This window comes from Pinus tabuliformis, chromosome 2_2 (assembly GCF_031772625.1).
Source record: "Pinus tabuliformis cultivar Carrire ecotype Pingquan chromosome 2_2, CPIR1, whole genome shotgun sequence".
Taxonomy (NCBI): domain Eukaryota; kingdom Viridiplantae; phylum Streptophyta; class Pinopsida; order Pinales; family Pinaceae; genus Pinus; species Pinus tabuliformis.
In genome coordinates this window covers 870,207,042-870,351,220 of record NC_142300.1, presented here as the reverse complement: position 1 = coordinate 870,351,220, position 144,179 = coordinate 870,207,042, and the positions used below count along the sequence as shown (strand labels likewise).

The following is a 144,179-nucleotide window of genomic DNA, read 5'->3' as shown; positions in this document are numbered from 1 at the left end:
TTTACATGCCCTTGGGGGACATTCGCTTACTAAGTCCTTTCGTTTGGTCTTTGTTATGTGCCTACTACCTTTCAAAGGGAAATACTGGGAATTTTTTCTAATTTACTCAATGACAATGTTGAAATTTATATGGATGACTTCACACCATATGGGGGGTCATTCGAAGAAGGGTTGGCAAACTTGGAGAAAGTCCTTAAAAGGTGTAAACAAATGCATGTTTCTCTGAGTACAACAAAATGTCATATGATGAGAGAGGAGGGAGTAGTGCTGGGACATTTGCTTTCGGCTGTTGGAATACAAGTTGATCCTGCCAAGGTAAAGGTAATTTTGCATTTTCCTGTTCCCAAGACACTGACTCAGGTACGTAGTTTTATTGGTTGCGTTGGTTACTATAGGCGTTTTATAGAAAAAAATTCCAAGATCGCATTTCCACTTTTTCAACTGTTAACTAAAGATGCAGAATTTTTATGGATAGATGATTGTGAAGTAGCTTTTGAAAAGATCAAGGAACTAATCTGCCAAGCTCCAATCTTACGTGGTCCCAACTGGGAACTTATGTTTCATATACATGCAGATGCCTCTCAAACGGTTGTAGGGGTAGTGTTGGGACAACAAGAAGATAAGAAGTTGTATGTGGTCTATTATGTCAGCAAGAATTTAACGTCTGCTGAGCTAAACTATACGGTAACGGAGAAGGAGTTCTTGGCTGTCATCTATGTTGTTAATAAATTTCGACACTATATTATTGGGTATCCTACTTTTGTACACACTGATCATGCAACAATCAGGTATTTGATGAACAAACCTGTAACTCCTAGGTGTATAACAAGGTGGTTGTTATTACTTCAAGAATTTGATATCACCATTATAGATAAACCAGGCAAGGATAACGTAGTTGTTGATTTTCTGTCTAGATTAAATGTTGATAATGAAGGAGAACCTGTAGAAGATAGCTTTCCGGATGAACATTTATTTGCAATTTCTACTAATACCCCTTGGTATGCAGACATTGCTAACTATTTGGCTACAGGAAAAGTACCTCAGCATTTGTCATACAGGGAACAACAGAGGATTATTCATCATAGTGCCCGTTACTCATGGATAGCAGGATATCTCTTTTATATAGGGGGTGATCAACAGATTCGTCATTGTGTAGCAGAAAGTGACATCTATGAGGTTTTGAAAGCTACTCATGATGGCCCTTGTGGGGGTCATTTCGCGGAAAAGCGAACTGGCCACAAGGTGTTACATATGGGATATTATTGGCCCTCTATCTTCAGTGGTACATGGAACTATGTTCAAAGATCTGATAGTTTCCAACATATGGGTCAGCCTAGTTGCTCAGATGAAATGCCATTACAGCCATAGGTGGTTCTTGAGCCACTCGAAAGATGGGCTATTGACTTTGTGGGTCCATTTAACCCACCTTCACATCAAAAAGTCCACATTTTAGTCTGCACATATTATGTGACGAAGTGGGTAGAAGCCAAGGTTGTAACAAAAGCAACAGAGCAGGTCGTCTCAGACTTTTTATTTGAAGAAATCTTTGATAGATATGGTACTCCGAGAGAGATAATTTCAGATGGAGTAGCATAGTTCACGTCACACATGATAGCAAAGCTTATGGAAAAATATGGGATCAAGCATAGGATAACAACCCCATATCATCCTCAGGCGAACAGTCAAGTGGAGAGCACAAACAAAGTATTGGAAAACATTCTCACCAAGACCGTGGCAAATCATCGTCGGGATTGGGCTGAAAAACTCCCTAAATCTCTTTGGGCGTATAGAACAACATGGCGGAACATGACAAGATTTTCACCATTTGAACTTGTCTATGGCAAATCCCCATTGTTCCCGGTGGAATTTGAAATCAATACGCTTAGAACAGCTCTAGAAGTAGGATTGGACCTCTCAGAAGCCCAGAAACACCGGCTGGAATAGCTAAATGAGCTGGATGAAATTCGTTTAATGGTTGTCCAAAGGACTGTTGCCATATAGTAGCAGAGAGAAAAATGGCACGATAAATTTATTAAAAATAAGGTGTTTCATAGAGGGGATTGGGCATTACTGTATGATTCTCGTTTTAAGGATTTTAAGGGAAAGCTTCGCTCGCGATGGCTGGGCCCATATGAGGTTGATGCGGTATTTGACAATGGGACTGTCAGATTGGTTACAATCGATGATTCCCATGTTTCTTTTATTGTAAATGGACATCGACTTAGACTTTACCACCGCCCAGCCTCCAGAGAAGCCTTCATCAAACATCTCTCTGAAAAATATGGATTGAAGGTTGTTGGTGCATAAGATACATCCTCTGCACCCTTGAGCTAAAAAAAAAACATATATATATATGTGTGTGTGTGTGTGTGTGTGTTGTTACTACTGACTTGTTTGTCTTCTTGCAGGAGCTAGTATTGAGGCGCAATAATTGAGGAGCTAAAAATTTCTTGAGTAATTGAGACAGTCACTACACTAACATTGATATTCTTGGAAACATTTCTAAGTAATGCTTGTTGTTACTCCCGTAAATTTTCTAAGTATGGATGTTGTTACTCCTGGGTGTTGTTACTTCGTTGTTGTTGTTACTCCCGGAAATTTTCTAAGTATCGGATGTCGTTACTCTTGGGGTGTTGTTACTCATTGGACATTGTTACTCCTAGGATGTTATTACTCCTTGGGTGTTGTTACTCCTCAAATGTTGTTACTCCTGGGGTGTTGTTACTCCTTGGATGTTGTTACTTCTCGGATGTTGTTACTCCTCAGTTACTGTTACTCCGTCGATGTTGTTACTCCGCCATTACTCTGCCAACTGTCACTTCTCTCAGGTAGGTCGCCAGGTATGTCTCCGTTGACTTTTATGGATTTAATTAAATATTCTATGGACAAGACATTGACATGTCGTGGACGGCTATTTACAAGTTGGGGGAGGGGGGGGGGGGGGGGGGTGTCATCATAATTAAATGACGGCATAATTAAACCGCACTAATGATTAATCCATTACCATCATTAAACCTTGTGCAATGGTATGCTCCACGATCTCCATCATTATTTCACATAATCATTGGCATGCATTGGGACTTGAAACATGTACCTTCTCATTTAATGCGGAATAATTACCACACCATTCACCGCACTCACCATAATCCACCATGATTCTCTTCGTTTCCCAAGAAATCACCTACCATTTTACCGTCATTCCACCTCATTCATTTTTTTTTACCATGTTGTTACTGCAAGAAGTTGGTCACTGTCACTCCTCCCAACGGTTTGCTGCATCCAAAGTGCTGTTACAGTTTCTACAGGATGAGCGGACTAGCTGTGCGTCATGAACCCAAGGATACAACCTTGGTCCGCAACAATGCAGATGTATGGCGGGTCATTGTAGAGGCAGGATGGGATACTTATTTCAACAGATTGCAGGGGTTCGATGAGGGGATCACAGTAGAATTCGTGATGAATTTGGACGAGAATTTCTCGCGGGTTAGAGGATTATAAATTCCTGTCATAGAAGAGGCCATTGTAGAAGTCAGTGGGTTAACACAACAGGGACATAAGTGGTTCTCAAGGAAGGCTCTATTGCCCGAATTCCCGGAATTATTTTTGCAAGCTGGAGAAAGCGTTGTTCTAAAGGGAAGGGGGTATGACGTAAGTCCTTGCCGCATCCATGGGGTGAGGTAGTAGGATTTTTCATGAAATATATAACATGTGAAGGGCGGTTTACCACCCTGTTCAAATACCACTTCAAAATTCTAGCCCATCTTCGATTTCCGCAGGCACAAGTTCATTCTCTGAACATGCATTTCTTCTTGATGAAGAGTCTTCAACTTATGGCGCAGTCCGCTCGGTGCTCACGCCAAGTGCTGGCGGTCCTCACAAACCATGGATTGGTTCGATTGTTGGTCATGCATGCATTAACCCAATTACAAGTACCTTGGGCACAATCCATTGAGATGACGAAGGAGGGAGTAGTAATTGTTATAACTGCTAGAGAGGAAGAGCTCGAGGAATTGGAGGAGCGAGAACCAGCATCTCCTGCTGGTACAGCAGGAGAGGAAGAAGAGCCCGAGAAATTGGGAGAAGAAGAGCCCAAGGAAATGGAGAAAGAAGAAGAGTAACCAGAAGAGATGGAAGTGGAAGTAGAGGAAACAGTTGGTGACACAGTCAAGGCTATCACACAAGAACCAGCCCCATAGGTGGAACTTGTTAATGCAAAGATGGAAGTGGAAGAAACAATTTGCAACATAGTTGAGGCTACCACACAAGAACCAGCCCCATCTGTGGAGCCTATTAATGCAGAGATGGAAGTGGAAGAAACAATTGGAAACACAGTCGAGGATGCCACACAAGAACCAGCCCCGTCTGTGGAACCTATTATTGCATAAATGGAAATGGAAGAAACAGTTAGTGACACAGTCGAGGCTGTCACACAAGAATCAGCCCCGTCTGTGGAGCCTATTAATGAAGAAATGGAAGTGGAGGAAATAGTTGGCGATACAGTCAACGCTGCCACACAAGAACCAGCCTCTCCTGTGGAACCTATCGATGAAGATATGAAGATAATAAATGGAGTTGATGTTGTTCTGCAGGAATCAACTTTCATTAATGAAGCACAAGGAGAAGAAGTTCTACTCAAAGAGATGGCAAGTGATGTTGTTACACTAGGACCACCATCACTTGCCCAAATAGATGCGAATGTTGAAATGAGTAGGGGTGCCACACAAGAACCACCACCAACTCAGTCAGGGCAGGAAAATGTGGAAGAGACAAAACCTGAGGTTGACGTTGTTCCACAAGAACCAACGTCAACCACGGGACAAGAGGCACCACATGAAGAAGGCTCGGCCCAATTGAGGAATGAAGGCGAGGAGGAAAAAGAATTAGAGGTAGCAGACGAGACCAGTATAGACCAAGTGGAGGACATTCCCCACTCTCCAATTCAGGCCACAATTCCAAGAGGAGCGAGGAAGGTCCAATCCCCTGATGATTTAATAGAAGAAATTGTTGTTCTTCCCATATTGAAGTATGTCAGCCTGAAGGAGGGCGTAGCCATTGTTGGCTCATTACTTGCAAATTCCCAACAAGGGCTTCCTGAAGAACAGGTCGAGAAAGAAATTTTTACAACAGGATGGAGGAGAGGGCGGTCAACGAAGGCACTGTCCAATCGACAGATGTTCCTGAATTGAGACGAGTTGAGGAAGAAAGTGCTCCTGAGGACAAAAAACCAAGTAAGGAAGACCTGGTAAAGTAGCCAGCTAATGCCTCTAAAGGCAATCTGACAGTTGCGGGGCTGGGAAATGAATTTATTATTAAACAAGAGCGGGTAGAACAATGTGAGAGAAGGAGACCACCTCTCAAGGAGAGGTATCAACTTCAATTCGGAGAAACCATGCAGCAAAAGATGGAGGTTTGGAAGTTGAGAAAGCAAGTATCCTGGTTGAAAAAGAAGGCAAAGAAATATAAATGGAAGGTTGTAAGGCCCAAGGTCGATGTCTCCTCGCCATTTGTACAAACAGAAGATGTTCCCACAACTTTTGCTGCTACACAGACTGGTCCTGTAGAACAGTTGTTCGAGGCCCGAGAATTCTTCCCAGAGGCTGAAATTCAAAGATGGAAGTCTGTCATGAATGAACAAAAGGAGACAACGAGGGTTCAAGAGCAGGTCGCTGCCATTGTCACTGAGTATGTAGACCAACTCGACAAAGCAAGGCAGAGGCAAGAGAAATAGCAGAAAAAGATAAGGGATTTAGAAGGGCAGGTACAGGCGTTGAAGGCAGATAAGGAACAGATGTTTACCCTAGCACAGCAGGTAATGGCCTGTCGGCCTCCTACCCATAGTTACACTTTGTTTCTTCATGAGCAGTTCTTTTTCTTCTACCTGGAAAGCATCTACAAGGAGATCAGCCATGATATCGAAGACCCGATACAATTCCTTCGTATTATAAGAATTCATGATATCGTGAACCAGCACTTGATGTGCGAGCTCTACATGCATGGTTATTTCTTGAGGGATGATGAGAGCTTTAACCCAGTTCCATTCATGGGAGATGTTCACCTGAGAGCCTTCACCTCCTACACCATTAACTAGGTTAAATGGAGAAAGGCTTGTGACAATTTTGAAGGAAATCAAGCTACAAAGCCATTGATGATAAGGAGGGAGAATGGTTAGTCAGTGACTATTTATAACAAGCACTCCACCTTTCTACAGATTGAGGGATCTAAGGAACAAATGTTGGCAACACAGAGATGGTGTATTGACCTCTGTGTCAGACAGATAGTCACTTTTCAGGATGAAGCCCTTGATAGTTGTCAAAGGAGATGGATGATGTCATCCTTAGCTGTCAAAAACCGGGAACCTTTTGGAGCACCCAATTTTGCATGAGCATTAGAAAGAGTTCCATGTTTTGTTGCATGCATTCAGACTTGTGGGGTCCGGTGAATGGGGATGAGGTTTCAATTTCCCCTCATCTGGTTGCCAGCAGACATTACACTTCAACATACAATGTGAGCAATGATTGGTGGAAGGATGTCCTTATGACAGAAGGATATAAACCTCTAGGGACAAAGATGGCCGAAGAATACGACCTTGCTCAGCTTCATGCTGACCACAGCCGGTCCAACCCAGATCTGAAGAGACAACGAGCTGCATGAGGGCATGCAGAAAGACCAGTTGGGGGGAGATGTTGGGTGCCAAATCTGCATACTTTTTCCCTCCATTTTTACTCTCTCTCTCTCACTCCTTTTGTATCATTTATATTCACTAATCACTCTAAACGCACAAGGTAAACCCTCTTCCATTGTCTTCCTGGAATATTTAATTAATGAAGTAATAGTCATGGAGATTTTACCTATGCGAGTTACTAATCTTGACATTTCCGCAGATCTGGTGGTCAAAGGTTACAGGTGCAAATCACAGAAGTGATTTCGAGCTTCCAGCACCATATCGGCAAGCGTTGTAACAACATAATGGATTCCAGGCCTATTCTAGACCTTTCTTGTCTTTCTCTCGGCAACTAGTTGGTCGTTTCAATGATTGTATATTGATAGACATTAGCTGCCATATTGAGAGACAGTTTTCTCTGTGTATTGTATAAGAAGGGTTTCAATGTTGTGAATCGGGGTTAGCCATGCAAGAGATTGAGATTGTAACAGAAGATTGTTTAATTAATTGAATGCAAGTTATTTTTTTGTTCTCTCTATAAGTTGTGAGTCCACCGCAACCCTAGTAAGGAAGTTGGGCCCACTCTTCTGATCAGGTGTTGCATTATTTCTGTGTGTTATTATTTCATTTGTGTTGGTTTATTTCCATTGTTGTTACAGTACTTTAATTAATTGTTGTGAATGCTTTTTACAGTTCTGTAATTTATTCTTGTTTACTGTCACAGTGGTTCTTTAGTTAAATCAGTTATTGAATCTAAGATTGGTGGTTCTTTAGTTAACTCAGTTATTGAATCTAATATTGGTGATTAGATTGTGTCATTGCTACCTCAATATATTTTGCACGTTACCTTGAAATAATGTATGCACCCGGATTGATAAATTAAATGTGGAAAATGGTTGAATAAGTATTCACACTAGGACACCAACATCTCTGGTCTCCACCAGCCCTTTACAATTCTTTGAACTTCTGCTTTTAAAACAAGAGTTGTAGTAGTGCAAGCTCTGCCCATCATACATAATTCAGAATGCAAAAGACAAATCCTAAATAATCCCCAGAACTGATATTTTCTCTCCTCTCACCTACAACTCTAAATTCTGATTACAATAGTACTTTTAAGAATTCCAGAAATGCAGAGAAAAGAAGCCCCCTTAATACATTCTACAATCTATTATTTATAATATTTACAAAAAGAATTCTCAATCAGAAAGTCGTTGAAGAGTAGTTCTGCTCAATCAATTTTCATTGGCCCAAAATCTTATTCTTCTAATACTGGAACATTCTCATTAATTGAGATTTACTCTTCTCATCTCCTCAATTATTTTCCTGCAAAAACAAATCAAAACTAAATTAAAATGCAAAAATAAAATCAAAATACTAAATCTAGAATTAAAACATATCTAATAAAATTTAATTAAATAAATAATTTAAAAAAGAAATCAAAGCTTTCTATTAATGCCTGTGATGATCTAATTGGTCAAGGAAAACATAAATGAATGGATCTACACTCAGAAGAAATTGTGAGCAAATGAGAATGCAGAAAATAAAACTCAGAGAATTGATTTTGTTCAAAAATTCAGACCTTGATCTTCTGTTGAATTTTAGACCCATTAAGTGATCAAATATGGTCTTACAATCACTTCAGAAATGTTCTCCATTATGTTATCTATCCAATTAGCCGTCCTTGGCCTCATTTGGTCAAGTAAAACTCAATTTATGAGCCTCCAAAAATAATGGGTCAAAATTGCCAGAATTCTAAAAATTTTGTTACCTAAAGTAAAAATGGATTTTAAAATTAAATTTTAATGTTAAATTAAATTACAGTTATTTATTGTTTAATGCTAATTTAATTTTAATTATGTCATTAATCTTAATTAATTAAAAAAATAAAATATATTATATTAATATTATAATTATAATATAATTAATATAATATTTTTTATATAATTAAAAGCATATTACAAATAACCTCAAACCATAATATACAAATTCACGTGTGGATAGTTTCATGGAGGGAGGATGGAGTGATAAGGACGTGAGTGGAAGGTGATGGTGAGGTGACGTAGCCCCGGGGATGGAGCGGGAGCCATAAAGAGGTTAACTCAAAAATTTTATGTTAAATAAAAATAACTTATCGTATTTTTTCAAAATCACGAATCGCGAATTTTTAATTGAGGTGTTTAATATTTTTGCGATATCTCACCACAATTTTTTTATCGTATCACATTTTTTATTTCATTGTTTTTAACTTGGGATTTTTGGAAAGAAGAAAGTGATGTAAAATGAGGTCTACATGGAATTAAAGATTTTACAAATTGAACTACAATCACTTTGCAATTTTGAAATTTCGGGTTTGACAATTTGTTATAAAATAAATTATCGGAGTAAATTACCGAGAACTTGAAACACATTTTTCAATTGTTCTATAATTTCGCTGGGTCATTTTGTAGGACCGTTAGTGAAAACGAAAAAAATAGTAAAAGTTACCTAAGAGTTAATATTTACAATGAGCAACTATTTAAATTGCAAAAATTGAAATATCATACATTTTTTAACCTTGACGACAAGAATGATAAAACTTCAAAGGAGTGTCATTTTCAAACTAGTTGATCAAATAAGTCGAAACAAGTATCGACGAAAAGCTAGTGAAAGTTGAATTCAATGAAACAATCGAAATATAAATTCCATGAAAAAAATGGGAAAATTGTAAGACAATTAACTCCAATGAAAACCATAAAAGGGTTTTGCCAAAAATTAATGGAAAGGGTCTCCAATATTTCAAGTAAATAAGTCAAAAATGGGAGGTGTTGTGTTTTCCCTACAACAATGGCGACACGCTGGGAAGAGCCAGTTATCTCTGGTTAAAAATAATGAACTTTAATTTACCCAAAGGTTAAAAAATAATGGACATCACAAAATCGTCTAACAGTGAAATATTTCCATAGGTCCCACATAAATAGATTAAGTAGTATAAATTTGTAAAGATAACTACTTAAGGAAGATTCGAGTAAAAGTTATGAATCCAAATCTGGGGAAATTTGTGTCAAAACTACCTCATATGAAAAATAGAAGAAGGTATAGATAGGAGTTTTTGATAGAGCATATATCCATTTTATGATTGGTCTCTGACATCGTTTCACTACCAACAAGGCTAAACATTACCCCGACGAAGTTGTCTTTTATGTCATACAAACCTAGTCCCACTGCCAACGAGTGTCCATAACCTCGACGGATTTACTTGTATTTCCCATGCTTCCTCTTTTAATCACTCTTTTGATAAATGCATTTGTAGGATTTTAGTTTATGATGTATTTGAGTGAAAGAGGTTGGATGGTAATAGAGATTTATGTTTAATGGACATAATACTTTCATAATGTTGACTCCAAATTCTTTCCCTGCAACTATCAATTAGAGGCTTTTAAATGGAGGGGGGGCGAGGATTCATTGTACTAAACTCAAATTAGTTTTTTCATTGAAAAATTAAACTCAATCACTTAGAAAGGATGTGTGTTCCTCCATGAAAAAGATTTAAATCAAGATAGTATTATGGTTCCATAAGGATATGCCTTTAATGATAAATGAAATTCATTGAAATAGATAGAATTAAGAGATTTCCCATGTATGCTAACTGTTGTCGGGTGAGGAAAAATGTCTCTCACATAAATCACGACGAAGTCACCAAAATCAAAACAAAACTGAAAGCAAAAGGAAAATAATTCCTAAACTAAAGTAAGAAAAGAAATCAGCAAACAAAAATAAGAATGAAGGCAAAAGGTGAAAGAAAAATTCAAATTTAAAAGATAAACTCCAACAAGACTACTTATACAAATTTCTCAACAAAAGAGATAAAAGAAAATAAGCATATGTATGTTCCTTCCTATGTTGAGATTTAATTTTTTTTATCTTGCAGAGTTATAAGAAATGAGGCTCTCAAAATGTAGAGGGTGAATAGCAGTGATGATAGATAATATATTAAATGAGAAGTCTATGTCTGCTGCAACTTTCTTGTTTCGAAGAAATAACCTACAAAAAACGTCTTAACCATTTTCTAATAAAAGTAATGCTTAAAAGAATACACTGAAGGTTCATAAACTCCATAGTTTAACGAATTTTATGAGGATCATTACTATTTTCAAGAATCTCAAAGCAAACTGAACAAAAGATAATGAACTTCAAAATTGATCTGGTAGAGGTGTAAAAGGTTTATGAAGACCTGTAAAAATAGAGTTCAAGATCAACAAAAACTAAAAAAACAAAACTGAACCAAAAGTAAAGTAATGAAAATAAATGAGAGTGAGCACATGAAACTTACCATTGGAGAGTTTCATTTAATCTTACCTAAGAGGTATTATCTTTTCTGATACTAGCTAACTTCTTTCCTTAATTAAAATTAAAAGCATGAAGAAGTTTTATTGACCCAAAGTCATTATTTATTAAATTTAATCTAAAACGAGTAGTAAACTATAATAAGGCAATGCTTTATGTTCAAGGAATCTGAAAATAAAACAAATCCAGAGAAATGAGAATGAAAAGATGCTTCTTTGTGGATTGCACCGAGGATTGTTCTCATAATATTATAAGTTTCATATTGACTCCATGATTTTCATAAATTGTTCATAATCACGACCAAATCCAAGACAATGCAATACAAATGAGTAGATAGAGAGGTCTTAAATTTCATATATTAAATATACAGTGATGTATCAAAACTCAAATATAAAAGAAATAAAAAATGATTTAACCATGCTCCAAATTTCTTATCAATTGCTTCATTACCATAATGGTTACCTAAGAGTGCCTTAAATTCTTTCATAGAGGACAACGCCTTATCGGATGTTTTGCATCGCAAGTTTCTTTGCCATGCATAATTTTCAATCTGCAAGATTTACCTTTGCCAATTTGCAATTGAATGTTATATAATAGTTAAAAGACAATGGCAAAGAGGCATATATCGGAGTTTATCGCATCGGAGGATCTTAAGACAAGGCGTCATTTGAGTTTTGTGATGCAATATGAGTGTTACGATAGAAAGGCTGCTATATGAGCATATGCGATGGGAAACCGTGATGGAGCGATTGCGATATCGGAGAATAATCATATTGGGATATCAGAGCTGTTAATAAAAAGAAATTTCAATATTATTCTTCCGATAGTGGGAATGCAATAGATGATGTGGCTCATTGGTGGGACCGACTTTGGATTTTATAAGAGATCGACGATCGAAAGATTTGAGTACAGGATGTAACATCGTTGATACGTTGATGTGCATGAAGAACGGACCCGATAGTTTTATTATATGTATTTAATTTTATATCGGATTCGGGACATCAGAACTTTTAAACATACGTCTCAACCAAAATTGTGATTTATGAACGGACGTGATATCTTTTTAAAATTGAATTTAAATGTTGTATCAAGTCCATGGGTTGTATGGACATCATAATATTGGCAAATTCAACTATAGGAAACTGAGTAGGAAGGGAATATCGAGGGTTTTGTATTGAAAAATATTTGGAGTATGCTCATTTGAGAACCTTCGATATGTGAACTGCGATATATGACGTGACATTTTGTGGGGCCGACAACTTCTTAAAGTATTCAATTCAAAATGAAGTGCTTGGTTTTATTTCGTTTTTAAACAAAAATCCCCTTTTAATAGTTATCAGAAATATTGGAATGGGGAATAATTTTATCGGAGCTTTCTAATGATGAGAATTATGATATTAGAATGCTTTGATATGAATCTTTCGATACTGTTTTAAAGGCCTATTGGGGTTTTAATGAATGAAAGCAAAATTAAGCAATACTCAAAGTCTGATGAACAACAAATAATACTTCCATGAACATGTTGCGGATTTAAAAATGGTTGCTTGCTTGCTTATCTCAAGTCTTCCACAATCAAGTTAGTGAAGACATGCAATGAGAAATAAAACAGAAATAAGAAATAACCTTTAAAAAAGTAAAACTAACGATAGATGATGATGACGTTGTAAATACATACCTGGAAGAATTTGATTGTAAGTTTACCTCATAAAACTTCAAGTTCTCCCAAATTTTCTCAAAATTTGCATATGTTCAACATCACCTACTTATTTAATCTAGAAATGCTAAATAATGAATTTTCAAATTGCATCCACCTCAAATTTACATTGGAATACAAGAGTGGTGAAAACGAGCTCTTTTTCAGAAATGTTTGAAAATAAAAATTTAAAAAAAATTGTCAAGCTATAGCAAATTCTTGGAATTTCTTCATGTATGATCAATGTGATGAATTTTTGCATAACAAGACAATTAAGGGTTTCACAAATATGTATGATATGACTTTCAAGAGCTTATACAATGTTCTAAGTCACTTTTCCAAAATTGAAAGGGGATGCCCAGAAGAACTTGGATTCATTACTTGCTTATTAAAAAACTGTAATAATGAAATAAATGCAAATAGAAAAGGTATCTAATCTAAATTATTCTATTCTTATTTCTAATTTAATGAAGAAAACATGACTAGGTATAGTCATACTTCCAATGTAACTACTCTTTCATTTTAATTCCTGCATGTATATACATGTCAAACATTAGTAACAAGAGCACAAATATAATTAAACTAAGAGGAGTAAATCTGAATGCATAATGTACAGATATTGCTAATATATTTACAGAAAGCATCTTATTTATAATCACCTTCTATCGGACTGTCCTTTCCAACTGAATTTCAATTGGATCATAGAAATATTGATGAATTTCTATTAATGATTGGAAGGGATTCAAAAGAAGGGACGACAGACCAGATAGTGGAAATGAGCTTTTAGATACAATGGCCTGCATAAATTTGTTAGTGTTATGTGCAAGTGTTAAATTATTAACAATCCTCCATGTAGGAAAATTCTCCAAATATTTTTCAAATGGGTCAATGAAAAATGGATGGAAATTTATTAGATACAATGGAAGATTATTAATTGAATTAGATTAATGGTCATATTGTGAAAATACACTCTCTTGTTGGCACTGTTTTTGAGAAGAAATAAGTAATTGATAAGAAATAAATATCAATTGAAATTGGAAGAAAAATAGCTTTTGATGTTTATGATTGTAATTTGAAGCCTCATATTCCCATTCAAGAAATGCATTAATTGAGCGTTCAAGACTGAGCTGCTTAATATGCCAGCACAAAATATCTAAAAATCGAAAACTAAAGATAGAAAACAAATTTGAAATTAAACAAAATAAATAAAGGAATAATAATAAAATTGAATCGTAGTTTACACTAGTGTTACAATTATTGTCACATCAAAATTGAGATTGTTTTAAAATGATTTCCCTTTCACAAGGATTGGGCAGAATAATGCAATTAGAATGATTCCTAGTACCAAGTTGTGAATTAGAGAGAGAATTATGACTATGAATATGAACGAGATCTTGATCGTGGTATAAATCATAAATTGGAATGGTTTGTTGAATGCTGAAATCATGAGCATAATTAATTGTTTGAAAATGAGAACTATTTGAAACAATTTATGAGTTAGAGTATTCTTCATTTTCACATGTTACGTTAACTCTCTTATGGGGAATTTCTTGAGAAGAAGACAAATCAACATCCTCAATGTCAGAGTAATTATCATAAATGACTTCATGACTTTCTTTAAGATTCCCTTGAATCTCATACAATGTATCAAAACAAGAAGGAATATGAAACACATATTCATTAATGCTAGAAGAATGATCAATAATTAATTCTCTATCTTGATAAACACTAATTGGCAATTCATTTAGATCAACCTCTCTGTTTTCTGAAATAACTTTAAAGTGAAGAGAGGATAAATTGCTATCAGCAAAAATATCAGGATAAAGGGAGAAATGTGAATTAGAATAAATGAATCTGAAATATTCTATGTTTGCAGATTCAAGTATATTTTCTTCATTGCAAATTTCAGATTTATGATCATTCACTTCTCTATTAATGCTTTCTTGAAGAATGTTGTTTGGATGCCCTGAATTTGCCTTTTGATCAACATGATCAAATTCAGAAATTTGTACGACAGATTGCATATTATTGGAAACTTTAATTGTTGTTTGTACTTGCTGATTTACACTCTGATTTTCTGAATTTACTGCACAATAATTTTCAGATTTCAAGGCAACCTTTTCTCCAAGATTGTTGCTAGTATCTTCTTGCGGTTGATTAGTGAAATTTTCCAAGCTTTGTGATATTGGTTCATTAACATGATTATCATTAATACCATAAGAGGTGTGTACTAAATTTAAGAATTTATCATACATGGTTGATGTCACTTCATCATGCTTAGTTTGCACTTCCATATTGGAATTCTTAATTATGTCAAGAACATTTGAAGATGATTGATCAAAGTTTGTAATAATACCACATGGATTGTGAATGGGGGGAAGAAAGTAAATATATTAAAACCAATCTAATAATTCATCTTTCGAAGGTTTATCTTTAATTTTAAATCTCAAGCAATTTAAACGAAATTGAATGGAAAAATCAATAAAAGATTCATTTTCAAACCTTCGTAAATCTTCAAAATCATCACATACATGTTTGTAGACATAGCCATTGAATTTACAAATAAATATTGTAATAAATTGATCTCAACTGTGAATTGAGGCAACTAGAAGTGATTGACACCAACTTCTGCCTTTTGCCAAGAATGTAAGAGTAAAAAAATTATTAAAAGTAGTATTTGAATTTTTTTTGAATGAATTGTAAAGTGTGATTAAATGCAGAAGTACTCATCTTATTGTTAAACTTTACCTGAGACAAGAGTCTTACCACTTCTTGTGGAATATTGGCAGATGCCCAGCCATAAATACAACTCCAAACTGGAAGTTTGAGAGGAGCCATTGTAATAAAAGTAAAATGTTAGAATACAAAGACTCCAATTAGACAACAAGTTTCAGGCCCTTTTTTAGTGCCAAAAATGTTGAAGGCTTGAAAATCTATGCCTACAACATTATAAGAGAGACCACTCGATCTGGACCATAAAGCAGTTCATTTTCCATTGAGATGATGGTTCCAACTGGTTTAACTAGGTCTAGTTACCTTCTCTCTATCTCCAATGGCTTAAAATTTGATTTTCATCTACCAATAGAAAAGAGGCATCAGATCAACCTTCTTGTTGATCAGGTAAGAAGGTTACCTTAAGCTGATCTAGACTCAACCAAGCCACAACTAAGGTTTTCCTCTTTGAGAAGAGGACTTCTAGAAATATAGAATTAAATCTAAATGTAAAATTATTCTAAAATGCAAGCAAAAGGAAAAGTATCATAATCCTATCTCAATTAGGCAGATATAGATCTAACCTAACCGAGAGAAAGATATTTAAATTATTGGGATTTAAATATGTTTTGCTTGTAAGAAATATCAAGCTAACAAAATATTTCAATTAATTGACATTATGAATGCCAAAACACATTATGTTGAGAGACCTCTTAACTAAAATAATCAATCAACAACATTTGAAAAGTAGTTCACAAAATGATGATTAAGGTTTTGCAAATGGGGTAGCAAGCTAAGTGGGCTTGATTGTGGGGAAAACTCCACAGTTAAGCGCGCTTGAGTCAAAGGCGATCTAGGATGGGTAAAGTCCCGGGAAGTCATGGTTACCGGGTGTAAGCCCCGGAAGTGATGATTGAAACTATGTGATTTATTTCACTAGTTTCAATCCCACTTCTTTACCCTGTGAGCGTCACTTGATGCAATGAGTGCTAAGTGGACTATTCAAAAATCATGAGAAATTAGTCAGTTACGACTACCTCTCATGGAAATGGTCATAGATGAATGACTTACTTAATGCAGTCAAATCCCAAAAAATGATATCTAATATAATGCACTGCGAAAAACTCCAATACTTGATTATTATTAAATCAATAAATCGAAAGATTAAACAATCATATAAGGAAATAGTTCATAGAATATTATTGTTTGTTGAATCAATATTCAAAGACAGATTTATGAGTAAATAGTTACTCAAAAATCAGAATTCAAACCCACAAGAGCAGAGATAAATAAGAACATATAATTGAGACAAGTACTCATACAGACAATAGTGCACAAATATGAATAAAATGACACATTTCTGCCATCATAAAATGAAACCAGTATTTAAAAACAATAGTATTATAAATACCAATTTATTGAATCTGTTTCTCTGGCTCTGGTCTCCAACAGTCCTTTACAATGCTTTGAACTTCTGTTTTTAAAACAATAGTTGCAATAGTGCAAGCTCTGCCCATCATAAATAATTCAAAATGCAAAAGGCAAATCCTCAATAATCCCCAGATCTGAGATTTCTCTCCTCTCACCTTCATTATAATAGTGTTTTTAAGAATTCTAGAATTGCAGAGAAGAGAAGCCCGCTCAATACATTCTACAATCTATTATCTATAACATTTACAAAAAGAATTCTCAATCAGAAAGTTGTTGAAGAGTAGTTCCACCCAATCGAATTTCATTGGCCCAAAATCTTATTCTTCTATTGCTAGAGAAATCTCATTGATTGAAATTTTCTCTTCTCATCTCCTAAAATATTTTCCTGTAAAAACAAATCAAAACAAAATTAAAATGCAAAAATAAAATCAAAATAACGAATCTTGAATTAAAACATATCTAATCAAATTTAATTAAATAAATAACTTAAAAAGAAATTAGAGATTTCTTTTGATGTCTGTGATGATCTAATTGGTTAAGGAAAATATAAATGAATAGATCTTCACTCAGAAGAAGTTGAGTAAATAAGAATGCAAAAAATTGATTTTGTTTAAAAATTATGAGCTTGATCTTCTACTGAATTTTAGACCCATTAAATTATCAAATCTCATATTGCAACCACTTCAAAAATGTTCTCCATGATTTTATCTATCCAATGAGTCGTCATCGGCCTCATTTGGCCAAGTAAAACTCAATTTATGAGCCTCCAGAGTTAATGAGTCAAAACTGTCAAAATTCTGAAAATTTTATTTCCTAAGCTAAAAATGCATTTTTAAATTAAATTCTAATGCTAATTAAATTATAGTAATTTTATTAATTAATACTAATTTTATTTTATTTATGTTATTAATCTTAATTAATTACAACATAAATTAATTAAAAAAATCAATTAAATTTAAAAATATATTAGGTTAATATTTTGATTTAATTATATTAAAATTAAAATTTAATATTATAATATTAATATAATATGAGGACTTTTTCAGAACGGGGGAAACTGAAAGCGGCTCTTGGCGCGGCGGAACTTAGGGTTTCTCGGCGCTGGTTGCAGCCTGTGCCTGCGGCGGCTGGGCTCCCACTGGTGGGGGTTCCGTGTCCATCCGGCTGCCTTCGTCTGGTGCTTCGTGCTGCCAGCCTCTTCCTGCTCCGGAGCTTGCCGTCTCTGGTGGTTCTGCGACCCTCGCGCAGCGCCCTTTTCCATCCTTCCTCAGCGAGACTCGTTTCTTTCGGCCTCAACTGGTGTATCCGGGTAGGCTGCCTCCCATCTGCTCAGCCGTGGTCCGGGGGTCTTTCGAGCTTGCGGCGGCGGCGTTCCTCCTCGGCTTCCTCGACATTTCTCTGTTCACCGACCGACCCTTCGTCTTGGCGGTTTAAGCAAGGGTTTTGGGCCTTTGTTCATTGTGCTGCACCGCACGCGGAGTCAAGGGGTTTCGGCTTTCTGACGTTCTTCATGGGGGCGAGGTGGCTGCCCTAGCCGCCTCTGCCCCCGAACCGACCCGCCTCAGCTTTTGTCGGGACCTGTTTGGGCACCCTTGCTGAGGCTGGTTTCTTTTTTGGTCATTTTCGCTTGTAACCTTTGCAGCCATGGACAGTGTTGAGTGGAGTCTTTCTCTGCATTGATTTGTGCCGCTTTCTATGGCTATTGCGGGTTATTTCTTTTTCTGGCTTCTCTGGACATATGGGAGGATTTCTTCCTCTGGTTTCTGAGGTGATTGGGTGGAGAGTTGAGGGGCTGGGGGAGGTGTCTACCTCTACCAATTCGTGCCTCTCCCCTCTGTTATTTTGCAGCCATTTTGTAATTTTTCTGTACTACACCGAAGCTATTGTTTATTTACTGTTTTATTTTCTTGTAAAGGGTAGGCGTATACTCCTGTTGGGGTTTACATACCCTGTATCTGGCTGCCCTGTCTGTGGGCTTTATCTTCTGGAGGCCCTACTGAGGGTTGTATCTGCATACTTCCCAGAAGTATTGGTTATTGTTAGTGGTTTACACTACATTACAGCATATGCTTCGGCATCTACAACATGTAATCTCTGTTATTTTCTTAATAGAAATTACGAACTCTATTTCTTCGGAAAAAAATAATATAATATTGTTTTATATAATTAGAAACATATTACAAATAACCTCCAAACATATTATACGAATTCACGTGAGGAGAGTTTCATGGAGGGAGGATGGAGTGTGTGAGGTGGAGTGATAAGGAGGTGAATGGAGGGTGATGGTGAGGTGACGTAGGCCCGGGGATGGAGCGAGAGTCATAAGGAGGTTAACTCAAAAACTTTATGTTAAATAAAAAATAACTTATCGTATTTTTTCAAAATTAAGAGTTTTTGATTGAGGTGCTTAAGATTTTTGTGATATTACAATATCACATCACATTTTTTATTTCGGCCTTTTTAAATTCGGATTTTTGGAAGGAAAAGTGGGGCCCAAGTGGAATTAAAGATTCTACAAATTGAACTACAGTCACTTTGCAATTTTGAGATTTCAGGTTTGGCAATTTGTTTTAAAATAATAAATTGGAGTAAATTACCGAGAACCTGAAACACGTTTTTCAATTGTTCTATAATTTGGCTGGGTCATTTTGTAGGACCATTAGTGAAAAAAAAAAAATAGTAAAATTTAACTAAGAGTTAATATTTACAATGGACAACTATTTTAATTCCAAAAATTGAAATATCATACATTTTATACTTTTTTTAACCCTGACAACAAGAATGATAAAACTTCAAAGGGGTGTCATTTTCAAATCAGTTGGCCAAATGAGGTAAAACAAGTATCGATGGAAAGCTAGTGAAAAGTTGAATTCAATAAAACAATCAAAATATAAATTCCAAGAAGAAGAAAAAAATGGCAAAATTGTAAGACAATTAACTCAAATGAAAATCATAAAAGGGTTTTGCCAAAAAATAATGGAAAGGGTCCCCATTATTTGAAGTAAATAAGTAAAAAATGGGAGGTGTTGGGGTTTCCCTACTATTAGGATGACCATGCTCTGAAGAAAACTTTACAAAGTAAAAAGTGTTTATATGAGGCGGGCACCTCCCATGCATGTTATGATGACTAGCGACGAATTATTATAATCAGATAGGAAATGGTTATATCTAGTCAATATTGTGGTGATTGACATGTTAATGGTTGATGATGATCACCATTGATGCCCTCAAGGGCGTTTCTTTGACAAATAGATTGAATCTTGTCCCCCCATGCATAAGAAAGGTGAAGTATTGTTGAATGAGGTGCTGAGGTATGCATGGGTCTTTGACTTTGGGTACCTCCCCCATATCATGATGTAAGCATTGTTGAATGAGGTGCTTAGTGATGCGGGGGTCTTCGACTAAATGAAAAAAGGTCATTAAGTATGGTACCACCTGGACATGAAAACTTGTGTTGGTGTCAAATGTCATGGGGGGACCAATGACATCAGTGGGAAATAGTGATTACCATTGTGCCACTCAATGATATTCCTTTAAGGGGGCAGTATCCAAGGTACTGTCTTGATCCTGGAATATGAATGTTGAAGTCGACACGAAAGAATCGTCAACCACCCGAAATGTTGATTCGATGAATCAATATAAAGTGCAAATAGATTGTAATAGTGTGGGTCAGATAAGGCATGATAATGAAGGCTGACGATATGAATGGATATGGTTAACTGGCCCGAGGTTAGAGCTATTATGCAAATAGCGGCAATAAAAACACTTTTGTTGATTTGGATGGCCTTGAAGTCGATAGGATTTCTAGGGTATGTGTAAGTATGTTCTAACTGGCGCAAAAAGGGTAAATGAATGTGGGTGATGTGCAAGCTTTGACCAAGGGTGACTAGAAACTTCTACCGGGTAAAAAGACATGAAAATATGGGTGGGAACTTTTTTCCTAAAAAATATCTTTGTACACTTACCAAAAGAATATGAAGGTGGTTTGGATGTACAAACACAGAGAGGGGTGTCCCATGAGAATAGTGACCTGTATGGAGGTATGTTGTTTTTTGCTGAGGGTGAGGGCCCCATAAGTTGGTCTCTGTGTTGGGTTGGTGAGGCGGATGAAGTGACGCAGATGGTCTACTGTAATATGGGTGAATGGTAGGCCAAATGTAGAACGCGGTGGTGCGTCCGTCTTGATCTGTCACAACATTCAAGGGGTGGCTCGGAAATGGGGTTGGTAAGCAATGAGTGAAGAAGAATGAGGTTGATATTCAAGACATGCAATTTGAAGTGGTTCTCGAACTTGGGTATATGGTCATGGACCCCAATAGTATGTGAGATTCTATATCATGAGGTGATCCATGAGCGAGGAGGCTTTATCATCTGGCGTGGATGTTTACCATATGCAAGAGGAGGTGATGGTAAATGTGGTCGAGATGATGGACCCTATGGTACATTTAAGAGAAATGATGTCAGGATATGAAAAGCTTTGTGGGAAGCCTATCATGATGAGTGATGAATGATACATGCTCTGTTACTGGCCACCAGGGTGTTGAACCTAGCAGGAAGTTTGTTGATGTGCCTACAATTTAAAATCCAATACCCCAAGTGAAAACATCTTGTTTGATCATATAAATAATGTCAAAGTGACTGATCCAAATGAATTAAAAAACAAGAGAAGGCGCACCTGCAGTGGTATTCTGAGCATGTGGCGGGTCCAAAAATGAGTTTTGGGTTGAAATGGGACGAAGGGTGCCATGATGAAGATGATGTGGTTTTGATCCTTATGTCTCTAACAATTTTGAAAACGGAGATCCTGAGCTCTTGTACTAGGCTTGAGAAGATGTCAAAAAGGGCGATATATAGGGCAAAGTGGCCCCAATGCCACCTCATTTGCACTTTCTATTTTTGGGAGACCAGCGTTAATCCAGGAGTTGTTTCTTATCGTTGCGGTCAGCCGGTGTACCAAGGTAGCGTGTGGGGATGGAAAGGTTAGAACATTGAACCCTTGATTTGTCAATTTTGTAGACTAGGCTAAGTAGGTTGTACAAGGGTGCCCTGTACGACCTTTTTTAGGGTCAAAAACTTGGACCATGCGGGCGACTGAATGATAGTTGTGCGGTCTCCGCATGTTTCTAAGGTACTCACGTGGAGACCCGGCGGGTAAGGAACTGATTGTTGCACAGTCAGTGTGGTTGATCGACCTCAAGCCTTGCCGTTGTTGTTTTGGTGGCATCGTAGCTCGTTCGGCCTAGGCTGCATAGTTTGTGTGTTTGTATCGATAACAGACGTGTGAACAATGCGTCTGCTGAGCAAGAAGATGCACGAGCCTGGATATGGCGTCTCTGCGGGTTATGGCGTGGCAGATGAGAACATCGTGCATCTTTTTGAGAAGAAAACGCACATAGTGTGTGCCTATGATGTTCAAAACCACACGATGATTGAAAAAAAAAAAAAAAAATCCTACAGCCTATGAGGTTGATTTTTTACAGCTTGATGAGCCTCGATATTGCAACAAGAATGTTGCAACTCCCAAGGCTACCAATTTTAATTATCAACCTGTGGTTCATACAAACTTAAGAGGTATCGGTACTATATGTGCAGCACACAATGTGTCCTTCCTTCACTATCATGATGTAATGGAGTGCATATAATGAAATCAAATCCTAAACTAATTGCAAAAAATAAAATGCTCGAAATGGACCTTAACCTATTGTAAGAAAGAAAATACAAGGAAAGAAACATATTCTAATTTCATAAAGTAAATATCATGAACTAAATGTCAACTGTTACATTTCAAAGATTTTAGATCCATTAACAAAGTTCATTGGATGTGGGAATCAAGAAAATCATCATTGTATTATCTAATTCATTAATTTGTCCATTAACTCAAATCGTTGAAATATTTTGCATGGGTAGTCCTAAGTGGTCTTTACTCTCCCTTAATCATTGATTTAGAGCCTAGGAGTATTGATTCACCTCTAAGGGACAATAACCAAGCTTATTGAGCAAATCCAGGCAAGTATATACACGTTGGAAGAGTGCTACAGGGAACAACAGTTTTACTACATGAAATTATAATTCACCGAATAATCAAGCCAAAAAAATCCAAATTGGATGGGACAAATTTTATTATTGACTAGAATGTTAACCCATTCATCCCATGGACTCAAAAAGACCTTTGTTAACCCATGCTAAAAAATAGCATAAAATTACTAGTCTAAAATCTAGAAATTCGAGAACTAGTGAGCTAGTAAATATATCAAATGCCTAACCTAATAAAGTGCAAATGCAATGGGGTAATTTTTGTTATTAACTGGAATTTTTTGTGATCTAATGCAAGTGGAATCAAATCGATTGAAGTTCGTTAGCATGCTCTAAAAAATAACAGAAAATTACTATTATTTTCCACAAGGGACTTCCAGAAATCTAGATTTGGGAATAAGCAAGCTAATCCAAGTAACTCAATGATTACTATGACCTTCCAAAGTTGTTCCAATGATGAATTGATACTTTTGATCCTGCAAAGTAAGTTATTTTACAAATCTTGGTGACATTTTCAGCTTATAAATCTTGGTCTCCTTCGTAGGACTCTGAGTTTCCTTGGGCTTGGCCATCCCATGAGTCTCGGAGCCTTTTGTATCATTTACTTTTCTGAGACTCATGGGATGGCCAAGCTGAAGGAAACTCAGAGTCCTACGAAGGAGACCAAGATTTATAAGTTGAAAATGTCACCAATCTTCATTATTTCCATCAATACAATTACATCCCTGAAGAAAACGAAAGTGAGCTGCAAAAATACGAGTTCTCTCCAGAAGAAGACTAATAAAAATCAACCCCTATAGGAAAATTTGACTTGCTACTTATACAAAATGATTAGGAACCATTCCCCATGAAAGGAAGAAGCTTTCCCCACCAAAATCCCTTAATCAGTGGATCTGGTTCCCAATACTAGAAATCTACATTAAATGGCAGGGAACACATTCCTAGATTTTCTCAATCATTGGAGCTCCACAATTTGTGCCATAATTCCAGAATATTTTGTTGATTTATTATTTAATATTGATCCTCCTATAGTAGGGAGCAGGTCCCTAGATTATCTCCTCCTCCAAATCTCCATAATCTGGCCAATATTCTCACAATATTCCACAAAAATAAATAATATTAGGCAGAAATATGCAATTATCTGTAAACCTTCATAATGAACATATTAAAATGCAAAAATATAAGTTTAATGTGTTGAAGGATGGTTAGATGGGCCTTATTTTATGTATAATTTAGAGGCATGGACCTTAATTTATGTCTAATTTAGAGGCTTATCATAAGCCTATGAGGTTGATTTTTTTTTTAATATCCTTGATGGCAGGACGGGCATGCTCTGGCGAGAACGAGATTGGTAGCTATTGTGGATAGCGTTCATAGATGATCATGTGGTTAGCAAGACATTAGTTGGTTGGGGGTTATTAAAGTTCCTTCAGTACCCCCTCTTGAGATCACATGACGAGTTCTTATGACTTTTGGTTCAGTTGTGGGATGTAGATCGACAGATATTCGTCGTTTGAGGGTCCAATCTACCGATCAATCTGTAATTCGATGTATATTTTGTGAAAGCTTTGGTACCTCGAGGAGAGGTTTTTCCATATCCCTTGTCAGTTGGGCAAGTGAACATTTGGATATGGACAGAGGTCCATTGCAGGCCCAACACTATTGAGGATGGGTGCATCAAGGTACCATCTATCCCGGATCTCATCGAGCGAGTAGTGTTGTCGATGATCATGCGCTTGGCAGGGTCGACGTCCCCACACCAGGTATCAAGGCCCACAGTCGCAATGCTACAAAGGCTGCAAACGGGGCACTTTTTCGACTGGGTTGGTTTTGTGTATAGGGGGATGGTCTCCTAGTTAATGAAGGTGTTACGGGGATCAACTCAAAGAATTTGTTATGCTACCATGTTGTGTAGCATCCTATATGAGAGGGTTTTGATGCCACAACCTTTTATAGTAGTTCCCCCAGGTCCTGTTAGGGATCCCAGGATGATACAATGAGCATCTATGATGCCACAAGCTAGTGGAGGTGTAGCGGGGTGTTATTGGAAGACCAAGGTGGAGGGTTGGTTTTTTTCCAACCCTCAAATGATTCTTGATTTCCTGTATCGTGGATTGGACTTTACGGGTGATCAAGATACGAGGCTTCCCCCCGGTGACGCTTGGGGGCTAATAGGTATGTGACTTGTTTTATTTCTGCTTTATAGTTTTTTGACATGTATTCTTTATGATGTGTTTTTTATATGATGCTAATATCATGTCTTTGTTCTTGTAGATGTGGGGTCGTGTGGACGATCGCTTGTCTACTTGGTAGGCAATGATCCACGATGTATGAGGGTGGCTAGTGATATTTTTGTACCGCAACGACGATAGGATGTTCGGGAGGAGGAGCTTGAGAGGCCGATGCAGTGCCAATGAATCAATATTAGTGGTCCCTTTGGGGAGGCGACCAACTCATCTGCTGTCAGGGAGACAAAGAGACTAAGAGAGCGTGTCGAAGCAACAAAGGCTCAATCAAATTTTTGGCTGCGCAACTTCGAGATTACGAGGATGTCTGGGGCTGAGTTAAGGCCTTGAACAGGGGGATTCTCGAGGATGGTTGGCCAGATTAGGGGAGGTGGTGGTAGAGACGAATATGGCACGTGATCAAGCACATCGACCAGTTATTCAACGCATCGTGATGGTGGAGCAATCCAATTTTGGCACCCAATGCGAAGATTGGACCTCAGTAAAGGGGGGGAGGGCCCTAACCCTAGATGTATATTATCGGATGTATGTACTAGGGAAAGCACCCATTATGAGGATGCTCCCCTATTTTGGGGACTTATTTTTCCTAGCCATGAGATAGTAGATGTACAACTATTTTTTGTACTCATATATTTTTTTATATGTATATAAGAGATGGGATTTTTTGGCGGCTCTTATGATGTGTCTTATGCTTCTATCCATTTGATGTATTTCTACATTTGCTTGAGATGGATATTATGTTTATGGTTTATGTATGATGGTTATATATATGTGATACAGGCCAGTCTAGGACTTGATTAGCTATGCAATCAGTTGTATGATTTTGATCCCTTGGTATATTTGTAAATGTGATATGATCAAATTTTTGAGCTAGCCTTTGTGCATGCAGATACTTCCGAAAAAATTGTGAATCACGAACCTGAAAGGTCTTGTTCAATTGTGATACAAGTTGGGAATCAAGGAATACATGCATGTGAAGGATAACTAAGTGGGAGGCATTGGCCAAGAGACCTATGACGATGTCATATTCATCTTGATTGTTGGTGGCTGACCCAATACAAAGTCCATTAAAGAGACGGGGTGTCCGGTCAGGAGAGTATATGGCCCAAGTTGCGACAACTAGGTTTTGTGACCATCGATAAGTGCCATCAGTAAATCCATGATGATAGGCCAGTGAATGATCCATTTGTGACACATGATGAGAGAGTGATTTTAGAGTGGGTCCATGATGAGGTGATCATCATAAAAAATAATTCATGGTGCATACATGTACATTCTAGGGCTACTCAAGCATTTTTATGGGTGAATTTTTTTGAGGTAGAGACCATTGACGAGATTTTTTAGGCAAGTCCCATTGAGCTCTGATAATATGTATGCCCCCTTGAGGAGGAAATGTTTGATAATGTATGGGCCCTTCCATAGTGTCTCGAACTTCCCGGGTCCTACCACCTCTTGGGAAACATCGTAACGGAGGACTAACTCACCTTCAGTAAATGTCTGAGGGGTAATGTTGCGATCAAATGAGGCTTTAACCCTCTTTTTGTGTGCTTCATTATTCTGGAGAGATTCTCTTCGACTTTGATCGATAAGATCCAGTTGTACTAGCCTTTGTTCCAAAGGTTTTGTGTCACTGAGAATTTCAATGGTTGAGTGCAAGGTAGGGATCTCACACTCAATGGGAAATACAACTTTGACCCCATATACTAGTTGGAAGGGTGTGAACCTTGTAGATTCTTTGATCGCTATGTGGTATGCCCACATGGTTGAAAAAACAATGTGGTGCCAATTGGCTTTGTGATTGTTCACTATACACTGCAACATTGTTTTGAGAACTTTGTTGACGGCTTCTATCTGACCGTTGGACTGAGGGTAGTATGGGGAAGCAAACTCATGAGAGAGACCAAGGTGTTGGGATAACTCTTGAAAGATTTCGTCCTTGAAATGTTTACTATGGTCAAAAACCAACTCCTTAGGAACACAAAATCGTGTTATGACATGGTTAAAGAAAAACCATGCAGCGGTTTCCGCGATGTTATTATATGTGGGCATTTATTCTTCCCATTTGGTGAAGTAGTTAATAACAACCACAATGTACTTATGGTTGTTGGATGATGGGGGGTTACAAGTCATGAAGTCTATGCCCCATTTATAGAAGGGGCCAACAACTATGACTGGATTTAGGGGAGCGGATGGTGCTTGTGCCTTATGAGCATATCATTGGCATCGCTAACATATTTTGACTGCATGTATGCAATCATGGAAAAGGGTGGGCCAGAAATAATCGACATGAAGGATTTTCTTAGCAGTGGCCATCCCCAAGAGGTGGCCACCACAAGCCCCATTGTGGAAATCATATAAGGCTTGCTTGGCTTGTTCGTGAGTGAGGCACCTACGGAGGATAGTTTCATGTCCCCGTCAATAGAGGACATCCCCCAGAGGAAGGTAATGGGGGGCCTGGTGGCGTATGCGCCTCTGATCGTCACGGGTAAGCTGGGGTTTGAAATTTTGAGTTCGTAAAAACAAGAGTACATCACTGTATCAGGGGTCGTCCATTGATACTAAAGGTAGATGTTCATCTGGAAGAGCATCATTAACGAGAGATCCTTGGGTCTCTGCTTGGAGATTTGTAATGAACTCAGCGAGAAAGAGCACTTTTTTTCTTTTAGGAAAATTAAATTGTAGATCAAATTCTTGCATAATAAAAATCCATCGAGCATATTTGTGGTTCATCATATGGCGATTGAGCGGATACTGCATGGGGTTAATAATTGCTATTACGGTAGTGGTCCGAAGGATGATATAATGTCGAAGATTATGTACAGAATGTACTAGAGCTAAGGCAATTTTTTCTTATGGTTCATACTTCAATACAGGCCTAGATAAGTTCTTGCTGACATAATAAATTACGTGCTCCTTGTTATCTAGTCCGTCCTAGACCAATACCCTAGCGATGGCTAGATCTGATGTTGATAGATATAGGGTATAGTCTTTATTGTGTTGGGTGGGCTAATCAAAGGAGCTTGAGATAATGCGTCTTTTAAAGCTTCAAATGATTTTTGAGCCTGGTCACCCAAATGGAAGGGAATATCTTAACGAAGGAGGCATAAAAAGCCTTGCACATAAATAACATAATTGGGGACAAAGCGTCATAAGAAATTGGCCTTACTACAAGCTTTGTAACTGTTTCAATGTTATTAGAGGTGGTACTTCCTTAATGGCTTGGACTTTGAGAGGATCAACTCTAATTCCTTGCTAGGAAACAATAAATCCCAGTAGTCTTCTAGAATTGACACAATATACAGATTTGATAGGGTTCAAGTGTAGGTTATATTTTTGACATCACTAAAATACCACGCAAAGATCCTCCAAATGGTTAGCATGCTTCTTGGATCGTACTGTAAGGTTGTCCAAATAGGCGAGGATAAGATGAGCCAAATCATGGAAGATATAATTCATGGCCCGCTGGAAGGTGGCACCAGCATTTTTAAGACCGAAAGACATAACTTGGTATGTGAATATACCCCAAGGGGTTTTGAATGTGGTTTTGTATTGATCCGTATGGAAAATATGGATCTGGTTATACCTAGAGAACCCGTCCATGAAGGATAGAGCCTCGTGATTGGCGCAAGCGTCGATGAATGGTGTAGGGTAATTATTTGGGACAAGCTTTATTCAGATCTCAGAAATCAATACAAACATGGATGGTGCCCTATTTTTTCATGATAGGTACAGAGTTAGAAACCCAAGATGTGTAAGTGATAGGATAAATGAACCCAACTTTGTTGAGTTTATTGATTTCCTGTTTGATTTCTTTTGCCTTAGAAGGATGTAACTCACATTGTTTCTACCTAAAGGGATGGGCGTCAGGCCAGGTTTCAATATGGTGTTCCACAATGGTGGGAGTGATGTCTGGCATCTCAGATTAATCCCATGCAAAAATATCCATGTATTCTTGGAACAAGGATGTGTGTGCCGTTATTTCCGCTCGAGAGCATGCTAGCCCTAGGGAGATCTCCTCAAATTTTCCAGGTTTGTTTAAAATCTTCACCTTGATGGCCAGTGAAATATTTGACATGTTCCCTTCCTCAAACAAATCAAGTGTTGGGATAGGATTTTTGAACCAATCAACCTTTCCTGGCAGTAGGAAATCTTTTGACTCTATGGCGCAGATATCGTGGATAAGTACACTAGTAGGTACAAATGCTTTTTCGGGTAGAAAAAATGAATGATGTTGCATGGCATCCCAAGGATATTCGGGTTTCGTCATGACCTCTAGAATATCTTCATCTAAGTGAAAAATATTATCTAGCGTTGACTTGGGTTGTGCTAGGTTTTGAGGTTGGGGTTCAGACTTGGTTGTGTTGGTCGACAAGCAAGAATATGATTTGTTGGTTGATGCCATAGAACCAAGCGAGGTTGACAATGTGAAAATGGGATGGGTCTTCATCGTCGGTGGTGTTACCACTGGTGTGGTGGATTTTGCGGTCTCGACACCAAAAAATGATGAGCAGACAACACGAATCATGGTTCCTACGAATGAGGAAATGAATCATATATGGTGTTTCATTTTGTCAGCATTAGGTGGTGGTAGAATTTCAGTTATGGTGGGTTGATAACGAGTCGAAGGAAGTTCTTGAATTTTTGTTGGTGTAAAAGGATAAAAAGTATCTTCCTCGGTAAGAGTTTGACTCTGAATCCTAAGTTTTCTAAAGGTTTGTAACGTATGACATGTCTCGGTGCTATGAGAGGTACTAGTGCAAACACAGCACATCAGACTAGTACTAATCAAATAGATAGTGTGGGTGGCGTTATTTCTCATAGTATGAGACGATGACACCTAGTTGATGTCATGAATTGGGACATATTGGGGTGGTAGCCATCTCTAGATCTTAGTATTGGCATGACGTGACTTCCTAGTGTGGTTTCGGGTCAATGTTACCCTCAATGTGCGAAAACTTGGAAGGTACTGACAATTCCTCGTATGATGTGATCGAGAGCAGATGCGACAATAACAACGTGTGTTTTTCTCTTGATTGGAGAGATGGATTCATGGAATTTGGACCAATAATCGAAATATGTCATTAAACTTACTCAATTCACGACATTGATTTACCAAGTGGTTGGGTTTATCACATAAGGCACATGTGGGGTGATATCTTTTGTCAGATGGCCTTAGATAAAAAAAATTCCTGGTCCAGATTTATGATGGTGAGAGGAGATGTAATGATGGGGGCCTTGTTGAATTGTTGGCGGCCTTCGCTCCTCAAACACACATAAGATGGACCTAGATGATTCATTCCCTTGTGGTGTGGTGTGATATGATGGTTTAGTATCTGACCCAACTAAATCAGAATTCTTAGCGATAAATTTCTGCATGAATGCTAGCATAGAATGAAACCTATGGAAAGTATCGCACGTGATGATTTCCTGCACAAATATGGCAAGTGTGACGTTTGTGCCTAGGTCTGGTGCTTTGGGAAATGTGGGTAACCAGATAAAATCGATTAAATTCCCTTAATTCGGGACATTGGCTGATCAAATGATTTGGTTCATCGCATAAAGCACACGTGGGTGTATGTAGGGGTGTCATTGATCTGGGTTGCCTTCGATCATGGCGGGAGGTTGATGGACCAGAAGAGGGATAGGAGCAAGAATCTTCTTCCCTCATGACGTAAAAAATGGTTTTGGATCCATCCTCTGCTAGGAGTAATGGGGTATTGGTTTGGGTGAGTGCACCTAACGCATCTCGATATCAAGGGATTTCAAGGCAATGATGAGTGTAGTGCCTATATTCCACGCATATGGTGCATGCATGGTTGGTGCACAATGCCTTATGATGCGCAAGTGTGCTCTTTTCTCCAACAGGGGGAGGAGGGTTCACTAGCACTTTTGGGGCATCTAGAAGAGCTTTGATCTTGTCTAACTCTGGGCACATATTATTGGAGTGCCCAAATGTTTCACACAAATCACAGGTATGAAGCTCCCACCTTTTTGCCTTTTTGCCTTTTTGCTTATCCCTTTTTCTAGAATTGACTGCTGTCAATGCAGGCATTGCTTGTTAAGGCATGCTACCCTTAGGAGGAATAGGGTTGAAGCCTATTGTAGTGATACCTGAGCTTGCTGGTGTGGCCTGGGGGGCCAGATACTAGACCAATATCGCCAAAGCCATATGGGGCAACGAGAGTGTTGCGATGAATAGGTGCGAGACAAAACCAGGTGGAGGGAATAAGAAGGGTGTTTGAGTGATGACATATGGTAAGAAAGTAATATCGGTAACATTGTTGTTGGCTTCCAAAACTGATTCTTGAGCTTGGGGGTGTTTGATGAAGTCATCATGCACACCTATGCTCCTATGGTTGGAGAGACCTCCTCTATCACAGGAGGGTCTCTTGGGAATGTCCCTAGGAGTGTTGATGGCTTAAATTGGCCTGGGATGAGTTTAGTGTATGTGGTGATCCATTCAAGAGAAGATGAGACAAAAGGTAGAACACCATGTGGTGCAGGTAATGTCTTCTTCTCATAATATGTGATTTGATCTATTGTAATTATTTTTTCGTCGTGGGGAGACATCATTACCCTTAATACAGACGAGGCAACTATTAACATCTCGTACATGTAACTTCGGCCCAACAGGATATTGTAATCCAACTAAGTATCTAATACTTCGATATCTATTAGCACGGTTTTGTTAGTCGATTGTACTGATACGCCTTGGTATAGGCCTACAGGGGCTAAAGGATGCTCGTCGTATGCTCTAAGTGTGATCGCAGAAGGTTTGAGTTCGGGGAATACCAGTTTCTGCCAAACATACTTGGACATTATACATGTGGATGCCCCTTCGTCGACAATCCAACGATGGATGATGATGTTTTGGATTGAGACTGGGATTTGGAAAGTAACGATTAATGGTAGTCGTGGGGTAGCTTTATCCAAGTCAAAGACCATTAGGCAGGAATTGGTCGCATCGATTGTGCCTAGAGCAAAAAGTATGGCTTTTCATTGGGTTGGGTATATTTGTAGGACTCTAATGTTGACATAGTTGAGGGAGATTGCACTAAGTCGTCAACTATGTTCTAGCCATGAGCAAATTTTGAGTTATGTCCTGCTTGTCGTAAAGGTCCTGTTAGCCTCCTATTGCAATAGGTTTCATATTTCATGATTGACAGTGGAAGTACCAAAAATGTTCATATTTTCCATGCTGCAAAAGTTCCATTTTTTGAAAGATTTCTCGATTAAGGGAAGGCCAAACAGCTTAATCTTGGCTTCCCTAGGTTTAAATTGATTGTTTAGAGATAGAGAATAAATGTCTGTCCAAACTGTTTAATCTTGGCAGATTGTTAGGTATGTAGAGAAATGAAGGAGCCCAACTGCTTAATCTGGGCCCTTGGAAGATATAAGGCTAGATTTAGATAGGAGGACAGCCAGAAGAAAAGTTGAAAAGCTGGGTTTGCTAGTTCAAGTGCACCCAAACCAAAAAGAAGGGAAAAGGCTAGGTAAGCAGGCTGGGTAGGTAGTTTTGTGGTGGCAGAATGAGGCATTGTGATCCATTTTATTTTTCAAGTATTATATCCGTTGTAATGACAAGCATGAGGCAATTTTCCCTTGGAGCAGCTCAAGCAAGGCATATCTAACTTTCACATTCTTACTTTCCCCAAATCATTCACTAACTTCCCCTAAAGAGGTCAAGATCTGCTTGATATCTCTTAAATTCATCATTTTTCATAACATTTGCCTGAGTAAAGATTTGCTTTACTTATGGATCTCGTATTTCTTCTACAAAGTCCTATTTCCCCTTTAGAGCCTAAGACTTCCATACTTAGCGCTTTCTTCATCAATCCCATATTAACTTCTAATTCTATTTTCCCCATCCCTAATTGCTACAAAAACTATATAAAATCCAAAAATATTACATATCCCACCCTATAGCACTATAGCTATGTACATACAGTTCTGGGATATAACAGTCCACCTGGGACTATTATGAACCCATTCATGTCATAAACTCTGGGATTGGCCTAAACCTCTGGTTAGGCCAATAACCGATATCTACCCCTTCACCCTTAAAACCTTACTATCCTACCTTTCGCACACATAATACCCCCACACTCCGCATTAACCAAGTTTTTTGACCCCCTCGGCGTGTTTTTATTTAAATATGCCGGGCGGATCCCATCCCTAAACTCCCTATCACCTCACCTTTACCGCTAGTCGTCCGATGGCCAGCGCCCGAGATCAACGGTGGGCGGTCGTTTTGAGCCCCCGATCTGCCGGAGGTTAACATCCGAGGGATGGGCAGTTTCCCTGCCATACCCCCGCCACATGTCGACCTCCCGACGTGTTCGGAGGCCCCTTCCCCAATACCGCCTGCACTGAAAAGTGGTGCGGAGAAACCGGAAACCACTCCCCCGCCCCTGACATCAGCCTGTGTCACTGCCATGTCACCATCCTTGTCAGATGCCATGTCACCCTGCCATACTGCCACGTCACCCTGCCACGTCACCATCGTACTGGGACCCCCCGCTGACATCATGCTGACTTCATCAACAAAAAGGGCGCGAATGAAAAACCGAGGCAGTTTTCGATGCATCGCTACGAAAAATTGACCAAAATGGAAACCCTCTCATGGCTCGGCTAACAGCAGGCCCGAAATTCGCAAATTGACAGGAATTTCTTCACATAGGTTCAGAAAAGGGGCAAAAATAGTTCTTAAGGCAACAGAGGGCCGAACAGCAGCCATAAAATGTCAATGGGACAGTTTAAAGCATTCAGAAGACAATAAGGAGCCCAGGTTCAGTGAAAGTGTATCAGAGGAAGCGGCAAAGACTATCAGTTAGTGTTTTTGGTGGAAATCTGTATTTCCAAAGCAGGCAAACATTAAGAGGCCCCCATCAAAGTCAATAAAGCAGTGTTGGGCCATCAAATCTCACCAGATCAAAGTTAATGCATAAGGTCACCTAAGGGCAGCGCTGCAGAAATCAAAGCATAGTTATGGCCAAATGCCAGCACAGAGCTCTAAGGACATCATAGTTACTCATTTTTGAGGCAGCTACCCCCAGCGCAGCATTAGATAGATATTTTGGCATTTATTTCAAGCATATGTTAGGTTAAAGACACTTATTGCATTAGATCTGTCTTAGATCTGATTCTTGTAGATATTTTTCTTATAAAAAACCACCCTAATTTACTGTTTAGCGGGTTGGTTGGTTGATTCACTCCGCTAGAGACTCGCTCTGTATGTTTGATGATTTCTTTAATCAAAGACTGTTGAAAGCTTGGAGGATGGACTGTTTGATGTTTGTTTAATGGTTGAAGAGTGATTATGGAATTCTTGTGCAACAACATGACTCAATAAGTGTTTCCTATCTCTGTTTTCCATTGATATATGCTCATAGCATACATATGTCACCGTCTAAAATAGCAGGAAAAATGAATAGCTTGGACTTTGTTTAATTGCACTCTGTGCTCAATTTCTGTTGTTTCTTTATGTTTTCATCTGAATTGGTCATGAATATGAATTCCCTTTGGCTCATATTTCCCTAATTCATCCATGTTTAACAGTTATCTAGGGACTCTTCACTGCTCCTAGATATAGCTCATTCACCTTCCCTCTGTTAAGCTGAACGAGAGATTCTTAATTGCCTCTCATTCCTTAGCCTTCAATCCATCTCCATTTAGCTTGAAAGTTGTTTCATGTGTTGCTATCTTGCTCCATATTCCTCTTGTGACCAAGAAAATGCACCAGCAGTCCTACTCCTTGACTCCATGCCCAATGGTTTGAAATTCTCATACTATACTTACCTCTCTACTTGGAAGCCTCATCCATCCCACGAAACTCAAACAAAACCCCTTGAACTCAATAACTAGCCTAAAATCATTATCAACAAAGCTAAATTATAAAGAGAGAGCCCTCTCTGATTGCAGGTAGGCTAGGACCTGCAGTCCAAAGATTGGTTAGTGGTTACCTCGGTTGTATTCCTTTAGGAGTCAAAGGGAACAACCTAAGTGATAACAAGTCCTTTGACCATCTTTGGCATGGGTTCTATAGGAAGTCAAGGAATGGTCAATGATGCCAACAAACTACATAGGGGTACTTTACGTACTACTCAAAGAGGTAAAAAAAAGGCCTAAAAGAAAAAACCCTTATGTGTGAAATCAATGGAGATCAAAATGAATCCAACAAACTACAGAGAACTCAATGGGAACAAGAGAAAACCAAAAAACATAAAAAAGAAGAGGAGATCCAAAAACAAAGAGGGAAAAATAAAAATGCTCTCCTCCCATTATATTAATTATGGTGAAATAACATAAGTGAAATAAAAGGTGAAAAGGGATGCATTTTATCCAAGCAATTGACGTAAGTTGATATTGGGTGTCTCTCACTATAATGGAGTGGAAAATAGGGTTATAACACAAATAGTTGGCCTCATTCAAGTTGTTGATAAAGAAGCCAATTTGGCTTGCCAGAGATGGAAGTATCGTCATTGTGGTCATCATCGTAGATCTAAACAGAAACCCTTCCTTAAAACCCTAACCTTCTATCTTGCTTACGAATATTGCAATTATACCTCTATGGTTCTTATAATACGAAACTAGATTGATTCTCTTCTCTGGCCTTCAGTGCATGGAGCTGAATAATTTAAGGAAATAGACTTAAGATAACATAACCACACACATACATCATTTGGACACTTTCACACTCACCCTTTTATATAGATGTGAGGGATTAGGAGTGAGATAAACAAATCCTGTAACCTTCAATGCATGAATAGCGAAACCAATACGTGACTGTAACTGAGTGATTCCAGCAACCATCGATGCGTGACGTTAATGAGAGTGAGACTGTAGTCATAGATAAGCGAGTCCAGTTTGGGACATAGTTCAGTTCTGTAATTAAAAACAAACTGTTGATGCTGCTCCAAAGGAATTGAACTCGGGCCACACAATTAACCCAACGCGCAATACTAACCCCTCTCGACTGAATATAATAGTTTCGTCATCCTTCTAGCTTTCTCTCGAGGAGAGTTTAAATCTTACAGAATTATATACTGGAAAACCATCAATTTTATGAAACAAATGAATTTATCAATGGTACCAAATAACCACATCCTTGAGAGACAGGAATGAACCCCATATTCGAAACCCTTTAAATTCCAATGAACCGATAGAAAAAAAAGTCCCATAAGAAAAATTCCCCTACCTCATTGGTTATGACTTATAGAATTTATTTTGAATAAATAAATATTTTTCCTTATCCAAATTTGATGATCTTTCGGTCGAATTTGGTCCTCTCGAAAGTGGAATTCAATGCCACAATTATCTTCCCCAAAGGAGTTGTCCAAAGTGGAATTTGGCCCTAGTTGCCAATTTTAATAGTGCCTAACTTTATTTGGAGGAGAAAGTAAGACATCCCACGAACAAATCCTCATGTCGTCATTAACCTATTTGTGTTAGGCTACCAAATTAAAGCTCACAACAATATGAAAATCAAGTTCTTTAACACTCTTAATTGGCAGGTGGCCAGTTGGGCATGAGAAAGTACATGGAACATGCATTTCAAGCAATAGCTTGAACAAAACCGAATTTCAGAGAGCTAATCTAAAATATGTCATTTTTATGGCCTAGTGCCTTTATAATATTCTTAAGTTAAAACCCATCCATTATTATGGTCACAATATGTCATTTTTATGACCCAATGCCTTTATAATATTATTAAGTCAAAATCCATCCATTCTTATTGTCTGGTCAATTTAGTGTCCTAAACTGCTCTACATAAATGATCAATCCGGGTATCGTAAACTGATGAAGTGTAATGCACTGTTTGTGCTAGATAACCCTTCTTACTTCGTTGTTTTTGTGTTTTATGTTGTTTTGGGGGTTTTTGGTCTTTTAATTCCTAATGATTTACAATGTAATTATCAAACACTTAAATCTAACTTTCATAAAGACTGCTCAAAATCTAAAAATGAAAACAGAGCTTAAGAAAGAAATGAAAACAGAGCTAAGAAAGACTTGGAAGAAAAGCTTAAGCAAGAAATGAAAACAAAGTTTCTATTCTTGTTTGACCATTATTTCCAAATCATGAATTAAAACTGAAAGTGAAATTTGCAACTGATGTTTAACTAATTACAGAAATAAAACTAAATGAAATACTTAGTTACTCTGCCTCTCAATTTTGGGAGAAAGTCTCCTTGGGATGACATTTGAGGAATTTTGTACTTCATTAATCTAAGAAAAAAACAAATACAGAGATGCAGCAATAACTCATTGCATAAATGAAATGTTCAACCACTTAGTTAAGGATTAATTATCAACTTGAAGGGCTATCCATAAACATTCATTAATACCATGAGTCAGTAAACTAAAAATGAAATGACAAAGATAGTGAATGACACTAATCAATTTAATTGAGAATTTAAATTAACAAAATAGTGAATGAAGTCTATTGAGTTCTATCTTCTAAGCTACTGATAAAAAACTAAAAAGAGATCAAACAAATGGAAGCTACTCTAAATTATGAACATTGTTAATAAGAAAATGATGGAAATTGCCTAATAAACATTGTTAGTAAGAAAATGATTATAAACACTTTGAAAGAAAATGATGAATTTACAGCTAACAAGAAGAAGAAAATAAAATGAAATGAAACCTTCTTTAGTGCAGGGGCCCTTTGCAACTGATTAGGCTATGCTTTCTCAATCAACTCCAAGAAAACTCCTTCAGATTTTCATAAAACATGTGGTCTTCATATTAAAAACAGGGACACAAACTGCCCAAAAATTACAGAGTCTAGAACTTTGATTTCACAATAAAACTATTACTATCACTACTAACTTCTTTAGTCCTTTACACAAGTATTTATAAGAAAAATAATATAACTGTTTGTGGAGAAAAACATGTTACAATCAAACACGTAGAAGACAGATATGTGGAATTTCTTCCTCAACTGCTGGAGGCATAAATCCAAGACATGGTGGTTGTCGGATTCGGTTGTACCGGTGGCTGTTGGAGTACATAGGTACAGGTAGTTGTTCTAGATAACGCTTCCCATCACTGTGAAACGTGTTAATTAACCATGAAATAGAGTCTTGTTACCTTAAGTCTCTCTGCGTTTGACTTATCCATTGACCGTGGTCTTATGCCATCTTCTTTGTCGACATGGGCTAAATGAATAGGACAGGGTCCATGTCACGATGATTTCCAAGCTGCCCATGTAGCTAGTTTCTCCTTTTGACACCTGGAACCTATTAGAGCATGAAGGTAGTTGCGGAATAGCCGATTAGCTGCAAAATAGGCTGCGTTCCGTAGCTAATATACAAAAATTTATTCAAACAACAAAACATAAAAGCATAACATGTAAATCACTAAATGTCCTCCTCAAGACAATATATACCGGTCATTGGTGATGAGAATGCATCTTTCTCATGAAAAACGAAGAAAAGGAATGAGAAGAGTTGTCAGGGACAGAGTAATTTTGAGGCTCAACATACCCCCACTGCAAAATCATTGCATGTCCCCATGCAATTTTCAAAAATGTGAACTTCTTTCTCCTATTGCATCTGTTCTAACACTTCTGCCAGCACATCCAACTTCCTTTTCTTACTTCTCTTTGCACTGACTGCCATCCTGGGCTTCTTCATAAGAAGTCTGTATTTGAGGTTGATAAGTGTTCTGCTCAACTTCCTATTTTTCCTCTTCAGCTTCCTATTTTTCTTGTACCATAATCCCAAGTGTAGCATTGTGTTGTCATGAATGGCTCTATCCAACTTGTTCTGTTCCCTCAAGGTTTCATTTTCTTTTTGAATGTGCCTGTTCAAAATCTCTAACTCAAAGATTTCTTGTTTGAGAGAGCTAGTTAGAGGTTCTTGTGGATTGACAGGCTGCTCTAGATTGGTTGAGGATCCTGGATCCATTGAGGTATTATTTTTCTCTAATGACTCTATGTAGTCATAGATTTGTTGTTGTACTGGATCTATGCCAGGAGAAGCTCTGCTTGGGTTGCCTTCAAAATTCTATGGAAGAGAGTTTTGTGGACCGTGTTCAGATGGAATACTGTCAGGAGATTTAACTGGGGTTTCTTCATCTAAGTTTATGAACTGGGCTTCTTTTGATGTTACCTTCTTCACCTTACCTCGGAGTCTAGAGCTCCTTCTCAAATTTTGGAAGCTTATGGTTTCTTCTCTTGTGTCCTTCTTCCTCTTTCCTATCTCCTTATTTTTCTTGATTTGCTCCTTAATCTTGGTCAGTCTTTCAGAGAGTAATTTTTCATCTTCTTGTGGTGATGAAGGTTCAGGAATGTCTTCATTGATTTCTTCAGCTCTCTCTTTCATTTTTCCTTTCTGTTTAGTCTGCTTCCTAACCTCTGGTTTAGAAGTTGTCTCTGCATCATTCTTTTGTGAGGAGGTTTGAATATTAATGCTGATCTTTCTCCTCCTACTTTTCTTAACATGACTCTCCTCAGGTGACTCTAGAGAATCCTGGAAAAAAATTCTTACCAAGAAATCTTCCCATGTATCCCCTGTACTTCTCAACTGGAATTCAACTAGTATTTTCACTAATCCGTGATGATACATAGTTGTTTCTATGGATTCAATTTTCTTTTGGACATTTGTAGCCATCCTTCTCACACTGTTTAGAAAGAATAAAGGAAGGTTGATGGTTCCATTTTCTAACAAAAATCATTAATAAGCGTATATGGTAAACATACATAGACCCAAATCTTCCTTCACATGTAATGAATTTTTGCAATATTAACAACATATTACTCCATTTGTTCTTGAGTGCTGAAATAGGAATTCCCTTTCTAAATATTGTAACATCCATACCTGGGTTTCTAAGGATCACTTTCCAAGATTCACCATGAAATTCCTTGTTTTTAAACCATCTTTCTCCCTGTCTTGGTAGCTTTGTTGCTTCTGCTATGAATGCTTCTGTGACTGCAAATTTGATATCTCCTATCTCGACTTCTGTGCCATCAAATGACCTTGCAAAAGACTTAGTAATTTCCTTGTGGTAGCCGTCAAATTTCTCAATAAAATTTAACCATCCGGCCTTCTGTAGCATCCCTTTACGCTGTGGATACCCCTCCATATACTTTACCCCTACGGGCTCTGTTCTGATAATAAGCCCCATATCCCCTGTTTTCGGTTAACCTTCAAAATTACTCTCACTGTCTATAAAACGAGTGTTATTTAAGAAATGGAATGACTGTGTGTATGGAACTGGAATGACTGTGTGTATGGAACTGGAATGACTGCGTATATGGAAACACTGTGTGTATATGGAATGATTGTGTATATAGAAATGAAATGACTATGTATATGGAAAGACTGTGTGTATATGAAAAATGGAATGACTGTGTATATAGAAATGGAAAGACTGTGTATATGGAATGACTGCGTGAATATGAGAGAAAAACTTAAGAGTTTGCATGTAATAAATAGACAGTAATGGTTTAGAGAGTCGTAGATAGGTAGGTCACATCGTCATCTTGACCGTTAACAGGTGTAGTTGTGGAGGACCGTTTGAGTACAGGTTATGGAGTTTGAAGCAGAGATTTGTTATGAAAGAATCATTGAGACTGTTTGTCATTAAAGATGGAAGATATGGCAGAGACATCGTGGCGGTCAAATCAAATGATGGTTGGTTAAGGAGACATGTGATTATACATACTATACAAACTTATGTTTTCAAATTGTTTTTTGAAATAAATTTTTGCATTTACCTTTGGAACCTTTACCTTTCGCTTGCTATTTTTTTTTTGATGTTGACCCACAGGTACCTTGAGCATGATTGGTCTTCAAAAATTGATTTTTCTTCAATTCCCTGCATACATGATTTTATTATGAACTGTACACTTGTGCCTAAACTGATAAACAAATTGTAGCTGCAGAATCAGATTAGCTGCAGAACAAAATCAACTGTAAAACGTGAAACAGAAAGTAAAATATGGCTTATGCATCATGAATGAAATGGAAATGGCTATGTAAGTGAAATGAAATGAGATGTAAGACGAGATGATAAATGAAATGAAGATGGAATGAATATTGAAAAGGGAAGAAAATAAAATAAAAAAATATTGATGAAATATGACAATGGGATGAAGTGAAACTGCAAAAAGAGAACGGAGTGAGGCTAGATGAGATGATGAATTTTGGCAGAATCTAAACTGTAGAGTGACTGTAGCTTTTTGTCACTACTTATTACAGAAAGAAAATGGAAAATATAGGATGTCAGAAATCTCTAATTTTCACCCTGTATTTTCTGTATAAGTATGCCAATCAATGATTGGTTTTCAACCTTAAGTTAGTGGAGAAGAAGAATTCTTCTTCACTAGCTTCATTTCAGAATTGTCTTGGAAAATCTTAGTGAACTCCTCTTTTGAAATGGGTTTTTGATATATCTTTAATCTATGACCATTCACAAGAAGAGGAGTTTTACTTTCATCTATTGTTCTGATCCTCACTGCTCCACTACTAAAGACTTTTTCAATCTCATATGGCCCAGGCCAATGAGTTTGAAGCTTCCCTTGAAAATCCTTAAATTTTGAATCAAACAATAGCACCCAATCTCCCACTTGAAACCTCTTGTCCTTGATATATTTGTCATGCCATTTAGCCCTCTATTGTTGGACTATACTAGTCCTTTGAACTGCCTCTTGCCTGATTTCATCAAGTTCATTTAATTGCTCCAGCCTATGCTTTTGTGCCTCTGATAAATCTAGTCCCAGTTGGACTGCCATCTTGAAAGTTCTGATTTGAAACTCTATAGAGAACAAGACTTGTTTCCCATAAACATGTTCATAGGGTGTATGTCCCATTTTGTTCCTCCATGTGGTTCTGTAGGCCCATAAGGCTTCAGGAAGCCTTTCTGCCAAATCTCTTCTATGTAGATGCACAGTCTTGGTGAGAATTCTTTCAATCACTTTATTTGTAGATTCCACTTGACCATTTGCTTGTGGATGATAGGGAGTAGATTTCCTATGCTTGATCTTGTATTCTTCCACAATCCCTTCCACCATGTTAGATGTGCATTGAGATCCCTGATCTGTCACAATTTCTCTTGGAACACCAAAATGAGTGAAGATGTCCTCAAAAGAAAAATTAACTACAGATTTTTCATTAGCAAAAGGTAATGCTTTGGCTTCTACCCATTTAGTGACATAATCAATGCATACTAATATATACTTTTTCTGCTTAGATGGAGGATTAATTGGTCCAATAAAATCTAAGGCCCACTTTTCAAAAGGTTCGATGAGTACCTGAATTTCTAATGGCATTTCATTTGAGGGAGCAGGTTTCCCTACCCTTTGGCAGCTGCCACATCACCTAACATATTCTTTAGCATCTTTGAAGATGGATGGCCAATAATATCCTAAAGAAAGGATTTTATAGGCTATCCTCTTGTCAACAAAGTGTTCACCACACGACTCATCATGACATGCCTTAAGAATCTCGGGCATTTCATCTTCCCTGACACACCTTTTGATCATAAGATCTGGCCCTGTTTTATACAATTCATTAGTGATCCATGAATATCTTTCACTTTCCTAAATAATTTTTCTTTTCTCTCTATGAAACAAATGTGAACGTAACTTTCTTGTGACCAAGTAGTTAGCAATATCTGCAAACCAAGGAGTTTGAGTAGTTACTGCAAAAAGATATTCATCAAGAAACTTATCTTCAACCAGAGAATATTCTTTGATATTCTGAATCCTGGACAAGAAATCAGCAATCGTGTTTTGTTTTCCAAGTCTATCTAGCACAGTAATGTTGAATTCTTGCAAAAGTAAAAGCCATCTTGTAACTCTGCCATTAGTAATAGGTCTATTCATCAAATATCTAATTGCAGAGTGATCTGTATGAACAAAGGTTTCATAGCCTGTTATTGTAGGTTTTAACCATGTACAGAAATTACCTGCATACGAATTCTTAAACAAAGAAAATAAACAATGTGAGAGCATAACCCATAAAACACATATGCACAGAGATTTTTCCCTGGATCCCAAAACCGGGACTACCAGCTTGATTTTTCATTATGTTCCTTTCAATGTTACAATACATATTTATACATGCCGAAGCATCCAATACCATGGACCGAAAACCAACGCGTCCAATACCATGGACCGAAAAACATCGCGTCCAAAAAACATGTGCGAAAATCATGCACAAAACCATAGGTGGGTCCGCCCAACCTAACATATGGTCCAAAACCAAAATTTTCCGAGGCAGTGGGGTTACGGGTGCCCTTCAAACCCCCTATTAACTACGTGGAAAGAATATAACACAACCCAACAGTTATATAGTGTCTGAACTTGTTAATTGCATGAACAAAAACTAAAAATTCCTTTTTAGTCACGGTATAATTCAACTCAATGGGAGTCAAATTCTTACTTGTATAGTAAATGGCATAAGGAATCAAATCTTTTTGTCCCAATACAGCTCCCAGAGTTGTATCTGAAGCATCTGTTGAAATATGGAAAGGGAGTTTCCAATTTGGACCTCTTAAAATGGGTGCTTCAAAAAATTTTGTTTTTAAGGTTTCAAATGCCAATTGGCAATCAGAATTCCAATTGAATTCACAATCTTTGGTAAGCAATTTGAAGAGTGGGGATGCTATTTTAGTGAAATTTTCTATAAACCTTCTATAGTATCCTATAAATCCTAGAAAACTTCTAACATCCTTTTGGCAATTTGGAATTGATAATTTAGAGATGACTTCAACTTTAGATTTGTCAACTTTAATTCCATCTCCTGAAATGTGATGTCCTAAAACAATACCTTCTGTAAACATTATAAAACATCTTTCATGGCTTAGTGAAAGGTTTGTTTCTTTACATCTTTTAAGAACTTTTTCCAAATTTTCCAAATCTTCTTCAAATGTAGTCCCATAGACTGTAAAATCATCCATATATACCTCTACACAATCATGTATTAGATCCGAAAAAATCCCTAGTATTGCTCTTTGGAATGTTGCAAGTGCATTACATAACCCAAAAGGAAGTACTCGGTAGGCATAAGTTCCCCATGGACAAGTGAATGTGGTTTTATCCTGATCTTCAGGTGGTACCTGAATTTGATTATAACCACTAAAACCATTCAAGAATGAGAAATACTTCTTTCCTGCTAATGTATTTAACACTTGATCTATAAAATGCAAAGGGAAATGATCTTTAAGGGTTGCTTTATTCAGTTCTCAATAATCCATGCACACCCTCCATTTACCATTCTTTTTAGGCACAATTACCAAAGGAGAAACCCATTGGCTATCTGAAATTGGGTAAATGAAGTTTACATTCAGTAATTTTTGGAGCTCTTCTTTCACAATCTCCCTAAGATTTGGATTCACCCTTCTCTGAGGTTGTCTGATAGGTATATTGTTTTCCTCAATATAGATGTGATGGATACAAGTCTTAGGATCAATGTCTTTCATGTCGGTATATTCCCATGCAAATGCAGCAGAATGTTCTTGTAATGTTTTGATTAGCTCTTCTTGTTGTAGTTTCTCCAAGTTTTTGTTTATGTTCAATGTCCTACCTAGAAAAATTTCAATTTTAGAGCTACCAAACACTTCCATAGAATAGAGAGACATCTGACTAGAAGACAAATATTCAACATTAGATTTTTCTTGAAATTGCTCATGGTCATATTCTGAAGATGATTCAAAATTTTCCAATGTATTTAAAATTTGACTATCTTCACTAATATCTAAAATAGTAAAGAGAGGCTGAATATCATCTTCATCATCAATCCATTCTTTGTCATCTATTTCTGTGATTGCTTTTGCTAAAGGATATAAAGTAAATTTTTTGTTGAATTACCATCAGAAATATACATGTCACCAGATCTACAGCTAAGAAAAGCATCAGCTGTGGCCAGCCAAGGTCTTCCTAATATGAGTGGATGTCTTCCTAGATTGTTTTTGGGAGTTAAGATCATGAAATCAACATGGTATTCCCAAGAATATAAGGATACTGAAATATCTTCTAACACTCCATCTGGTTTGATAATCTATCTGCTAGTTGCAATAAGGTAGGTGTGTAAAGAAGATTAGGAAGCTTGAGCTGCTTCATAGCTTGTTTGCTCATGATGTTTATTGTTGCCCCTAAGTCAATCAATGTATTTGGAATTTCAACTCCATTGATATGTGTTTTCACAATTGGACTTCTTAGATCCACATATTTTTGTATGGCAATTTTTCCCATCATTATGTCTGCTATTTTTCCTACCAGGTGAATTCTTTTTGTTTCTTTTGCTTTTTTTCCTGGTTTTTTTATGCTCAACTCCTTTATTGTTTTGGTTAGAATTGGAATTTCTCTAATGGCTTGCAGCAAAGGGATCTTGATATAGACATTCTTCAATTCATCTAGAAAATCATAGTTGGGCAACAAGATATGTTTTTCTACCCCTCTATCAATTTGTAGTCTTTCAGGAAAAGGAGGTGTAGAAGTAGATGTTGGTTGCTCAATGATAGGAGTTGTGTTCACTGATTCTTTTTGTTTTTCTTTTTCAATGTTTTGGTTTTGGAGAGATGTTCCCTCAAAACTTTTATTGGCTTTTAGAGAATCTTCCTTAGAACTGTGTTGTCTCTAAATAACTACAGAAGGTCTTTCCTTTTCTAGTATCCTACCAGATCTTAGTTGAACAATATTAAGATATAGAGGAGTAATCATGTAAGTTGGAAATTGTTGTCCTTCTACCATGTAAGCATTCTGAGGGTTTTTATTGTTGGGATTTGGTAATGGATGGGCAAGTAGCTGATTTGGTTTCTGCTGAAATGGCAGTAAGAGTTGAGGATTTTGGTTTTGTTGTGGAGGTTGTTGTGGAAATGGTAATGAAAGTTGAGGATTCGAATTTTGAAGTTGTGGTTGTTGATTTTGTAGAAATTTTGAATAATTTAACACATATTCACAGAGATTATCCTGATCATACTATTATATGCAGAACATGTATAATACATAATCTCCTCTACGTTGATCATCAATTTACAGAAGCAGAAACATTCACAGGCACACATAGAAGCATCAATCAAACTCATTAACATAGTATGTATTCCGGGGAAAGCATCTCGCTAAAAACCCCCACACTATATGTATATTATATTGATTGAATCATGTAACATTACAAAGTACAATTCTTACCACAAGAAATCCAGTACCAACTCCACCTGTTACACACAATACAACTCAGATCTGATCTCCAAATCTATTCCATTGCTTGCCTGCCTCTCCAGCTCAATACCTGCTCAAGAACTGATGAGAATGGCTTCCCAAACTCGTATTTCACCTCAAAATAGTCACTCACACTTTGTTGGACGTGAGCAAAGGCTACAATACTGGGCAAATACGTGAGCAAACTCATTGGCATACTCAATCCCTTGATTGTGCAAGATCTGGTGCACAACTATAGTCACAACTGATACCAATCTGATTCTCTACCACCTGTCCCTGTTGAACTGAACATGCACTGACATGCAACTGAGTTAACTAATGTATTCTATAGTTGTATTATGAGTTAATTGTAGAAATATTGAATAATATGACACATATTCACAGAGATTATCTTGATCATACAATTATAAGCGGAACATGTATAATACATAATCTCCTCTACGTTGATCATCAATATACAGAAGCAGAAACATTCACAGGCGCACATAGAAGCATCAATCAAACTCATAAACACAGTATGTATCCCGGGGAAAGCATCTCGCTAAAAACCCCACACTATCTGTATATTATATTGATTGAATCATGTAACAATACAAAGCATAATACTTCTCACAAGTATCTCCACCTGTTACACACAATACAGCTCAGATTTGATCTCCAAATCTCCCCCGCTGCTTGCCTGCCTCCACTACTCAAACCTGCTCGAGAACTGATGAGAATAGCTTCCCAAACTCGATTTTACACTGCAAAATAGTCACCCACACTATGTTGGACGTGAGCAACAACTATAATATCATGAAGATACGTGAGCAAACTCATTGGCATACTCAATCCTTTGATTGTGCAAATCATCATGCACAGCTATAGTCACAACTGATAGCAATCTGATCCTCTAACACCTGTCCCTGCTGAACTGAACATGCACTGACATGCAACTGAGTTAACTGATGTATTCTATAGTTGCATTATGAGTTAATAACTTGTGAATTAATTAATAACTAATTCACCCAACTCATCTTTAGTCTATTGATCAGTTAGACTAAATACAACCAGTTTAACAAAGCTAAACTGAACACAACTCCATCAACTGTACCTCCAGTCCACTAAACTCAACTCACTTGAGTTCTAACTGAAGTCATGCATGCAACAACTCAACTGACTCATAAGAAAAACGAATTTCCTTCTGACAGCTGCATGTGCCACTTCCGTAGCTCAAACTGAAGTGCTCCAAGAGAATAAGATTAAGTTTATAGTCCAAATATTATTGTGAGATAATAATATTTGACTTTTCTATTTTTGACTTTGATCACTCACACTGTGATCACTCACACTGTAATCACTCACACTGTGATCACTCACACTTTCATCAAAAATAGAAGTCCATCTATTTTTCCCAACTTGATCAATCATCCATAGACATGATCCATATGTCTAAAAATAGACATAGTCTAAAAATAGACTTGCGCCAAAAATAGCCTGCGGGCCCACTTAGTGAAGGCGACTCTTTTCACTAAGCTCCATCATCTTGTTGCACTCTCAACAAGCATTTCTTGTTGCACACTTTTCAACATTAATAACTTGTGAATTAATTAATAACTAATTCACCCAACTCATCTCTAGTCTATTGATCAGTTAGACTAAATACAACCAGTTTAACAAAGCTAAACTGAACACAACTCCATCAACTCCACAATCAACTCCACCAAACTCAACTGATTGAGTTCTAACTGAAGTCATGCATGCAACAACTCAACTGACTCATAAGAAAAGTGTATTTCCTTCTGACAGCTGCATGTGCCAGCTCTGTAGCTCAAACTGAAGTGCTCCAAGAGAATAAGATCAAGTTTATAGTCCAAATATTATTATGAGACAATAATATTTGACTTTTCTATTTTTGACAGCCAGTCTAAAAATAGACTTTGATCACTCACATTGTGATCATTCACACTTTGATCGAAAATAGAAGTCCATCTATTTTTCCCAACTTGACTAATCATCCATAAACAGCAACCTGCAATCCATAGACGTGATCAATATGTCTAAAAATAGACATAGTCTAAAAATAGACTTGCGCCAAAAATAGCCTGCGGGCCCACTTAGTGAAGGCGACTCTTTTCACTAAGCTCCATCATCTTGTTGCACACTTTTCAACGCTCCCTCTCAACAAGAAAGGCTTCCTCTCAAACCCGATCCTGAAACTCTGGAATGTTCTCCATGCAACACATCTAGCCGGTCCACTTGCTCTGTCATCAAAGTCTCTGACTGTTATTGCCTCTGTCGACTGAAACTCTGAATCTCTGTGCTCTTCAGTATCTGACTGCTCTAGCCTCTGTCACTTTGATCTCTGACTGCATCCGTGCTGCTGCTGGTTCTATCTCCCAGCATTGCATCCGCACTGCACCTCCCAACTGACCTCCCTGTTGGGATAGAAACACCCTCTGATGCTGAAGCTCTACCTGCTGCTGACAAGTGCTCCCTCTCTGACATCTGCGCTACTGCAACATCTCCATGCATCTCGCACCATTGCACACTTCTTTATGCCACCTAGCACTGTGCAAAACACTTGTGCCTCTCGCATTGCTGCAGCCTGCTAGCTATGCGCTGTCCTAGGATTCCCTGCATTGTCGCTCTCTCTGCCGCTCCATCCGCATCTGTCTCTACCCAATCAGTGAGTTCCTGCTACTACACATCTGGGCTCCCGTAGCAAGGTCTCATCCAAGAGGTTGGGTACCTCAAGGATCCTGCCCCTCCTCCTTGGGACAATCAATCCACATCACCCCACCTCCTACCTGGAGGTATGGCTGCATGCGATCCCTCAGCCCACCTGGCTCGAAGTTTCCCCCTACTGGAGGTCTCTGGATGAGTAGATGTCTCTACTCGATCTCCTCTCAGCTTCCCCTGTTGTGACTCCTCCACAACCTCCTAAAGCTGCTGCACCAATCGTGGCTCCTCCACAATTGTCTGAGACTTCTTCTGCCTCTGCATGTTGAGAGGTAATATATGCTCCCTCTCGACAACCAAGTCTCCATCATGACAACGAAAGCATCGAACTTTCGATTTGTCAACCTTCTTCCCATCATTGGAAGAACAAGATTCGAAAAGAGAAACCTTCTCCTTCCCCTTCTTCGCCTTACTCACTAAGGCACAATTCTCCTCATCCTGCATGGATGAAGAACCGTCTCTGGTGCTCCGTCCAATCTCCTCCTGCACAAGATCCGACCAAAGTCTCTCCCATCCTGGCAGTTTCTCCCTTCCATTCACCGAGTCCTGGTAGCTATGCCAACTCTTAGGAAGGTCAAGGAGTGCTAGACTCACCATCCTCATCCGAAAGTCACCCCCACACTTCCCAGCTCATCCCGGCATTGGGTGAACTTCATGAGACACTGGGGCATACTATCTCCATTCTCACACTGAATGTTTCTAAGTTTATCTCTTGCTTTGGAATTAAATCTCAATTCCACCAGCTCAAAACTCAACCACTTCCGATCTAAAATTTGTGAGAACAGAGTATTTCTTGTACAAAGATCGACTGTATGGGCATTCACCGGATATTTCACCTTCCAAAAGAAGGATGAATCCAGAGGCTACCTGGCCCGATTACAGACTCTGCCTGAAGAAATAGAATGTAAACACTTCCTGAATAGTAGATCAGATGATCAATACTCGCTTGATATCCTATAAAAATCTCTTCTACAAATCAAGCAGCTCTGAAACAATGTAGAAATTTTTTCTACAAATCATCTAGCTCTGATACCATGTAAAAAATTTGAATAATTTAACACATATTCACAGAGATTATCCTGATCATACAATTATATGCAGAACATGTATAATAAATAATCTCCTCTACGTTGATCATCAATTTACAGAAGCAGAAACATTCACAGGCACACATAGAAGCATCAATCAAACTCATTAACACAGTATGTATCCCGGGGAAAGCATCTCGCTAAAAACCCCACACTATCTGTATATTATATTGATTTAATCATGTAACATTACAAAGTACAATTCTTATCACAAGAAATCCAGTACCAGCTCCACCTGTTACACACAATACAGCTCAGATCTGATCTCCAAATCTATTCCATTGCTTGCCTGCCTCTCCAGCTCAATACCTGCTCAAGAACTGATGAGAATGGCTTCCCAAGCTCGTATTTCACCTCAAAATAATCACTCACACTTTGTTGGACGTGAGAAAAGGCTACAATACTGGGCAAATACGTGAGCAAACTCATTGGCATACTCAATCCCTTGATTGTGCAAGATCTGGTGCACAACTATAGTCACAACTAATAGCAATCTGATTCTCTACCACCTGTCCCTATTGAACTGAACATGCACTGACATGCAACTGAGTTAACTGATGTATTCTATAGTTGTATTATGAGTTAATAACTAATTCACCCAACTCATCTCTAGTCTATTGATCAGTTAGACTAAATACAACCAGTTTAACAAAGCTAAACTGAACACAACTCCATCAACTCCACAATCAACTCTACCAAACTCAACTGATTGAGTTCTAACTGAAGTCATACATGCAACAACTCAACTGACTCATAAGAAAAGCGTATTTCCTTCTGACAGCTGCATGTGCCACCTCTGTAGCTCAAATTGAAGTGCTCCAAGAGAATAAGATCAAGTTTATAGTCCAAATATTATTATGAGACAATAATATTTGACTTTTCTATTTTTGACAGCCAGTCTAAAAATAGACTTTGATCACTCACATTGTGATCATTCACACTTTGATCGAAAATAGAAGTCCATCTATTTTTCCCAACTTGACCAATCATCCATAAACAACAACCTTCAATCCATAGACATGATCCATATGTCTAAAAATAGACATAGTCTAAAAATAGACTTGCACAAAAAATAGCCTGCGGGCCCACTTAGTGAAGGCGACTCTTTTCACTAAGCTCCATCATCTTGTTGCACTCTCAACAAGCATTTCTTGTTGCACACTTTTCAACACTCCCTCTCAACAAGAAAGGCTTCCTCTCAAACCCGATCCTGAAACTCTGGAATGTTCTCCATGCAACACATCTGGCCGGTCCACTTGCTCTGTCATCAAAGTCTCTGACTGTTATTGCCTCTGTCGACTGAAACTCTGCATCTCTGTGCTCTTCAGTATCTGACTGCTATAGCCTCTGTCACTTTGATCTCTGACTACATCCGTGCTGCTGCTGGTTCTATCTCCCAGCATTGCATCCGCACTGCTGCTGGTTCTATCTCCCAGCATTGCATCCGCACTGCACCTCCCAACTAACCTCCCTGTTGGGATAGAAACACTCTCTGATGTTGAAGCTCTACCTGTTGCTGACAAGTGCTCCCTCTCTGACATCTACGATACTGCAACATCTCCATGCATCTCGCACCATTGCACACTTCTCTGTGCCACCTAGCACTGTGCAAAACACTTGTACCTCTCGCATTGCTGCAGCCTGCTAGCTATGCGCTGTCCTAGGATTCCCTACACTGTCGCTCTCTCTGCCGCTCCATCCGCATCTGTCTCTACCCAATCAGTGAGTTCCTGCTACTACACATCTGGGCTCCCGTAGCAAGGTCTCATCCAAGAGGTTGGGTACCTCCAAGATCCTGCCCCTCCTCCTTGGGACAATCAATCCACATCACCCCACCTCCTACCTGGAGGTATGGCTGCATGTGATCCCTCAGCCCACCTGGCTCGAAGTTTCCCCCTACTAGAGGTCTCTGGATGAGTAGATGTCTCTACTCGATCTCCTCTCAGCTTCCCCTGTTGTGGCTCCTCCACAACCTCCTAAAGCTGCTGCACCAATCGTGGCTCCTCCACAATTGTCTGAGACTTCTTCTGCCTCTGCATGTTGAGAGGTAATATATGCTCCCTCTCAACCACCAAGTCTCCATCATGACAACGAAAGCATCGAACTTTCGATTTGTCAACCTTCTTCCCATCATTGGAAGAACAAGATTCGGAAAGAGAAACCTTCTCCTTCCCCTTCTTCGCCTTACTCACTAAGGCACAATTCTCCTCATCCTGCATGGATGAAGAACCGTCTCTGGTGCTCCGTCTAATCTCCTCCTGCACAAGATCCGACCAAAGTCTCTCCCATCCTGGCAGTTTCTCCCTTCCATTCACCGAGTTCTGGTAGCTATGCCAACTCTTAGGAAGGTCAAGGAGTGCTAGACTCACCATCCTCATCCAAAAGTCACCCCCACACTTCCCAGCTCATCCCGGCATTGGGTGAACTTCATGAGATAATGGGGCATACTATCTCCATTCTCACACTGAATGTTTCTAAGTTTATCTCTTGCTTTGGAATTAAATCTGAATTCCACCAGCTCAAAACTCAACCACTTCCGATCTAAAATTTGTGAGAATAGAGTATTTCTTGTACAGAGATCGACTGTATGGGCATTCACCGGATATTTCACCTTCCAAAAGAAGGATGAATCCAGAGGCTACCTAGCCCGATTACAGACTCTGCCTGAAGAAATAGAATGTAAACACTTCCTAAATAGTAGATCAGATGATCAATCCTCGCTTGATATCTTGTAAAAATCTCTTCTACAAATCAAGCAGCTCTGAAACAATGTAGAAATTTTTTCTACAAATCATCTAGCTGTGATACCATGTAAAAATTTTGAATAATTTAACACATATTCACAGAGATTATCCTGATCATACAATTATAAGCGGAACATGTATAATACATAATCTCCTCTACGTTGATCATCAATTTACAGAAGCAGAAACATTCACAGGCACACATAGAAGCATCAATCAAACTCATTAACACAGTATGTATCCCGGGGAAAGCATCTCGCTAAAAACCCCACACTATCTGTATATTATATTGATTGAATCATGTAACATTACAAAGTACAATTCTTATCACAAGAAATCCAGTACCAGCTCCACCCGTTACACACAATACAACTCAGATCTGATCTCCAAATCTATTCCATTGCTTGCCTGCCTCTCCAGCTCAATACCTGCTCAAGAACTGATGATAATGGCTTCCCAAACTCGTATTTCACCTCAAAATAATCACTCACACTTTGTTGGACGTGAGCAAAGGCTACAATACTGGGAAAATACGTGAGCAAACTCATTGGCATACTCAATCCCTTGATTGTGCAAGATCTGGTGCACAACTATAGTCACAACTGATAGCAATCTGATTCTCTACCACCTGTCCCTGTTGAACTGAACATGCACTGACATGCAACTGAGTTAACTGATGTATTCTATAGTTGTATTATGAGTTAATAACTTGTGAATTAATTAATAACTAATTCACCCAACTCATCTCTAGTCTATTGATGAGTTAGACTAAGTACAACCAGTTTAACAAAGCTAAACTGAACACAACTCCATCAACTCCACAATCAACTCCACCAAACTCAACTGATTGAGTTCTAACTGAAGTCATGCATGCAACAACTCAACTGACTCATAAGAAAAGTGTATTTCCTTCTGACAGCTGCATGTGCCACCTCTGTAGCTCAAACTGAAGTGCTCCAAGAGAATAAGATCAAGTTTATAGTACAAATATTATTATGAGACAATAATATTTGACTTTTCTATTTTTGACAGCCAGTCTAAAAATAGACTTTGATCACTCACACTGTGATCATTCACACTTTGATCCAAAAATAGAAGTCCATCTATTTTTCCCAACTTGAGCAATCATCCATAAACAGCAACCTGCAATCCATAGACATGATCCATATGTCTAAAAATAGACTTGCTCCAAAAATAGCCTGCGGGCCCACTTAGTGAAGGCGACTCTTTTCACTAAGCTCCATCATCTTGTTGCACTCTCAACAAGCATTTCTTGTTGCACACTTTTCAACAGATTTTATTGCTGAATGTGTGGGCGAGGATAATTCTGATATGATGGAGGATATTGATAATATTGAGAAAATCTCCCATAAGGATTTTGTACTCCTTGTGCCCACGGTTGAGATTGAGATTGAGGTTGAGGTTGAGGCCAAGGTTGAGATTGAGATTGAGGTTGAGGCCAAGGTTGCTGCCAAGAATTCCACTTTGGTGGGGGCTGAAGATACATTTGATTTTTAAATCCTTGATTTTGTAGCCCCTTCTAAGGTCTTCTAGCAACAAAACAAATAGGTTCTGCAGAATTTGGGACTGTTTCCTCTTGAAATACGGCCTTAAGACCTGGAATTGAAGGACAACCCTTGGTCTCATGGCTTTCTGAGCAAATCATACAATTCTCTACAATTTTTGCATCTAAAGGACATTCCCTTAGAGCATATTTTTTCTGCATTTGGATAAAAAATGGCTAAAGCATCAGCTTCGGTTTTCTGCTTGTTTTGTATTTTAAGGGTGTCTAATTGCTCACTAAGGCTCCCTAGAATGTCAGTTTTAAATTCATCAAGCATATTACCAATTTCTGCCCTACTTACAGATCCATTTATAGATTTGTTTACTCTAACAAGAGAAGGATCTCTTGGACCTTTCCCAGTTTTAGATTTCCCTCTTGAGAGATGAACACACAATTCTTCTATATCATTTAATGGGAGTTGAGAGATATCTCCCTTCCCCATCATGTTAAGGATATCTATCCACTCATCTCTAATGGCTTTTAATAAAAGAGCTTTCAAGGTGTCTTCATCTAAATTATCCATTTTTGTTCTTTTCAAATTATAGTTGAATCTCTCAATCAAATCCTCTAAGTTTTGATCCTCTCTTTGCATCATTTTGAACACTTCATCTTTATGATTGGTAGGCAGGCAATAATCCAAGTACCTATCCAAAAATGTTTTTTTCATGCCGTTCCATGTTCTAATGGACTGAATGACTAACCCCATGAACCACTTCCAAGCAGCTCCTTTTAGTGTTGAAGGAAACAATTTGAGTTTTTGAGAGTCTTCTAGATAATCATAGGTTTTGCACAAGACTTCAAACTCAAATAAGAATGTTTCACGATCCTCACTTTTTAACCCATGGAAGTTTGGGAGGACAGAAGGTGATATATTTTTCATGGTGGCATTTGTTTCCTCATCCACTATAGGGAATCCAAAAGAATTATCTATTTCCCTATTTCCTCTGCCTCCTCCATTATTTCCTCTACCTCCTCCATTGTTTCCTCTACCTCTTTCTCTACCCCCTCCAAATAGACTAAATTCCCCATCTTCTCCTTCTTCTACCATTATAGTTTCCTCAGAGTCAGTGTAAGGTTCAACCTGCAAGGTCAGCTTCTCTTCCTCTGGTTCTTCTATTAATGGGATATGGGAGAGAGGTTCTACTTCTTCTTCCTCACCTGGTATTCCTAATTCTTCAACTAAAATGGGCTCTCCTGTGGAGGTGAAAAATGTTATTCCTGCTGTTGGAGATTCAAAAATTTTCTCCTCTAGGGCTAGCTTGGTAGTAGGAGATTCTTTTGATTGAATTTCTGCCTATGGAATTTCAGGTGTTCTATGGCTGGGAGTATGAGTTTGGGATGGAGGTGTATCTTTCCTTGTTCTTGGTGGAGTAAGTGGTGTTGTAGGAATTGAACTACTGCCCCTAGCTATAAATCTACCTCTAGAGTCTCTTTCTCTATGCATATCATTTTTTTTTTTAATGTAAGAGATAAGGATACCTAGTTACACTTCCCCAGCAATGGTGCCAAAATGTTTGGTCAATTTAGTGTCCTAAATTGCTCTACATAAATTATCAATCCGGGTATCGTAAACTGATGAAGTGTAGTGCACTGTTTGTGCTAGATAACCCTTCTTACTTCATTGTTTTTGTGTTTTATGTTGTTTTGGGGGGTTTTTGGTCTTTTAATTCCTAATGATTTACAATGTAATTATCAAAAACTTAAATCTAACTTTTGTAAAGACTGCTCAAAATCTAAAAATGAAAACAGAGCTTAAGAAAGAAATGAAAATAGAGCTAAGAAAGACTTGGAAGCAAAGCTTAAGCAAGAAATGAAAACAAAGTTTCTATTCCTGTTTTACCATTATTTCCAAATCATGAATTAAAACTGAAAGTGAAATTTGCAACTGATGTCTAACTAATTACAGAAATAAAACTAAATGAAATACTTAGTTACTCTGCCTCTCAATTTTGGGAGAAAGTCTCCTTGGGATGACATTTGAGGAATTTTGTACTTCATTACTATAAGAGAAAACAAATACAGAGATGCAACAATAACTCATTGCGTAAATGAAATGTTCAACCACTTAGTTAAGGATGAATTATCAACTTGAAGGGCTATCCATAAACATTCATTAATACCATGAGTCAGTAAACTAAAAATGAAATGACAAAGACAGTAAATGACATTGATCAATTTAATTGAGAATTTAAATTAGCAAAATAGGGAATGAAGTAATTATTGAGTTCTATCTTCTAAGCTACTGATAAAAAACTAAAAAGAGATCAAGCAAATGGAAGCTACTCTAAATTATGAACATTGTTAATAAGAAAATGATGGAAATTGCATTATAAACATTGTTAGTAAGAAAATGATTATAAACACTATGAAAGAAAATGATGAATTTATAGTTAACAAGAAGAAGAAAATAAAATGAAATGAAACCTTCTTCAATGCAGGGGCCCTCTGCCACTGATTAGGCTACGCTTGCTCAATCAACTCCAAGAAAAATCCTTCAGATTTTCATAAAACATGCGATCTTCATATTAAAAACAAGGACACAAAATGCCCAGAAATTACAGAGTCTAGAACTTCGATTTCATAATAAAACTATTACTATCACTACTAACTTCTTTGGTCCTTTACACAGGTATTTATAAGAAAAATCATATAACTGTTTGTGGAGAAAAACATGCTACAGTCAAACATGTAGAAGAAAGATATGCAGAATTTCTTCCTCGGCTGCTGGAGACATAAATCCAAGACATGGTGGTTGTTGGATTCGGTTGTACAGGTGGTTGTTGGAGTCCGTAGGCACAAGTAGTTGTTCCGGATAACGCTTCCCATCACTATGAAACGTGTTAATTAACCACGAAATAGAGTCATGTTACCTTCGGTCTCTCTGCATTTGACTTATCCATTGATCGTAGTCTTATGCCATCTTCTTTGTCGACCTAGGCTAAATGAATAGGACAAGGTCCATGTCACGATGATTTCCAAGCTGCCCATGTAGCTAGTTTCTCCTTCTGACACCTGGAACCTGTTAGAACATGAAGGTAACTGCGGAACAGCTGATTAGCTGCAAAATAGGCTGTGTTCCATAGCTAATATACAAAAATTTATTCAAACAGCAAAACATAAAAGCATAACATGTAAATCACTAAATGTCCTCCTCAAGACAGTATATACCGGTCATTGCTCATGAGAATGCATCTTTCTCATGGAAAAACAAAGAAAAGGAATGAGAAGAGTTGCTAGGGAAAGAGTAATTTTGAGGCTCAACACTTATGGTCATGTGGAGTTTTAAACCCATTTCCATAATTGATTTACTAAACATTTCACACTATAGTTGATTTCTTTGTTGATTTATTTAAGCAAGTTGTACCTCCATGATCTACCATGTGCCTAAGTTGAACGTCAAATGTCAAGTCATAAATTTAGCAAGCTCATTCATGCTAACACGGTGGAGAGACTTGTGCACAGCTCGTCAACAATAGGACCATAAAAATGACGCCCACCTTAAAGGTCTCCCCAGTTCAGACACAAGTTCATCCATAATAGACTCCTCACCTCAAAGGCATCCCCAATTGAAGACAGATTCATCCATTGGCAGGTGCGACATTGGTCAACAATCTTATCACTTAATTTGGTGTCCATATATGCAAAGCTAGCCAAACCAGTAGCATATCCACCACTAGCAAAATACCTAGTAGAACTAGTAGTAGCCTATCCATAGAGAAATAAAGATGCAATAGAAGCATAGGTAGCTATATATATATATATATATATATATATATATATATATATTTTTTTTTTTTTTTTTTTTTTTTTTTTCTTTCAATTACATTAATTATAGATTTTTTCCTTGTTTACACATAACTTTTATAATTATTAGTTTTTAGAATCAAACATTTCTTTCCTAATTTTATTAAGAAAGTTTTATTGATGTATAATTATTATTTTTTAGGATCTCGTGAACATTTTTTTCATTTGTTGATTTTTTTTTTAAACATATTTTTTATAATTTCTGTCTCCACATATATTAAGAATTAAAGAAATTGATCTTATAACAATAAATTGAATTCAAGATTTCAACAAATTAATCTTGGAATTCAAGGGGTGTTTTTTTTTTGGTCTATGATTAATGTCTATTATTCTCAGAGGTCAAAGGATTTGAAACTCCAGCTAAGATATTATCAGGATCCCACTTTGAAGTTCCATATTCTGTTTCAAGTCGCTAGAGATTGTTCCACATTTATTGGGAGATTAATCTTCAATTTATCATATGTTTCAATTGGTTTGTTAAAGTTGTTTTATCTTCTTTCCTTGAATCAAACACAAAAGATTGGTCTCAATTACCATGAAAAAAGTTAATGTGTGAATTTTGTTAAAGCGGTTTAATATACTGCAACTTTATTCCTGGTTTTATTCAAAGTGACTATCAAACTCAATCAATTTAGTACTAAATCACAAATCATAGAAAAATATATAATATTTAGAAAAAAACTTGAAAAGGGCTACTGACATATTTTATTTATTTTAATATTTCAAAATTTTAAATGATTTTTTTTCATGATACGAAATGTTTTAGGAACTAAGTATTTTGATTAGAAACTAAGTGTTTTGATATCCATATATAATTATTAGTGATTTAATTTATATAACTGTGCTAGCTATAGTTTAGTTGTTAAGTTAATATTAAAACCATTGTTATTATGAATTATTCATAAATATTAATTAAGATGTCTTTATAATTTAATTTAATACTAAATCATAAATTATAGATAATCTAAACTCAATTTTGCTTTACAAAAGAAAGAGATGTCATTTGAGATATAAAAATAAAAGTTTTGTTTCATATTCCCATGCCTTCATTGCCACAAACACAATTGCATATAACTCTATATCAATCATGTTCAATTCCCACAAACTTTGTAGGAGACAATTGGTTGTGCAAAACAAGTTTCTTGGAATTAACATCTCAATGAGTTGCAACTAAGTTTCTCCATATCAATTTGAACCAAACACTGCAAAAAAAATAAAGTTACAAAGCTTCATTACAACCAATGAGGTATGGGACTCACCAAAAAGCAACATTTTCACTTTCATTTCTATTTTTTTATGAAGGCTTTAATTCATCATCTCACACCTTGTCAACAATTCACACTCCAATTAATTAAATATAGCAAGTACCTGCCACTTAGTTTAAAATACAGCTAATTAGAGTATGACCAGCTGGCAGAGTGTGAGATGATCAACTAAAACCTTCATAAAAAAATAGAAATGAAAGTGAAAATGTTGTGCTAAGATGTTGCTTTTTGGTGAGCATCCTACCTCATTGGTTGTAATGAAGCTTTACAACTTTATTTTTTTGGCAGCGTTTGGTTCAAATTGATATGGAGAAACTTAGTTTCAACTCAATGAAATGTCAATTCCAAATTGTTTTGCACAACGAATTGTCTCCTACAAAGTTCATGGGAATTGAACATGATTGATATAGAGTTGAATGCAATTGTGTTTGTGGTAGTGAATATGAAACAAAACTTTTATTGATGTCTCTTTCTTTTGAAGAGTGAAATTGAGTTGGGATGATCTATAATTTGTGATTTAGTATTAAATTAATTTTTAAATTAAATTGTAAAAACAAGTTGATTAATATTTATGAATAATTTATAATAACAATTATTTTACAATTAATTTAACAACTAAATTATAACCAACACAGTTATATAAATTAAATCACCAGTAGCTTGTTGACGGTATTGGACTCGCCAACATTCAAGGGATTTCCTCAATATGAAGTCTTAACTAGACCTCAAACCGTTTAGAATAGGAGTCCCAACAATGGGTGGTAGTGTAATGCCTTGACCGCAGTAGCGCGTAGAGGTAAGTAATATAACTTTTGGCGAAAGCAAGTGTGTGACCCTCCGGAGATTCAAGTGTGATGCATGAAGGTTCTAACACATGAAGGGGGAAAGGAAGTGCGCCCCTTATAAACCTGTAATAGTACGTAGCTTGAAAGGAACACACGATCGGAATGATATCACAAGCTAAAATGTGAAATAGTCCACAAATTAAAGTGACAGGTTAATCCAACAACACGCATTCAACAAGATTCGTACAGTTGCATACAAAGTAGTTCATAAGCAAATGCGTAAGTTAAACAACATACATTGCTAAAGCAACCAGAATAGTCCAACTACAATAAAAACATATGCATGAAAGCATGTTGGCTTTGATATTATTATTACAAGTGAAAGTTCCATTCTTACATACACCATTGATGACCACTAGCCCCAATAGTGGAACATTACAGTCAAGAGCACCTGCTCCTCCAAAGAAGTATACTCACTCTACGTTGTGGAGAAGCCAAGGCTCGTCAAAATACTCCCAAGACTTTCCTAAGCCTAAGCCTAGCCAAAAGCTTGGCTGCCAAAATCCCTTTCTATGAGTGATGAGGTTCTATTTATAACAAAGGGTGGGGTGACCCTTGACATTCCCCTTTGTGACTCTTTGAATACCCTCATGACTCTTCAACTTCCTTACAAGTAACTCATTACATAACATGATGATCTTTCACATTCCACTAATGACACTTGGAATTTCACTTAAAACATATTTATAAATAATATTACAATTTCGACATGTACACGTGTAAGACAAAATGGACTAGAGACAACCTAACAAGACAAAACACTATGACTCTTAAATTTGGGGAAAGACCAACTTGGCAACCTCCACTTTGTGCTTCTCGGGCACATATTGATGCTAAGCTTGATACTATGTGATGATTTCCCCAAACTACTTGATGGTGTCTCTCTTATATCGAACTCTTGCCTCCATGGCATCCAGGTATATGGTTTCGGAACCTGTATCCAACTCGTTCTGAAGCATGTGCAGCATGGTGTTGACCATGACCAGACCACCAATGTACTTATGCATGTTATGTGCGCTCAACTCCAAGTATTCCCTGGTGGCCTCTCGCCTTAGCTGTTCCATGTACTCATCGATCTCTAGCTGGATTGGTTCTTAGGTTTAGCCTTGGTGAGGGAACCGATTGACGAGATCCTATGTGTTCTCACCATGACATCCAAACTGTTGTACAACCGTGCATATGAGGCCTGTATGTTGCTGACGAATGGGGTGATTTTCTCATAATTCTGGATCAACATATGAACCTTTGCTTTCTCTAGCTCTGTCTGCGGCTTCATCTTCTTTGCTAAGTGAAGCAAGGCCCCTTTGTACCGCATTGTCCACTCCTGTACATGGGCGATGACAACATGTATGTTCTTGAGAGTTTGAACAAACTATTTACTTCATTGTTGTAGGCCATGCACACAGGAAATTGATTTATGCACGGTGACAAATCAATCATAAAGCTTCTGCATGGTCTCCTCAAGTGTTGATACTTCAACAAGTATCGCTTTCCTCATCTCCCCCATTGCGAAAATTGCATTGTGCTCTCAACGTTCTTCTGCCTCTTGCCTAACAGCCTGCAATTTCTTTTCCAGATGTTCATTCTTGGCTAACAAGAACTTAACATTTGAGCTTGCTGCTCCTGCATAGGCCAAGTTGGTGTCGGTAAGGGCAGCTGGATGCTTCCTAATGTCTCGCACTATCACCCTTTCCTTGATGAATGCAGGTGATGCGTGATCATCCAAAAAGTGATTCCTCTGCGCCTGTACAATCATCTTCTACTTCTCTTCCCGTTCTTTCCTCCTCAACTCCTGTCCTTCCTTAGGTTCTTGTTCTTCTTGCTTCGATCTTAGTTCTACTACCTGCAAGCTCTACTTTTCTCTCTTCCTCTACTCTGCTTTCTGTGTCGTCTGCTTACTTTTGCTTCTGTTGCCAAATCTACCTTCATGAAGATTGAATTTTCTTTCACTCTGCAATTTTGTTCTCCCTTTATTATGTCAATGACTTCCTCTTTCCCTAATCTTGTACTTGATTGATGCCTTCTGCCACTGCTATTGTACTTGCTACCATGTTAGTCTTGACTCCTTTTCTATGAATAGTTGAGTGTCTGCATATATTGGCGAGTAAATTATCGCTTGCTCAACTGCTTCCCCAGTGTTGCTTTTAGTGGTCTTGCTTGAAGCAACTCTCTTTGGTGCCATGGTACAATTACTGTTGGAGAGAAGTGCTTCACGACTATGGTACCTGTGGCACAGAAAGGACAATCATGGCAAGCAAACATTAGCTCGTACAAATCTAACTTCACAGCATGATCAAGCAACAACCAGGGCATCTGATGAGATGGATTACACAATTTTGATTGACAAGGGTGGCTGGCTGACTGTGGGAACTGCACACTGTGCAGTCCCAACAGTCAGTGTGGAAGCTTGATGACTAGAATTGTGCAATGCGCAGTTCAGCCTGGGCTAGGGCCTGGGAGAGACTTCACATTGCACAATCTTAGTGTCCAAGTTGGGAGATTGGCTCCTGGAACTGCATAGTGCACAATTGGAGCCAGGTCAGTACAAGCTATGCGCAATTCTAGTGGCCAAGGCAGAGGCCTTGAGCTCCCAGATTGCGCAGTGCATGCAGTGAAGTGTGAGATCCGGGCAAGGGGAGCCCAAATCTGCCCATGGGGAGTGTGAAAATCAAGCAGATTTGAAGGATGATGTGATGTTGGGTGCAGATTTGACTAAGTGTTGATGCATGCATGTGAAACAAGTGCAACAATTGATTAAACTGAAGGAAAACAAAGCATGTGAAGAGAGTCGCCACAACAACGACTGTTGGTGCAAAAACAGGAAAACTCATGCGACACTTGGGAAAGGCAATCTATAACTTGAAACAACACTTCTACAAGCTAAAACAAGTTAAAACGCCAACAGTCATTCAAAGAAACAAGTGAAACAACACTCTCACAAGCTAAACAATAAAAAGTGACAGAAAAACAGGACAACAATGCTTCGAAGTCTCCTTGATCTCCTTGGGAATGCTAGGGCTTGATGATTGAATATACACATGAGCTCTAGAGGCGTCCATTATATAGAATTGAGCAAATTGGAATTTATGACACACATGCCTGAGATCAAGGACAAAAGCGACACTTGGGGGAAACTTCTAAAGATAACAATGTGCCACCTTCATGAAGCTAATAATAGTTCCCTATTTTTTAGGGATTGTCTTTAATTTTTTACTTTTTCGAGAAAACTGCCATGCATTCCTCGAAAAGATTGCACAGTTTTGGGAAGGATTGGGCAACTCTCTGGTTCATGCATTAAGCAGTTTCTGAGCAAAAAAGGGTTCTGCGCAATTTCTAGGCTGAGTGGCTCTGGGTTGCCTCTCATGTTCTGCGCAATTTCCCAGCTTAAGATTGGTTGCCCTCTAGTGTTGCGCAATTCTTGAGCTCAAGGCTCATTGTTAGCTTGGATTGTGCAATTCTCGGGAGCAAGGCTAGTTGCCCTCAAGGATTGCATAGTTCTCCAAGGCAAGCACGAAGCTGGATCAAGATCAAGTCAAAAGATCCGCTTGTGGGTTAGACAATAGACCAAGTAAGCAAACACAAGCCAAGATGCAAAGGATGAGGCTCAATCAAAGCACAAGTACCTGGATCTGTGCAAGATGAGATGTTGCGGTTTCTAAGGGAGGCTCCAAAACGAAGCATGGGCAAAATTTTGGAGGGTGGTTGTAGCTGCTACAACATACCTATAGATGGATATCAAAACACTTAGTTTCTAATCAAAATACTTAGTTCCTAAAACATTTAGTATCGTGAAAAAAATCATTAAAAATATTTAAATATTAAAATAAATAAAATATATCATTAGCCCTTTTCAAAAAATTTCTAAATATTATAGTTTGTCTATGATTTGTGATTTAGTATTAAATTCGTTGAATTTGACACAATCACTTTGAATAAAACTAGGAATAAAGTTGCAATAGATTAAACGACTTTAACAAAATACGATTGTTGCATGGTAAATAAGACCAATCTCTAGTGTTTGGTTTGAGGAAAGAAGATAAAACCAATTTTAACAAACCAATTGAAACATATGAGAAATTGAAGACTAACCTCCCAATAAATGCCGAGCAATCTCTAGCTACTTGAAACATAATATGGAACTTCAAAGTGGGATCCTAATAATATCCTAGCTGAAGTTTTAAATCCTTTGACAGTCTCCAGCTACTTGAAACATAATATGGAACTTCAAAGTGGGATCCTAATAATATCCTAGCCGAAGTTTCAAATCCTTTGACTTGTGAGAACAACATACATTAATCATAGACACACGAAAGGAATAAAATAAAATAAAACCTTCTTGAATTCAATTTCTTGAATTTTTTATATACTTGGAATCAGAAGTTATAAAAATTATGCTTAAATAAAACAAATTCAAGAAAGTTAGGAAAAAGATGCTCACTAGATTCTAAAAACCAATAACTATACATCAATAAAACTTTCTTAATAAAATCAGGAAAGAAATTATCACAAGTTTCTAAAAAAGAATCATTGATTATCATAATAGATATTAATTATAAAAGCTATGTGTAAACAAGAAAAAATATTATGATTAATGTAATTGGAATTGACAAAAAAGAAAAAGAAAAAAGAAAAAATCAAGTCAAATAAAAAAGTAATAAAACTTAAAAATAATTTTTTTTTCTCAATTAATCTACTCCTATATTCATACAAAAAAGTTACAGCGAGGCTGGCCTCGAGAATTCATGCCATGAGGTTGGCATTTAGCAGAAAAACTTGACATCCTGACTGTAGAACCGTCAAAATGACTTACATCAGAGAGAATAATTTCAAGGAACATTGAACATACCAGACAGACTCAAAAAACTGATCCAAACAGCGATACCAGACTGAGTGAAACATTGTTGTTTCAAGGACCGATTTTTACATAAACGGAAACATAAACAGACCCAACCTGTATCATAAACAAAAGCCTGAGACAGGCATGAACCCTGTGAATCGAAAAGGAGGTGAGCTTCGTCTTCGGAGGCAAAACCATAAAACCAGAGGCGCTGACTGGCTCAATCTTCATCTGAGGTAGACGGTTGTTCCTCTAAAACTCGACACCCAAATTGACCGGAGTCCATGGAGTCAGAAGAATGGACCGCAGAGCTTGAAGGCTCTCCTCTCGTGCTTGGGCCAACATTGGCCTTAAAGTGCGTAGTAGGCATGCTTCCGGTGTCTTGGCGCGGGGTGGCAATTTGACTTGCCAACCTTTGTTCCTCCGTAGCCCTCTGTTGAACTGCTCCCGGACCCGAGTTGTGCTCACACCTTTCAATAGTCACAGATACGATGAAGGAGGAATTAACTTAAAAAGAATATATATATATATATATATATATATATATATATATATATATATATATATATATATTAATTATCTTAAATTGAAAATATGGAGAAAAAATAAGAATTCATGAAAAAAAGGGAAAAACAATTAAGCAAAAAGAAAATAAAACTAAAAACAAAAAATTAGTAACTAATAGAAATTGAAGTTACTAAACAACCCATAATAAGACTTCAACCAATCACCTTACAAATAAATAAATTTAAATAATAATAATAAAACAACAAAAAATGAATTCCCAATGTTAAATCATAGATACGTGGCATAATGTTTCGGTAAAAAACAAACTAATAGATAGTCAAAGGCAAAATTGAATGCTTAATACCATGCCTAATTCAAATAATATATGATGCCTGGATTTTTCCGCATGCTCCGCTAAGACATAAGAGCGTGATCTATTATGCTTGATATCCGCGACATGCTCTTGAATTCTCTACTTGATAGAGCAGCTAGTTTCTCCAATATAAAGCGCACCACAAGAATAAGGATTAAGTACACACCCTTTAATTTTTACGCCGTAAGGCATTTCCATGTGAAAAGAACTTCCCTCCGGCCTTCATGTAATCATTACGGGTCTTTAGATTTTATGTTAGATGATGGACGGATTTTCAACCATTAGATCATAGTTTAAGGTAGTTGATAAGTCGTTAAAAACCGTTGGAAGGTATTTGGTTGCCAAAACAGTTATCATGACATGCTATTTGTAGTACGATCATCCCATTGAGCAAAAAAAGCTTGCCACCCTAGAGCCCGTGATGAAAGTCTCCCACATTCACCATTGAGCAAAAAAAGCTTGCTACCCTGGAGCTTGTGACGAAAGTCTCCCACATTCACCCACAGAGTCCCTGGGTAGAGCTTTTGTGAGAAGAATTGCATCTGAATCTAAAACTAGAAATCGTGAGCAGATTGGAGGCGCTTGGGGTTAAGGTTCCCCGCTTGGTGAGCAGACAGGACGTGGTGCCCAAGATGTCGGGGATCATCTCGAATGAACGTGGTGCCTGAGATCATCTCGAATGAAAGGTTGGAAAATTCAGCCAACTGATGAAGCCCATGCTTGACCTTCTCCCCTGGACATATACGCACGTTGAAGTGGAACTCCAATTGGATCATCGACTTTCACCTTCTCTGCAATGAATTCATTTGTTGCGTGGGTTCGAGAGCCCGTCTGCCCCGTTCTGACTAAATGCCAAGCGAGATGTGGCGTTGGTGAACCAGGCCTTTGACATGTTGAGGCCAAAGTTAATGGTGCCGGAAACTGGTACCAAGTGGAGAGCATGGGCCGCGTCCTTAACTCGTATGGAAGATGGGTACAACCTGAACGAGATCCCGAGGATGTTCCATCTCCCATCTCTTGACCATGTACTCCAACAGTCTCTCGTTTTGGAGTTTCCAATAGAAATGGTGGAGGTTAATGTGTGAAAGTTCTACCTTCTTGAGCACATCAACATATATTTCCAGCTTAAAGCAAATCTTGTAAATAAGAAGATTTCTTTTACTACTTGTATATATAAAGATTTCTTTTACTAAGAAAATTTATGTAATTTACATCTGTATAGTATTTATGTGACTAATGTAGCCTAAAATGATGTTATAAATTTTATGAAGATTTATTTTACTACTTGTAAATATGAATATTTCTTTTACTACTTTTATTTTTTCACATAATAAGAAAATTTATGTAATTTACATTGTATGGTATTTATGTGACTAATGTAGCCTAAAATGATGTTATAAATTTTTTATTCCAGTAAAAGAAAGCAAAAGAAAATTACATCTGTATAATTCATTATATTCTTAATATAAAATTAGCAAATCTTGTAAATAAGAAGATTTCTTTTACTACTTGTAATATGAAGATTTATTTTACTACTAGTAAATATGAATATTTCTTTTATTAATATAAAATTAATATGTAATCCTATAAATATGAAGATTTATTTTACTACTTGTAAATATGAATATTTCTTGAGAATAAGAAAATTTATGTAATTTAAATTTTACATCTTTATGTAACTAATGTAGCTCAAAATGATGTTATAAATTTTTTATTCCAGTGAAAGAATGAAAAAGAAAATAAGATTTATTTTACTACTTGTAAGTAATTTAAATTTTACATCTTTATGTGACTAATGTAGCCCAAAATGATGTATAAAAGAAGTAATTGCGAACTCATGTGTGGCCATCATGGAAGGGAATTTTTGTTGTTTATCCTTGAATGCTAAATTCCTTATTGTTTTCTCTAGGTCGAGTTGACAAAACAATTAGTATTTTGATTTTCATGCATTCTTCTCATTAGACTATTTTTTTAAATATCCGTAGAACCCAAAAGTAATTGAGAACTGAGAAGGGGCCCATCTATTGTAGTTGTGAATCAAAAGGGAGAAAGTAATTAAGAACTGAGAAGGGGCCCATCTATTGTAGTTGTGAACCAAAAGGGAGAGATACTTGCAAATATTCCTTCCAACCATAAGTTGTGACAAATCCCACAAATACTATGTTCGGAGTAAGTGTTTGATAGGAAGGTGTTTCATTTAATATTGTTAAAGGAACTAATGTTGATGCTTGTAAATATGAAGATTTATTTTACTACTTGTAAATATGAATATTTCTTTTACTACGTTTTTTTTTTTTTTTTTTTTTTTTTTTTTTTTTTTTTTTTTTTTTCAGAAAATTTATGTAATTTAAATTTTACATCTTTATGTGACTAATGTAGCTCAAAATGATGTTATAAATTTTTTAATCCAGTAAAAGAAAGAAAAAGAAAATAAGATTTATTTTACTACTTGTAAGTAATTTAATTCTTACATCTTTATCTGACTAATGTAGCCCAAAATGATGTATAAAAGAAGTAATTGGCAACTCATGTGTGGCCATCATGGAAGGGAATTTTAGTTGTTTATCCTTGAATGCTAAATTCCTTATTGTTTTCTCTAGGTTGAGTTGACAAAATAATTAGTATTTTGATTTTCATGCATTCTTCTCATTAGACTATTTTTTTTAATATCTGTAGAACCCAAAAGTAATTGAGAACTCAGAAGGGGCCCATCTATTGTAGTTGTGAATCAAAAGGGAGAAAGTAATTGAGAACTCAGAAGGGGCCCATCTATTGTAGTTGTGAATCAAAAGGGAGAGATACTTGCAAGTATTCCTTCCAAGCATAAGTTGTGACAAATCCCACAAATACTATGTTTGGGAGTAAGTGTTTGATAGGAAGGTGTTTCATTTAATATTGTTAAAGGAACTAATGTTGATGCTTGGGTAGAAATAAATGAGAAAAAATACTCTCCCAGTCAAATAGGTGCATTTTTGCATTTTTGTTGACCAAGATGAGGAAGGCGTTTGATTTAATATTTTTAAAGAAACTAATGTTGATGTTTGGGTAGAAATAAATGGGCAATGATGAGGAAGGTGTTTGATTTAATATTTTTAAAGAAACTAATGTATTGTTAAATAAACTAATGTTGATGTTTGGGTAGAAATAAATGGGCAATGAAAGAAACCAAAGACTCTCTTAGAAACTAATGTATTGTTAAAGAAACTAATGTTGATGTTTGGGTAGAAATAAATGTACAATAAAAGAAACGAAAGACTCTCTTGAATGCAATCATTACTATGCCTGACTATTTTAATTATGCTTAACACCAAGCAATGAAAGATGTTGGTAAAATTGAAGTATTGGATGTAAAAGGAATCATCACCCTCGATGTTGTGAGTTATCAATAGTCATCCCTTCATGAGTTGTAATATGCTTACTTTCCTTATGCTTTCAACAATGTTATATGTTATTGGTTTTCAAGTCATGGAAACCTGGGATCAAGAGAATATCCTTTATCTGGGATCAAGAGAATATCCTTGAGGAGACATTATGTTCATTCTGCATTGCCTAATAGCCCATTAACTCATGTAGGTGGATTATTTCCATCTCCCCCTCCACATTTGCAATTGGAGATGCAAACTCAAATGTGCACAAATGAGAGACCACTCTTGTTAAGTACATCCACAGTACGCTAACTAGTTGATACATATATGTTTGTTGTGTTCCAAAGATATAAGATACCAATTCTAATCTAGTACTATGTTTTGTGAAAATATATGGCTCGGGGGAGAGAATCTCCCTTTAACTAGTTGATACATATATGTTTGTTGTGTTCCAAAGATATAAGATACCAATTCTAATCTAGTACTATGTTTTGTGAAAATATATGGCTCGGGGGAGAGAATCTCCCTTTTATGCCTTACGGCGTTTCCTTTGCAACATCTGGTGCAATTGCTAGTTTTTTAGGGTCCAGATGATCTTTGAGTAATCTAAAAGAACAATTGATGATGTTAAAAGGCTTAAAAATAGTAGAGCTAAGTCTTCCGCTTTAGCAGGTTTAAAAATAGTAGAGCTAAGTCTTCCGCTTTAGCTGAACATGCTGAGAAAACCAATCATCATGTTTGTATTGAGGAGGCTAGTGTTATTGCTAAGGTTTCACATTTCCATCATCAAAAGTTTAGGGAAGTGCTTGAGATTGAAAAGAGGCCAAGCAATCTCAATAGGGAGGATGGCTGGAAAATCAGTAGGTGTTGGGTCCCAGCACTCTCTTCCTAGTCGTTTTCCGCCCTCCTCTTTAGGGCGTCTTTATTATTATTATTATTATTTATTTATTTTAATTTAATTTATTTTTTATTTTATTTTTAAATTAATTAATTAATTTTTATTTTTAATTAATTAATTTTATTTTTATTTATTATTATTATTTTTTTTAATGTCTTTTTGTTTTCTCATCATTATTTTTTCATTTAATTATTATTTATTTTTAAAGAGTTAATTTTTTCATTATAGGGTCCTTTGGGTCTAATTTTTCATGTGAATTCTAATCAGCTTATTATTCTCCCATTTCAATTATTTTTATATATGTAGAAGGTCCTTTATATAACCAATTCTCCATTTTAATTCTAATCTACTTATAATTTTTAACTAATTTTCTAACTAATTTTACTTTATTTTATTTAGATATTATAAAATCCTTTATGTAACTAATTTTCCATTTAATTATTAATTAACTTATAATCTTTGATAATACTTTTTTACTTTATTTAGGCATTTAATTTATTCATATATTATTTGGTCCTTTATTTAACTAAAATTCCTTTTAAATAATATTTAACTTATAATTTTTAATAATATTTTTTGAACTTAATACCCTTTAAAATTATTTTTATATATATTCTAAGGGATTGGTCCTAAATATTAATAAAATAACTTTGACCCCGGTCCTAGAGTCAAACTAGCCGTTGGTCAAGTTAGCCGTTGGAGGCTCTGCTCAGACTATTTAACTTGCTAAGCTTGATCTGGTTCTTCAACTTGTCCTGACGATGAACCACACTAGTTGGTTCGAAACACGTGGACAAATGGTATTCCATGTAATTTTCGCCCAAAAATCTCTCACAAACTTGATATGGATCACAAAAGCATGAACTCTATAATTAAAAATAGTACTTAAAAATGATATGCACATTATTTTTTTTTAAGAATGTAAACTTAAATTCTTAAAATTTAAATATATTTCAAATATTACATCCATTTTTATACCCTTTATTTGGGTTTAAAATTTAAAATTTAAGTTTTTAACCAAAATATTTTTATTATTATTATTTTTAATATATTCTTCGAACTAAGTTGTAATATAATTATTTTTAATATAACATTATTTTAACCTAACAGCATCTCTTCAAACTAAGTTGTAAAACTATGTAGGCTGAAATTTCGGTCATACATTAATACTTCCATCCCTTTCAGTTTAACCAAATAAATAGCCAATCCCCCTCTCTTCAAGTCCGTTCCATGTGACCAAGTCCTTGGAACAACTATGGCCTGACTTCACCCTAGAAAGAGGCCAATGTTCATTCTCCCTCTCTTTCTCAAAACAAAATTACTATATCAATCGAGATTTGCGGAAGAAGAAGAGAAGTTGCAGAGGGTTTGAAGAAAATACACTGCCCAACACAAAACGGTTGGCGTTCGAAAGCAGAAAATCTTAACCAACGACTGGCAATGGTACTGTGGATACTTTCATCTTCCTTGTGCATCGCTTGCGTAATTTCATTCCACTTTAGGGTTTTATTTTCTCTTTTTATTTTTATTTTATTTTCAAGTAACAGGCCATTGCAATGAAGCTTTAAGTTCTCGGCGTTTTGAAATTTTGTTCAACTGTCTAGAAGTCTCTTATCATTAGTTGAGACATTAACAGAAAATTTCAGCTGCAACGTTAGGATAGTCATTATGAGATTACCCTGTAAAGACGAAATAAATTATTTCGAACTTTGTATGTATTTAATTGTAGGCAAAAAATAACCGCAATTATGCCATTTTGCGATGATTTGTTTGTTTCAGAGAAATTGTGGTGAACAATGTTGAAAACAATCGCCGAGAGTAATATATCTATAGAAGAATTTCATTTATTTCTGGTCTTGGGGTTCGTTTGAGTCTAATTAACTTTATTTTGTGAATTTATCATTTGTCTCTTTATTATCCGGATCGTCCTTTGAGACCTTCCCGTACGTATGCGATCCTATATTGGGGTGCTTTTACGCGGATCTCCGTTCTATTTCATATGTTATGGATGGCATAATTTTGTCATGTAATTGTGCTTGGGAAGTATAGATGGTTCCACTAAAAGTCAGCAGCAGTAGGTAGAGTAAAATGCAACAGGAGCAATACATAATGTTGAAAGAGTCTTGGTGTGTTCCCAGAAATTTAACCCAGAGACTAGTTTCTTGTTCAGTTCGTTTCATTCCTCTGGCATGACAGTACATTAGTACATTACTAGTCATTTTTATGTACATAGTGTATGATGGGAGGGGAGGTGGATTCGCATGTTTAGCGGTTGAAAGTCTCTAGCCACATTTTTCTTTACCTTCCTGTTGCCTGTTCTTTACCCTTTTCCTGCTTCTGGTATTTCAGGTGTGCCTTTTTAGAGGAGCCGTTAATTCCATTTCAAAAGTTGATTTATGTTCTCGGACTTGGATTAATCGATTCCGAGAGTATCGACTTTGAAAAGTGCAAATATCTTCACCAACCTGTGACGGACTATTGAGAGTGTGCCCATCCTTGGTAAGCAAATTACCATCATTTAATGGCCCAAGTTCAAAAATATTTCCATAAGCTGCCTTGTCCAAAAGTTAAGCACTTCGGACTGCTAGCTTGCTGTCTAATTACATTAATAGTGATGGACACGAAATAAGCAGTAGTACCTTAACTGGAATTCGAAAATTAAGTTAATAACATATATGGCCCACAGATAATCCTTGATCTTGTAGTGCGATGTAATCCTTTTTATCTGTGTAATAGTTCTCAGTGGTCACTGTCTGTGGATTTGGGTTATTCTGGTTGTTGACACAAAGGATTATTAATCCCCGTCTTTTGGAGTATTTCCAAGGTTTGTTCAAACATTTTTCCCCTTTGAAACATTCTTCAATGGGGTGACCAGTGGAGTTGTAATGATTACAAATTTTATAAGCTCCCTTGCCAATTGGCTTGGGTCTATAGTGAAATATAGAAAGTTGGGTAAACTTGCCATTAAAGGGCAGGATGACACTGCAATATGAAACCACAGGTATATTAATTACAATCTATGAGTGCCATAGTTGAAAAAAATGTGTGTTCTCTGAGTACGTCATTATCAAACTTGTCTTGGCTCTGCCCCTTAGTGAATTTGACTACCTGCGGAGGGAAAAAATAGCTGGTGTCAAATATGAATGCAAAAAAGGAAAAGAAAAATCCTCATTTTGAATGATTTTTTGCTGCAGAGTTCTTTTTGAGTTTTTTGCTTAGTCTGAGTTGAATATGTACGCTTGGTTTAGTCCATACAAGGGTACCTCAAAGAGGTCAAAGTGATCTTTTATGAGTTGGAGTTGATGGCAACTGGTGGCATGTAGGGTTTGCTTACAATTTTTCATCCAACAGTTTTATTATTATTATTATTTAAAATTATGTTGCTTTTAAGGTCTTTTAAGAAAATGGTCATAAAAGATATCAAGGATTTTAAAATTACCTTTAGAGATCTGCATAACTGAGATCAGGATCTGATCGATTCTAATTACATTTTCAAAGTTTTTCTACCCTACATTTAGGGGACTACTAATATGATTGCAGGAATCTTAAAAGGAAAGAATAGTAGGGCAACTTTTACACCCGTGGATACCATCATGTAATGTACCCTTTGAAAGATCTCCCAACCTTGAGGGCAGGAATGCCACCTGGCTTTGAAAGATTCGAGATGAATTTGAATTTTGAACCCATTAAATTTTAAGGCCATTTAAATTTATACTTGCATGCAATTAATTAATGCAGCAGAAATAAACATCCATAAACTCATTTAAACCAGCGATTCCATTTTGAATTTCATTTGTAAGTAGGAATTAAACTTCAATGCAGATTAATAAACAGGCATTTAGGAGCAGAGATTGGATGCTTTTCTTTTCACCAAGATGGTCCAAGAAATTGGTTGTGTACAAGCAATTTTGCACCCAACTGCAGGAATCCATAGTAGGTGCCACTCCTAATTCAAGATATGAGACCGTTGGGGTGAAAGAAACTAGTTATGAACTCATAGGTCACTCGTCCAACCCATTTGATTTTAGGCTCAACCAAGCTATTCACAACTAAACACACCCTAGGCATGCATCTTTTGCAAAAGTTGAATATGAATGTGCTTGAAGTAGTTTGAGATATGTCAAAAAGTAATTCTATTTTGTAATTTGTGTTCTGCCATCTCCATTTGGTAGAGATCGAGGAGCACTCCATCTTTCGTTGCCCAATTTATTATGAGATTCAAGGATGGTTCCACTGTCTTTTTAGCTAGATACAGACACCTGGCCCCCAACTAGAGATGCTTTGCCTTATACATGTAGGAGGCTCTTCATCTTCGCGCTTCCATTCTCTAGCCACATCCACTTCAGAGATCAACTTCTACTTGGTAGGTTACTTCCTTTTTTTTTATGGTTATCTAGAATTAGGGCATCGAGTGACGGATGGAGGTTGATGATTCCAAACTAGTGAGGACATGGCTTTGTGAGGCGCCAATGACTAGGATTAATCTCAATTGTAGATCTCGTTGAGAGATTAGGGTTCCAACTAAAAGTATAAAGACAAGTAAAGATAGAGAGTTCAGATATAGTTGGACGAGGTTGAGCATTTGGGAGATAGGGAGAATAGGGATTCAAGAAAGAGGCATATTTGCACAATGGAACAGATTCATACAGCTATACAAATTTGTATAATCCACACAACTTATGGGTGTGTATAGTGGTATGGTATAGTTGGTACAGTCGTACAAAACATGTAGTCACAAGTTTGATATGAACATGCTAGATGTAGTTTGAGATATTTTGAAAAGTAATTCTGTTTTGCAATTTGCTTTAGGAAAATGTGAAAAGTTTTATATTTAGATAATGCCCAATAAATTGTGTTATTCAATCATCTATGATTTAGACTTGGATAAATCTCAATTGTAGATCTCATTGAGAGATGAGGGTTTTAGTAGATTAGGATTTCATAGTAGATTAGGATTTCAACTAAAAGTATAAAGACAAGTCAAGATAGAGAGCTTAGACATAGCTGGACGAGGTTGAGCAAGATTTGCATAATATGGAAAAGTTGTATAATCCATATTGCCATACAGATCCATATAGTTTACATGTCTATATGGGTATGTACAATCGTACTATATAGATTGTATAATCATATGGATCATGCAATATTGTCATACAATGGGGTTGTATGACAAGTTTTTGTTGCATACCTCTCTTAGGTAGGTTGTAGTCCTATGTGTAGGGTGCTTTTGATAATAATGTAGTTACTAGGTTTTAAAACACTATGGAGGTTACCTTGTAAGCTTTGCCAAAGGAATCAAAAGCTGATTTTGAAGGTGAAATTACTTGTGTGTGTGAAACTATTTAATGTTTATGCTATTTTACTTTTCCATATATCGTATGATTTGATGCTATGTTCTAAAATTAATTTCGACATTAATTAAATTCAACAATTTATGTGTTTAACTGAGACCATAAGAACAACAATCATCTAGGTTGGAAAATTTACATGGTATTAGAGCTAATTTCTCTAATTGAGATTCTCAAGGATTTGTAGCGTAGATCAATTGTAGGGAAGATGGACTGGTAGTTAGAGAGTTTCAAAACTAATTTTTAGATTTGGGAGTTTGTGCAATAGATCTCAGAGATGGCATTAATTAGCCTCAGATTTGAGGAGAAATTGGGTAGTGCCTCAAATAATCTGTCATAGAAAGTGAGGGTTACACTCTTACTAAAAGAGAATGATCCTTGGTTATTGTCAAAGATGTTGTGCCTTCCCCTATAGATCCATAATAGTTGACAACTTACAAAAAGAGGGAAGTGAAGGCCAAGTGGATGACGTTGGATGCCATAAAGTATCATAAAGAGGGAAGTGAAGGCCAAGTGGATGACATTGGATGCTATAAAGGATCATTTGATCCCTCATATATCTAAGAACACAATGACAAAGGAAATGTTTGATGCCCTAGTGAGCTTCCACCAAAGCGAGAACATAAATAGGAAGATATTTGGTGGGACAAACTAAAATCTGTAGAGATGACTAGATCAAACTCAGTCACCAATTATCCTATAAAGGGCACACACGTTCGTGTTCAACTTGCTATAGTTGGGGAGAAGGTTGTAGATGAAGAGCTAGTGAACATTACATTGAATGGACTCCCAACTTCATGGGTGTTGAAATGTGTAACTAGGTTCGGTCTTCATAATGTCTATTGTAGTCATGATTTTATGTATTTGATGAAAAGAGAAAAATAAATTTATTATTATCATTCTTGATGCATGGGTTTCATGCTTAAGATAAATTTATTTATTGGTCAAGCACCCATTGAGTGCTTCTAGGTTTGTCATATTATTATGAAGTCAATAGAGTCATTGTCATATGAAGAAGACCCTATTGGGTATATTGTAACAAGTCAAAAGAATTTATTTGAGTCAAAATAGTGTCAAATGACCCTCCAAGATCAAGTCGGCCTACAAGAGATCAAGTCGGCCTCAAGAAGACAATTCGTACCCCTAGAAAGCCTATATATAAGAAGGAACTCGACCTCATTTGGACACACAACAAGCAAGTTCGATCTCCTCAAGAAAGTTGAAAAAAGGATGAAAATCAAGGATAAGAAGAAGAAGAGCAAGATCAAAGTTTTGGACCTCTCTCTCTCATGTTAGGGTTTCTAAAGTTGATGGGCAAGTCGAAATTCTGAAGCTGGATCGACGCTGTGAAGCTGCATCGAGGTTGAAGTTGTGAAGCTGCATCTAGGTCGAAGCTAGGATGCTGCATCTAGGTTGAAGTTGTGAAGTTGCATCACGGTCGAAGCTGTGAAGCTGCATCTAGGTTGAAGTTGTAAAGCTGCATCAAGTTCAAAGCTGTGAATCTGGTAGGTCGAAGTTGCAAAAAGTGTTGTTGGGGGTTGATGTTGTTGGAAGGTCGAAGTTAGTTGCTAGAAGCTGTAAAGGAAGGTCAACTTGGTCTTGGAGGGATCTTAGGTCTTGGAATTTGTCATTTGAAGATTCTATAAGAAGAGAAGAATTCTTGTGGGTTTTCGTCTGAAGAGGAGAGGTTTTGGCCTTGGCTAGTAGCCTACATTTTGTGTCCTCTTGTCTCATTGATCTTCATAGTTTGGTAGTGGTTTGATGATAAGAACACAATAATAATCAAGTGAAAGAAGAAGCTAAATACAAGTACATCAAGTTAAGTAAAAGAATATCACAAGCGCTTATCAAAGTAAGAAATCACTCTAATCTAGCTGCCCTAGATTTCTCAACATGGTATCAGAGCTAAGTTGACAAGTCAAGAAGAGGCAACATTGAAGGTTACATCATTGAAGAAGGATACATAAGGGTCGAGCACAAGGAAACCATTAAGGAGGAACAAGAAGCACCAAGGAGGAGTACTCATTTCAAGGATCACATCATCACAAGGAAAATAAGACCTCAAAAACCTACCTCCAATGAAAGAAGGACTTTGCATTTGAAGCACCCTGGGAGGTCTACACATTCTACATTATCATCCAGGGAAGTAAGAAGAAGCGTTGCAATCATCATCTAAGACACCAAGGTGATCTTCCTCACATTGAAGCAAATATCACATCTCAAAGATCATCAAGGAAGCAACATCATCAAGTTGAAGATATCATTATTGAGGAGCATCTTCACTTGACAAGTAAGTATCTTTATATCTATGTCTGAATCTACTATCAAAATGGCTTCATTTTGCAAGGAAAACAATAAATTGGTTGAGTCATCAAATTCCTTGCATGGAAGAAGAGGATAGATTTGATCCTCATAGAAAATGAAGTTGATGAATATGTAAAGGGCTCCATCTCGAAACTATCTAAAGAGCAAGCTCAAGCATTATCAAAATATATTCAAGGGGAAATAAGGGCTCAAAGAATCCTCCTTATAGAATCAATCAAGGATTCACTCATCCCTTATGTAGCAAAGATGGAGACATTAAAAGAAATCTATGAAAAGTTGGTAGAACTGTTTTCTACAAGCACTACAGGATAAGTGATATCTTTGAGAACTGAGCTATAGAAGATGAAGGTATCAAAGGAAGAAGGGATAGCCTCATACCTTATGAGGGTGACACAAATAAGAGATCAACTACAAGAGTTAAGGGAAATAATGTCTGATAAAGAAATGACCACGGTTGTGCTCAATGCACTACCTGATGAATGGGGCAACTTTGTTTCATGTATCTATGGAAAGAAGGAAGCCAACCCATTCAATGAACTTTGATCATTATGTAAAATTGAAGAAACTAGGTTGAAGGTGAAGAGCGATGTTGGATTAAATGAACAAGTACAAGCATATGCGGCCATGGCTAAGAGAAAAGGAAAGTTTGGAAAGTTTGATTTTCAAAAGAAGAAGAAGATCGGTATGTCGAAGATACAATGCTATGAGTGTAATGAATATGGGCACTTTAAAAGGAATTGTCCTAAACTTAAGAAGGACAACAAAAAGAGAAAAGAAAGAAATGAAGCCCATGTCATTGAAGAAGTAGAAGAACTCAAAAAGAAGAAGACAAAGAAGGAGGAAGTGAAAGATCTTGACTATGATTGAGATAATCCCCTACACTTAGTTCTTTTCAAGTTTATAAAAGATAGTAGTCATGATGGAAAGCATCGGAAGAATGATAGGATGCATTAGAGCTGAGATAAAGATGACATCATCATAAAAGCTTGAAAGGACAATTGAAGTAGAAGTCTACATGGTTGTAGAAAGTCATCATGATAAAAAGAAAGTAGCTCATGATATCTCCGTTGGAAGCATGTAAGGACAACCAAAGTAGAAGTATATATGGTTGGAGGAATGTCATCTAACATAATAGAAGATAAAGAAATCATCATACATTATCATCATTAGGAAAGAGCATTTGCAGGATGAGGATAATCAAGATTCTCCATTGGAATCTTCATTAGAAGGTTCACCTCCACATGGAAGAAGCAAAATGTCTTGCGGATAGTCTACAGTCCACCTTGTGTGGGATCCCCTGGTAAGGTATGATGATGAAGATGTGCAACATGTTGAGTTGTTTGAAGCACTCTCATCTTCAAGCAAGGAAAGGAAGTTGTAGAAGGAAGTCTAGATGACCACATGAAGAAATAGGTATGTATATATTTGGTAATAGAGAGATAAAAGTCATGTCATCATATGGTTGTAGATATAATGGTTGAATGCTCTATCTCATGAGCATGATCAAAGAAGAAGGATCTCTTCTATTAGAATGAAGCTAAAGGCATGTAGATAATATTATGCTTTGAACTCTTCTACATATTGGATGAAATCAAGATCATATGACCTCATATGGAATATGAGGTGGTTGGCAACTATGGTTCCTATGATGAAGGAACTATGTATAGAAGTTCCCAAGGAAGCAATATGTGAAGAAAAGGAGAAGCGTTCGTGAAAGATGCAACTATAGTCATGTAAAATAAGATATGTGATCAACATCCGATAACTAGGAGAATTAGCTATATGACATCTCCATGGAGAAGATATGAAGACTATGATAAAGTCTGGAAAAGAAGGAGACCCTTGATACTGAATGCCTTGGAGATGGATTCATACATATGCAGGATGTTGATGTTGCAAGAAGCTGATGTCATGACAAACAACCATCATGAAAAGGTAACTTTGATTTACTATTCATTTTTGATTTTTTGAAAACATCTGGTTGGGTTAATACGGGGCTACCGAAAGAGAGTTGAAGATGTCACCTACAAATAAGTACTCATGTGATTGGATGGAAGATCCTGAAAGAAACATGGCTTAGAAGGGGTAGCTGTATGAAGGATAGCTAGATGTGGACTAGAAGATCACTTTTCAGTGAAGAGATGGATGACATGACTATTGGTTCAACCTTATAATTCATTGAAGGAAAGTGATGGAGAAGATGGCTGATGCCCTATGAAGAAGATCTAGAAGATGAAGGCTCCATGATGAAGAAGTTGAAGTTCATGACATCGAAAGGAGGAGCCCTACTAGCAACTGATAGTACCATGATCTCCACCAAAGAGCTAATAGCTGATGTTGGAAACAAGTCCCTAGTTAAGAGGGAGCTTGGGCAAGTTCCTAGGTAAGAAGGAATTTGTGTATATTCCTTTTATAGCAACGAGTATATCCTCCCTAGTTGATTCCGATACACTTTGAGGATGTGGTAGGGCATCCAATGGGAAAGAGTAGTCGAAGAGGAAATTCCTCGAGGATGTGTTGGGAGACAACTAGAATGGAGAGGTTGGGGATCAGGGTGACAATCCCCGACCTGAGTCATTGTCGCAGTGCTTGTACAATTTGAGCGACAACATTGCACATTGACTTTGACTCTTCTATTGTTCTGCTTCTATTGTCAATTTGTAGTTCTTAATCTTAAAAGAGATGTTGGCTGCCTCTAAATATTCATGATGAACAACTTAAATGCGATTGAATGCTTTTTCTAGAACTTTGTATAGGCAGCTTCAATGACTCTATTTCTTCCAAAACTATATGCTCCATCTTAATCTCGATTTCCATGAAGAGATTTTATAATTTACGAATCCCAATAATCATTTATTCTGAAAATGCTACTTTAATAATTGCCAACAAGAAATGAAAAAGCAAACTTAACTTTAAACCTGGGCATGCCATATTCTTCATTGTTATTAATAGTAGAGGTCCTTGGTGTCTTTGACCTTGGGATTCTTTTTGGCTCCTTCATCTTTTGTTGTTAATGCTTCATTTCTATCCTCTCTCTTATTGCTCTTATTATTCTTAGAGTTCTTGGGACTCCCTCTTATAATGTGTCCATATTCATGACAACCAAAGCATTGAGCTTTGGACATATCCCGGTTTCCATGAGACTTCTTGTTGTTGTACTTGTGATGAGATTCAAATCTTCCAAATTTTCCAAACAACTTCTTTGGTCTAGCAGTAAAGGCTTGAGAACTTTTATTATTGGGTTCGATATCATCTTTATCTTTCAACCTTATTTCTTCTAGAACACATAGAGCCCAAATTTCTTCAAAAGTTGGAGTATCTTTTCTCGCATAGATACCTCTTGCAAAACCATCCTAAGCTGGAGGTAAAACATTGATTACGAAAGTGATTAATTCAGAGTCAGATATGGTTTCTCCAATTCCTTGTAGTTGATCTTTGATTTTTTATATTCTCATAAAGTATGAAGTCGTATCTTCTTCATTTGTCATTCTTGTTCCATAGAGTTAATTCCTTAGAGATATCTTTTGGTTGGTAGTAGTGGCGGAATATAATTTGACCAATTTACCATGGACTTCTTTGGATGTAGACAAATTTGAAACAAAAGAGATAAGATGATCTTTGATAGACTTAGATAATTCTTTGAGCTCTAATTTCTCCCTTATTGTATTTGGCCACTTCTTGAGCATTGTTCTTGTCTGGTTGTGCAACTGTCCTTTCAACAAATTGCATGTCTTCATTTTCTTTGAGAACTAAATCAATTCTCTTTTTCCAAGCCTTGAAGTTAGAAACTCCATCAAGTTTGTTGCCTTCCTTACAAATAGATGCCATCTGGTCGAGAGGATTAGACATAGAGTACAAAAGAGTATTTACTTGTCAAAGAAGGAGAAACTATTATAAGAATGTTTTCAAGAATTCTGATGAGTGAGCGAGAGTTGATGATATTTCCAAGAGCCTTTAACAATGTCCTTAAGTGAGCGATGGCTGCTATGATCTTCAAGCCTTCTTTCTTTGCTTTGGTGGAGAGAGAGATAATTGCTGCTAGAGTGGCTTCAAATATGCCAACAGGTTGTGATCTTCAAGTTGCCTTCCTTTTACCTTAGCTCTGATACCATGTTGTGAAACCAAGTGTAATAGAGATGATGCTCAATTTCTCTTCTTGATAATTACTTGTGAATGTTAGTTGGCTTCTTATTACTTATAATGTTTTCTTCATCAAGCAATTATACAAATGTGCAAAACATAAAGATCACAAGAAAACAAGTGACACCAAGATTTAGGCTCCAAGCCAGGGCAAAACCCCACAAGGGGGAAAACCCAACAATTCTCTTCTTATAGAATTAGATCATAGATATCCAAGACTGAGACCAAGACCAAACTACCACAAAGGTTTCAACTCAACCCTCCAAGTCTCCTCCAAGAAGTCAAAGTCAACGAACGTCAACATTGGTCAAACTTTCTGAAATCTGGTCAAATCACAAAATTTTCGGTCCTGTAATTACCTCAGGGACGCCACAATTTCCGCACGTGTGAACATAAAAAAAGCAGAAAGACTCGGTTTTCGCTCTTCTTCGACTTTCTTCTCTTCTTCTTTCGGCTCTCTTCCTTCTTGATTAGGTGAAAAATTCGATATATGATGTAATGAACTGAATGGTCTTCCAAGATGTCGAGTTGAATCTTATATGTAACTGTCTAGGAGGGTCGACTAGGTGCCACATAGGTTGACTTGTCCAAGGAGGGCCACCTTGGTTATTGTGTTGACTGACTCAAAAATAAAATTCCTTTTTTTTTTTTTTCAAATGTCCAAATGGGACATGACTCAAGTACAATTTCTTTTGACTCAATAAATTCTTTTAACTCTTTTTGACTCTTTGAGCATGAAGAACATGCTTGATAAATATGTCAATGATAAAATTACATTACATTATGAAGACCAACACTAGTTACAATTTCAACATTGCCGGAGAAATTCTTCACAATGACTCCGGTTTTCTGAGATACAAAAGGAGGCCGAATTGTTTTGCAAGAGGGAGGCCGAGATAACCAGCATGAGTTGCCAGTTTACCAGAGCAAGTTGTTGGAAATAGTTTCGATTGCCAGTTTCCAGTTGCCAGCGCGATTTGTTGGAGGTAGTGCGATGGGTTATTCGAGTTGCTGGAGGCAGAAAAACTTGTGTTATAATTTTCTCAGAGGTAGTGCGAATTTCTGGGAGGGCTAGTGCGCATATCTAGTGGGCATTGTGAGTTCACAGAGAAATGTGAGTTGCCCAGTTGAGGCCGAATTAATTTGCAGAGGAAGATCTTCGATTTTCCAGTGCGATTCGGTTAGTTGAAGTGAAGAGAAAATTGCTAGAGCTTTGCTTGTGTCGAGCAAGTAGTTTGTGTACATTCTCAACTTGCTAAAGAATTTAATAATATAAACCCTCATTTGCAAAATTGGTTTTCCCCACTCTGGGGTTTTTTCCAAGGACGATTTGTTCAAATATCTCGTTGTCTATTTTATGTGTGTTGTTTTCTTAGTTCTCGTGATTTATTATTTGGTGAAATTTGCAATTGTGTTTTTATTTAGTATTTGTAGTAAATTAATTTGTTGGAACAAATAATCTAAAAGATAGGAGAATAATTACTAGATTAACTACAATAAAATTTTAACAGCTCACCACACTAGCCACCCTGCTATGGGTAAGGCATGTAAAAGCCCCTTGAACTTGAACCATGAGGTTGAGTTCCCTAGTCTAAAGAAAGTGTTAGATTATTTTGGCTTGTATAACCAACTTTACTTCGGTGGTCAAGAGGCGGGGTTAGGGTGTTAAAAAATGTAACTAGGTCCGGTATTCATAATGACATGTGTAATTGTGATTTTATGTAATTGATGAAAAGAAGAAAAATAAAATTATTATTGTAATGCTCGTCTCATGGGTTTCATGAGCAAGAAATTTTATTTTAGTTTGACTCCCATTGTGAGTCCCTTAGGATTGGTCATAAAGTCAAATTGAGTCAATGTCATGTATGAAGGACCCTTCTTGGGCATATTATATTTGTATGAGTCAATGAATATGTCAAGTAGCCCTCCAAGACTAAGCACAAGCATTAACCTCAAGTCGGCTTCAAAGTGGAATTAATTGTCTCCTCCAACAGTCACGTTGACTCACCTACATGTCAGGTCAGCTAATTACCTTGGGAAACAACTATAAATAGGAGTGCTCAACATCATTTCAAAGGCAGATTTTGGTGATCACAATTTGAAGTGCGAGGGTCATCAAGGGAACCGAGTTACCAACGAAGAAGGAAGAAAGAGCAGCGAGGTATTTTGTGTTGATTTGGGACTGTTTTGTGGGCCATCTTACCTCCACACACACGGAATTGCAGACTTGTATATTGCAGCAGTGAAGGCTGAGGAAAGGTGAAAGTCTATGGAAGCCATAAACGCCAAGAAGAGAAGTCTATTACAACAGTGAAGGCCGAAGTCTGTCGCAGCAGTCCTCCTAGGGAGCTGAAAGTCTAAAGCAAGTCAAGGTTGAAGAGGAAGTTGAGAAGGAGGAAGGAGCATAAGGTGGACTATCGTTGACAAAGGAGTTTTGTGTCTTGGTTTTGGAGAGGCAAATAGGTCAAGGGTTTTGGTCTTGGTATTCATCAATTGGAATCTCTATAAGAAGAAGAATTTGTTCGGGTTTTCCTCTCAAAGAGTGAGAGGTTTTGGCCCTGGCTGAAAGCCTATATTTTCTGTCTCTTGTCTCGTTATGGTTTATGCATTGGTAGCTTTTTGATGAAGAAGAACACTAATAACCCAAGTAAAAGATCTTAAAAATCACTCACAAGCAGTTACTAATAGAAGAGAAATCACATAATTACTATGCCCTAGATTTCTCAACATGGTATCAGAGCTAAGGTGACTAAGTCAAGGAAGGGCATCTTATCAAGGGACACTCAAGGATCAAATCTCAAGGAAGGCATCAAAGCGAAGATCATCTTGAAGTCAAGAAGTATTAAGATCATCATCAAGAAAAGAAGGCCAAAACCCTACGTCTACTCAAGTTGAAAGGATCTACAAATCAAGTTGAAGTGTTTTGAAGTCTATTCATCCAAAGGAAGCTAGAGGCGTTGTCATCAAGACTCTAAGGCGATCTCTCTCAAGCAAGATCCCTACCATTGAAGACATCATCATCATCAAAAGATCCAAGGGATCTCCCTCTCTGTGGGATCAAGGATCATTATTGAAGAAAACTATCTTCATCAAAAGAAATTTTTCTATCCTCTATATCATCATCAACATCAAGGAAGCAACAAGAAGAAGGAGCATTCTATCAAGTAAGTATATCTATCAAAATGTCTCTTTGCAAGGAAAGCAACAAATTGGTTGGGGCTTCAAACTATCTTGCATGGAAGAAAAGGACAAATCTGAATCTCATTGAAAATGAGGTGATGGATCATGTCAAAGGATCTACCACAAAACTAGGAGAAGAAGAAGCCCAAGCTCTTGCCAAGTATATGAAAGGGGAAGTTAGGATTCTCATAGAATCCATCAAGGATCCCTCATCCCATATGTATCTAAACTCGAAACTTCAAAAAAAATCTATGACAAACTGGTAGAGTTATATTCCATAAGCACTGCTAGAGAAGTCATCTCATTAAGGCAAGAATTCTACAAGCTGAAGATGTATAGCAAAGATGGAATAGCCTCATACTTTATTAGGATATTTGAGATCCGGGATCAACTACAAGATCTAGGAGAAGTCATGTCTGATAGTGAAATGACTACAATGGGGTATTAAATGCACTATCGAAGGAATGGGGTAACTTTACTTCAAGTATTTATGGGAAGAAAGAAGCTACTCCATTCCAGGATCTATGGTCATTGTGCAAGATTGAAGAATCTAGACTAAAGGCCAAATCTGATGCGGGTGCAGGTGAAAGTCAAGCTTATGCTACACTTTGGAAAGGGACAATTTGGAAAGTTTGGTCCTCAGAAAAATAAGAAGAACATGGCTAAAATACAATGCTATGGTTGCCAAGAATATGGACACTACAAAAGAGATTGTCCTAAGATCAAGAAGGACAATAACAAAAGAGGAAGAGAAGAAGCCCATATCGCCAAAAGAAGTGGAGGAAGTTGAAAAGAAGAAGTCCAAGAAAGAGGAAGTAAGAGATCTCTATTACTGAGATAGTTTTCCTCACCTAAGTTCTTCTAAAATTCCTAATTCTTCTGCTGTAAGATATGGCCACGATTCACTAAATGGGATGCATCAAGGCATCATAGAAGCATTGGAAGTAATAGCTCGAGACATCATCATAGAGAAGCATGAAAGATGGTTAGAGTTTATGGAAGTCAAGGATATAGCTCTTGGAAATCTCATTGGAAACATAAGTGGCAAGGTATCTAGTTTAAGGGTCATCATACATTTGTCAAAAGGAAAAATATTCTGATGGGGATACTTTAGATACTCAAGATTCTTTGATGGAATCTTTATTGAAAGGTTCACCGATCATGAGGAAAAGCAAGTGTTTCATCAAGAATTCCGATCTTGTGGAATTCATGGGATGGTATGATGACATAAAAGTGAAGCATATCAAGGGATTGAAGCTCTTTCAATCAAGGACGCTATTGCAGGAAGTCTAGATGACCCAAAGGAAAAATGAGGTATGTATACATTTGTGGAAGTCATGTCATATGGTTGCAGGTATCATGAACCAATGCTCCATCTTAAGAGCATGATCAAAAGAAAGGATCTCCTCCCACGAAGGAATGTAGGAATGCAGGGGTCATACATTCACCAGATGAAATCAACATAATATGTCTTCATATGACATATGAGGTGGTTGACTACAATTGAGGAACTTTGATGGGAAGCTCCTGGGAATGAAATGTGTGAAGAAAGGAAGGAAGAGATTGTGGAATATGCAACCATGGTAAAGGCTTTCAACATCCGAAAGACCAAGAAGATTTGACTTGGATATCTCCGTGAAAGATATGAAGACTCTAATGGAGTCTGAAAAAGAAAGAGATCCTTGACAATATATATCTTTGGGAGATGTGTAGATATGTATGCAGGATGTTGATGCAAACTAGAAGATGTCATGATGAAAGACCATCACAAAGATAATGTTGATTTTAATGTTCATTCCTTTATTTGTGAACAAATATCTAGATGGGTTTATGTAGAGCTGCCGAGGGAAGATCTATGGATGTCTTCCACCACTGGTGCACATATTAAAGAACTATGGGATGAAGAAGGAAGCATGGCATGAAGGAAGGCTAAATATGGATTGATGGATCACTTTCCGATGATGACATGATTGACTCATGGATGAAAGTGATGGATGGTCTGTGCCCTAAGAAGAAGTCCCAAAATATGAAGACTCCTGAATGACGAAAAGAAGTTCATGACATCATGAGGAGGAGTTCTTCAAGTAGTTGGTTTTCCCATCATCTCAACCTGAGGAGATGCTGTAGATCCCTAATTAAGAGGGAGCCTAGAAACAAGTTTCTTACTTGGAAGAAACTTGGAAATTCCTAAGACAAGAGGGAGCTTAGGTACATTCTTTCCGTAGGAATGAGTACATTCCTTTATTGGAATAGATATGTCCTCCCTAATTAAGAGGGAGAGATAGACACATCATTCTTGTTTTCACTTGGGAAGACAGAATGGAGGATTGGGTAAACATCTGGCATCCAATGTTCTTTGAGGATGTATTAGGGAATCCAAGATAAGAGTAGTTGTTGAGGACCAATATTCTTTGAGGATTGGGAATCCAAGATAAGAATAGTCCTGGTGGAACACACCTTGAGAACTTGGGTGGGGTATGTTCCAAGAGAGACAATGATGAGGGTGTCTATACATCATTGGTCTCACCAACATTGTGCTCAGATCTCGTGGAGAGATAGAGTTGTTAGTCAAGGCCTTGCTATGTGACAATGCTGGTTGATATGATGCTATACAAATGGGTTACCAATCCGACTCTTCTTATGAGAAATTCTTCAGATTGAGAATGACCAAGTACCATTATGAATACCTCCCTAGTTAAGAGGGAGTGTTGAAAAATGTAACTAGGTTCGATATTCATAATGACATGTGTAATTGTGATTTTATGTAATTGATGAAAAGAAGAAAAATAAAATTATTATTGTAATGCTTGTCTCATGGGTTTCATGAGCAAGGAATTTTATTTTTAGTTTGACTCCCATTGTGAGTCCTTAGGATTGGTCATAAAGTCAAATTGAGTCAATGTCATGTATGAAGGACCCTTCTTGGGCATATTATATTTGTATATGAGTCAATGAATATGTCAAGTAGCCCTCCAAGACCAAGCACAAGCATTAACCTCAAGTCGGCTTCAAAGTGGAATTAATTGTCTCCTCCAACAATCACGTCGACTCACCTACATGTCAGGTTGGCTAATTACCTTGGGCAACGTCTATAAAGAGGAGTGCTCGACATCATTTCAGAGGTAGATTTTCGGTGATCACAATCTGAAGTGCGAGGGTCATCAAGGGAGCCGAGTTACCAGCGAGGAAGGAAGAAAGAGCAACGAGGTATTTTGTGTTGATTTGGGACTGTTTTGTGGGCCATCTTACCTCCACACACACAAAATTGTAGACCTGTATATTGCAGCAGTGAAGGCCAAGGAAAGGTGAAAGTCTATGGAAGCAGTAAAGGTCGAGAAGAGAAGTCTATTACAACAGTGAAGGCCGAAGTCTGTTGCAGTAGTGGTGCAGTCCTCCTAGGGAGCTGAAAGTCTAAAGCAAGCCAAGGTTGAAGAAGAAGTCGAGAAGGAGGAAGGAGCATAAGGTGGACTATCGTTGACGAGGGAGCTTTGTGTCTTGGTCTTGGAGAGGCAAATAGGTCAAGGGTCTTGGTCTTGGTATTCGTCAATTAGAATCTCTATAAGAAGAAGAATTTGTTTTGGGTTTCCTCTCAAAGAGTGAGATGTTTTGGCCTCGGATGATAGCCTATATTTTGTGTCTCTTGTCTCTTTATGGTTTATGCATGAAGAACACTAAAAACCTAAGTAAAAGAAGATCTTAAAAAACACTCATAAGAAGTTACTAATAGAAGAGAAATCACATAATTATTATGCCCTAGATTTCTCAACATAGGGGTGGCTATTTCTCCCTCTTATGGTGGAGCACCCATCCTATGAGTGATTTCTTTGGTTTGAAGTAGGTGTTCCTCGAATATTATTCCTCTTACAACCTCCTCCACTTCAATGGGTGGGTGGGGGAACAACTACTTCCTCTAATGCTTCATCTTCCTCCTCTTGAACCCAATAATCAAGGGTCTGTTTTTGTATCTTTGTCTCATATTTGAGCAAGGCTTGTTGTGTTGCAGAATGTATCTAGGCCAGGTCTTCATAATTGTATTTGAGTCACAGTGAAATGTATTTATCAAAAGAACGAAAAATAAATTTATTATTATTGAAGCAGTTCGATCATTTGGGCACTCACTCACTCACAAGTTTGATATCCAAGAAGAAGAGCAAAAAAAGTTCGAAGTTGCTGGAAGAAGGAAGATAGAAGTTTTTGGGTTTGTCTCTCTCTCACTCGTGTGGATTTACTGGGATATTTGTTAGAAGGACGAAGATACTGTTGGGTCAAAGTTGTTACTAGGCTAATTGCTGGGTTGAAGTTGTTGCTGGGCTAATTGCTGGGTCGAAGTTGTTGCTGGATTGAAGTTTTGTTGTTGCTAGGTCAAAGTTATTGTTGAAAAGGTTATCATCTACAAAAGGAAGAAAATGCTGACTTGGTGTGGAGGAAGTCTGTTAGAGTCTTGGATTATCTCAGAAGTTATTAAGGAAGAGTTGTTGAGTGGGTTTTCCCGTAGATAGGGGTTTTTCCTTAGTTGTCCACCTATATCTGGTGTCTTTGATCTTTGTGCTATTGTTTTTGTAATTGCTTGATGAACTAAAGATAAAAGAGGAACATAAGAAAACATAAGAATATCACAAGTAATTATCAATATAAAGAAAATCTTTCTGCCTTTATGATTTTCTAACATGGTATCAAAGCTAAGGTGAAGAAGGGAAAAAGGTAGCTCAAAGATTAAAAGAAGAGTAAGGAGTTCTAAGAAGGTTTGAATAAGGGTCATCAAAAGGGACATATAAGGAGTCAAATCTATGATCTTCAAGGACAATGTCTTACTTAATGAAGGGAGAAAGCAAGCTTGAAGGAACATCTAACTACAGGGCTTGGAAGAAGAGGATAGATCTCATCCTCAAAAAGAATAAAGTTTTGGAGCTAGTCAAGGGAAAGGTGAAGAAGCCTACTAATGAGTCAAGTGATGCAGAGAAGGGCAAAATTCAGGGAGACAAATATTGGCTATGACTCTAATGGTGGATGGAATAAAAGATAACCTCATCCCCTATATATCTAATGTAGAGTCTACTCAAGAGATGTATGAGGCTATATCAAATTATTCACTCTCAAGAATCTTGGTCAAATAGCAAGCCTTAAAAATGAACTAAGATCTGTAAAAATGACAAAGGAAGACACTGTGGCATCTTTCTTTGTGAGTATAGCCAAATTAAGAGATGAACTTCAAGTGATTGATGAGATAGTACCGGAGAAAGAACTTGTAATCATTGCACTTCTAAGTTTACCAGCATCATGGAGTGCCTTCTCATCAGGTCTCAACAGCTGGAAGGAGACTCCTACATTTGAACAACTATGGAATGTTCGCAGTCAGGATTTCTCTAGTAAGAAACAAAGAGAATGAAGAAGAAAAGGTTTCAAATGCCTACTCTTTTGATCACAAGAACGAAGGATCATTCAAGAAGACTAAGGGGCCTAGAAGGAAGACTGACATATCCAAATTCGAATGTTACAATTGTCACAAGATGGGTCTCTACAAAAGTGATTGTCTTGAAAATCCGAGAAATAGAGATCATGCAAATGTTGCCGAAGAAGGATCTCTAAAGAAGCACAAGGCCAAAGAATAGGAAATAAAGGACTTATACTACTAAGCCCTTCTACTTTGAAGTTTTGATTTGTTTTGTATTTTGATATCTAGAACTTATAGGTTTAACATTCTTTGGAAATATATTGTTGAATTGTTTTGTAACTTGTTAAAGTTTTTAGGTATCCCTCAAGATTGGATTAAGAGGGAGCCCTCATCATTTTCATAAGATAAGTATCTCACTCATGTATTATCTTCTATATTTGGTTTTCTTTTTATTATCTAGATGTGTTTACACTTGATGCTAATCATATTTATTTTCTATATTTTCCCTGTTTAGGAAAGGTTGCTGCTATGATCAAGGGCTATGGAGAAGACCTCACAAGACAAAGCATGGAAGTTCTATTGGAATTGATTTCCTATAAGGTTTGTCTAAACTCAAAAGTATGTCTTGACTATAAGTTTTGTTTCTCTTCGTGATATAGGGATGTTCATGTTGGCATTATGATGTATGTGTTGTACTTGATGGCAACCCACTTGTAGCAGAACAACTCACTTGTATATGGTAACTAGATGAATCTACAGAAGAGATATCAGATGTGACAGAATGCATGACAGTGGTGTTTACAGATGTGATGAAATGCAGAGCAACTTCAAGGAATCAGTTTAGAAGGCAACTCACTCAGATGAAAAATCACAGTATAGTAGGTAAACAACAAAGAATTACAGATCAGTCTTCACAGAATGAAGAAAGAGAGGTATATGCAGGTTCACCATTGACCAAGCTGTGTATACACGCAGGTTCACTGTTTACAAGTCACGTATACACACACACGTACTTTCACAGAAAGAAATGCGTGTATACCTTGGAAAACTAAATTTTTGGTCCGAAGTATTTGGTCCATGGTATTGGTCCAAGGTATCTGGTTTGAGGTATTGATCCTAGGTATTTGGTCCAAGGTATTTGGTTTGAGGTATTGATCCTAGGTATTTGGTCCAAGGTATTGGTCCTAAGTGGTTTTGGTCCATGGTATTGCGAAAGGCCTAAAACTATAAAAGGAGGAGAAGATCATTAGGCCAAGGTGTGCAAGTATCGAATATCTGATGAAGTATGAGATCTAGTATGCAGGTTATTGGGTTATGGTGCATTGCTGGATCTGAACCAAGGATGAACTTTAGCTGATGATGAGGGATCGGATCTAATGATAGATTGGGATTTTAAGGCGAAAAATGAATTATCATTAGGTGTTTTTGCTCATGAATATTCTAGATCTGAATTCTGACGCATATTTTATTCTGCAAATGTTATGATCTGGGTATGACTGAATTTTGAAATAGCTGTGAAGTTTTTAAGTTAGTATTTGCAGATATGTACGCGGGTTCACTTTGGTAAAAGCGCGTATACACGCTGTTTCGGCTCATCAGAGTAGCGTATACATTATGAAATATGATATCTGAATTTACAGTTGGTTCTAGTGGTTGTTGCAGAGTTCTGGGTTTTGCTCTGTGTTCTGGTGACTGTGTTTTGATGACAAGGCTTCAGTGATTCAGTTGTTGGGTGATTCAGGGATTGATGATAGAGTATTCAATGATTGGTTAATGCAGTCGCTGTATTGCAATGGTGATTGATTTTGAGCTTCAATGTTGTTGATGGGTCGAGTATGAAAATTGGATGAAACATGGCCTTCATATTATGGTGTTGTGTTCCAAGAGTATCAAGTCTGAAAATTTATGAAACGTGGTCCCTGGAGGAAGAGAGAATGTCGTAGCCTTCTGTAGGCCGGCGCCTACGTACTGGTAAACATATCGGCTAGTACAAGAGCCAGGGGGTTGGAGCTCCCTTACAGTAGTAGCTGGAAAACGAGTGAAGGTTGGAGCCTTCAGTAGGCTGGCGCCTACGTAATAGTAAACATATCGGCTAGTACAAGAGCTAGGGGTTGTAGCTCCCTTCCAGTAGAAACTGGAGAACGAGAGAAGGTTGTAGCCCTCTGCAGGTGGATGCCTGCATACTGGTATGAGTCTGCACCAGTACAAGATTGTAAACAGGTTTTTGTCTCGCATTGGATTTCCAACTTAAATCTTGGTGTTCATGTGTGTTGCTTATGTGTGATGATTCACTCTGTTATTAATTACATATGGTTACTATTTAATGTTTAATAAAGTATTGATGCACAGATTTAAAGATCAACATATGATGAGTTAACTGAATCATTAGTTTGCTGGATATACGCTTGTTTTCTTAAGCACAGTTGCGTGTACACGCGAGTTCCCTTAACTGAAGTAGCGTATATAAAATCTGATTATGGAAATGGAAAAATTATTGGCTTGCTAATACTGATTCACCCCCCCTCTCATTATTATTTTCAATAGTTCATTTATCAAAAGAAATCTGCTTTATATTACTAACAAGTGTTATGTTTAGTATCTTTGAATCATAGAGATTCTTGTTTGGGAAATCAATCATTAGATTGAATCTACCCTCAATAATCATTATGTTTTGTGGAATCGTAGTAGGTTCCCTATAAAACCCTAACCTAAGGGTATGCCAATGTTAATGTGATAAACCCTATTCTACTTAGGGTTACTGATAAAATCTAGAAGATACTATTCTTCTGATGTTTGGGTTTTGATGATTACGTCATATCTGGTTTCTTAGTTTTGTTATGGAAACCCTAGTCCTTTAGGGTTGGATGGTAATGTGTTCCTAGACCTTTAGAGTTTTTGGAAATTTAGGGTTTGCTACATTATGAAACCCTAGATCTTTAGGGTTTGATAGGGTTTATAAGCAAGACCCTAATGTTAGATAATGTACTAGGAATGAATCTCTAGGTATATGATTTATCTGTCTGATCAAAACCCTAGTCTAATCAAGATCATTATATGTCTGACTTTAAATGTATTGATATTTGTATCTTGGGTTTGTCCTATTTGTTATGATATGCTTGTTCATGATTATCCTAGATATGTATTTGTGCTAACCTATTTGTTGATAAGTTTTAGGGTTTGTAACTAAAGACCTAGTGGAAGTTTGATATTCTAGGATATGATGTGATGATGATAAAATATAGGGTTCCCTATAGACCCTAGTAGAAGTTGGTCATTTAGATTGTGTCATGATGATCGCTGACATCTAAGGTTTAGTGTCTCATGTAAAAGAATGTCGAATCAAATTAATTCAGAGTGAGCAAGAAGCTCAATGATAATACAGAGATATTTACAATAATAGAAACATCAAGTTTCTATGTAGAATATGGAAACACTCAGTTTCATCTAAGAAACTGTTTAAACGAATAAAAATAGCAATAGCTAAAAGAATGAGTATTAAATACTAAATAGGAATAGGAATATTCTAATACCCTCCCTTAATACTCAATCTATTTACAACACCAATAGACCCTCTGAATTTTACAAATTTATCAGGACCAAGAGGCTTGGTGAAGATGTCGGCGGGCTGCTCTGTTGTGGGAACATATTGCAACTGAACTGAGCCGTCTTCAACAAGCTGGCGAATGTAGTGGCAATGAGTTTCCACATGCTTTGTTCTTTCATGAAAGACTGGATTTTTGGCAAGTTTGAGAACTCCCTGATTATCACAAAACAAAGAGGTAGGCCCGGTCTAGGAAACCTGCATATCTGCAAGCATACGTCGAAGCCAAACTGCCTCACAGGATGCCTTAACTGCTCCCAGATACTCTGCTTCTGTTGAGGAGAGAGCCACTGCCTGTTGCTTCTTACTAGTCCAAGTAACAGCACCAGATCCTAGACTAAACACATACCCAGCTGTAGATTTACGGTCATCAACCGAACCGGCCCAGTCAGAGTCAGTGTAACCACTGAGAATAGGATTGGAACTCCGAGTATATAAGAGGCCATAATCAGAAGTACCATGCACATATCGTAGCACACACTTTGCTGCTATCCAATGATCAGCTTTAGGAGCTGACATAAAGCAGGAGATATAGCTTACTGCAAAACTGATGTCAGGTCTGGTGGCAGTAAGATAGATGAGACTGCCCACTAGTTGCCTGAATAAAGTTTCATCCACAAGGGGAGAGGAGGACTGCGATGAAAGTTTGAGCCCTGGTTGCATAGGAGTCGTGGCTGGTTTGCAATCTTGCATTCTGAACCTGTCCACAAGATTTTTTGCATACTTGGACTGAGAGAGAAAAATATGATTTTCAGTCTGCCAAACTTCAACCCCCAAACAGTAATGAAGAAGTCCCAAGTCTGTCATCTCAAAAGTTCTGCATAAATCTTGTTTGATCCCATGGATCAAATGTGCAGAGTTGCCAGTAATGATAAGGTCATCCACATAGACAACCACAAGCAAGATATCATCAGCAGTATGCTTGATATACAGGTTTGCATCAGATGGGCTCCGCTGAAAACCCTGATCTGTCAGGTACTGATCAATTTTCATGTACCAAGCCCGAGGAGCTTGCTTCAAGCCATAAATGGCTTTAGCTAATCGACACACTTTCTGTTCTTGACCAGCAACCTTGAATCCTGAAGGCTGCGTCATGTAGACTTCTTCTTGGAGATCACCATTTAGGAAAGCACTCTTTACATCCATCTGATGAACTTTCCAATTGAACTGAGCTGCTAGGGCAAGGACAAGCCTTATGGTACTCATCTTGGCTGTAGGAGCAAAAGTCTCTTCATAGTCGATGCCTTCCTTCTGTGAGAACCCTCGAGCCACAAGACGAGCTTTATACTTGTCTATGGTTCCATCAACTTTGTATTTCACTTTATACACCCATTTGCAGCCTATGGGCTTTTTCCCTGCAGGAAGATCAGAAAGTGTCCATGTGTGATTCTTCTGAAGACTCTGAAATTCGGCTTCCATAGCCTGTTCCCACTCAGATGTACCCTTAGCCTCTGAATAGGTTTGAGGCTCAAAAATACTGTGAAGGTTAGCCATAAGAGCAAAATTGACTGTAGACTGTTGTTTGTTCTTATGTCTAGAAGTTCTACCTTCAAGAAGCTCATCATCCCGGAGATCACCAATGGTTTTAGCCCACCATTTAGGCCGAAGAGTAGAGGAACCAATATCAGGAGGAGATGAAGAAGACTCAATAGGAGCAGCAAGAGGAGGGTTATTTTCTGGAGGAAGCTCAGATAGAGTATTATCAAATACTGATGCTACATCATCCCTCCCATCAGGTGGACCGACCGGAAGAAGAACACTGTGAGGCTGATCCTCAGAACACTGCTTAGAAGAAGAAGACTGAAAAAATCCTCTGTCTTCATCAAATACTACATCCCGACTGAAGCTAAGACGACCGATGGCTATATCTATCAGCCTATAGGCCTTGTGATGATCACTGTAACCTGTCATCATGAGTTTCTGGCTTTTGGAATCCAACTTAGAGCGCTTAGCAGGTGGAATCCAAACATATGCAACTGAGACAAATACTTTGAGGTGACTGATCTTAGGCTTACGGCCAGACCAAACCTCTTCAGGAGTCTTCCCTTTAACAACCTGAGTAGGTGATCGGTTAAGAAGATAAACAACAGTAAATACTGCTTCAGCCCAGAATTTGTTTGGAACACTCCTGTGTTGTAACATGGAACGAGCCATTTCAACAACCGTGCGGTTGCGACGCTCGACAACACTGTTCTGCTGAGGAGTGTAAGGTGTGGTTAATTGACGTTTGATGCCATGAATATCACAGAAGTTGGCAAAAGCTGAGGAACAAAATTCCCCCCCATTGTCGGTCCTAAGGGTTGTTACAACCAAATTCTTTTTCAACTAAGGTTTTAAACTTCTGAAAGGTACTAAGAGCATCAGATTTATTTTTTAGAAAATACACCCACATCTTTCTACTGAAATCATCTACAATAAGTAAAAAATATTTGCAAGCAGTGATAGAAGCTGTATTCATAGGACCACAAATATCAGCATGAAGTAACTGAAGTACCTTAGATGCGCGCCAAGATTCTCCATCTTTGAATGAAGACCGATGTTGCTTTCCCGCTTGACAGGCGCTGCATACCCCCAACTGCTGAGTTTGAATATCAGGTAATCCTGACACAAGTCCCTCCCGAGAGAGCTGAGAGAGATACTGCATATTTAGATGCCCATATCGCTGATGCCATAGAGTGCTGATGGGAGAGACACGTGCTGCTAGAGCCACTTCTGGAGAGTCACCGGTGTCAAGTAGTCTGTATAGACCATGGTCCTCTAGGCCAACAACAATTGTTAGACTAGTCTCCCTGTCAATAATGGAGCACTTGTGTGCACTGAACACAACATCAAGCTGAGGAGAATTCTTCATAATCTGGCTCACAGATAGCAGATTAATTTCCATACCAGGAACATAGTATACATTCAGAAATATGAGTGTGCGCCCACCAGACTGAATTTGAACTGTACCTCTGCCAGCTACTGTGTACTTTTCACCTCCGCCAAATACCACGGAATCACTGAAAGGTGAGAAGTCAATAAACCAGTCACGCCTGTGAGAGAAATGGCGTGATGCACCAGAATCAATGTACCATGCAGAGGAAGGAACATGATCTGAAGACCTTTTAGCCATAAAGGCGTAAAAGGCAGAATCTGTCTGCTCAGAACGTTCTGCTGCTGTCTGATGTGGCCCTCCTTGTTTCTTCTGTTCAGAAGCAATCCTCTGTCGGCAATCTTTCTTCATGTGACCGAACCTGTGACAGTAATTACACTGCACACTTTTCTTCCTAGCAAGATCAAAAGACTGAGAAGAACCTTTCTGCTGAAAGGACTGAGAGGACTGATATTTTGCAGCAAATGCATTTTCCGAGGACACTGATGAAGCACCATTACCAAACTGCTGTTTCCACCGATCCTGCTGCAGAAGTTTGGTACATAACTCTGGAAACTTCAGATCAACATTTGTGGTGGTAATGTTGAGTGTTTCTATGAAGTGTTCATAAGATTTCGGTAGACTTTTCAAAGTAATGACTACCATATCTTCTTCCTCCATGGTCCGACCAATGGCTTCGAGCTGATCTCGAATGTCTTTAATTTTGTTGAGATGTTCCTGTAAAGACATATGTTCGTCCATCATGATGGAGAACAACTGATTTTTGAGAAAAAAAGCTTTGCTTTTGTCAGATGTCTCGTGCAGTTCTTTCAACTGTTGCCAGATTTCGGCAGCTGTCTTGCCAGAAGGAATCTGTGGTAACTGCTAATCAGCGACAGAGAGCTTGAGAAGCATAACAGCCTCTCGATTTCGATCATCAAATTTATCTTGATCGGTACCAGCTGTACCGGGACAAAGCTCTTTGCCCAAAATGAGCTGATCAAGACGCTTGTATTCAAAAATGGTCAACATTCTTTGTTTCCAAATGTTATAGTTGCTGCCATTAAAGCGTTGATTTCCTTCTAACATCATATTGGTGAGCGTGGCCATTTTCCCAAAGACAATACAGAAGTCTGACACACAAAAAAAATGTAGCTGCCTGCTTATCCTGGTGCAAATCAAAACAGACTTTGTTCTGCTAGACAGGTTTTTAAAAAAATATACCCAGCAAAAATATATCTCCACAGTCTAGAAAATGTAGCAATAGAGCAGGTTCCACTGCTGTAGCTGTACCTTTCTTTCAGGTGATGCCTTTTCAAATGAAGGAGCCGCAAATAAATTCCAAGAAAATATCAAGATGACTGTATGAGACTGACACAGAACCTTAACAAATTCTGCCTTGAAAGAAGTAGGCTTGAACAATGCACAAAAATTAACTCAGGTCTTTGCTAGATAAGAGTTTAGACAGTCCTGAATTTTTCACAAAAACGCTGTCTCAGGCTCGAATTCTCCACATTCTGTTCTAGGAAAGAATATGTGCAAATGTCAATCAACACCATGCCTCAGATCTGTATCAGTGCACCAGACCAAAAACATGACAAGAGGTCGCATGCATCTTTATAAAATTAAAGCTGATTTGAAGCGAAAAAAAATACATAGACTGAAAAAGTGAAACCACGTGAGCCGTCCACGATTGTCTTTGTTGTCATATCAACGAAAATACTTGGTGGATGTTCGAGTCTTTCGGTCGGAGAATGCCGTCACGTGAGCCGTCGTTTTGATAAACCCACGCTGCCGTCGTTTTGTGGTTCCACTGTCGGAGAATGCCGTCGTCTCAAATTTTCACGTCTCTGCTACCAACTGTCGGAGAATGCCGTCGTCTCAAATTTTGACGTCTCTGCTACGATTGACCAATAGAAAATACGAGGGCCACAATGAGACCAGTGTCTGGAGCACGTCACTGAGAGGCAAACAGCCCCCCCAACCCAGCGACACAAGGCTTCAAACGACAAATAGACTGCTGCTCATAACACTACGATCCAGCTCCTGGGGTTCCGGGTTGTGATGCAAACTGGTGATGCTGCGTTGGAAATGTGAGGAAGATGCAGTTCAACAGTAAAAACAAATATGGCGGAGTCAGCCAGCCAGAGAACGAATCCCGCGCCCACGAGACGGTCACCGCCACAAAGTGCTGTAGCGATTATCCAAACAGAATCGGTATACCAGCAAGGGAATTTTGTTCTAAACCAGATCCAAGAGTTTCTTCAACTTTTAATTCCTCAGAAAAATGATAATGCAGGAGAAGAATCCATTTCTGTATCGAGATAGACGACTGTAAGCTTTTATCACAGTGAGCAAAGCCGAGGCTAAGACTCAGTGAAGGCTACCTGGCTTACAGGGGGCTCGACCTTAGAAATGAATGAAAGAAAGAACTCAAGAGATTAGGATGCAGAGAGAATAACTGTTCAAGAAATCTCTTAACCTCGCTCTGATACCATAAAAGAATGTCGAATCAAATTAATTCATAGTGAGCAAGAAGCTCAATGATAATACAGAGATATTTACAATAATAGAAACATCAAGTTTCTATGTAGAATATGGAAACACTCAGTTTCATCTAAGAAACTGCTTAAACGAATAAAAATAGCAATAGCTAAAAGAATGAGTATTAAATACTAAATAGGAATAGGAATATTCTAATATCATGTATGGAATCGAGGGTTTGCATTAAATGCTAGTAGAAGTCTAACATATGAATTCAAAAATTGTTGTATGCATTGTAGAACTATATTCGTTTGAATTGCTTCAAGGGTTTGCAATATATTGTAGTAGCGTATGTTATATCTCTGGAAGAAATACTAAAGCCCTAGATATAATGAAGGTTGTTATCTTGATTGAGTTGTTCAAAGTCTTGATGATGAAATCTAGGGTTTATGAGAAAACCTTGGTAGAAGTTGGTCATTTAGATTGTGTTGTGATTAGTTTTGATTGTTGACATCTAAGGCTTAGTGTCTCATGTATGGAATCTAGGGTTTGCATTAAATCCTAGTAGAAGTCTAACTATATTCGTTTGAATTGCTTCTAGGGTTTGCATTACATTGTAGTAGGGTATGTCATATCTCTGGAAGAATTATTGAAGCCCTAGATATAATGAAGGTTATTATCTTGATTAAGTTGCTTGAAGTCTTGATGATGAAATCTAGGGTTTATGACAAAACCCTTGCATATAAAAGTATGTGTCTCTTGTTGTTTGTGAACCCTAGTAAGTTTAGGTATTTGATGTCTAATGTCTAATGCTTCCTTTATTATATGATTATGATATAGTTAACTTCATGCTTATATATGTAGGTATTTGGTTGTACTTGCTATCTAAGTTGTGCAGGTACATAATCTTCAATATGTTGAAGATATTCGTAAGTAAAGCACGATGAAGGAAGTTATATGAATGATGATGATCAAGAAGGATGGAAGCCATGAAAGATTCTCCAATGTCAAAGAAAAGAAGTTGATCTCCTTAAGTTAAAAGGGAGCCTAGAAAAGAGTATATCTCCTGAGTTGAGAAGGAGATAATATTATAGTCATGATGAATATCTTGAAGAAGAAATTGGAGAATACATATGGAGGTGCTACTGAAAGAAGAAAAGCTGGATTTGGTTGGTGCATGTGAAGTAGGAAAGGAAGCTGAATGATTGTTAATTTTAGGTATGTTCTATGCTTAGAGCAATTTATTTCAATTTTCACAGTTAACTCAATATCTTTTCCAGATTAGCAATCACATCAGCATTAAATTAAACTGCAGATAGAACATAAACATAAATTGCAGAAAGCCAAGACAAGAGGACACAAGATGTGGCGCTAACCAGGGACAAACCCCAATGTGGGGAAACCCTTGATTAATTCTTCTTATATGTTCTTCAATAGTTCAGCAGAGAGAGAGAGAGATAGTATGTTTACAACAGAAGTCAACACTTTGACTTATCTAGATAAGAGCATAGATCATCTCTAAGAAGATGATACATGAGATCAGTTGAAGACATGCTGCTTCAACTGATTCTCCAAGGTGACTCCTTCACCTATCGTTGTGCTGCATTTTGTCATCATGCTGCACCTCACCGTGCTGCACCATGCTGCATCCATCATCACTATGCTGCATCTCATCATGCTTCATTAATCATGACTGTACCCATCACTGTACTGCATTATGTGCCATTGCTACACCATGTTTCCATACTGACCTATGTGTTGGTTGCATCTTGCTTGCTTGTTGTCCTTTGCATGCTAGTTCGACAGTTCCCGACAGTTCCGGCTTCTGCCTTCTGCGTCAGTTTTCTCGGCTGTTCCCGGCAGTTCCAACTGTTCCCAGCGGTTTCGCCTATTCTCGACAGTTCCGACAATTCCAACTATTCCTGGCAGTTCCGACAGTTCGGCTATTCCCAGCAGTTTCGGCAGTTCCGACAGTTCGGCTATTCCCGACAGTTTCGGCAGTTCCAAATTTTCCTAGCAGTTCCGACAGTTCCCGGCAGTTTTGGCTATTCCCGACAGTTCCCTGTAGTTCCGGCAGTTTTGGCTTTTCCCGGCAGTTCCGGCTTCTGCTCTTTGGATTAGGGCAACGTTATCCCTTAGGATCTCTCCTCTTACTAAAACCCAAAGACAAGTAGAGAGGAAGAGATTCCAAGTGTGTTGAAATGACTTGAAGGCCACCTCTATTTATGCTAAAACGTTCAGCACAAGTGGGGTTTATTTGGTTGCTGGCCGACCTTGACGAATTGTGCCATAACACAAATAAATTCATATCTCCATGAATACTTATCGGAATCGGATGATCTTTAGATCAATCCTACACCTCTCGATGAGAGGGATCCAAGAAAAATATCAGCTTCCATTAATAAGATGACCCACATGGATTTTCGCCCTAGTTGCCAATTTTAACACTCCCTCTCAACTAGGGAGAACTCCATTCGCTGATCCATATGTGCGACTGTACTATCTCTGCCGTTAGTGCCCTACACTACTCTGCTTTGCGTCGCTGAACCATGAAGAAGAAGAATTGATCGAGAATGTCTCATACCATTCTCTACTGACCCGAAGTCAGTTTCATTTGAAGAGAGTGTGTCACATCACTCTTACTGGTCCGAAGTTAGTTTTATTGATCCAAGATCAATATCACAAGAGAGTGTCTCAAACCACTCATACTAATCCCAGATCAGTTTCATTGATCCCAGATCAATGGAGGTCATCCTAGCATAGGGAGTACGGTAGATACATCAATGCGTCCATCGATACTACTACTATGGTCCCTAACCCCATTTCCCTGCTCATTGATCAGATGAGAGGTACTTCCCATGAGTCCCAGACTGCATGGGTAGGATGCCTTGACAGGAGAACTAATCATCCTACCCCATAGTTGCTACGGGAGAACGAATCATCCTGGCGCATAGTCACCACGGGAGAACTAATCATCCCGGCCCACATGGGAACTAATCATCCCATTCCATAGTTGCCACGTGAGAACTAATCATGTTGGCCCACTGGAGAACTAATCATCCTGTTCCACAGTTGCCACGGGAGAACTAATCATCCCGACCCATAGGAGAACTAATCATCCTTTTCCACAGTTGACACGGGAGAACTAATCATCCCGACCCACAGGAGAACTAATCATCTTGTTCCACAGTCGCCACGGGGTATCACAGGGGAAGGTTGAACCTGTCATCTTGTACATAGCGCACCACTAGGGGAGGATGAGTCGCCCTGTGGTTGTATGTTGCTCCAGTAAGTACCCCAAGCCCCCCAGAGCTCCTAGAGCTCAATGCATACAACATGTAGGACCCTTATAAGAAGGTCTCTAAACGACTCCAAGTCGTTTGGGAAAGTCACAAATTTGACCTTTCCCCGAGGCTTTGACAAAATGTCTGCGACCTGTACATCAATCTCAATGCGATGGAGCCTCCTCGCTCATCGACTTACCTTATCCCAGATAAGGCAATATCTGATGTTTATCTGCTGGAGCAATCATCGAATATGGGATTCCTCAATAATCGAATTCCCCCTCTGGTTGTCACAGAGAATCATAGTGGTATTCATCATGTGTACAAACAACTCACTTAAGAGCTTCTGCAACCATGCAACTTCACACGAGATCATGCTCGTAGCTATGTATTCAGTCTCGACAGTGCTTATAGCAACCGAATTCTGCTTCCTGCTCATCCATGATATCAAAGCAGAATCCAAAGAGAACCAGCACTGAGAGGTGCTCTAGTGATCCTCCACACTGCCTGCCCAGTCAGCATTCGAATAATCATGCAGTTTCATATTTTCGGCAGTGTATCTCAATCCATGAGATTGTGCCCCGAAGATATCTTAGAAGATTCTTGGCACCAATCTAGTGAGGCTCAACCAAATATGAGCTCACCATGCTAACTGCAAAACATATATCCAGACAGAAGTTCACCAAGAACATCAACACGAATGAGTTTATGAAACTCAGAGGCATTTCCCAAATATGGTCCGACATCACTACCATATAACTTCTGAAAGTTAAGATCCTCGAGGTGGTCATAGGTTTGCAGTTTATCATTCCACATCCGGAATCCAACTCCCTCTTACTTCTGCAAATGAGAGGGTCTGCACCTATCAAAAATAGGTCGTCCTCATAAGGTGCTGGTATGAGAGGTCTATCATCCACAAGCTTCAAACAATGGTTTGGATCGGCTTCACTCTTAGTGAATCTTAGCTTCATCTGACAACTATCAATCATCTGATACTACACACAACTATCAATCATCTGATACTATGCCCGGTGAGTTTTGCTTCAAGCCATAGAGGGCTTTCTTCCACCTGCATACGTGAGTTTCTTGATCATCAATCTCAAACCCCTCGGGTTGTTCCAAACCTGTGGACCTGCTACATGAGGGGAATGGTCCCCTTTTCCTTCGGTACATCTTAGACATGTACTTTCATGCTCTTTTTGAATTCAGGCATCCTTGTCACCATCTGACTCACAAACCTCCAGTGCTATGTGTCAATGGACATGGTCCCCAGTGGACTTCCTGCAACTTGATACAACCCTGAACTCAAAAACATCTTTGAAAATTCTATTTTCAAACACGTACCTTTCCATCGATGAGTGCCACCTCGTAACCTTTGACTTCCATTGCTAAAATGGGCACCAGGTTCTTCTTGCGATCAGGTACATAAAAGAGATTCTGTAAATGAATCGAGTTACCCTCATTCAATTGAGGGGTAACATTCCCTACACCCTTTCCGGGATAGGTGGCATCGGCTCCAAGTATAATCCCATGATTGTTTCCATCTCTACCAAATTAGAGAGTGCACCCTTCTATCCGATGAAGTGCCTTGAAGCACTACAATCAATAAGCCAGATTCCCAAAGAATCTGAAGGAGATGGCCAATACAAGATAATGCTTCTTTATCTTATCAAAAACAACATTTGATTCTTCATGCTTGGGGTTCCTTGCTTTCTTTGAAGATTTTGCCATTTCCTTGATGACCTGCATTACCGATCATTCCTTTGATCATTGAAGATGTCCCTGGAATGATTTTTATCTTCATCAAGAGATGTGTCTCTGCCATTCGGGCACTCCTTCGCATAATGGCCGAACTTATTGCAACTAAGGCATCTGCCTTTCCTTCCACCCTTAGATCCGGACTTCCCAATGAAGTGATCTTTAGGTAGGCCATCAAAAACTTTTGCTACTCTATTTTGATAATATTCTCTTCTTCGACTTCACCCTCGGTGAATTTGAAGAGGGATGAGGAATCCACTGATCCTTTTGTCCTTTCCCAACTGTCTTTGGTGATTGCTCTTTCACTCTTGCTTGGGCATTGTCTTCACCTCAGCTCTGATACCATGTTAATTTTAGGTATGTTCTATGCTTAGAGCAATTTATTTCAATTTTCATAGTTAGCTCAATATCTTTTCCAGATTAGCAATCACATCAGCGTTAAAGTAAATTGCAGATAGAACATAAACATAAATCGCAGAAGACAAGCCAAGACAAGAGGACACAAGATGTGGCGCTAGCCAGGGACAAACCCCAATGTGGGGAAACCCTTGATCAATTCTTCTTATATGTTCTTCAATAGTTCAACAGAGAGAGAGAGAGAGAGAGAGAGAGAGAGATAGTATGTTTACATCTGAAGTCAACACTTTGACTTATCTAGATAAGAGCATAGATCATCTCTAAGAAGATGATATATGAGATCAGTTGAAGACATGCTGCTTCAATTGTTTCTCCAAAGTGACTCCTTCACCTATTGTTGTGCTGCATTTCGTCATCATGCTGCACCTCATCGTGCTGCACCCATCATCACTATGCTACATCTCATCATGCTTCATTAATCATGACTGTACCCATCACTGTACTGCATTATGTGCCATTGCTGCACCATGTTGCCATACTGACCTATCGCTGGCTGCATCTTGCTTGCTTGTTGTCACTAGCATGCTTGTTGTCCTTTGCATGCTTGCTGTTGCATGCTAGTTCGACACTTCCCGGCAGTTTCGGCTTTTGCCCTTTGCGTCAGTTTTCTCGGCTGTTCCGGCAGTTCCGGTTGTTCCCGGTGGTTTCGGCTATTCCCGTCAGTTCCGATAGTTCCGGCTATTCCTGGCAGTTCCGGCAGTGTCAACAATTTCAGCTATTTCCGGTAGTTCGGCAATTCCGACTTTTCCCGGCAATTCCGGCAGTTCCGGCCTTTCCCAACAGTTCCCTGTAGTTTCGGCAGTTCCGGCTTTTCTTGGCAGTTCCGGCTTTTCCCGGCCATTCCGACTTCTGCCATCTGGATTAGAGCAGCATTATCCCTTAGGATCTCTCCTCCTACTAAAACCCAAAGACAAGTAGAGAGGAAGAGATACCAAGTGTGTTGAAATGACTTGAAGGCCACCTCTATTTATACTAAAACGTTGAGCACAAGTGGGGTTTATTTGGTTGCTAGCTGACCATGATGAATTGTCCCACAACACAAATAAATTCATATCTCCATGAATACTTATCGGAATCGGATGATCTTTAGATCAATCCTACACCTCTCGATGAGAGGGATCCAAGAAAAATATCAGCTTCCATTAATAAGATGACCAACATGGAGTTTGGCCCTAGTTGCCAATTTTAACAATGATTGAGGAAACCTTTGTCAAAATTTGTTTGGGAATCCTTGAAGTCCTACTATGATGAATTGTGAGGCAACATCAAGAAGTCAGAAGACTCTGAAGGTTTGTGATTACTCACGAGTATTTGAAAAGTTGTTACTAATTGGGGTTGTGACTGTTAAAGTAAATCTCTCAAAGTTTTTTTTAAAAACATGCTTGAGTTTAGAGAGATTTGTTGAGGCATTGAGTGTGTAAAATGCTTGGGAGGACATCTGGTCGGCATATGTGTTGATGTCTAGATCCCAAAGTTGTAGGTAGGGTGGTGTTGGTCATGGAGCTCTGACCTTGGATACACACCTAGATCCCTAGGTTGATGGTTAGCAAGTAATCTTGATGGTACCTAGACTGGCTGATAGTTTTAGTCCATCTTAGTCCCACCTTGATAGATTGTCTCGGTTAGGAATCTAGTGGCACCGTAAGTGCCTAAACTCTTCATGGTTCATGTGTTTTGAGATCTTCGATGTACTTGTATATGTAAGTATGAATACCTCTCTACTTAAGAGGGAGTGTTGAAGAATGTTGTCAGGCCAGGTTAACTCCAGACTTGGCAGAAGAAAACTGATTGATTTATTGCATTAGGTAACTATTGTTTATATACATGAATGTGACTGATCAGTTCATCTACTTGATGACTGTTCACATTCCGGGTACACCCAACCATTGAGGATTAGGTGTCAACAATTCCCCCCCTTAATCTGAAGGGATGTTGGTGAGTCCAAGCATCGTTCTGAATCTTTCAAGCTTTTCTCTTCCAAGCGCTTTGGTGAAGATGTCTGCAATTTGCTCATTTGTGGAACAATGACGGAGATGGATTATTTTGGCCTCAACATGATGTCGGATCAGATGATATTTAGTATTGATGTGCTTAGTACGATCATGGACCTTTGGGTTCTTGGCCAACTTTATTGCAGAGGTGTTGTCAATCATGAGTGGAGTTGATTGTACTTGTTTTACCTGCAAATCTTCAAGAATTTTCCTGAGCCACACAATTTCTTTCGTTGCTTCAGCTGCTGCCACGTATTCTGCTTCTGTTGTGGAATCTGCTGGAACTGATTGTTTGCGTGATCTCCAAGAGACAGCTCCTGATCCAAGACTCATAGCATATCCTGAAGTAGATACTCCAGTTTCTTTGTCTCCATCGAAGTCTGAATCAGAGTATCCAATCAAGCTGAAGTCATCCACCTGTGTATACTTGATTCCAAGGTCTTGAGTTCCCTTCAAGTACCTTAGAACTCTTTTTGCAGCAGACCAATGTCCCTCACAAGGCTTTTGCATAAACTTGGAGAGGATTCCAACAACAAATGAAATGTCTGGTCTGGTAGTAGTGAGGTAGATGAGACTTCCTATAAGCTGTCTATACTTTGTTGCATCCTCAAATTCCTTTCCTTCAATAGATGTGAGCTTTAAGTTTTGTTCCATTGGAGTAGAAAGAGGATTGCACTCTGTCATGCCAAATCTGTTTAACAAATCTCCAATGTATTTCTTTTGAGAAAGAAATATGGATTTTGGATGTTGGGTTATTTCAATGCCAAGATAATAATGAACATAGCCCAAATCAGTCATTTCAAAACTTTTTCCTAATTCTTTCTTTATGGATGCAATATAGCTTTCATTGTTCCCTGTCATTAAAAGATCATCTACATATACCACAAGATATACAACTGTTTTGCCAAATTTCTTGATAAATAAAGTTGCATCAATCAGAAGATGCTCTGTTAGTTTTTCATACCAGGCTCGTGGTGCTTGTTTGAGGCCGTACAAGGACTTCACAAGTTTGCATACTTTATGTTCATGTCCTTTCATAGCAAATCCTTCAGGCTGGGACATAAAAACATTCTCTTTTAGATCTCCATTCAAGAATGCAGTTTTTACATCCATTTGATGGACTTTCCAACCGTTCTGAGCAGCTAGTGCAAAGAGTGTCCGGATGGTGGCCCATTTTGCTGTGGGGGCAAAAGTTTCCTCATAATCGACCCCTTCCTTCTGTGCAAAACCTTTTGCCACAAGCCTAGCTTTGTGCTTGTCAAGTGAGCCATCAGCTTTGTATTTGTTCTTGTAGACCCACTTGCAGCCAATTGGTTTGGTTCCAAATGGAGGATCAACCAGCTTCCAAGTGCCATTCTTTATGAGGGCATCATACTCCTTTTGCATCGCTTCTTTCCATTCATCATGAGAAGCAGCTTCTTTGAAGGAAGTTGGTTCAAAATTTGTAGACAAGTTCAATTCACAATCGTAAGTAACATCCATATCAACAGGTGAATTAGAGTCATCTACATCACCTCCATCTTGTCGGTTTGTATTTATGGTTCCTGTTTTTCCAATTTCATCAGGATGAACACTTTCAAGTGTCTTTGTCAGCCACTTTGGGGACCTTTCTGAGATGGTCCAGGCTGCTCTGTTGATTGAGTTGGGACTGAATCAAGATTGAGTCTCCCAATTCTATCAATTACATCACTTAAAGCATCATTCGTTGTTGGAGTTTCATGCAGGGGAGCTTGTTCTTCAGAGGAAGATTCCACATGTTGTTCTAGTATAGGAATCCCCCCTTCAAGATGTGGAATCTGATTATCAAATTCTTGAAATGATTTTGTTTTTGCGAATCTATCCAAGCGATCAAGTTGCCACTCAACAACATTGTCAGATTTGGATGATTCGAGAAAAATGACATCTCTAGATAAAACAAACTTTTTATTTACTTCATCATAGAGGCGGTATGCTTTAGATGTGTTTGAATACCCGAGGAAGATACACTTACGACTTCTAGCACCAAGTTTGTTTCTATGTACCTTTGGTATCAAAGCATAACAGGTGGAACCAAAGATCCTGAGATGTTTTACCGAAGGAACATGTCCATACCACAATTCATAAGGAGTCTTGTTTCTTATAGCATTAGATGGACATCTATTCTTTATATATGCAGCACATAGAACATCATCAACCCAAAACATTATCTTTACATTTTTGAAGAAAAGCATGGATCGTACCATATTCAAAATTGTTCTATTCATTCTTTCTGCTACACCATTCTGTTGGGGATTATAAGGTATAGTTGTTTGATGTTTAATCCCATGTCGGCGAAGATAGTGTTCAAATTCATTTGATGTATATTCTTTTCCATTATTAGTGCGAATAGACCCAATATGAGATTGTGCATCATTTTCAATCCATTTATGAAAATTCTTGAATGTTTGAAAAGCATCAGATTTGTTCTTCAATAAATAAACCCAACACATTCTGGTGTAATCATCAATAAATGTCATGATATATTTATTTCCATTTGCAGAAGGAACAGGCATTGGACCACATAAATCTGAATGAATGAGTTCAAGCTTCCTATGTGCTCTTGAATGTGAATCATGAAAAGACTGTTTGCTATGCTTTCCTAGAATGCAAGCATCACATTGCTTATGTTTCCTAGGAATTGTAGGCAAACCAGCGACACCATTTTTCTTCAATAAGCGGAGACTGTCATAGTTTAAATGTCCAAATCTAGCATGCCATAATAAACTTGATGGAAGTGTACCTTCTTCATGATGAGAAATATATGAGAAATGTTGTGCATGAGCAGAGGTTCCTTGCAGTTTGAGAAGCCTTTCTTCTTCTATTCCCCTCATGACAAGTGAGTGGTCAGATGCTTTTCTTACCTCAAGCTTGCTATCAAACATATGAATGGAGTGACCTTGCTGGCGGATGTGGACCAGGGACAGCAAGTTTCTCTTGAGCTGTGGGAGATATAGAACATGGTTCAGAAGAAAGTCTGGAAGACCAAACAATTTAAGCCTGATTGTGCCAAGCCCTGATGGCTTGATTTTTGACTGAACTGCAAAGTATACTGCTCCATCAACATTGTCAGTGAAATCTTCAAAAAAATCTTTCCTATGAGTCATATGACAGGTTGCTCTTGAATCAAGCAACCAATCATTTTTCGAAGAAGCAAGTGAAGCATTAAACAGATCTTCATTTACTCCAATGTTACATTGTGCCTCAATATAGTGAGCGGATTCAGGTGCTTTACCTTTGTCTGTATCACCGATTTTACCTTTCTGCTGGTTTCTTTTCTGCTCAATTTTGTCCCATGGTAGCTTGCATGTAGAGGCATCATGTGATCCATTTCGTTTGCAGCGAATGCAATGCAGATCTGCTTTTTCTCCTTGAGAATGTCTGCCCCCCCTGCCTCTGAAGTATCTTCCTCTTCCTCTTTGTCCACCTCTTCCTCTTGTAGAATCTTGAGCAGGATGCTTTTCTTTATGAGCAAGGCAAACAGTCTCTTCAGAAGATTCAGAGACTGTCTTCTTTCCAAGGCTTTCTCTCTTTCAGCAAACTTTTTCACAAGAGAGTCAAAGGTTATATCTTTAAGATTTCCATTTGCTTGTAAAGACTCAATATAATTGGAGTAAGTAGGATAGAGTGCCTTGAGAAAAGCAATAAGAGGGATATCCAGCTCAACTTTAGTGGATTTGATATCATGCATTATGGATTTAACTTCAGATGCAAGAGCAAGAGGATGATTATTTTTCAGTTCAAGAGTGAAGAGTTTAATCATGAGCTAAACAACTTCAAGTGCAGAATGTGAGTCATAGAGTTCTTTGAGCTTTTGTAAAGCTTCAAAGGCAGTTGAATATGATGAAATATGGCGACTTACTTCTTCATTTACAGATGCTGCGATTAATGCATATGCTTTGCTGTTCTTGTTATCCCAAATGACGAGCTCTTTGTCTGATGTAGGCTGTACTGGGTCATTGTCTCCTTCTCCGACACACACTCCCTTCCACAACTCATTGAAGATGAGGGTGTGTTTTATCAACCGGGACCATTCAGGATAGTTCTCCTTGCCAGTGAGAACTATCCCTACCATAGAGATGATTGAATGCATTCTGTAAAAATTCTTCTGCTAAAAAAATCCTTATGTCACAGCCTTATGCACTTTATTTTCCTCTAACGTTTGATAGAAGCATCAGCATCACCAGGGCAAACATTTGCTTGGTTTTTTCTCTTGTTTCTTCAACAGATCGGTTCAGAAACATGACGACCCAGCAAGTGAACCCTGCAGCAGTTGTCGCTGTCCCTCCTGCCTCAGTGGTTGGAAACGCCTTTGTGCATCAATATTACCATGTTCTCCACCAGTCGCCCCAAATGGTATTCAGGTTTTATCAGGATTCGAGCAAGCTTGGCCGCCCAGAACCAAATGGAGAGATGAGCTGTACAACAACCATGGCGGCGATAAATGATAAGATTATCTCACTAGACTATAGTGACTATACAGCAGAGATAAAGACTGTGGACTCTCAGGATTCTTACAACCAGGGAGTCCTTGTACTAGTAACGGGCGTATTGAATGGAAAAGATGGTCTAAAACGGAATTTCACACAGTCTTTCTTCCTTGCTCCTCAGGACAAGGGCTACTTTGTTTTAAACGATGTGTTCAGGTACTTGGACGAGCCTCCACAGCCAGAGACAACTAACATATTTATTAATGGCATCCCGGAACAGACTTCCAAGGTTCCTGCTCCTGAGCCAGCTGCAGAGCCGACACCTTCACCAGAACATGTAGTTGATCAACCGGTTGCTGAATTGGACGAAGAACCCCAGGTTGAAGAAGTATATGTGCAGTCAGACCATGGAGAAGGACCAGTGAGGAAAATACAGTCCGGCCTCGGCCTCAGGGAAAATGACAGAGCTTTTTTTTTTTTTTTTTTCCTGGTAGCGGGTTTCTTCGGACAGCAAGAAAGACTTGCTTGAAAACGTTTACCACGCAGATGCGCAGGACAATCAATGAGAGGCAGCGAAACCGATGCTGGGATCTGAGCCTTTGTCAGGGGTGGAGAGGCAGCGAAACCGATGCGCAGAGAATCAATGAGACGCAGGATAGAGGCAGCGCTCAGGTATTCATGCGCAGAGAATCAATGAGAGGAGTTACGACTATTCTTAGGACTGGCTCTGATACCATGTCAGGCCAGGTTAACTCTAGACTTGGCAGAAGAAAACTGATTGATTTATTTCATTAGGTAACTATTGTTTATATACAGGAATGTGACTGATCAGTTCATCTACTTGATGACTGTTCACATTCCGGGTACACCCAACCGCTGAGGATTAGGTGTCAACAAATGTAACTAGGTTCGGTCTTCATAATTGTATTTGAGTCACAATGAAATGTATTTATCAAAAGAATGAAAAAGAAAATTATTATTATTATTATTATGACTTATTAAAGCATGGGTTTCATGCTTGGGTCATCATGTTTTAGGTCAAAGTCCCCATTGAGGACTTTTAAGATTTATTCTGAGTCATTAGAGTCATTGTCCATTTAAAGAGACCCTTCTTGGGCTTTTGAATCATGTAAAATGATTTATTATTGAGTCAAATAAGGTATTTGTCACCTCCACACCAAGTCAGCCTCAAACTGGGTAATTCGACCTCACCAAAAGGGTATATATTGAAGCAGTTCGAATTCATTTGGACACTCACTCACTCACAAGTTTGATATCTAAGAGGAAGAGCAGAAAAAGTGCGAAGTTGTTGGAAGAAGGAAGATCGAAGTTTCTAGGTTTGTCTCTATCTCACTCTTGTGGATTTACTGGGATATTTGCTAGAAGGACGAAGATACTACTAGGTCGAAGTTGTTGTTGGGCTAACTGTTGGGTCGAAGTTGTTGCTAGATTGAAGTTGCTGCTAGGTCAAAGTTATTGTTGAAAATGTTATCATATACAAAAGGAAGAAAAGGCTGACTTGGTGTGGAGGAAGTCTATTAGAGTCTTGGATTATCTCAGAAGTTATTAAGGAAGAGTTGTTAAGTGGGTTTTCCCCTAGATAGGTGTTTTGCCCTGGTCATCTGCTTATATCTGGTGTCTGTGATCTTTGTGCTATTGCTTTGGTATTTGTTTGATGAACTAAAGATAAAAGAGGAACATAAGAAAACATAAGAATATCACAAGTAATTATCAATATAAAGAAAATATTTCTTCCTTTTTGATTTTCTAACATATGATCTCGTATCTTTTATAGATTTTTGATGTTTGAGATTTTAGATTAAAGTGTGAGAGGGTCTTGTTACCCACGACCTGTGGGTAGTGTATATGGGAGAATTTTTTTCCCCTAGATGGTCCTCAGCCGGTAGCCAACAACCCCTTGCAACCCTCAGATAGTTTGATGTGCCATTTTCTCCACCACTTGAGCCAACCATGTGGTCCCTCCCCATCTGCTATGAGTATGTTTGAAGTTGGGCCTTCTGACCTTGAAGTTATGGCTTTTCGTTGGTATAGTTGATTAGTTTTCCTTGCATGAAAACTTTTGGGCATGAATTGGTGGGGGGATTTGACAAAAAGAGGGGGGTTAGGTTTGTATTCTTGTCTCCTTTGCTCAATTACGTGGTTACCCGTGGGATCTCCTTTACTAGCCATTAACTTTAGGGATGGCACTACATGGGAAATCCCGATTTTGGTTGTGGTCCCACTTCCCGATACCACCTACATTGCTCGCCTTCCACTTAGTTTAACCCCATTCCTCCTTTTCTCATTTGGGTCGACATGTGTCCACTGGGTCCACACAGGGTCAACCTCCCCCTCCCCTTGTCCACGCCTTGGGTCGGGCCTGGAACAATGCCCTAGAGGTTGATGCAGCTAGAATGAAAATTAAAAGCATAATTTGGCCACTCTTAACAAAAAATATACCACAAATTGCAAAAGATGGTTGGGACATACAAATTTAGCACGTGGGTAAAATCCAAACATGAGCCCTAGATGAGCCCCCTCCATCATTAAGGAACCCATGATTGCCCCAATCCCTGGTGGATGATGAACTGCCTGGGTTATCCACTGCGACATATTACACATCATGCTCTCCATCCCTTGGAGCCCCAAGCAGTTATGAAGAAAAATCAATCAAAGGTAAAAGGCATATGAAGAAGGGTGGAAAAACAAAGGTCGGGGTAACTCATGTACCACGATTTGCTCCCTCCTACACTCATATACCCAGGTGTGGGCTTCCCTTATTATAGCTACCCTTGCACCTTGACATGTGGTTTGGATGATTCCCTTGATCCCCACTCCATTCCATTATTATATCATTTGCCACCTACCTCTTAAAGGATGTACCATGGACATGCCACCCCCTTTAGAGGTTGAAACCACCTAATAGGGTCCTTGGTTAACCCCTTATTGAGCTTGGAGACACTTGTACATGCCGAAGCCCACTATGGAAGGACATGCCACTATGAAGTGCCCCATTGATCCCATGACTTGTAAGCATTATTACTTGATTATTCTAATGATTTGTTGTATTAGAGGGCAAGGGGACGTATTGGATCCTGGTCTTCATTTGGGGTTTGGTCAACCTATACGGGGTTCGAGCCCTCCAGAGGGCTACATTGGCACTTGTAGGGTGAGCGTTGAGATCCGTGCACCTCCACCATAGCAGGTATTACTTCATGGATCCCCAATGACGTTTATTGATTGCTCGTATTCCACCTTTTGGATGAGAATGATGCACATGGTCCACCATGCCCAACCGACTCCATGGTTGCACCATACAATTGGCAGATGTTCCAAGATGCCTCCTGCTACAGAGGGAGGGCTAATGTCATTACTCCAGCCCTTACAAATGGTCTAAATGCATATTTGATCCATTTGGAGATCAATGAGGATGTCCTTGTGCCCCCACACCCACTTGGGAGCACCACATGTTTTTGATTGGAAAACAAGGGGCCAACTCCTTGTCCACTATGTTTGGAGTCCATTTCTACATCATGGCACCCCTTGGACTTCATTAGGCCTCCTTAAAGGCCCAACACTTTGTTGATCATTCAACCCTATTGAGAGGCATATCTTTACATTATTGAGCTATTTGGTGGGCTTGTCACCAAAAGTTTTGGTATTATGCCCATTATTTTATTTTAGGGGCTAAATTAGGCCTAATTAGCTAAATCGAATTCATTAGGAAGTGTATAAATACAAGTGTGATGAATCATTTTGATCATCATCACTTGGATTGGATCATTCTCTCTTGTGAGATTTTCGCTATTCTTTTTGGAGGACGAAATTGGATGAATGGATGAATTTTGATGTTTGGATCTCTTCATTTTTGTCTTGGAGCTTCACTATTGGCATATAATGATGATTGGATATACTTTTTCTTACATGTAAGTACTCTTTTAATGCTATTTTGTTACTTTCTTATGTCACATGCATGTTGCTGGGGATTTTCGTTATACTAGGATGAATTTACTTCTTTTCTTATGCGAAATTGTGGAAATGTGTCTTTTTATAGTGTTGCATCATGTCATGGGCCATGTATGAATGATTGAATGTTCCTAGAGATATTTTGTTGAAATTTTATCTTGATAAGTCATCAAATATTACATATCGAAGTGTAAAGACCTTGAAGCAATTGTTCCATGCCCTAATTACCATGCGGAATTGTTCTAGAGGCCTCCTTGACTAAATGAATTCATTCCAGGCATTGAAATATCCTTGACTCCATGTCTCCCAAAGGACTATGCACGAATCCTCCATAAATGATCACCTAAAAGCATATTTTTCTCTCTTTCTTTCTAGGCCGAGCCTCCATAGGTGAGCTAGGGCATCGCTTTTCTCACAATTCACCCATCAAAAAAATTCGATTTCTTGCCCTCTACTGCGTTGCTATGTCTTCTAGAAACACTCCAAATTTGAGGCAATTCCGACGGTGGGATTTGAGATATTCCAAGCCCTAGCTCTGAGATCGATTCTTGCCCTTTGTTTCCCTTGGCTAGTGACGTCATTGGGATCATTGCATCAAAATTAGTGAAAATTTCCCCTTTGATCAAGAACACCCTCAGGTCAAGGACACCCTTGATTGATCAACTCCACCCCCTTGACCTAATTCTCGGTCCACTTGGCCTTGTGTGGTCCCGCAACTTACTGAAGATAATTTCACAAATACCATATGGAAACCAAGTTTTCACAAGGGTTTCTAGGACTAGGTCCTTCTTTTACAAGTCTCATTTGCAAACCGTAGCCCTTGAAATACCCTTGGCACTTCTTGGAGAGCCTTACATTTTGCTTCTCAAGAAACCATGCAATTGAGTCTCTCGTGTGAACAGGCCTTAGGGATCACTCTTTAGTTCTTCATTGACTCATCCATCTAGTGATTCCCTTCGTACTGGGTCTCCTCCCATTGGCGAAAGTCTGTAAAGAGCAGGGAGCCTTAGTTGAGGTGACAGTGGGCTATCGCTCCATTGTCGCCCTTTTAGGATCCCCTCCTAAGACCCTTGTTAGTTTGAGTGGTAACAGGTCCGTAGGTGGGTCTTTGAAGTAACAACAATAATCCTTTTTCGTCTTTTGAGGATTTATTATAGGTCATCTTGTAATTGACTTAATTTTAGTTGATCTTGGTGGTTATGACTTAGATTTGAACTTCCTTGAACTTGGTCTTCAACCACATGCTTTTCATAACAATTGGTTGACATGGGGCCTTTATTTTGCTTATGTCCAACAGTTGTTTATAAAATGATTGGCCTTCTTAGTAACCAATATCGACGTCTGTTGCAGGGGTTGTTGATGATTTTTTCATTGGCATTGACATATTTGTTTGTTGATGGAACTTTCATCGATGTCAACTTCATCAACCTTTCCTTTTCTTTCCTCTCAGACTTATGCTCCAAGTTATTCAAACCCCAAAACCAAGTGCAACCTTAGAGGTGCTTAAGAATGTTTCCTATTGTCATCATAAGGTTTCTTCCTCTTAGTTTAGGTCATCTCTCCTTTGACACAAAGGGACAAACCCTAGAAAATGTGTTTATGATATTTTCGTTACCACTCAATCTAGCAGGGGACCCAAAAGGGGTTCCTAAGAGGGCAACTGCTAGGTCAAGGGAAACGGTGGAGGCTTATCCCACTGTCACCACATCTAAGTCTCCTTGCGCTTTATGGACTTTCACTGATGTGAGGAGTCCCTATAGTGTAGGGATTCACTTGTAAAGTATATGTCAATGGATAGGTGAGAAGTGACCCTGAAAACCCTTTCCCAAGGATGGAGTGAAGAATGGAGCTTGCTTGCCCTTTAAGCAAGGGACTTGTTCCACCAGGGAGAAGGGGTGAGGATTTGAGGGTTGAGGGAGAAAGGATAGGCTTATGAACAAGCTTCTCAATCCCTATAATCCTTGGGAAAATTCAATTCCCAAATGGTCCTTGACAAATAGTCACTATTGAGAAGTGGGACCACAAGGGGCCAAGTGGACCCAACCCAGGTTCGGGGATGGAATGTAGCAACCAATGATGTTCCTATCCTGGACAAGGTGAGGAGAAAGGACCAAACAAGAATACTTTCTTCAAAAGTTTGTGCTGTCGCACAAAGTGTCTAGGTATTGTGTCAACGCTCAGAGTAAGGGCTGTCACTCTAATCCTTACTCCGTTTAGACTCTCTCTTAGACAAGTCAACGGGGGTAGTCCCTGGGGTGAATGAATGAGGATAGCTTGTGAAACACAGGCTCTAGGAGACTTAAAGATGGACAACTTGATGAATGTAGAACAAATCTTGGTCAACTGAGATCGATAGATTAAAATAAGACACAACCACAAGATAACAATAATTACAAACTAGTGCCTTCATATTCGATTAACCGTAGATCAAGTAAAAACAAGTTATCCAAAGCAATTTACAAATGTGACGAATAATGACAATCATGAACGATTAAATGTAAACGCCCAAAACTCTATCATGCAAGAGATTCCAGATTTAAAATGATTTTCATTAATGACCCAAATCTAGAATTTAATTAACTTTCTCCTATAGCCAATAGATAAATATTACCACAGAATGACACCAAGGAAATTTATGTAATCAATTCAATTGTTCCTTAGGAAATTAATTTAATGTGGTAGATGAAATAATTAAACTTTAATGTGACCAAAAATAAAGAAATCAAAAGGACTTCAATAAATTGAAATTTTAAATGGGCCATAGGACACAATTTTTTTATTTTTTATTTTTCATTTTTTTATTTATTTATTATTTTTAAATGTGAAAGCGTGAATCCCCTTTTAGATTTAAATTTTTTAGTCACCAGATTTTTTGTTTGTTTGTTTGGTAATAATTTAATTTTCTATAGATTTTTTAAATTTTTTTAGATTTTTTAAAATTTTAAATGTCTTTTTTTAATGAAAATAAAAAAACAAAATAAAAAAATAAAAGAAAGGAAATAAAAAATAAAAAAATTAAATAAAATCAAAATCAAAAGAAATCAAATAAAAAATGTAAAAACAAAATAAAACAAATCAAAAAGTAAATGAAAAAATCGAAAAACAATGAACCAAAAAAATCGAAATTTTAAACTGAATTGAGTTCAACCCAAAGTTTCACTAAACGTGAAATAGTATGTTTTGTTTATTAAAAGTAAGAAAAACTAACCTAAAACCTGTGAAGACTAAAAAATAAACAAATGAAACCAAACCAAAAAAATCGAATGTGTTTGCTTTGTGCAGGTCGGCGGAAAGAGTAGTGACGGCGGAGGAAGGGATTTGAGCGATGGGTGCGTAGATTTGTTGCAGGGATAGCGGAGCGTGGGCAAGGAGTTTGATGAGAAAGGACAACGATGGAGCTGTTTGCGGATGGAGGAAGGAGTTGCGAGCAACAAGCACACGATTTTTTTTTGAAGAGGAGTGGACGGGCTATGGGCTGAATGCTACACGCAAATGGTAGTGAGAGGATGATGGAGCTGTGATGGATGCAGGTGAAGCGGATGCGTGGAATGGAGACTGCGATAAGGGAAACGCACAACAGAGATGGGAAGTGGAGTAGAAGAAAGTTGAGGGTTTGAGGAAATGCAAAGGAGGGTTTGAAGACAACAAAGAGAGATGGCAGCGAGGGTTTTAAAAAAAATTTGAAATTGCACAGTGAACCCAAAAACCTAGGCAACAAACCAATTAGTGAAAATGGTAGCCCAAAAATTCTCTAAAATTTTTCCGGAAATCTTAATTAAAATGTTAAATCCACTTGCTTCAGATCTAACCCTGAAACCCTCACGAAATTTCCAGATCTAATTTTTTTTTTTAAATTTAAACCCTTGGGCTGCAAAATGTCTGAATAATATCCCTAGAAAATTATGTTGATGAACCCCAGAGATCCCAATCTTACTCGTCAGGGCCTAGATTTGGACTCAACACATATTTCTTCCTTAGATCTGTAGCTGCAAGACAACAAGAAACACCCAAACGATATATACAATGATAAAACTAAAACCCAGAAAAACCCAAGTCAGAAAACCAAAAATAATTTACAGATCTATGTACAAGAATGGTAGATCTATCAGATCTGAGGAGTATGAGTCCAACTCCGCTCCCAGATCTGATAGTCTAAGGCTCTCAACAACCAGATCTATCAATTTGACACATAAAAGTTAAATTTTTTAAATTTTAAGGAGGTGCTAACTAGAAACCCTTCGTGCATCACCAACAAAAATTCTTATGATAAGCTCGGGATTAATTTCACTGGGCTCCTCAGAAAACACGGATCAGGAGTTCGCTGGTCCAACTGAAAACTTCCCTTGATGCCCGAAGATCTAAAAAACAAGATTTTCCTGCAAAACTCAATCTAGCCATTAAAATAGAGTGAGAAAATGATCATAAAATTCAGATAAATAGAGATACCGGCTATTACATTCGAAATTTAAATTATCACTTAAACCCTAGTGACTGAGTAAGATACCTGTACTCAAATCACTCTTTAGAAGCTATCATCAATGGCTAAAAAGAATTTACGCATGAAAACGACACATCTCACAATATTTCCATTAAGAGTAACACCGGCGAAAATTAACTCCAAAGTCTTTCTTTATTATTCGAATAAAAATTACACAAAAGCTTCTTGCTAAGCACATGACTCAAAGGTCAGATGGATTGATTGACAAATGATTTCCTATTTAAAGATAAATCTTCGAACGGCTAGTTCGAGTGATCCTCATCAAAGCAATCTCGACCGTTGATGAGGATTAAAATTTCTTTTAATCTCATTTGTCGAAATATTTAAATATTTGGGAAGATTCGAATTTTTCAATTAAATGCATTTTAATTAATTCAAAAATTAATTTTTTGAATTAATTTCCCCAAAATTTTGACTTGGACTTAACCTCAGGGATCAAAGGCTTAAAATTTATCAAAATAATTAATTTACCTTAGTCCTTGGACCTCTTAAAATTTAAATTTTAAGGATCGACGAATTTTGCCTTTGGAGAATTTAAATTTACCTATGACCTAGAATTAATTAAATTTCTGGCTTAGGATTTTAATTAAATTTTGGCCAGAAAATTTAATTAATTAACCTATGAGGGGATAAATTATTTTTCCAACCCTCAAGACATTTTACATCATGATTTTCACATTTTTTACATCTCAAGGGTGAAAACCCATTTGTAATAAACCCTCACAGACTTCCCATTTCTGCGACACAAATATAATCCAACAGACCAAGCAATTTGTAATAAAATGACCTAACCAAATAGTCGGGATTATTTCCAAATTATTTTTACATAGAGTCTATCTAGAACACTAGGACTCGTATAAGATCCCAGTGACAAAATCCATTTTGGCTTTGGGGTAAGACTGAAGGAAAACTCTGTTGACCATCTGAGAATGGATCAGTGAGACAAAAAACCTCCTGGAATGTAGATCGTCACCAGAAAAGTAGGTTTACCTAGGCAATTACATACATGACACGGATCTGCTGAGATTATTTACATCATATACATGCAGAATGGGTTTACATTATAACATGATGATCAGGCTGATGATGATAGCTGGACAACACAGACACATCGATCAGGCGCTATCCCTTTTGCGAAAAAAAGGGGTGTACTGTTATGGGTCGTTGACACGTAGTGGTCAATAGGTTGTATTGATCTTATTAGTGTCTAACCTTGAGGATGCCTAGGCAAAATTTGGTCCTAGAGCTAGGGCTTGAGATTCCCAAAGATTCCACTGTCAAAATGGCCTCAAATTTGGAGAGTGAGCGGACCCACCAGCGCAGTAGCTTAGAAGAGATCGAAATTTTTCCTTGGGCCAATTGCTGGGAAATTGATGCCCTAGGTGACCCACTGGGGCTATACTCGGGAAAAAGGGAAAAATGGTGAAAATAAGGTCACCCTTTTATGGAACCAGTGCCTAATTGACTTGGGGATATGGAGTCAAGGGTGGTAATGAGTAAGAACTTGGATTCTTTATTAAGGAGGCCTAGAAAGTCAACTTCATCCAATGTAGATGGTAAGAAAAGAAAAGCGACTTTCAAACATTTATACTTTAAAGCAAATGATGCAAGCTTCTCGAGATAAATAATCTCTAGGAAATTTCATTCATATAACATTGGCCCATACATTTAATAACTAAAACATTGCTTAATTCCACATTATAATAATGCAACAACTATCCCTAATTTTAGCTGTATGCAGCAACAAGAATAACAACGATAAAAAGCATTTACAACGTTATAGAGTATATCCAACCAACATTTCGTTTGCATAAAAAAGCTCCAAGATAGGAGAAATAGCCCAAATCCATACATAAAAATTCATCCATCCTCCAAGGAAAAAGTGCGAAAATTCTCTATGAGTAGAGAGGCCCCAAGTCAAGTGATGATACAAATGAATGTATCTAACATCAATATATAGCCTCCTAAGGAGTTCGAATTAGCTTATGGGCCCCTAATGATAAAATAAAGTGCAAATAATAATTGCTAATGGTGACAAGCCCACCATACTAGCTCATAATGTAAAAACAAGCCTCACAAGGGGCCAAATAATGATGTATGCGTGTCGTAGGGCCCTACAAAGGCTCAATAACATCATGAAGTGTCATATTGAGGATTAAATTCCTCGGAATATGATGGGCAAGGGGGTGGCCCCTTGTTCTCCGAGTAGTAGACCTGTGGTGGTCTCAGTGGGTCCGAGGGCACATCAATGACCCCATGGGTCTCCATATGAATCAGAGATGTCTGTAGATCTTCTGCAATGGTCCAGGTGGTGGAATGAATGCTGCCATGACATCGTACAAGTGCTGGGACACTTGCCAAGAGTGTGGGGCTCCTATGGGTGTCTACTGGGCATGGTGTACCAATCATGTCATCATCCTCCCAAAAGTGAATCGCTAGTAGTCTTTGAACATCCATGAAGATTTGTGGAGTGTTGTTTGTTGCTGTGGAGGCCCATGGCTCTCTATGCACACCCTACATGTGCCAATGTGGACCTCTGGGGGTTAGGATCCCATATAGGGAAGCCAAACCCAAATGGAAACCACTTGCAATCCTGCATAAGATCCAATGCGTCCCCTAGGCTTCCAGTACAATCAGTCATTAGAATAATCGGGTAAAGGAGCTTACAAACCATGGATAACAAAGTGGGCACTTCATAATGGCATGCCCTTCCATAGTGGGCTTTGGCATGTGCTAGTGTCTCCAAACTCCAAAGGGGGTTAGCCAAGTACCTTATTAGGTGGTTTCAACCCCTAAAGGGGATAATATGTCCAAGGTACACACTGCTAATGGGGGTGGTAAGTGACAAATAGGTGACATGGAATAGGGATTGAGAGGGGCATCCCTGGGCCACATAATGGGGCGTAGGGGTAGCTAGATAAGGGGAGGCCCACACCTGGGTATATAATGTATAGGAGGGAGCAGTCGTGCTACATGAGGTGCCTCGACTTTGATTTTTCCACCCTTCTTTATATGCCATTTGCCTTCTATGATTTTTTTTTAATTAATTGCTCGGGGCTCAAAGGACAAGAGCATGTTGTGTATAATATAGCAGTGATTACCCCTTTTGAGATAGGGCGGTTCATTTCCCCCTAGGGGTTGGGACAATCATGGGTTCCTGAATGACAGAGGAGGCTCATCTATGGCTCTATGGAACCAGGGTGATGGCCATGGATGGGGTAGAGCTCATGTATCAGCTTTTGCCCACGTGCTAATTATTTTTGTCCCGACCATCTTTGGCATTTTGGGGTAAATTTTCCTTTTAAATGTGGTCAATTATGCTTTTTCTTCTTCTTTTAGTTGCTTCAACCTTCGAGGCATCATTCTAGGCTTGACCCAAGGTGGGGCCAAATGGGATATGGAGGCTAGCCCTATGTGGACCCAGAATGGGAATGTGGACCCAGGTGGGAGAAATGATGAATGGGGGTATAGTGAGTGGAAAGGGAGTAGTATGTGCGGGTAAAGGAGCGGGACCATGCACCCAAAGTCGGGGTTTCCCAAGTAGTACCACCCTAGAACCAAATGGCCAATAAAGGAGATCCCACGGGACTAAGATCCAAGGGTAACAACCAAAAGAGATCAAGGAGACAAGAGTACAAACTAAGCCCACTCTTTCCACCAAATCCCCCCATCAATCCATACCCAGAGGTATCCATGTTAGGTAAACCTAATACTCAATTAGCAAATGACAAGAGATACCTCTAGATTCAGGAGGCCCACCTTCAAACATACGATCAATATAGGTGGGTGAGGACCCGCATGGCTGGCTCAGGTTGCAAAGAAATGGCATAACGAGCTAGTAGGAGGCATCAAGGGGCTGCTGGCTGAGGCTCATCATGGAGAAATTTTTTCCCCTGGGGATATCACCCACAAAGTGGTTGGTAACAATTCTTTCGATTAAGGAATGATAGATAGCCAAGATCATTTCCTATCAAGTAGGTGATGGAGTCAAGGTCAACAATCAAGAGGGTTTGAAATTACATAGAAGGCGGCGTGGTTACGCTGTTATAAACATGCTCTAACCAACCACACAAATTTACTTCAACATGCAAAAAATTAAAGGAGGACCCTTGCAAAGATGCTTCTCACAACAAGTACAAAATCAGCCACGTAATAACGTGCAACAATGAATGATTAAAGGATAGCCACATATGAAATCATACAAGAAGTAGACAAGTGGAAATCCATTTTCATAGAATGAAGAACCAATAATACATCAACCATCAAGTGTGATTTCACCCAAAAATCAAGAGGGCCTTAAACATGCCACACTCAATGTTTGAACCCAAGTTGGTGCAACCCTCAAAATACAATGAAGTTGAATAGCCATAAATGAGATGTAATCTTATTGGAGGAAATTTTTCTTTCTACAAATATTATTGCAACATATATGTACTAGTAACTTCCAACCATCAAATCAACCTAAGAAAACAAAAAAAAGATGAAGAACATCACATTGAAATTCTCTATAACTTCTTTTTATTAGTAAATCTTCAACTAAGCTTTAGAGGGGATCTCCCACACAATCGATCGTGCCTCTAGCAAATGAATATTTCCTCTATTTATAATCTTTTTCATCCAAAATTTATGCTTCCTACATCTAGGACTTAAAAAGGTGAATTAATATTTTAATCCATAGAACATGCCCTTCTTCCTAGGGTGCACCTCCCTAGGCCTTCTTTATGGTGATTTATGGCCTCTTAGACACTTGTGCTCCCTTTAGGAGGCTCTCCACACTCTAATGCTCCTCTTCTAGCACACAAGTGATGTGATAATGTTGTGCTAATTTAGTCTTTCTTGGATTATAGGCCAAATTTGTCATAGGATTGTTGCATATATCCACTTTCCACTTGTCATTATCCAATCCCTTAGAGTATGCACTCATTCTTTGTTTAGGGTCTTGGACCATGCAAATATGCCGAAATGGTGCTTCCTCATGCAAAGGACTCTCCTCCAAACATGTAGAGCAAGAGTCCTCGAAATATTTCGAACATGTCTTGAACCAAGTGTCCTTACCCTACATGTCGCAAATGTCAGACGTGTCTCCAATATGCCTTGAATATTGTGTAATGCCTTATAAATTTACTTTAATGCGCTCTTAATGCACTTTTGCACAAAATGTCCTAGTTGCAAGGGGTAGATTTATGATCAAGCAGCCCCATTGCTGCCTTGCAGTGGAATGTTTGTCATGTAGTGATCTCCTTTGACAAAAATAGTACTCCATGCTAGGGCATTCCTCCATTATCTCTTTCCCTTGCCATCTATTATGCCGTGGGTCTCCTCCAAGGTAGGGTGTTTTGCTCCTTTAGACTGTCTCATGGTGCGCTATGCTCTGAACCTCCAACGATGTAGGGCATGTTTGCTTTTGGCTGTATTAAGTCTTAGCAAGTCACTTTTGTTTGTATTTCCTCTTATAGCTTATCATAACTCATGCTTTGGAACCTCCAATATGGTAGGGTGTTCTTGTTCTAGGGCTCCCTTCCTCTTTCTATGTCAATTGTGTAAGAATGGAATCTCTGGGGCAGTTTACCTCTAGACAGTCTCATCAATCTATCACTGCTATTGAAGTCCAAATGGCCTTCTGTTATGCTCGATGAGAAAAAAACCCCATAAAAGTATGAAAGAACCCTATTTTTTCCAGAGGGTAACATCTTTTGTCAATTTCAATGTATATGTTCATGAGGAGACTTTCACTAACAATGATAACCTACTTGTTCACTGGATCTTCACCAATATCAATAACTTGCTCATTGATAAGACCTTCATTGGCATAACAAGTTGTTTGTCAATGGGAATTTCTATGACATCAATACATTGCTTGTCAATAGGGCCTTCATTGATGTAGACACGCCTGTGTCAATGGGACTGTTGACATTGATGACTGGTTTGTCAATAATACGATTACTAACACGAACAACATGTTCCTTAACATGGGGTGATCGCTGACACTGACAACTTTCTCGTAGACTAGACCTTCACTGATATCAATCAACCTCCTTGTCAATGATCTCCTTCCCTGCATTCCAATCCAAATATTGTATGACCTTTGAATGATGGGCATAGTTTTTATGGTTGGAAAAGATGATTTTTGTAGACGAAGTAATTTTTCTAAATCTTTAGTTATTCTTCATCATGTTTGGATATTGTGAATAGCAGTCAATTTCTATTGAATGACAAACTGGTTTTTGAATTAAGATAGTAGTTGTTTCATTCGTTTCTCCTGCATAGTCTTTTGAATCTTATTCAATAAATTATTTGCATAAAGAATCATTGCAAGAGTCCAGACCTATTTTATGTTCTCAGTGTTCTCCCCTTTTCCTTGTTTCATGTTTTCTTTTCAATAATTTCCTGTATGAAATGGCAGGATGTTCATATATTTCCAGTACTCTACCTGAAACACCCCCACTGGCATACTATGTCACAAGGTTCGTTGAACTTTAACCTTGAGGTTCGAATTTTGGCGAACCTCATAGCCATTGACCAAGTCCATAGATCAAAAATCATAACTTCCTGTCGCAACTCAAGCTTGTAATTTATCCTTGCAGTTTCCATGTCTGTGATAGCATTTTTGATGTTTACTGATGTTGATTTCTTACAATTTTATAGTATAATTCATTTTAAATTAATATATATATATATATATATATATATGGGAACCTAATCACGAACCTCATCAAAACATTCAAACTCAAACCGAACCTAATCATTGTTGAACCCGAGCCATGTGACATTGCTGGAATACCCATTACCCATCATTTTGGAAAACTGTATGGGGATCCCTTCCTTGGCCCTCGTGTACTCTCGTACTTTTATACCTTGTGTTTCTTTTCTTGTAGCACGTTAACTTGGCAGTCACATGTTTTGTAGCTCCTACTTACCTGTGCGTATCTGCTGCTTGGGTTTATTTTAAAATTACCTGATACAGAGAAGATTCAGAGCTACCCTGTTTAGATTACTCTATGCAAAGTGTGATGATTATTGATTCCCTGCCTTTTTTTAATTAACCATGGTACCATTAACACTTAATATCTTCTGGAAAATGATTGATATCCCTAATTTAGAAGTTGGACTGACTAGATATGATGAAACAATGGGAGTCCTCATATTCTATTGCCGAAATAAAAAGTGACCAATATCAATCAACACTGGACAGTCAGTGATGGTTTTTGTCAATATTATCATTTGAGCATCTATTTCATTCTGACAGTATGCCATATGTGCCGAAACAGTAACTTTAAAGAAGACAAATTCTATTTCCATTAACCATAGCACCACGAACACTCACTGGAAAATGAGCAATAATTCTAACTGACAAGTTAGAACTGACTAGACATGATGTAAAAACTTCTTTTATTTTATTGCTGAAAACGAAAATGCCAAATATTGATCTACTCTTGACAATGTACTCCATGGTCATTTTTGCTAATATTCTCGTTTAATTATCAAACAATAACATTCCGAGTCCTGACATTATGGCATATGCTGAAAATACAATTTTAAAGAAGATATATTTGACAAGGGATTGCAATCTTGAGCATACTTACAGCTTTCTCAACCTGTTTAAAATGACTGGCTCCTGTATTTCTTGGAGTATTGCAGTATTCAATTCTATCTGTACTTATTCTGAACTGTGTCAATGGATCAAGGAAAGGAAGGGAATAAAGTGCTTGTATGTTGATTTTTGTATGTTATGAAAATTGTATTTGGATTCTTATGAATTCTTTGAACTTTGTCTGTTCCAATCAGGTGGACACTCCTAGACGAAGGTGAGAGGTGTCACCATTCCTGTTTTATTTTGTGGCATTTATCTTTTATTAAGTTTCATATTTTCTGACATCTTATTGACATTAAATAAACTTGTATTTTATGAAGGACATTAAAAGTGCTTTGAAAATGCCTGTATTCTTCTTTGTTGACATCACAGTTCTGCAATTATAAAAACTAATTTTATTGTTGACTTGCTGCAGATATTCACGCTCTCCTTCCCCGAGGCGCAGATATGTGCGATCTCGTTCTCGTTCTAGGTCGGCATCTCAGTCTCGATCCCCGTATCGGTCTCGTAGTCCTGTGAGGAGGTAAAGTGATGCCTTATGTGATAATATAAGAATTGCTCGTTACTGTATTTTGGTATTGCCTTTTATTTTTATATTTGTTTTTAAAGCTGTGGTCACAGAAATTTGTAATTTATGATGTGTGGGACCATATGTATGTCCAACCGAAGACAATGGGCTTTAAAATTTCAGCCCTATGGACCATCACATTATTTCCTGTGTGGCCTCGAAAGAATCTTTGTGTCCACAAGGCATGAATATCAACTCAGGACAAACTATATTAATTATATAAGATTGATATATGTGAAGTATTGCACCTTGTCAATTGTTTGAGTTACTGGAGCACAGTGGCACACTTGTATGTATATGTTTATGTACACCTGCACACACCCTCTTTTTGTGCGAATCTGTATGTGTCTAGGATTCCAGCTTTCCTTCCTGCAGGGGCTTGATATTGAAGGGAGCAAAATTTTCAAAAGTTGAATCTACCTGTCCCCTAGATAAAAGACCACATATAAAAGCTGTTTGGCTCTATAAACCCTGGAAGACAGTATTGGTAGAAATTCTTAATTTTAAAGGCATACCTAAATGTTTGGATTTTTCAAAATACCAGTAATACAATATTAAACTTCTTCATTGTTTATGTTAAATGTTAAGAATTAAGCATCTCCACCTATACATTGTTGAATCCTATCGGTTTTTATAGGAGGTACGAGATAATATTGAATAATATATGCCATTTTAAAAATCAGTGGAGTTAGGGGTTTGGAAGTTGCAGAATGTGCAATCGTAAATGTTTTACTGTGAACATCCTGAATGATTCAGTTACTTGACACGGGTTTATACAAGTATGTATATATACACCCACACATATACGTAGCCACACTTTCTTGCAATTTCTATATATCGAAGTGGAAAGGCCTTTTTGAATATACTGAAGTTCTTGTGCAGAATTTATTAGGTAGGTCTTGTGCAGTATTTATTGTGCAGAAGGTCTTGACTATGCATCTCTATCTGTTCTGTTTGTTTCTATTAGGGATATTTCTTCGAGGGATGATGTGAGTAACCCTGGGAACAACTTATATGTCACTGGACTCTCTGCTCGTGTTGTAGAGGCTGATCTTGAAGAACTATTTTCCCAAGAAGGCAAGGTAACGATTTCACAAGACATAGGACAACTAACCAATTTGGATTTTTGATATAGCCTGTCTCAGAAATAACAAGAAAACTTGTTATCAACTTTTGTTCTAGAGAATAAATATGAGGTTTAGATTTATAAGGTCCAGTTGATGAAAAATTTGAACATGTTCTTTGATTGGATATGGATGCTGTCATTATTAATGTTTGCAAGTGGAAGATTTATGGGATTTGTGATGCTCATAAGATGGACATGTCTTCTTGAAGAGGGTGATTTTCTGACTTTTCTCAATAACAGCTTGAGGGAATGGTAAGGCATGCTTGGAATCTGCATCTTTTTTGCTGAACTAGTTGCTTATCCCAAAAGAGGCATGTGATTTGTGATTTATCAGTTTGTGATAGAACATTTCTATGCTCGAGGGAGGAAACTGATAAATCATAAATCACATGCCTCTTTTAGCAAGATTCTCTCTGGGACTTTGTCAGATAAGATAAGATTTATTAAACTCCATCAAATGACCACAAAAGTAGGTGAGTGGGACTAACGGGTAAATCTAGATACAGTGTAGGATTTAGATTCCATGTCCCAGGAGTTATTTAGAGTTTGCAAGCAAAGTGCTATTTATACAATCTCTATTGAAAATATTTCCAAAATTGAGAATTGAAGGTCAAAATTCTTGCTGTGACTGCATATGAAATGAAAAGCATTGTTGTTGAATGCATAGGCAGATTTGTGAATGGTTTTCTTGGATATCATTTTTAAGATGTAAGTACAAGGTACTGTGCATTGAACAACGTACACAATGAACGAATATGCATATTTGACATTGAGACAAACAATCAATGATGAGGGCAATGATCAAAGCTTTAAAGAAACGAAAGTAAATGAAGTTGGTAGGTAAATCTCATAGAGTAGGTTGTTTGAAGATTTAAATGGTGTCTAGCAATTGCAATTCAATGATAGTTGATGCCAATGTTTTGTGGAAAACTGCCATCATTGCCTGAGGTACCAGGTTATAGGGCGACCTAGTTTTATAGTCTTTCCAGTGCATTTCTATTGTCTTATCAGTCACATGAAGAAGCATCTCAAGCAAGTGTGTGCAGCTTGGAGATCAACCTTATTGAATGTATTCAATTTCTACATAATGTTCACTACATTCAATGTATTCTGACCGTTACTATTATCTTTTGCTTTCGACTTAGCTATGCTACATTAATTAGGTCCAACAGCCATTTTGTCTTGGTAAAAGTTTTAACTCCTATGGAATTCTAGACCTGATTTTTGATTGTAGCTCAGTACTTAGTTACTGAGTTGACTGTCGGTAAGGATTGTAGTAGGTGGTAGTTTGTTTTCTGTCATCAGAAAATATAGGGAATTTTATGTTGTGTTAATGGTATGTGCGGCTACTGAATGATCCTACCAGGTTTGTTATTAAAAATTGCAAGATACATTGCTTCATCTGTGCCGCAGAAGCACTGTTTGTTATGAATATAATTCATAACAATTAAATAAATAAAATAAATATAAATATTAAATATTAATTAAGTTAAATAGTCATTAAGTTAGGTGAAAAGGCATGTCTAAAAGACATGCCCATTCAGGAAAGGTCACCTGCTGAGGTAAAGCAGGGCCTCATTGTAACATTTAAAGAATTTGGAAGTTTGCCTAAAGATTCCACTCATTAATTTAGTCTGTTTTGAACTTTTATAGTCTTCTGTTTCTCTCTCTCACCTCAACATAAACACATGGTAATTGATTTCCTATATATGTGTATATTTTGCATTTTCTGGGTTTTGATTATGGAAGAAATTGTGTACTGTTTTCTATTTTTATTGTCTTACTTTCAATGTCTCTCTCTCATGGGCACATAAACATGGTAATTGAAATCCTGTATATGCGTGCATTTATATTTTCTGGGTTTTGATTATGGAAGAAATTGAGTGCTATTGCCTATTTTATGGATTTAGATTTTTTGTGACAGGTAGTTGATTGCCGGATTGTGGTTGATCCAAGATCTCGTGAATCAAGAGGCTTTGGATTTGTGACCATGGATACTTTAGAGAATGCTGAGCGCTGTGTCAAGTACTTGAACAGATCTACGCTTGAAGGGCGTATCATCACAGTTGAGAAGGTGAGTTGCGTCCATCACAGAGATGTTGAGTAGTCAATGGAAATGGATATAAATTGGAATTCACAACTTACACTAATTTAATTGGTTCATTTGGAGCGGTTGGACCTCCAGACAGTAACGACCTTTCCCTGCAGCATCAAGCTCTTTAAGTTTTAGTGTCTGCATCAGCTCATAAGGAGTTTTCTCGAAAATCAATTGTCCACTCAGTCAGCTGTATCGAGCTGTCAATGCAGAAATTATGGAGCGAATGCTTTCTATTTCGAATACAACCTTACGAATGATTGTTGTAAACGGGTAGGGATCTACTACGACATTAATACTCAGAACATCAGCGCCAATTTCATATGGAGGTCTAATATCCTCTTTTGTTTGTTACAAATTTATTCGAGTTCAACCAACCTGGTAAGCAGTATTGAATTATTCCTATCGCTGCAACTGTATCTGCAACAACTGTGTTGCATGTTTAATTTAACAGAATTGCTGCAGATACAATTTTTATCACAGAAATCCAGTGTATTTGCTACATACACGTTAGTTGGAAATATAATCCAAGTTAGGGTGTGCATCATTTGCTCCTGCCTCTAGTTATGGGACTAGTGACCAATTTTGTGGGTCTGTTTTATAACCTGTGTACCAGTTGAAGATTTATCACTGACCCATAAAGATTTCTTCCTTTTGTCCAGGGGGTCAAGGAAAATTTTAAAGCAGCATATTATTCTTGCAATGTAGGAACCTTTGTGAATCTTCAGAATTTTTAAAATCCCAACTATAAGATTAGGTCAAACATGCATAAAATTTGTGAAAATACAAGGATCTTACCTATCATACGGGTCATTTAAAAAATTATAAAAATTTATTCGGTAGACATTTGGACGAACATTTATATTGTATTAGTGAATCTCTTTTCTAAAAATTGGAAAAAACTTGGGCAAATGTGGAATAATGGCCTCCAGAATTTCGTGTTGTCTAGACTTTCCTATAGGCACACGCCTTTTGTAATCTGTGCTTAAAACGTTTTGGACATTTGCATTATGTCTGCAGGCAAAGCGAAAGCGAGCAAGGACACCAACACCTGGTTCTTACCTTGGCGTACGGGGTATGTATATATTTATTGGAGCTCATATATATCGTTGTGAGTCGTGACTAATAATGTGCTTGATTGGTTTTCCTGTAAATTTGATGTGCTGGTGCATTGTTGAAAAGTGGGCTTTGCTGTATTATTTAATTTCTGTTTGAACAATCGTAATTTTCCTATGTTATTCTATTTCAGAGGATTGAAAATTTTCAAGTAAGTGCATATTAAACGTGGATGGACATTTCTAATTTTATCAATATTACAGCTACGGTTCGGCCGCGGTCCTATGGGAGACACAGAGACAGCCACAGCTCACGTCGATCACCTCAGTATTCACCATATCGTGGAAGTCGAGAGCGGGATTATGATAGAGATCGTTCACCTTATTACTCAGGGCCTAGTTATCGCCGGGAAAGGTCAAGGTCTCCGGAGTACTCACCCTATAGGCGATAGTGCATCCTGATTTTCCTCGAGGTTTATGAGTGAAACACAATACATATAATATTCTGTTTTGAGTGCTTTTTCATGTGCAGTTATGGATAGTTTTAAAGTAATAGAGTTTTAGTTCAAATATGATATCTTTTTAGCTTGAAGACATTTTTAAGAGCTTGATTACTAACTGCTGACCCAGAGGTTAGTGGTTTGTCTAAATTGTTTGGTTCAAAATGCGGCCTTGGCTAAATAAAGAATATTAAACAGTGAGTCATGACACCAAGGAAGACCATGAAAATATCCTGAATTTCTAATATCATATTTTGTAGCAGTTAGAGGGGAACATTTTCCACTACATTTTGTAGTTCTTGGTCATTTGTGCAGCAAATATTGAATCTCCTAGACTAATGTGCATTTTAAGTATTGATGGTGGCGTTCTGATTCACTTTGTTATGGGTTTTTTGATAAATAAAATCATAATATGTTTTTCATTTTGTAATAAATCAAAGAAAAACATTTATTCTGTGTTTTTGCCAAGAGGGCAGGGCGGTGTGTACTTAACAGAATGGGAATTTGAGATATCCTTATTGTGGAAAATCTGAATGTTTTAGGTTACAGATTTCAGATTATCTCTCAGATGTGTAAATGAGAAAGTTTATTTTTTGTACAGTAAAAATTAGTGTTTTTATGGTTCCTTCGATTGATTATGCATTGAAAGACAGTAGCTTGGTGCATTACATTTGAAATGCTCTTTCTTTTATTTCAGAAGAAAAAGCATTATATGGAATATATTATAAAGAGAAACTGATATATACAAATACTGGAGGGTCATAAATCTCGGATTATTCCCTCGAAATCTGTGGGATATGTTCTGTGCATCAACCTTGTAGAGCATTAAAACATAACAAAAATAAGTTTATCAAGCCTATTATTGTTTTATTATTTTATTTATTTTATTAGATGCGTTTAGGAGTTTCTAAATTATTCTATTTTGATATTTTTTTTCTTTTTCCTATCATAGAAGCAACCATTTGCATAATATTTTCAAATACTAGCTATCTTGCATCCTTAAATCTATATTTATTTTTTCACATTTATGTAATACAATTATGAAATTACTTTGCAAATTATTAAAAATAACCAATGATATGTAAATGCATGTTTTTTGTTTTTTTTTGTTTTACTACAATTATGAAATTACCATGCAAGTTATCAAATAACAAATTACATTATGTCAATATGTGGGTTTATAAAATGGATAGGTTATATAATGAATGGTTGTACTAGAGCCATTAATTTTAAAAAGGGGGAAATGAAGTTGATCAAGTTACATCAGCCAAATTTACTAAGGTGGTTGTGCTAGTAAGATGACAAGAACATGATTCATTGTAAAGGTTAGAAAATAGGTATGTTAAATAACAAATGAAATTATGTCAATATGTGGGTTTATAAAATGACTTGTACTAGAGCCTTTAATTTTAAAACGGGGAAAATGATGTTGATCAAGGTACATCAACCACATTTACTAATGAGGTTGTGCTAGTAAGATTATAAGAATGTGATTCATTGTAATGAGGTTAGAGAGTAGGCATATTAATGGAGTCAAGACCGCAATGGGGATTTTGGGTTAAGGAACATGGAGGAATACAAGGTTGGTATAGTGCGAGGTGAAATGGGAAAATGTAGATGGGGAACTTTTTAAGTTTTCGAAGTGTTGGAAAAATGCATTAATGAGCATTTGGCTTCTAAAACATTGGTTGAAAAGTAAATAGTGATGTCATGTGTTTTAAAGGCCATATAAAGTAAATGTCCTCAATATTAGTGATGTTAATTTGGTTTCAATTTGGTTTCCAGGCTATGAAATTTTGATATTTTTGACAAAGATCATGATGTTAAGTTAATTTTTAAGATACAAACATATAAAATGGAATGATGATTGTAATTTTTGTCTCAAAAATACATTAATTTGATAGTTTATAATAATAAAGATGATGTTACATTGATAATGTTTACATCATATCTTAATTTAAAAAAATACATTGGTATGTATATAGTGGAAGAAAATTGCTATATACATAAATAAAAAAGAGATCAGATTTAAAAATAAGTTGTTTTTTTTTTCTTAATTTATATATATGATATTTACATTAAAAAAATTGTTAAAATGTAAAATGTAAATATGTTGATAATATTCAAAATTGAGTAAGTTTTGAGTTTTAGAGTTCAATATTCAGTTTAGTAAGAATACAAACTCTTGGCATTTGAGAGTATGAACTATATATTTGACTAACAAAGAATGACACTGTATTATGGAAATATCCATAGGGAGTTTTAGAGTTCTCTCTTCAGTTGAGTAAGAATACAAACTCTTGGTATTTGAGAGTATGAACTATATATTTGAATAACAAAGAATGACACTGTATTATGGAAATATCCATAGGGCAAGGTATTTTATTATGTAAGATATAGAGAAACACAATAGTAAAAGTACGAACACACATTTAACAATAATGCACACCATCGCTCACCCATTTCATTATCAAACACATATTTATACATGTGAGGAGAGGCCTTGGGAATCTGCCATCTCCTATAATCTCTCAATCAATCACTCCACAAATCTCTATCAATCACTACATAAATCTTTCGATATTATTTCATATTTTTTTCACAGAAAATAACAACTTACAATAATACCAACAGTTAACAAATGAATCATTATTCTTTCATTTCTCCCCTATAATGATCATTTGGAAATATTCCAAGATCATCTTTGAATTTGCAAGACTTTTCTTAGATAGTGCTTTAGTAAATATATCCGCTCCATGTACATCTGTTATGTTTTGCAGCAACGTTTTAAAACTCCGACTCGGTCGAAGGTCGACTTCGACTCGGTCTCCAACTCGGTATCGACTCGATCGGCTCGATTTCAATGACTCGATCGTTGCAAAAAATACATTATATATATATATATATATATATATATATATATATATATAAATATAATTTTAAAGATTTTCATTCATGTTTACAAACACCCAACGTTAGAATATAGATAGAAGACAACATATGAACAAAGTAGGCTCATGAATATACCCATTACATCAAAATGGCACCTAGTGCACCATCCAATACATACATGATCATGATATATAGATCAAAACAAAAACACATAACCAAGGAGGCTAGAAATGGCCTCTACAACAAAAGTAAATTGTGACCAGTACCACTGGCTACTGCGAGAGGAGCCGAGATCATGTGGATCAATCTTTGGATCATCATCAGAGTCGAACAGGGGGCCCCATGGCTCCTCTTCATCATCATCTCCAACTGCAACTGTAGAAGTGGTAGCACTAGCACGCTGAAATAGACGAGATATGCGCTTCTGTCGTGGCTGAGCAGAGGAAGCCCCTGCAACTGGAGGGCTTGCTGGCTCTGACGGTGATGCTGGTACAAGTGGATTAGGCTCTGCATTCAATTGAACATTATGTTCGAGTGATGCTATCGTTTGTAAGTCATAATCAATATCCTCATCAGAAGCAAACTCTACTGGATGACTCTCTACTACCCAATCTGATGTTGGATCAATGTCTTCTAATACAATGGGATTTGAATCAGGGCTTTTGTTCAGCAATTGGTTGCGCCTGAGCCAGAGGTTCTATTGGATATATATTAGATCATTTAACCGTTTTTGATCCAAACAGTTTCTCTTCTTTGTGTGAATCCTCTAAAAAACAGGGAATTGCGCTCACAACCAGTAGCACTGCAAGTTTGACTCAAAATACGAATTGCAAACTTCTGCAACTCTGGACAATGGCTACCAAAAGCCTCCCACCATTGTGCTACAAAAACATAAGAGTGTAATGAGTTAGCTCAACAAAATTACAAATTATATCCAACTTTCAAATTATAAACGATTTAACAAAATAAGTATTAAGAATTTGAAAATTGAAATTTTTGTTTACCTGGCTCATTTGCTTCCCTTGCAATCTTTGCTAGGTTCTTCTCAAAGGTACCTGACGCAGTGTTGAAGGTTGTGACCTGTCGGTGTATCTCCAGCTGATCACACTCCAATGGGATCATGCGATCAATGCAGTCAATCAATCCATCTCTAACCTCCCCCCTCAAAGCTCCCGTCGCCTTAGCTTTATAATGACACTGTGGGTTCAAAAAATACCCATCTGCATGTATAGGGCGATGGAGTTGATTGTTCCATTTTTCATCAATGATTGCCCAAATGGGCCCATATTTAGCCACTTTATCCTTGTATGCCCTCTTTATTTGCTCCTTTGCTTGATCCATAGCCTCCTAAATGAAGCCCATAGCCAATCTTTCCCCATCCACCAACCGCAACACCTTAACCAGTGGCTCAGCAAGCTTCACAATCTTTGCTGCCTTTCTCCAAAATATTTCTTCATTAACTTTATTTTTCAATTCTTTGCCTTCCAGTTTGTGAGACCACTGGCTTTGACTCCATTCTTCACTGGAAAAAATCTTTTGCAAGTTTCTATGTTGTGAAAGCATAGATTGCAATGTCAAAAAATGAGTCGCAAATCTAGTGATGACAGGTCTAATAATATCCCTGCCCCCTGTGTGTTTCCTCATCAGGGTCAAAATCCATGAATGATTGTAGATAAATTTTGTTATGCTTTTGGCATGATCTACAATGTTTTTGACCCAATCTAATTTGCCAATATCCTCAAGCACGAGGTCTATGCAATGTGCAGCACATGGGGTCCAAAAGCTGGTCCCGTGTTTTTCCTCTAACAGTTTACCAGCAAGAACATAGAAGCATTATCTGTGATGACTTCAACAACCTCATCCAATAGTTGAAACAACAATTGCCCATCTTTTATCTTATCAGATGCATCAATTGATTTTAGAAACATGGTTCCCTGTGGGCAGAAGATAAGAAATTTTATGATGGTACAGTTTCTTTGATTAGTCCATCCATCTGACATGATTTCTTGCCCATGAGTCCTTGAAATCTTTCAAATACTCATTGGAGGCAATATCTTTCTGCAAACGATACCCCCTTAGCTCATGCATAGTAGGGCCTTTGAAGCTTTTTCGAGCAGCATGTATGACATCAAACATAGGCTCAGAATATGGTGAACGGGAAGCATTGGAAGGGATATCAACATCATACCACTATCTAGCTATGTAATCACAAATAGTCTCCTTCAATTATTTCTTCCAATGGTCATCTAAAGTGGGCTGCATATGACTTCTACTAGCTTGAGGACCATGTGCATCTGATGGAGAGGAGGGAGTGAAATAACTTTTGATATTCATATCAACCTTTTTCATTTTACCCTTTCCCTTTTCTCGAATAGACTCAAAAGAGGGAGGAACATATCAGAAGGGGTTGGATGCATCAATACAAGGGATAGATGAGAACCTTCAAAATCAAAATGGGGGTTGGTAGCGAGCATTTTTTTGTATATACTTCTTCCTCCCAATTTCAGCTTTTTGCCTAGCCTTATCTTTTTTAAACTTCTCAAAACTGGCTAACAAATCCTTCTGAATCTCCCCAATTTCTGGTGAGGTACATGGAGTAATTTGGCCTCTAATCCCCACCAAGTGTTGTTTCAGCCTATTAATGCCCGCAAGACCTTCCTTAATTTTCCTATGGCAAAATTTGCAATGCATTTGACTTGGAAATGAAAGAAAAAAATTTGAAAATGAAAAAAAAAACATGTTCATTTCTTTCACAAAAAATTCTTTACGATTTCCAGATTTGCACATAAAATTTAATAAGCAAAAGTAGATTTTTACAAGTGAAAAAAAATACCTCCAGGCACAAATTGCTTCTTCAAGCTTGCTCCAGGAAACCAACTCCTCAATGGAAAATGATGCTCCAAATGGCTGCCCAAGAAGCTCCTCAGTTCAGCTACAATGCTTGCCCAAGACTCCTCACTACTGCTCCAAAAACAAACTCAACAACTCCTCACTATTGCTCCAAAAACAAACTCAACAACTCCTCACAAACTCTCACTGAAATTCTCACTCAAATGCATGAGATGGTTGTGAGAAAATGAGGGGTTGGGTGGATTAAATAAGGTTTAGGAGAGGGGAATGAACCCCAAAGACTAAATAGGCAAACTAAACACTGGGTTGGAGTCCCCCAAAAAAACTTGAAAAAAAAATCAGTGTACGGGTTTTGTGGGCCGTTGTCTCTAACATGGCCGAGCCAGCCGGGTTAATATAGAGTCGGCCGAGCCGATCGGGTTAATACAGAGCCGACCGAGTTGTTAGACAACTCGGCAGGCTCGATATTAACCCGGCCGACCGAATCGTGTACATGGCCAGGTCAATATTTTGGGTATTGGCTCGGACCAACTCAGCCGAGTCGGTTCCGAGCCGGCCGGTTTTGAAAACAGTGTTCTGCAGTACTCTCAATTTTGATCACTCCTTGTTAAACCAAATTCCAAACAAAATTATACTGAATATCAATATGCTTAGTTTTTTTTATAGAAAACTGGATTCTTAGTCATTTGAATAGCATTTTGATTATCCTATATCAATTGAGTAGATTGCCTTCGCTGCTCATGTAGATTCTCTAGAATTCTTCTCAACCTAATTGCCTCACATGTTGCTGTCGCTTATACTCTACTTCTACTATGAAGAGAGAAAATGTAGATTACCACTTCTACTATGAAGAGAGAAAATGTAGATTACCACTTCTACTATGGAGAGAGAAAATTTAGATTACTTGTTAGTACTCCAAACAACTGCGCGTGCTTCTGAACCCATGCTGAATGAATACCCTCAAGTTGATGGAATACCCCACATGTAATTTCCACCGTTGATCTTTGGATAGGTTGTTTTGGCAAAACAACTGAATGCGGATCCCCCTTACGTTAAACTTTGATAAGTCTGGAGGTCCCGCATACTGTAGATTTGGCTGTCAAACAACGTGGACCATCAATTGCCCCAGTTTCTGGAAGAAGTATAACCTTGGATTCGTGTCCACCTGTACTCCATATATGCCTGTCCCTCGAGTTTTCGAACTCTCCCGGGATTGTCAATGCCACTTTAAAGAGTCTTGGCACCTTCCTTTACTTTCGTAGAATTTGTCTGGCTCTGGAGTGTGCATCATTCAGGCTTTTGATCGTCGCTATTCTCATCTTTGCCATTTGGATTCAACACTGAGCATACTTTGCGAACCATCTTCAGCTATCCGGAGCCACAATGACAGGCCTGGAAACACACTCTTGAAATCATCTACATTACATTTTAGTTGCTTAGCAAATGTGTTGATACCAACGCCATACAAAATTCCATAAACAAGATTTCTTTTGGTATGATTTGTCCATCTCGCGGCCATCATAATAAATACACCACCATCTGGTTCAAACAATGAGCTAAGCTGGTCACGCGCCGTTGAACTGCATAATTTTGCATTTACAAGCCGAATACGTTCACCATGCTCGAGTGGCTTGCAATGACCCGGTCAAATTGTCCAGAAATCCCTTCCAAGTCCATTTTTTGTTTTTTGAGGCACCCGAGTGTCATCCGGGACTTTGTATGTGTCTATACAACTGATAATTCAACAAGCTTATTATGGCAACATAGCCAGTACTGGTCCAAGACACGATGTTGCATTTTAATGGTTATGTTTCCATCTGGGTTCCAAAGGCAGAGATTGGAAAGTCATCAATATTGTAACCATTTCGCTATTTCTATTGCTTATCCTAGTGAGCACTTTTGACAATTTGCTAATCTGAAATTTTAGTTTTTACAAATCAGTTGTTTTCATAGCCTCATCGGCATACAACATGACGGAAGCTTATTCACGAGAATGGAGTACTTTCGCTGTTGTAAAATGCTTCCAATGGCTGCTTCCTCGCCATAATCTGCTTCCAGAAGAATGGCTCACACGTTATCTACCGAAATCTGTTTACTCGATCAAGCTTCCATCATCAACGATCGCTGCCTCTTGTGAGAAAGATTGCTTATTATAATTGTAAATAGTGATAAACTTTTGCACTCTTTATCGTTGGGAATGTTCTGTACGTAGAGCCATTGTGTTGGAAAGATTCCAATGTATAGAATGAAATCAATGATGTCCAGGATGGGAATTTCAAGAGGGTGCAATACAGGTTCGGGTGTTTTAACTGGAGACTCGCCACGAACATGATAATAACTTCATAAAAGCATTCAACAAAACGCCATCTCAACACCCTGTAATCTGAGAGACAATAGATAAAAGTTCTATCGCATCAACCAAGTAGAGTTCTTGAAGTCTAAAAGGTTCCTTGTTCTTGAACTCTGGATCCTGAGAATTCCAATATACAGCATGACCACGAGGCGACCACTGAAACTCCGGTACAACATTCTCGCTCCCTTTAGATGTGAAACATGACAAAACCTTCGAATCCTATGGATGGTTTGAATAGGTTACAGCTCCAATTTGATTCAACTGACTGTCTTCTTGTACCCTAGATTTGAATGAAGGGATTTTCTTTGATTGTGTTGGAACGTGACCAATACCAAGGCCATTCTGGTCACGACCTGCAGAAGTCTGAGCCTCTCTTCTTTCTTCAAGATTTTTTTTTTTCATATAAGCTAGGATTAAAGTTTATTATTACCTCCTTTCCATTGCAACTGATAGCAGCCTTATCATATGCCCTTGCAGTTTGGGACATCGAAAGGCCCAAAGCTTTTCCTAAGACCTTAAATGTTCAACCTTTGGCAACTCTTCAAGCTCAGAACAATAATAAACACTCAAAATTCGAAGCTTTTGTCAGCTGCGCCAACCCATCTATGCTTTTCAGCTGCGCACAACTAGATGCTTGCAAATCCTCCAGAGATATTAATGTTTCAATCCTTGTCCGTTCCTTCAATTCTTTGCAATCTCTAATGTACAGAGTTTGGAGTTTTGCATGACCAGAAAGTACTTTTATATTTCTCAATTTATCATAGTAATATAATTCCAGTTTTATGAGTCGAAAATTGGCAGACTACTTCATCAAATGAGACATGTGGTATTTCTGTGCCGTACAGTTCTAAACTGTGCAGTTGAAGCATGCAGCACTTGTCCAAATTACTCAAGGTTCTTCGCCCTCTTGATTCTGGGACTGTTTCTATTTCTCCTTGGACCTTGTTAAATGGCAGTTCACATATTGGACAATCAAATACTAACTTAGTCAACTGAGTTAATAATCCAACGGATTTCTGTAAACATTTCAATTCTGTACAGTTGGAGAGGGTGATTTTTTTCAAGTTTTGTTTAGTTCACTGACCAAAGGAGGCAGCGTTTGTAGCATAGGGCTTCCTGATTTCAGAACTTCCAAATCGATTAAGTAGCATAGGGCTCTACTAACAATAAAGTTTCCAGGGACCACTGATGTCAATACTAGGATTTTCTCACAAAAGCTAACATTCATGTATTCAAGTGTGATGATATTTCCGAGTGTTTCATTGGACATGTTCAAATTACCGAAAGCATACAAATTAAAAAACTTAACGGCCAAAGGTATTTGGAAGCCTCTCCAACCTGCTGCAAAGGAAAGATTGATGTGTTCGAGATTGGGGAAAGTGCCAAATGATTCTGGTAGTAACCCTAATTTTGAGCAATTTTTTAGCTCTAAGATCACCAACGACCGTAGATTATAAAATTCTTCTGGAAATGTGTGGTTTCTTAAAGAGCTTTAAAAATTTCCCTCCTTTTTTTTGGGTGCCATTTGCCTTCAATGCATCTGATTCTGCCTTCAAAGCAAGAACTCTCTAGGGTATTTACCCGAAATACGACGACAAAGATTACAACTAGAAATAGACCTGTCTTCCATATTATAAGCATCACTAAAGTGGGGAACGCTGAATTCACAACAAATTTATGCTTCCTACTAAAACCTCTTAAAATGAGCATGCCAATTACCATTGATGGAGAGCCCTATATAACCAAAATTTGATATTTCCATAAATAAGATGTGCTTTAGACCATGACATTCGATCAAAATCAACTCTTCTATCTCGATCAGCTCACCAATAGAATGTGGGAGCTCTGTACTCATTATTTTCGTAGCTTCGCACTGCTAGATCACCCATAGAATGTGGGAGCTCTGTACTCATTATTTTCGTAGCTTCGCAATGCTAGATATTGGAGATGTTTACATACCAAATATCCTTCGACATTTTCCTTCCCTTTCTTGAAAAACTCTCTCATTATTTGTCCATATGGATGGTATTTCTGAGCATAATGACATTTATCAAATAAAATCGGCTCAATCAACTCCATCTTCATAAAGCAGTGATGCAAGTTGTCCAAGAGTATGATTGGCGTCATTGTGAGAACACGAGTAATCATTTCTTCTTATTGGACAATGGATCATAATATGAATTTTGAGAAGAACTATCAATAACTTTCTTCGATTTGAACATTGTTGAAGAACAAAGAATTGTGGAGTACGTGGGAGGTGTGGGAAGCGTGGGCAAACAGCTAGAGCGTAGTTTCATGCCTCCTGTTATATTCCTATGACATATTGTTTAACACATCTCGTAGCAAATATTGATGATGGATTAGCTCAAATGACAGAGGATTCAAGGAGTTTGTATTTTTGTCAATGCTAAAAATGCCGCCAACAATTAGACTTTGCTTTTTTAAATGAAAGTGAAATGGGAATGTAAATACAAATTTGAAAATTACAGGCACAGTTATTTTTGATGGAGCCATGGCATAACATTATAGATAGCTGACTAGAAGATAAGTTCCATTTTCCCTCGGCAGGCAACGTTAAGCCATCAAGGTCTAATATTTTGCTCACCAAATACTATTTTGTGAAGGAGGCACAACTAGAAAAAATCGCACTAACATATGCAATACCTAAATTGGATAGGTCTGTACACATCGAACGGGGTACAAAAAGCTTTAGGTTATCAAAACGCCCTTAGTTTCATGCAATTAGTGTTTTATGTGTATGCTGTTCATGGTGTATGTGCTCATGTGCTTATTTGTATTGCTGGTATATGATAGGTTGTTGATGGTTACATGAATAATTGCCAAGCTTGAATGTGAAATTATAAATTGGCATAAAAGTAAAAGTTAACCTTAATACTGATTCACCCCTCTTATCAGTATTAACATTGTTTCCAACATACATAAATCACGCAACAACGCCATAAACATCATACATATGTGAGATATTGTTTTTTACGTGGAAACTCGTCAAGGGAGAAAACCACCAATCTTCTTTTTAATTTTGATGAAAATGCAAGTGCCAACTTCTTTTTACATCATATTATGCAGACACCAACTTACATGAGGCTCCAACACCCTTTTGCTAGAAGCACCAATTCCCACTATTTATAGGCACAACCTCATAATCTTTTTCAAGCACCTACTTGAATGAGAC

The 144,179-nt window shown here is 37.9% G+C and overlaps 1 protein-coding gene and 1 pseudogene across 1 annotated transcript; both read left to right on the top strand.

Annotated features, from left to right (window-relative positions):
• Nucleotides 1-71,488: 71,488 nt before the first annotated feature.
• Nucleotides 71,489-133,245, top strand: LOC149195750 (serine/arginine-rich splicing factor SR45a-like). Its single transcript, XM_089405420.1, has 7 exons — nucleotides 71,489-71,719; nucleotides 127,742-127,761; nucleotides 127,963-128,070; nucleotides 129,083-129,197; nucleotides 131,166-131,315; nucleotides 132,357-132,411; nucleotides 132,656-133,245. Exons 1-7 carry the CDS (start codon nucleotides 71,717-71,719, stop codon nucleotides 132,841-132,843), a joined length of 639 nt encoding a protein of 212 aa, XP_089261546.1. The 5' UTR covers nucleotides 71,489-71,716; the 3' UTR covers nucleotides 132,844-133,245.
• On the top strand, nucleotides 111,252-118,812 carry LOC149195751 (nuclear transport factor 2 pseudogene; annotated as a pseudogene).
• Nucleotides 133,246-144,179: the final 10,934 nt, after the last annotated feature.

Bases quoted from the DNA above. Each gene is read 5' to 3' on its own strand.
- LOC149195750 (XM_089405420.1), top strand. The intron at 127,762-127,962 runs GTGAGAGGTGTC...GACTTGCTGCAG, and splicing joins GTGGACACTCCTAGACGAAG to ATATTCACGCTCTCCTTCCC. The intron at 129,198-131,165 runs GTAACGATTTCA...TTTTTGTGACAG, and splicing joins TATTTTCCCAAGAAGGCAAG to GTAGTTGATTGCCGGATTGT.